The 144,179-nt window shown below is 43.4% G+C and overlaps 1 protein-coding gene across 2 annotated transcripts; it reads right to left on the bottom strand.

Moving 5' to 3' along the window:
* Nucleotides 1-79,253: 79,253 nt before the first annotated feature.
* GIPC2 (GIPC PDZ domain containing family member 2) lies at nt 79,254-138,579 on the bottom strand. Of its 2 annotated transcripts, XM_072127209.1 has the most exons (6): nt 138,062-138,575; nt 119,108-119,293; nt 114,334-114,514; nt 98,907-99,016; nt 91,388-91,469; nt 79,254-79,577 (listed from the first exon to the last, which is right to left on the bottom strand). In XM_072127209.1, the coding sequence occupies exons 1-6, from the start codon at nt 138,350-138,352 to the stop codon at nt 79,426-79,428; spliced, it is 1,002 nt and encodes a 333-aa protein (XP_071983310.1). In that variant the 5' UTR covers nt 138,353-138,575; the 3' UTR covers nt 79,254-79,425. The 2 variants fall into 2 exon arrangements, with proteins under 2 accessions (XP_071983310.1, XP_071983311.1); XM_072127210.1 differs by lacking the exon at nt 119,108-119,293 and having other exon boundaries at nt 138,062-138,579.
* Between the last annotated feature and the right edge of the window lie 5,600 nt (nt 138,580-144,179).

The following is a 144,179-nucleotide window of genomic DNA, read 5'->3' as shown; positions in this document are numbered from 1 at the left end:
AGATTCACCTCCTGAGACGCCTTGATCTTCTTGGCTCTCTTCTTTCTCTTTAGGTCGTCATCTGGCATATCATCGCCGAAGGAGAAGTTCTGGAGGTGAACTGGGGACTCAAGCTGACGGATCTGAGCCATTAGCGCCCCCCCCTGGCCGCTGTCATCACTTTCCTCCTCCAGGTTGGCAGAGCCGCAGCCTGATGGTAATGGCGCTTGCTCTGCAGGCAGCCTGTCGTGCGAGGCCTGCTGGTGTTGGTGCAGGCCACCAGACGGACACGGCAGGTCTTCCTCATCCTCCTCATCATCGCCATCGCCTTCATCCGCCTGGATCTGAAGCCCCTTCAGCTTTCTCAGCTGCTCCTGGCGCATGTCATCAAATCTTGTGTCGTTCTCCAACTTTTCCCTGAACGGACCGCTGTGCTCCCGGATCAACCGTCGTTTTTCCTGCAGAGCGGTGACCTCGGCTTTAAGTCTGTCAATGGTGTTAAGAAGATCAGACTTTTTCTTCTGTGTAGCCACCCCCGCTAGGGCCAAGGTCTCACGTATCTCCTCCTGGAGCCTATTCAGCGCCTTGCCAGCTTCCTCGTACTCACGGAGGTGCGGGAGCCATAGATGGTAGCAGACTCCCGGGCCTTTAGATGTCCCCATGCTTTTTGCACACCTCCGTGAGCACCCAGCTTTCCAGCTGAACCACCCAACTTTCCCGCACAGTCACTCAGCTTTCCAGGAGGAGCACTCAGGCTGATGTTACTTGCCTTGATCTTCTGTGAACCGGAGACCTTGCGGCTTCCCTGGGTCTTGGGGGTGGCAGCCGAGGTCACATCGCTGCGTCCTTGGGTTCGGGCAGATCTTCTCACCCCCTCCATGTTGGCCGGTATCTGGCTTTTCCTGCCCCCCGCCGGCCTAGTCCGAGAGGCAGAAGCCTGGGATTTGCCTGGTTCACTCATCCCAGAAAACCCACTCCCTCCCTGGGGAGGAGAGAGCAGGCCTGGGTGGATTGATCTTCCACCAGGTGGTGCAGGAGCTCAGCAGCACACAACCACACCCTTCAGTAACACACAGCAGAATGAGATTGCACTCACTATTCTGCTGCTGGTGCAGTCACTGTGTACATACATGACATGACTTATCCTTTACTGACCCTGAGTTGCATCCTGTATTATACTCCAGAGCTGCACTCACTATTTTGCAGGTGGTGTCACTGGTGCACATTTACTTACCCGTTCCTTGGAGTTCACCGAAAGTGCATTACTTCATTAATTCACTAAGATCGTGTGCCCGATATCCTGCATGTGTCGCTTCCTCGCTCAGGTCCGCCGGAGTTCACCTTCTTCTTCCAGGTGCATGTAAGTGCATTGTCTTTCGACACAATTTGAAAGTTAAATTCCGTGCTCAGTCTTAATCAGTCGGATGCAGTGCATCACAATCCCAGCGCAAACACCTGTTACATACTTGTACGAGCCTTGCCCGACGAAAGTGAGCAGCGTGACCCATAGTAAATAAGCCCCACTGTGTACATACATGACATTACTTACCCTGTACTGATCCTGAGTAACATCCTGTATTATACCCCAGAGCTGCACTCACTATTCTGCTGCTGGTGCAGTCACTATGTACATACATGACATTACTTATCCTGTGCTGATCCTGAGTTACATCCTGTATTATACCCCAGAGCTGCACTCACTGTGTACATACATGACATTACTTACCCTGTACTGATCCTGAGTAACATCCTGTATTATACTCTTGAGCTGCACTCACTATTCTGCTCCCTTTGCACCTAACAAAGAAATGATCCTTAATTCCCAGTAAAATTGAGTTACATTCATACTGACCTGTCTCTCTATTAAATACATTATGATTAAATTATTTATCATGAGAGACACAAGCACAGCCAGGACAAGATTTGTCAGCTACTCCAGGGGAGATCACAGCATCTTAATTACAGAGGTGAACCAGCTACGGACACTACATCGATCTCCCTAGAAAGAGCAGATTTGACCATCTTCATAAGAATTAGATGGACCACTTACCCTTTAGCGAGCTCATAATGAATGTCAAGGAAGCCAAGCTGAAGAAGAAAGACAATTACTGCTCAATCACAGCCTGACTACAGATAAAGAGTCAAGAAGGAGAAACAGTAATGTCTTCATATAAGCCCGGAAATTATCAAGAAATCTATTATAGCTTAAGGGAATTCAAGGGAATTTAATTTTTACTAAAGAGATAGATAGACAGACAGAAACAGACAGACAGACAGAGACAGACACACAGATAGATAGATAGATAGATAGATAGATAGATAGATAGATAATATATAGATAGATTGATAGATAGATAGATAGATAGATAGATAGATAGATGATAGATAGATAGATAGATAGATACATAGATAGATAGATAAAAAGGAGATAGATAGATAAATAGATAGATAGATAGATAGATAGATAGATAGATAGATAGGTAGATAGATAGATAGGGGATAGATAATAGATAGATAGATAGATAGATAGATAGATAGATAGATAGATAGATAGATAAAATAAAAAATAAACAGCACTCCCAAAAGTCTAAGGCTTGAAAAAGGCTCACATTGGGCCAAAATGTTTCTGTATTTTGAATATATTTCGATTTTATTAGATAGATAGATAGATAGATAGATAGATAGATAGATAGATCTAGCATCCATTTCTAGTCTACAGCCACCATAAAGCTATATTCTATAGAACCTATGTATTAAAGAGATTATCAGTGTGGCTTATATGGTCTATATATTGCTGCAATACCCTACACTGCCCATAATAAAAAGTGGCGCTGTTTCTGTATATTAACTTTTTTTTTCTAACTTTACACAAGCCCTTTTGATTATCAGTAAATGTGAGAGCAGGAGATGGATGTAGAGCGAGGTGACCTGCCATCCTGGAAAACCAGTAACAATTCATACAATTTCTACTGAACCACAAAGCAATGGCAGCATTTTGTTATAAGACATTAGAGCCATGAAGTTGTATTCAAGACTAAATGACTGTATTTTAGGAATGATTAACTCCAAGAGCTGCCATAATGAATAATACCTAACAAAGGCCATATATAATATTCCCCCAAGAAAGCCAAGTCCTGGGATGGTAGATTTATCTGTGTCTTGTGTCTCCCCATCAGGACTGGAACAAGTTAATTACACAGAATTACCTGTCAAGTGTCCTCATAATCCAGAGCACAATGTACTGGGCATCCATCACTACAGCCAAACAACTTACCTCATGTAGCATGTACAGGCAGCCGTTGGTTTACGTACAAGATGGGTTCTGTAGGTTTGTTCTTAAGTTGAATTTGTATGTAAGTCGGAACTGTATACTTTATCATTATAACCCCAGCCAAATATTTTTTGGTTCCTGTGACAATTGGATTTTAAAAATGTTGGATTGTCATAAGAACCAGGATTAACAATAAAGCTTCATTACAGACGCCTGTGATAACTGTTATAGCTGATTATTGTAGCCCAAGGCTAAAGTACAGTAAATTGGCAACATCCAGAGGTATGTTTGTAACTAGGGGTCGTCTGTAAGTCGGGTGTTCTTAAGTAGGGTACTGCCTGTATATGGAAAATTCGTTCAATTAGTCTTAATGTTAAGAATTAAATAATTATGGTTTTTTATGTATTCAGTGTTGTATAATAACAACAATGGGATGTTCCGGATCATTGGCCAATGTACTGTGCAAAAATAACCCCTAATTACAAACAACTGGATCTTTTTAGCTGTGGCACCTAAAACACAGTTCTAGTGTCCTTTTAAGAAGAACTATCCCTATATTGTTCCACCCCATGCCTGTAAAGTTTTACAGTCAGTTCGGAAAGTTGACTCACCATTCCTACTCAGATTAATCACCAGTAGAGATGAGCGAACACTAAAATGCTCGGGTGCTCGTTATTCGAGACGAACTTTTCCCGATGCTCGAGTGCTCGTCTCGAATAACGAACCCCATTGAAGTCAATGGGAGACTCGAGCATTTTTCAAGGGGACCAAGGCTCTGCACAGGGAAGCTTGGCCAAACACCTGGGAACCTCAGAAAAGGATGGAAACACCACGGAAATGGACAGGAAACAGCAGGGGCAGCATGCATGGATGCCTCTGAGGCTGCCTAATCGCACCATTATGCCAAAATTATGGGCAACAGCATGGCCATGACAGAGTGACAGAATGAAGCTAGATAGCATCTAAAACATCCAATAATTGACCCTGACACTATAGGGGACGGCATGCAGAGGCAGCGGCAGCAGGCTAGAGAGTGGCATGGCGACATACCCTAATTGGACTCGGGCTTCAAACCAATGGGTGGCAGAGAGGAACCAAAGGAGGTGAGCAAGAAGCGCTCAAATAATATCGGTACATGATAAAAGTTTGCCAGTATATTTTGTGGATTACACAGCAGGGTGGCGACAAAGTTAACATGGAAGCCATGAAAACAACCCCAAATTCTGCCTGACACAGCTCGTTTGATAAGGGGACCATGTATGGAGGCAGTGAACTAGTAGTAGATTAAAGGTGCTGCAGTTAAAACTATGTTAGTTGGATCTTGGCATGGAGCTGGCGCTCCGCTGCCAGGCGAGCTTTCGCCAATCCAAGCCCCTGTCTATAGGCTACTCCCCAAACAGCACTTCTAAGAACCTTTTGTATAAGATCAAGTGTAGTAGCGTTCCATGAAAACAACCCAAATTTCTGCCTGACACACCTCGTTTGATAAAGGGACGATGTATGGAGGCAGCTATATGGACGACTTTTGGAGGTAGCAATGGAGACAACGTGTGGAGGCTGCTATGGAGACAATTTAATTTGGATAGTGCCTGTATGTGGCAGTCCCAAACATTTTTCAAACCAGAGGAGCAGGTAGGTGGCCCTCCAGTAAAATGGAATAGATTGAGTGCCTGTATGTGGCAGTCCCAAAAATGTTTCAAACCAGAGGAGCAGGTAGGTGGCCCTGCAGTAAAATGGAATAGATTGAGTGCCTGTATGTGGCAGTCCCAAACATTTTTCAAACCAGAGGAGCAGGTAGGTGGCCCTCCAGTAAAATGGAATAGATTGAGTGCCTGTATGTGGCAGTCCCACAAATTGTTCAAACCAGAGGAGCAGGTAGGTGGCCCTCCAGTAAAATGGAATAGATTGAGTGCCTGTATGTGGCAGTCCCAAAAATTGTTCAAACCAGAGGAGCAGGTAGGTGGCCCTCCAGTAAAATGGAATAGATTGAGTGCCTGTATGTGGCAGTCCCAAAAATGTTTCAAACCAGAGGAGCAGGTAGGTGGCCCTCCAGTAAAATGGAATAGATTGAGTGCCTGTATGTGGCAGTCCCAAACATTTTTCAAACCAGAGGAGCAGGTAGGTGGCCCTCCAGTAAAATGGAATAGATTGAGTGCCTGTATGTGGCAGTCCCAAAAATTGTTCAAACCAGAGGAGCAGGTAGGTGGCCCTGCAGTAAAATGGAATAGATTGAGTGCCTGTATGTGGCAGTCCCAAAAATTGTTCAAACCAGAGGAGCAGGTAGGTGGCCCTCCAGTAAAATGGAATAGATTGAGTGCCTGTATGTGGCAGTCCCAAAAATTTTTTAAAACAGAGGACCGGGTAGGTGGCCCTCCAGAAAAATGGAATAGATTGAGTGCCTGTATGTGGCACTCACAAAAATTGTTTCAAACAGAGGACCGGGTAGGTGGCCCTCCAGAAAAATTAAATGCATGAAGTACTATAGCAAGAGCCAGTGGGCCCTGTCAAAAAATAGCCATTTTCCTCTGCTTTACTGTACAAAGAGGAGGAGAAGGAGGAAAATGAGGAGGAGGAGGAGGAGTGGATCAATTATTCAGGTTGAGCTTCCTTCACCTGGTGGAGATTGGAAATTCTGAGAAATCCAGCCTTTATTCATTTTAATAAGCGTCAGCCTGTCAGCGCTGTCAGTCGACAGGCGTGTACGCTTATCGGTGATGATGCCACCAGCTGCACTGAAAACCCGCTCGGACAAGACGCTAGCGGCAGGGCAGGCAAGAACCTCCAAGGCGTACAGCGCCAGTTCGTGCCACATGTCCAGCTTTGAAACCCAGTAGTTGTAGGGAGCTGTGTGATCATTTAGGACGATGGTATGGTCAGCTACGTACTCCCTCACCATCTTTCTGTAAAGATCAGCCCTACTCTGCCGAGACTGGGGACAGGTGACAGTGTCTTGCTGGGGTGACATAAAGCTGGCAAAAGCCTTGTAAAGCGTACCCTTGCCAGTGCTGGACAAGCTGCCTGCTCGCCTACTCTCCCTCGCTACTTGTCCCGCAGAACTACGCACTCTGCCGCTAGCGCTGTCAGAAGGGAAATACTGTTTCAGCTTGTGCACCAGGGCCTGCTGGTATTCATGCATTCTCACACTCCTTTCCTCTGCAGGGATGAGAGTGGGAAGATTTTGCTTGTACCGTGGGTCCAGGAGAGTGAACACCCAGTAATCGGTGCTGGAATAAATTCTTTGAACGCGAGGGTCACGGGATAGGCAGCCTAGCATGAAATCTGCCATATGCGCCAGAGTACCAACGCGTAAGAATTCACTCCCCTCACTGGCCTGACTGTCCATTTCCTCCTCCTCCAACTCCTCCAACTCCTCTTCTTCTGCCCATACACGCTGAACAGTGAAGGACTCAACAATGGTCCCCTCTTGTGTCTCGCCAACATTCTCCTCCTCTTCCTCCTCATCCTCCTCCACCTCCACCTCCTCCGATATGCGCTGAGAAACAGACCTGAGGGTGCTTTGGCTATCAACAAGGGAATATTCTTCCCCTGTCTCTTGTGACGAGCGCAAAGCTTCCGACTTCATGCTGACCAGAGAGTTTTTCAACAGGCCAAGCAGCGGGATGGTGAGGCTGATGATGGCGGCATCGCCACTGACCATCTGTGTTGACTCCTCAAAGTTACTCAGCACCTGACAGATATCAGACATCCACGTCCACTCCTCATTGTAGACTTGAGGAAGCTGACTGACCTGACTACCAGTTCTGGTGGAAGTTGACATCTGGCAGTCTACAATCGCTCTGCGCTGCTGGTAAACTCTGGATAACATGGTCAGTGTTGAATTCCACCTCGTGGGCACGTCGCACAACAGTCGGTGAGCGGGCAGTTGGAGGCGGCGCTGCGCTGCCCTGAGAGTGGCAGCATCTGGGCTGGACTTCCTGAAATGCGCACAGATGCGGCGCACCTTCGTGAGCAAATCAGAAAGATTGGGGTATGTCTTGAGGAAACGCTGAACTATCAGATTTAACACATGGGCCAGGCATGGCACATGTGTCAGTCTGCCGAGTTGCAGAGCCGCCACCAGGTTACGGCCGTTGTCACACACAACCATTCCCGGCTTGAGGTTCAGCGGTGCCAGCCACAGATCAGTCTGCGCCGTGATGCCCTGTAATAGCTCTTGGGCGGTGTGCCTTTTGTCGCCTAGGCTCAGCAGTTTGAGCACCGCCTGCTGTCGCTTAGCGACGGCACTGCTGCTGTGCCTAGAGCTACCGACTGATGGCGCCGTGCCCACGGATGGTAGTTCGGAGGAGGAGGTGGAGGAGGGGTGGGAGGAGGAGGAGGCATAGTAGGCCTGAAACACCTGGACCGAGGTAGGCCCCGCAATCCTCGGCGTCGGCAGTATATGAGCAGCCCCAGGGTCAGACTCGGTCCCAGCCTCCACCAAGTTAACCCAATGTGCCGTCAGCGATATATAGTGGCCCTGCCCGGCAGCACTCGTCCACGTGTCCGTGGTCAGGTGGACCTTGTCAGAAACGGCGTTGGTCAGGGCACGGATGATGTTGTCTGACACGTGCTGGTGCAGGGCTGGGACGGCACATCGGGAAAAGTAGTGGCGGCTGGGGACCGAATACCGAGGGGCGGCCGCCGCCATGAGGTTGCGAAAGGCCTCGGTCTCTACTAGCCTATAGGGCAGCATCTCCAGGCTAAGCAATCTGGAGATGTGCACATTAAGGGCTTGGGCGTGCGGGTGGGTTGCACTATATTTGCGTTTCCGCTCCAGCGTCTGGGGTATGGAGAGCTGAACACTGGTGGATGCTGTGGAGGATCGTGGAGGCGACGATGGGGTTTTTGTGGCAGGGTCCTGGGCAGGGGGCTGACTAGCAGCTGACACAGGGGAAGGAGCAGTGGTGTGCACGGCCGGAGGTGAACGGGCTTGTTGCCACTGAGTGGGGTGCTTAGCATTCATATGCCTGCGCATACTGGTGGTAGTTAAGCTAGTAGTGGTGGAACCCCTGCTGAGCCTGGTTTGGCAAATGTTGCACACCACAGTCCGTCGGTCATCCGGTGTTTCCTTAAAGAACCTCCAGACTTCTGAAGATCTAGCCCTCGCCGCAAGAGCCCTCGCCACGGGAGCTTCACTAGTTGACACATTTGGCGCTGATGCACCAGCTCTGGCCCTGCCTCTCCGTCTGGCCCCACCACTGCCTCTTCCAACCTGTTCTGGTCGAGGACTCTCCTCCGTCTCAGAAGCACTGTGTTCACCCGGCCTCTCAACCCAGCTTGGGTCTGTCACCTCATCATCCTCCGATCCCTCAGTCTGCTCCCCCCTCGGACTTCCTGCCCTGACAACAACTTCCCCACTGTCTGACAACCGTGTCTCCTCATCGTCGGACACCTCTTTACACGCTTCCACTACGTCAAGAAGGTCATCATCACCCACAGACTGTGACTGGTGGAAAACCTGGGCATCGGAAAATTGCTCAGCAGCAACCGGACAAGTGGTTTGTGACTGTGGGAAGGGTCCAGAAAACAGTTCCTCAGAGTATGCCGGTTAAAATGGCAAATTTTCCTGGGAGGGGGCAGACTGGGGGGGAGGAGGCTGAGGTGCAGGAGCTGGAGGAGTGGCGATTTCGGTGACATGGGTGGACTGCGTGGAAGACTGACTGGTGGTGGACAAATTGCTCGAAGCATTGTCAGCAATCCACGACATCACCTGTTCGCACTGTTCTGGCCTCAACAGTGCTCTACCACGAGTCCCAGTAACTTCAGACATGAACCTAGGGAGTGTAGCTCTGCGGCGTTCCCCTGCTCCCTCATCAGCAGGTGGTGTCTCACCCCGCCCAGGACCACGGCCTCTGACCCCTGCAGTAGTTGGACGCCCACGTCCCCGCCCTCGTCCTCTACCCCTAGCCCTCGGGTTAAACATTTTTAAAATGAGAGTTATAACTTTATTTTTTTTTTAACTTTTTTTTGTTTTTTTTTGTGTTTTTTGTTTTTTTTTGTGTTTTTTGTTTTTTTTTGTGTTTTTTTTTTTTTTTGAGTTTTTAAAACCAAACAATGCTATCCTATTGCTATGGCTATTTTCTAGCCAAGTATCAAAGCACACTACTATGCCAGATGAGATGACACTGAGTTAGTGCCTAATTGAAATCCAACCCCTACTAAATTTTCCCACTTCGGTCTTTGCTATGGATATGTGCGTCACTAAGCGCAGAACACAGCGGTCGCAAGTCTCACTACAAATTGCTCAGAATTGCCTAGTACATGCACTGCAGAAAGTACAGCCACCAGCAGATCAACCAGAAATCAAATATATAGAACGCTACTGTACGCGTAAGTAAGCTCTTTGTATTCTCCTATGGCTATTTTCTAGCCAAGTATCAAAGCACACTACTATGCCAGATGAGATGACACTGAGTTAGTGCCTAATTGAAATCCAACCCCTACTAAATTTTCCCACTTCGGTCTTTGCTATGGATATGTGCGTCACTAAGCGCAGAACACAGCGGTCGCAAGTCTCACTACAAATTGCTCAGAATTGGCTAGTACATGCACTGCAGAAAGTACAGCCACCAGCAGATCAACCAGAAATCAAATATATAGAACGCTACTGTACGCGTAAGTAAGCTCTTTATATTCTCCTATGGCTATTTTCTAGCCAAGTATCAAAGCACACTACTATGCCAGATGAGATGACACTGAGTTAGTGCCTAATTGAAATCCAACCCCTACTAAATTTTCCCACTTCGGTCTTTGCTATGGATATGTGCGTCACTAAGCGCAGAACACAGCGGTCGCAAGTCTCACTACAAATTGCTCAGAATTGGCTAGTACATGCACTGCAGAAAGTACAGCCACCAGCAGATCAACCAGAAATCAAATATATAGAACGCTACTGTACGCGTAAGTAAGCTCTTTGTATTCTCCTATGGCTATTTTCTAGCCAAGTATCAAAGCACACTACTATGCCAGATGAGATGACACTGAGTTAGTGCCTAATTGAAATCCAACCCCTACTAAATTTTCCCACTTCGGTCTTTGCTATGGATATGTGCGTCACTAAGCGCAGAACACAGCGGTCGCAAGTCTCACTACAAATTGCTCAGAATTGGCTAGTACATGCACTGCAGAAAGTACAGCCACCAGCAGATCAACCAGAAATCAAATATATAGAACGCTACTGTACGCGTAAGTAAGCTCTTTGTATTCTCCTATGGCTATTTTCTAGCCAAGTATCAAAGCACACTACTATGCCAGATGAGATGACACTGAGTTAGTGCCTAATTGAAATCCAACCCCTACTGAATTTTCCCACTTCGGTCTTTGCTATGGATATGTGTGCCACTAAGAGCTAAACACAACGGTAGCAAGTCCCCCTGCTAATTCCTCACAAAATGGTACTAGATGCAAATTAAAATAAAAAAAGTAGAACGTTATTGTAGCCCTAAGAAGGGCTGTTGGGTTCTTGGAGAATCACTCCTGCCTAACAGTAAGCTAATAGAACACCCTAACGCTTTCCCTGACCAGCAGCAGCTCTCTCCCTAGCGGCATCCAGAGACAGAATGATCCGAGCAGCGCGGGCAGCGGCTAGTCTATCCCAGGGTCACCTGATCTGGCCAGCCAACCACTGCTATCGACGTGTAAGGGTACCACGTCATGCTGGGTGGAGTGCAGAGTCTCCTGGCTTGTGATTGGCTCTGTTTCTGGCCGCCAAAAAGCAAAACGGCGGGAGCTGCCATTTTCTCGAGCGGGCGAAGTATTCGTCCGAGCAACGAGCAGTTTCGAGTACCCTAATGCTCGACCGAGCATCAAGCTCGGACGAGCATGTTCGCTCATCTCTAATCACCAGTCATAAGTGGTGTACCCAAGGGTTCTGTGCTTGGTCCACTACTATTTTATTTATTTATTAATGATATAGAGGTAGGAATTAATAGCACTGTGTCTATTTTTGCAGATGACACCAAACTGTGTAGTGTAATACAGTCTATGGAGAATGTTCATAGGCTGCAGGGTGTCTTGGACAAAATGAGAGTTTGGTCATCCACTTGGCAGATGAGGTTCAATGTGGATAAATATAAAGCTATCCACCTGGGGAAAACATATGTCCTTGGGGCAGTAAATCTGGGAGAGTCCCTTGTTGAGAAGGACCTGGGTGACTAGTAGATCATACATTAAAAAACAGCATGCAATGTCAATCAGCTGCCTCTACGATTACCAAGATCTTGTCATGTATCAAAAGTGGTCTAAGGATGTAATATTCAATCTGTGGAATAGCCTGCCTCAGGCGCTGTTCACAGCAGGGACAGCAGAGAGCTTCAAGAAGGGTCTAGGTGCCTTTTTACATTTAAATAACATTGACAGATATGTTATATAGAATTGTTTCCCCTAAATCCCTTCCTCATCCAATCCCTTCCTTGGTTGAAATTGATGGACATGTGTCTTTTTTACACCATATTAACTATGATCTATGCATATTGATGTTCTTCTAGCTCAGGCGTGCCTCCAGCTACCTGATTGACAAGGGGACTGCTTTCTCTTCAGCCGAGTGAACTCAGCCCTGCTACATCATTCACCCCTCTCACTGAAGAGAAATCAGCTTCTCATTCACTGCTCCCTCCTTAGCACACTCTCTGAACCCCCTCATTTACCCTTTCCTCAGGATGTCTCTTCAGCGAGTCACACAGTCATCTCTGAGCTGGAGAAACAGCAAAGCTGGAAGGACATGAATAAACCGGTCTCAGCTCAGAGGAAAGACAATCATTGGACTCACATGGGGTCATTTGCATTGATGCTGAGTCAACTTTGGGAATGGACTATGAAGCTTTAAAGACATGGATGGGAACAATATAAGGATAGTTGTATTCCTGTATAATAGCAGTTTTCAAGGTTAGTTAGTGTGGGCTAGTTTATCTTCCAGGTCTCCTTTAAAGAGGAGAATCTCCCCTTCACAGAACCAGATATCCACTGTTAAAGTAACAGTCAGGAGTGTAATTTTCATATACAATTTCCACCCCAACTACGGAACTGTAACTTTAACTATGGATAGTTAGATTCTCCTCTATAAAATAACAAAATAGTTCAGAAGATATCACTCTTTGAAGCCTGGTCCTGTCCAGCCTGTTGGCAGCATGGAGAATGAGAAGGAGAGGGAGGAGTGAGCTGCAGAGAATAGGCAGCTGACACAAACGGGGGGGATGTTTTAACAATGTGTCAAAAACACTTGGGGGGACATTGATCATAGTCTGTTAGACTGTTTTTAGCGATTTTTTTTTTTGCACACTTCACGTTAATTTGGCACATTCATGCGCCATTTTCTGGCGCACGGCAAATCTGAGAGGCTGCTATACAGATGTTTTCTCGGCATCTATCACTAATTTGTGCCTAAAAAGGCGCAAAAATGCACCTACTCTGAGCAGGTGCACTTCCAAAAAACTTCACTTTTCATTACTAAAAACAAAGGTTTTCGTTTGCCAAATGACAAATTATCTCTATGCAACATTCAAAATACTTCGGAGCAGTTTTAAAATGTCAAATTTCACCAGTAACGACTTCATCATTGTCTATGGGATCATCTCTGGGAGTGATTATTGTCTTATTGTACAGAGCTGAGAATATTATCAGTCTCCATTTCCTGTAAATTATATTAAAAAAGGCAAAGACTCATTTCAGCAAGAATTTATTTATAATTTTTTTTAAATATCTAACTTTTAGACCCTGCAGTTACATCACAATGAGACTTTTTTGTGTAAAAATGAAGCCCTGAACGTTCTGTCACCTGTCAATCTTGTTCCATTATTAGTCTCAAATGATATTTACTTTGTAGGGTAAAAATTAGAGACAAATTAGGCGCAAAATTAGGCGCTAATGAATCAGACATGCGGCGATTACAAAGAGCATTTACTAAGGCAGAACTAGATCTATCATAGATCAGGAGCCAAAAAGAAGAGCAAACCAGGCGCAAAAATAGGCGAACTTGAGACCCACTATGATTAATGTCCCCCTTGATTTTTGCTGTGATGATGATTTCTGGTGCAGTATAAAATTGTCGGCTCCTACTTTAGACATACTTTTAGTTGCTCTAAACTGTGCACCAGAATTTTGAGAGTGCACGGACGATTTCCCACAAGCCACTCCCCTTTCTCACTAGGCCACGCCCAGCTCCCGAAGGTCACAGCCCCCGTTATTGGACTTGTCGGTAAAGTACCAGAAAAAGGTCTAAAAGCCTTGATAACTGTGGTGCAAAGCAATTTAGACAGTGTTTTAGTGCAAAAACATCAGAATTGTGGTGCAAGTGCGTTTATAAACCCCCCCCCCCCCCCAGATTGTTTACAGGAAATCTACCATCAAAGTCAAGCATGATAAACCAGGGACACTTACCCATAGATCCAGGCCCCAAGACTGTGGTATTCTTCTCCTTATATCTAAAATCAACGGTTAAAATTATGCAAATAAGCCCAAAGGCTATAAGCGTGTTAGAGAAGCTCTCTGTGCTATGGCTTCACAGGCTGTTGTTACAGCACCACATCCTTCAGAATATAACAGCCATTAGCTGAATCTGCAGATTTATGGGGCTCTGATGATGCCCCCCATAAACTTTCTGTCTCATTAGCATTATTTTAAAAGTTGATTTTAAAAAGAAGGAAGCCATGTATAGCAAATATAAGAAGATTACCACAGTCATGGTGCCTAACAGAAGAAGAGAAGCCAGTCATTTCCAACTTCTTCGACAGTCAGAATAAACTATCCTTGAAATTAGGGAGGTTTCATTCACAGCATTTTTGGGGAAAAATGTTACCGCAGTTTTTGATATGATTTTTTTTAGCGATAGCAGAAGGAGATCCCACAGGAAGGAGAAGTATTCGCCCTCCCTTATATTTCACATTCCATTTCATTCCATTCCCCAACAATGGTGATCCAGTTTTGCAAAAAAAGTAAGATTTATAAGTAAATTGCATTACATTCTTACATGTATTGTGCCAAATTTATGAAGACTTTTCAGCACATTTAAGCCAATTATAGATTTGTATGAAAGGAGGATGTGCCCACTTGGCACATGTGTAGAGGAGGCCTAAACCAACACAAGAACGGTGAAAATGTTAAAATTGTGGAGAATTTTCTAAACTAATAATAGTACATGTGATCGAGAGTATAATATGTGCACAATATGGGGCCACATGACTGTACGCAGGGGCCATGTGCATGAGGTATAACGTGCTCTTTGAGGAACAGATGAGAAGATTGTTTCTTCCTTAAGAAACTGAAGGAAATTAATCAAAAATAACACTGGAATGGGGTTTCCTGTGTTTGCTCTACACAACGTTTTCATTGTAGAGATCCTAACAGCGACAGCACCAAATATCCTGGAAAGGAAATGTCAGAAGCTTCCTAATTACAAGTGTCTAAATATCCAACACGTCTTCTTAATTTAATGCTCAATTTAGTTTGACGGCCGTGGAAAAAAAAATGGTGGCACAGGAAATAATTACTAAACAGTAAGAACTTCATCATGGCATTATATCCTGAATGCTAAAAGTTTTGTAATGGGATCACAGGGCTCAGGTGCAATGCACCCTAAACCTCAAAAGCCCTGCCTGCTTGCCTCTGCCTGTACTAGGCGATAACAGACAACCTTGAAGACATTGGGGCACATTTACTTACCTGGTCCAGTCGCGATCCCGCGGCGCGTTCTCCGACGAGGATTCGGGTCTGCCAGGATTCACTAAGATCGTGCACCCGATATCCAGCAAATGTCGCTGCTGCGCCAAGGTCAGCCGGAGTTCACCATCTTCTTCCTGGTGCATGTAAGTGCTGATCTTGCGACACAAATTGTTTTTTAAATTCCGCATTTTTTCCGAATCCGTCGGGTTATCTGACGGCCACGCCCCCCGATTTCTGTCGCGTGAAAGCTGGCGCCGGTGCGCCACAATCCGGTCACGTTTTGTGCCAAAATCACGGGGCAATTCGTCGCAAAACGGAAATATTCTGTAAACCTGACTTTCTGACCCTTAGTAAATGAGCCCCACTCTCTCCCTTCCATCTGCCAAAGTTCAGGAACAAAACAAGACAAACAAAAAGATAAACACAATAAGGGTGATCAACAATCCAGATCACAACTGGGATAGCATATAAGGTACAGAATCACATACACAAAAAGATAGTCACAGAATGAGAAACCAGAAGTAAAGAAGAATAGCAAATGAAGCGCGAACAATAGAGATAGCAAGAATATAGGAGGATAGTTCACATAGGGTATTTATCCAGGTGAAAGGGGCAGAGCTCTGAGAGTCTGAGCATGTTAACTCTTGCTGGGCCAGGGTAAAGTTAAATCAGCAGGCCAGTCACTAGAGCACTGTTCAGACTGCCAACTGAAGGGAACCAGTAAAATTCAGTGTCGTCTTAGCCTAACAGTATGAATGGAGGAAGAAACAGAAGGAGAATTGATTATTGCTCAGGGTTGATGTTCTGTAGACCCAGGTTTGGGAGCCAAAGAGGTCAGACAGATGCCAGGTATGCGCGTTACGTAAGTGGATCACGGATGCTTCTATGACAATGAAGACTTTATGCCCTGTTTCTCCGGGAAAGGTGTGGTATGTATAGCGTGTACTAGTATAATGACAGCTATTATCCACCTTCCATCTATACACCACAGGAAAGTTCTGCTATTGCCTCATGTTGACAGTTAGATCCTTTAGCGAGTCCAAGCTTTGAAGGTCTGACAAAAAAAAACTACTAGCCGGCACTTCTTTTAGGCAATCTCCTTCATCTGGCAGATTTCCGTCCTTGTAGTGTTGTTGAAACATCATCCGGGTCACTAAATGCTGTTTGTATAGCATTAAACTTTCAACGTGATTTGTGGATGAAAGTAAATGATTCTTCTTTGAGGGTCTTTGCCAGTCTAAACAATTACTCTCACGAGTCGCGCTTGTTTCCATTGTAAATCCTCATAAATTGGTTAATCAGATATATGGGTCACAGAATAATTATTTTTCCATGTTTGTAGAGGACCCTTCACCCCATCCACCAATTCCAGCTCTTTAAATCCATAAAAGGGGTTGTCGACCTTTAGCAAATACTGTAATTGATAATTCCTCGTTGTTTTGTAGATCTCTTATTGCTGTTATTTAACAGGAAGCTCCAGTGTTTAATTGCTGTGAATAAAAATCGGTCCCTGGTCATGTGATGTCACACAGGTGCACGGCTCGTTAGATCCATGGTCATGTGATGTAACACAGGTGCACAACTTGTTATATATCCCTGGTCATGTGATGTCACACAGGAGCATGGCTTTTTACATATCCCTGGTCATGTGATGTCACACAGGTGCACAGCTTGTTATATATCCCTGGTCATGTGATGTCACAGAGGTGCACGGCTCGTTATATATCCCTGGTCATGTGATGTCACACAGGAGCATGGCTTTTTACATATCCCTGGTCATGTGATGTCACACAGGTGCACAGCTTGTTATATATCCCTGGTCATGTGATGTCACACAGGTGCACGGCTCGTTATATATCCCTGGTCATGTGATGTCACACCGGTGCATGGCTCATTATATCTCTGGTCATATGATGTCACACAGGTGCACAGCTCGTTATATCCCTGATCATGTGATGTCACACAGGTGCACAGCTCGTTATATCCCTGATCATGTGATGTCACACAGGTGCACGGCTTGTTATATATCCCTGGTCATGTGATGTCACACAGGTGCACGGCTAGTTATATATCCCTGGTCATGTGATGTCACACAGGAGCGTGGCTTGTTACATATCCCTGGTCATGTGATGTCATGGGATAAGGAAAACCACGCCTATTTTAGCTACCTCGTAAGGCAGCTCCCTCAACATCAAGCATGACCTTAATCCTGCATCATACCATGAGGCTTCTTAAAGGTCATGCTTGATGTGAAGGGAGCTGCCTGGAAAACGTATTTGCATATAGCCAATGGCTATAAGTCTCCACAAACCTACAAGACGGCTTTTATTGTCAGTCTTCATCAGGAGAACTCTTACTTTCTGGAACCGTTCCATGAAAGTTCCAGAAAGCTTATCAAGTTTTGGCAGGATCACATGGAAGACCGTGTGGCTGTGTCGCTATATGTTTATGGGAAGCAGGAAGATACATCTGTAGGTTTGGTATATTTGTTATATTAGTTTGCTGTACTCTCAGCGTCCACAGATTTCCCTCCTGATCGGGAATACATTTCGCCTGCCCCAGGTCATTCTGGGATCTGTGATGTGATTCATAGAGAATTGAGTTACTGTAATGGAAAGTGAAATACGCTTCTCTAGACGGGCACTGCCGCTTGTTTGTTCCAGAGTAAAAGCACTTACTCCCTATTAAACAAGTGCAAGAGCTGCCAAATAGTATAATAAATAATGAATAAATTCTAAAAACACACAACCAATTCAAAGTTATTGCAACACCTTCCGACAACAGAGCAGTGTCTTCATCAGGCCATCATACAGTCACAACAGCCGGGCGTTATATACAACATACCAGAAAAGGAGACATTTCATATAGGGTCAAGAGGAATTTATTCACCTTGTGGAGATTTTGCCTTTGCAGTCCGTATTATTAGGATTATGGAGTGTCACGGGTGTACCTGCGATCCATGTCTCCGATCGCGGGTACACCCTCGCTCCGCTGTGTACCTGTTCCCTTCCCCTTGCCCGGACTTACCGTATATACTCGAGTATAAGCCGACCCAAGTATAAGCCGAGGCCCCTAATTTTAACATAAAAACCTGGTAAACCCTATATTTTTTTTACTTGAGTAGAAGCCGAGTTTGGGTTTTCAGCACATTTTTTTTTGTGCTGACAAACTAGGCTTATACTCGAGTATATATGGTACCACTCCTGACTGTCCTAGGCAGCACGCCTCCTGCCTTCCTGGCCGCACGCTCCCGCTGCTGGGGGGCGCGCGCCGACTTCTCAGGACTTAAAGGGCCAACGTCCTCCTGATTGGAGTTTGCTAATCCGGCTCAGCCCTTATAATCTGGCACCTCCCTTTACTCCCCGCCGGAACTTCAGCATTCTAACGGAACTTCCAAAGTTTCCACACCTCGCTTCCCACAGCGGTTCCTGTTGAAGTGATTGCCCATCAGACGCTCCTGTCTTCCAGCGTTTCCAGACGCCTCCGTGCTCCTCCAGCGTTTCCAGACGCCTTCGTGTCTCCTGTCTCCAGCGTTCCCATATGCTTCCTGCTGTGCCTTCCAGTGCTCCAGTCCAGCGGTGTCTCCAGTCCGTGCCAGCGTTACCAGTGTTCCTCTGTGTTCCTGCTGTCATCCCAGACTCGGACTGTTTCCTGCATATCCTGTACCTTGCCTGCCGCCGCGGGCCTCATACCATCTCTCGCAGTGGTCCAGAGGGTTGACTGGTCCGTAGACTCCTTCTTCCGGACTCTTCCCATAGAGACTTTTAGTTCTGTTGTCTGTGTGACCATTAAATGGAGTCTTAAGGTTCAAGAACCCTAGTGACATGATGCCGGATAATAGCTAAACCAAGAAGTCCTTTCCAAAAGAATAGATAATTGTAGATAATTCTGTTTCACTGTTTCTCGTCAGGCAGGCTCAGCTCCAGGTTTCAGTGGCCCCTGGACCCGAGAGTCCAGACAGTGTAGGAATCTGGTTTTGAAAGATGAGAGGCCATGAACATGAGTCAGGAAGGAATTCATTCTCCTTATGGGGACTGCCATTGCAAACCATTTCCCCACATGTCCCTCGGCTTCTTGAAAGTGAGACATTGATATAAAAGGAGATGACTTGTTTCAGTTACCACTTATTTGAGGTTCCTTTTTTCCACCCTGTAAAACTAATTAGCATAATCCTTACCAGAATCCCCAGCAGAGCATGTATGGCTTTTAAGAGTATTCTTCAAAGGTGACCTGCAATTTTTTGTTATGATGCAATTATTAGAATACTGGACAAATCCTATAAATAAGGAACTTTAAACCACGAGTAGCACTTCCTATATTATTCTGTGGTTTGGGATGTAATTCCTCCATGCTGGGTGGTTGGACTCTCCCTGTTTTGAAGATAGCCAATGTTTAGTTCCAACCACCCGCACCACCACCACCTCCACTACCCCCTCCCCTTATCACTGTATCAGGGGTCTCTACTGTAACTCAGATGCAATGATTTTTATAAAGGGAGTGTCAAAAGCCAGAACCATTTGTCCTGGAGAACCATTTCTTACTAAGAGTCATGAGAACAAGGGCCCACAAGACCCATAATTCACAGGTGTCAAACACAAGGCCTTGTGTTATCCGGACAGTCTCCCTGTCCCTATACTGTACTAGTCGGGAGCACAGCTGGAGGCAAGGTACTCGGATACTCACCTTTCCTTGCCCCCCACTGTAGCAGCAGCAGTCTTCTCTTCTCCTGTGTGTGACAGCTGTATGTGCCGGTTCTGTAATGACATCATCATGTGCCCGACAGCCCGCACGCACAGGAATAAAGCAGACTCCTTCTTCTTTGGGGGAGTGACAAAAGGTGAGTAAGGCACTCTGGGGGTATGGGGGCACTGTGGAAGAGCTCTGGCTGGTGTGCGCTCACCTTGGGGGGAACACTGGCGCTGGGGCACTGTGGAGGAACTCTGCCTGGCGTGGGGGCACAGTGGCGGGTATGAGGGCACTGTGGGGCTCTCTGGCGGGAAAGGGGGACACAGGCACTTTGGCTCAGGTCATTTAACAATATGTTCAGCTTCAGTGGTTGCCCTCAAATGGGTGATTATAATTCTGTATTAACAGGTCGAGTAGATACATTTATACAGGAATAAAAGAACATTCAGCCCTTTTAGGGCAACCACAAGGCTTATGCGGCCCCCAGTGCAAATGTGGATGGAGCACCGGCCGAGCTTTTCCAACATACTTCAAGGGATTTTCAGGCCCCTGTTCTCATGAGCATTGGGGGGTCCCACCATCGGACCCCAGTGATCAGGTACTTATCCTGTGTATAGGAATAAGTGTCCCTAGTATTATAAGCCGTGTAATATGCAGCACAACACTTCGCCCTGGAGTTTATTCAGAAAAGATAAGCATCAAATCTTGAGAGTCTCTTTCTGGCGCACATTCCCTTCACAATCTCAAACATCTGGTTAATATTTTCGGCGTTGAGTTGTCAATGTTTTTCGTGTAAAAGTCTTATCATTACCAAACAAAATGATGTGAGATTATTATTTACATGACTCGGTCCGCGAAAGTTTTCAGGGCAAAAGTCATTAGACACATGACTTATATTTTTTATACATATACTCTCTAACCCCTTACCTCAATGACCGGCTTTAAGAAATTTATGTAGGTTTGTTTAACCCTTAGTGGGGTTTTTTTTTAGGTACAAAAATTCATTTTTAAGGCCACACTGAAATCTTCAGTAATTTTGAGATTTTTTTTTAATATATGGAAATTTAACATAAAGGGAAATATTAGAAGATGTTCCCAATTTAGTTTCCAGTGTCTGATAGAGAGTAAGGAATAGATGGAGGGTATTTATCAAGACTGGCGTTTTTCACAAATGGCGCCTGAATTCTACGCTAAACTGGTGTAAATAAATTACCCCCAATGTCTTTACGACAGGAATTGGTCACAACAAAATTTTGACATATTTTTTTGGTGTAAACTAAGACGACACAAGTCTTAAATTACTCCAGATTTATTATTCGGCATTAGACACTGACTTTAGCGCAGTTTAAAAATATAGAGGACGTTTCTCAGGGCTTCTACACTAGAAACTTGGCGTCGAAGTATGATAAACCTCCCCCTATCTATCTTACTTTTTGAAATTTCTTATAAATATCTAGTAAATAGTTTTTGGCCAATGGCCCCACCTTTTCTCCTTCTCCGTTAAGTCTCTTGTATTAATAGTTGTCGGGCCATGGTTCTCATGGTTGTCATGATTCCAAAAAATCTGCTCCAGTCCTCTTCTGTCATAGGTGGAGATGAGGCCAAGGCTTATTTATGATGAGGCCTGAATCGTATCATAAATAAGATGCTTAGTGCGCTAGGGTAAAGGAGTACCAAGGCGGGGGTGAAAAATGCTGATATAGGCTCCCAATATGTTGCCTAGGGGGGATAATCTGGGTACACACATAAGATCCACTGGGGGGGGGGGGAGGGGGGACAAACCTGTGTAATGACCATAGTTACTGGCAGAGCAGATGTGGGTCAGCTTCGCCAAACCAGGTGAGGGCTGGGGCAAACGGTGATCACATGACCACATTACTTACTCTTGTCAATATTGAAAGTACTGCACCTGACCTAAAATAGGAAACAGACGTGTAATATACTCAAGAAGGCCCAAGTATAAGCCGAGGTACCTAATTTTACCACAAAACAATGAGAATACCTTGACTAGAGTATAAGCCCTGGGGGGGAGGGGGGGGTATACGCTACACTCTATAATACTCTCCCCTCATCAAAAAAGTGTCCAGTAGTCTCTTGTTAATGAAATGTCCACAGCAGCCCCTCCAATTAATAAAATGTCCAGCAGAGTGTCCCCAATAACATAATGTTGAGCAGAATGCTCATAATGTTGAGCAGAGTGAAACCATTAATAACAATGTCCAGCAGAGTGCCCCCATTGATAACATGTGTCGCAGAATGCCCCCATTAATAACAATATCCAGCAGAGTGCCCCACTTAATAACAATATCCAGCAGAGTGCCCCCATTAATAACAATTTACCGGCAGAGTGCCCCACTTAATAACAATATCCAGCAGAGTGCCCCCATTAATAACAATATCCAGCAGAGTGCCCCTTTAATAACAATGTCCAGCAGAGTGCCCCCCTTAATAACAATGTCCAGCAGAGTGCCCCTTTAATAACAATGGCCAGCAGAGTGCCCCCCTCAATAAAAATGTCAAGAAGAGTGCCCACTTATAAAAATAAGCTTGGTATCCCGTCATCCGCACATCTTCGGGTCCCCGGGTGGGCCAGTAGATGCACGTCTATACGATATTCCGGCACACAAACTATGGCGTCAGCAAGCAGCGACACTGCCACGCCATTGTTTGTGTGTCAGCAGATCGCATAATTGTGCATCTCCAGGCCAGGAACACGAAGACGCGTTGCGAGGAGAAGAGAACGCCAGGTGTCAGCACAGGTGGGTGAGTACTAACTTTATTTTTATATATACTCGAGTATAAGCCGTGTGGCGCTTTTTCAGCACAAAAACTGTGCTATAAAACGTGGCTTATACTCAAGTATATATGGTAAGTTGAGTGGTATAATTATTGGGTGTAATCTAGTCCTTGCATTTTGGGGTCCAATGAGAAGAATAAACTATCTGGTTCGGGGGTCTGACTGTGCAGCCCGTATTATGTTGCGGTTTCTTTTGTCAGATTCCATCTTTTTTCTCACCAGACACTAAGAGTTTCATCAAAATTCAGAAACTTTTTCGGCTCCATTTGTAAGCAACCGGAAGGACAGTTCCCAGCCAAATAATAGAAGATTGTTGTAGAATTGCTTGTGAATTTTAACGACACAAGAAAATCTGTTGCTGGCAGAGAAAACAGTAATAAACCTTTTGTGTCAGGATGACTAAGGAGAAGTTCATGCCGGCAAAATAAATAAATCTTACAGCAAAACCCAGTGTGGGAGATGTATTATATAGAGGCCGGCTGAGTAATGGGCCTGGGTGCTGCTGCTTCTCTCATCTACAGAGATTCCGGTCTAATGGAGAGAGGTCTAACCCTCATCTCCATCACACACCTACCTATAGGAAGTCAGCCGGGTCCTATGATATTGGTCCTAGCATGTGACCAGAGAGAAGTGCTCTGACTATGATATCAATCACTGAGATTGTAAGACTCTTACATGCTCTTAAAGGGGTCGGCCACGTTACTGCATATATGTTGTAATGTGTGTATAAGTGTGTGGGGGCAGTATATTAGGTAATTTACCAATATACATCTATTACTAGTTCTGTTCCGCTTTCTTGATATGTAAAGTGAAGCCTCCGGTCTTTTACCTCATCAGCCAGACATTTCTGATCATAAAATGTCCTGAAGATATGGCACTTTCTTAGATTAAGCCAATAGTGTATGTGTTAAAAGTGAACATTTTTTCCTCTTCTTTTCATCTGCAATGACCTTAGTATCTAAAAGCAGCTATGAAATCCTTACACAAAAATAGTCAGATCAGTAGAGGAAGCTAAAGAAATCATTACGGACTTCTTAGGTGTTCAGTCTATCAAGTCAAATACTATCCAGGTCTGTAAGGAGTTAAGCCATTAGAAACTTTTTCAATTTCTCCTTATCTTCTACCTTATCACTGTATGTGGGCTGCTGGAGTAAGGTTTAAGATTTATGGGATAAAGATTCCCTCTGCTAGGGGTTAGGTGTGCCTAGTCTAAGTGGGACGTTTAAGTGGGACGTCTAAGTGGGACAGCTACAAGGACGTTTGCAAGAGAGAAGAATAATTCTTCATATATTACTAAACACTTAGATTTTATTAAGAAGCTGGATATGAACAAAGTGTTAAGATAAAAGTAATAATAGCAGGAATTTAGTTTTCTATAGATTATACCTTGATTCTTCCTATAAGTAGCACATCTTAGCATCATTTAATCACAATATCAAATATTCAATTACCGAAGTGATTTTCAGTACATGTTCGTTTGTTTTCTTCACTTATATTAGTTATTCCGGCTTCAGTTCCGTGTAAAATATTATCCTTGATGGCTTGTGATCGCAGTCACGATTTATGATGATTAAATTGCTGTCAGTAGTAATGAGGCTCCTCCAGATTTAATGCTCTCTTCCTCCATGTGTCAGACTAGCGCAGTTGTGTTCCTCTTGTTTACTGCATCCTATACTCTAAGATCACTTAATTAATCACTTTGTGACAGGGATGTAGTCAGCGTCCTCTTCATCCAGCGCATTTCGGGTCACATTCAGCCATGAATAAGTCTGGCAATTACCATAAGGTGCTGAAACTAAATATCACATTCTCTAATTTCTCAAAAAGGGGAATGTGTATTTAAAAAAAGAGTTAATAAAAAAACAATGAACTGAAATAATAATGTCTTTAATTCAAGTGAATATGTGTAATATTTCTTAGAAGAAAAAAGTTCTTCTTTCTCCACTTACTTTGGCTTTTATCCTCTCTCCTTCCTCTCCTGCTTTTCTCTGCTAAATTCAATTTTGCTATCAAGACAAAGAGAAAGTAAGTTAGTAATATGTCATATTTGTCACGGTTACACCCGCGATCCTCGGTCCATACTCATCTCCCCTGGCTCCGGATTCCGCGATGGTCCCATCCTGGTCCCTTCCTGGCTTCCTCCGTAGGCCGTGCTCCTGCTTCTTGCCGCGTCCCGATGCTAGGGCGCACGCCTGACTCTCCAGGGATTTAAAGGGCCAGCGTCCTCCTAATTGGCGCTGGCATTCCCGGCTCTGCTATATAACCTGACGACTCCCATCATCCCCTGCTGGATCTTCAAGTCATTCTAACTGAAGTGAAAGCCTGCTGAGCGTTTCCAGACTCCTCCGTGATTCCGCAATGTTTCTAGATGCCTCCATAATTCCTGTGGTGTTCCCATGTTCCTGTGGCATTCCCGTGTTCCTATGGCGGTCCCGTGTTCATGTGGTGGTCCCGTGTTCCTGTGGCGGTCCCGTAATCCTGTGGCGGTCCTGTTATCCTCTGGTGCTCCCGTAATCCTGTGGCAGTCCGGTTATCCTGTGGCGGTCAAATATCCCAGTGTTCTTCCGAGGCCCTGCCAGCCATCCTTCCAAGGTCCTGCCAGCCGTCCTTCCAAAGTCCTGCCAGCCGTCCTTCCGAGGTTCTGCCAGCCATCTTTCCGAGGTCCTGCCAGCCATCCTCCCGTGGTCCTGCCTTCCCGTGGTCCTGCCTTCCCGTGGTCCCTACCTTGACTGCCACCGCGGACCTAGTCGCACCCATGGAGCGACCTGGTGGCTTCCCTTTGCAGCAAGACCAAACCACTCTGCGGCAGGAGTCCACTTAGATTTCGCTCCCGGGTTGCGGCTAGTATCGTTATCGCCAGCGGTGGTCCAGGGAGTCCACAGACTCTGCCCATAGACTCTCAGACAGTTCGTCCCTACGAACCGTGACAATATTACATAGAAGCTCTAAGGAGAGGGAAGGGGGAGCAAGGAGTCACAGCAGCTAGGTCTCTCCACCCACAAGCACAAAGAGGACTGCAAATCTACACCCAGAGGCCCACATTAACTAAGGTCCTTGCGCCAGTTTTCTGGCAGACTTTGCATGGTCTTTTCAGTGCAAACTACTTGTACATGTATTTAAAGGGGTTATCCGAGACGTTAAAAAGAATTATATGTGGCCGTGAGGTGGCTGCATAAAAAAATATTTACTTACCCCTGCGATCCCTCCTTTTGTCCCACACTGTTGTCTCTCCGGTCCTGTTTGTTTGCAGGGGCACGGAAACATCACTGGGTTTGGCTTTGGTGGGCCAAGCCCCTTTAACACCTTCAGGACTGCCATATGGCTATAAACCTCCAATTGCACATACCCCATGCGGGTCGCATGTGTATAGACATCATGACAATGGCCCTCTTCAACAGGCTATATCTTATGAACAATGGCACCTAGAAACACAGTTCAAGTGTCAAATTAAAAAGGAGAATCCCCCCTTTAATAATGATTGTGTTTTTAGGCTCCACAGAAGCAGAGAAGTCCACTGTTAAAGTTGCAGTCAAAAATGTGATTAATAAAAGGAGGGAAAATAGTAAAAATGACAATAAAGTGTATTTTTTAAACATTTTAGTATTTCTACTAATCCAATAAACAAAATACGTATATTTAATAAAATTATCCTATCGAGTTAAAGTCTCAGATGTGATGAAAAATAAAAAACTAATTGAAAATTGTTATGATATGTAAAGCTATTCCAAAGATATCATTGAGGAAGACCTGGAGATTCAGGTGAATGTCCTTGACCACCTTGAAATGAAAGGGTTAAGCAATTTTCAAAATACAATGATTAAGCAATATTTAGGTGTAAATTGCTTTAATGAAGGGGTAGTGCAAGAGTAGCGAATGTTTATGCGTGACATGTTGGCTATAAGGGGTATGGAGGTCATACCTGGGCAAGGGTCCTTGAGAAGCCGCATAAGAAGTCCTTGAGATGCAAAAAGTGTATAATTTCTTAATGGGCCGGCATAAGCCACATTGACCACTGTCCACTACTTAAAGTGAGGATAAGAGAGTCAGATCTGGTCCACAGATCATGGAAGAAGGTTGATGAATCACATGTGTGATGAAGTATAGTAAGAAAACGCCATTGGAGGCCGTGTATTACTTTGGGTAATATCCTTTAGTTAAGCCTCGGAACTTAGCCGTCATGTGAATGTTACCTTATCATGTCCCAGATACCTAGATAATACACAGACCAAGGACATTCCCCACCCCCTGCCCTAATTGTTGAGGGCATGTTACTACTAGTAATAGTCTCTGACCTCAAAAACGGTTCAGAAATGGTTTGAGGAACATCAGAAGGACTTCCCAGGATTTCAATCTAACTTCAATCTCCAAGTCTATATTCCAAGAGATCACAGAGATTCTGATGACACAACAGATACAATTTGAGATTAGATTGTGCTCATGTTACGGGGTCATTCCTTTAATCATTCACTTCTATCAAGTAGAAATGGATGTGCACTTACCCGTATTTATATGTCACAGTCATAGCTATGAGCTTATGGAGCTTGGTCCGAGGGCACGTTGTCATACCACTCAACTTCAATGGGCCGCATTAGTAACCAGAAGCCTAGAAAAAAAAACCCATAGTAAAACCAAATACACTGCATTTTCACAATAACTAATACAGACCACAGAGAAGACTACAAACACAATGCAAAAACAACAAACCAGACGATACTGGAAACCCCCCCCCCCCTCCTACATCATTCATATATCTCAGGAGACCCCACAGAAAACCTATTATAGACCAGATGTATAATACTGGAAACCCCAGAGCAGGCCTATAATACTGGAGACCCCCATAGCAGATGTATAATACTGGAGACCCCAGAGGCAGGCCTATAATACTGGAGACCCCCATAGCAGATGTATAATACTGGAGACCCCAGAGGCAGGCCTATAATACTGGAGACCCCCATAGCAGGTGTATAATACTAGAGACCCGAGAGCAGGCCTATAATACTGGAGACCCCCAGAGCAGATGTACAATACTGGAGACCCCAGAGCAGGCCTATAATACTGGAGACCCCCATAGCAGATGTACAATACTGGAGACCCCAGAGCAGGCCTATAACACTGGAGACCCCCAGAGCAGATGTATAATACTGGAGACCCCAGAGCAGGCCTATAATATTGTAGACCCCAGAGAAAACCTATAATAGAGTATATGTATAATACTGGAGACCCCAGAGCAGGCCTATAAGACTGGAGACCCCCATAGCAGATGTATAATACTGGAGACCCCAGTGCAGGCCTATAATATTGGAGACCCCCCCCCCCCCCCCCGGGCAGATGTATAATACCGAAGACCCCAGAGCAGGCCTATAATACAGTAGACCCCAGAGAAAACCTATAATAGAGCATATGTATAATACTGGAGACCCCAGTGCAGGCCTATAGTACTGGAGACCCCCAGAGCAGATGTATAATACTGGAGAACCTCAGAGCAGGCCTATAGTACTGGAGACTCCAGAGCAAACAATAATACTGGATACACCCAGAGCAGACCAATAATAATGCAATAATGCAGACTCCCCAGAGCAGATGTATTATACTGGAGACCCCCAGAGCAGATGTATAATACTGGTGACACCCAAAGAAGACATATAATAGTGGAGACCCCGGAGCAGACCTATAATACTGAAGATTGCCAGAGCAGATGTATAATACTGGAGACCCCTGGAGCAGATGTATAATAGTGGAGACCCCTGGAGCAGATGTATAATACTGGAGACCCCTGGAGCAGATGTATAATACTGGAGACCCCTGGAGCAGATGTATAATAGTGGAGACCCCCAGAGCAGATGTATAATACTGGAGACCCCTGGAGCAGATGTATAATAGTGGAGACCCCCAGAGCAGATGTATAATACTGGAGACCCCCAGAGCAGATGTATAATACTGGAGACCCCTGGAGCAGATGTATAATAGTGGAGACCCCCAGAGCAGATGTATAATACTGGAGACCCCTGGAAAGATGTATAATAGTGGAGACCCCCAGAGCAGATGTATAATACTGGAGACCCCTGGAGCAGATGTATAATAGTGGAGACCCCCAGAGCAGATGTATAATACTGGAGACCCCCAGAGCAGATGTATAATACTGGAGACCCCTGGAGCAGATGTATAATAGTGGAGACCCCCAGAGCAGATGTATAATACTGGAGACCCCTGGAAAGATGTATAATAGTGGAGACCCCCAGAGCAGATGTATAATACTGGAGACCCCCAGAGCAGATGTATAATACTGGAGACCCCTGGAGCAGATGTATAATAGTGGAGACCCCTGGAGCAGATGTATAATACTGGAGACCCCTGGAAAGATGTATAATAGTGGAGACCCCCAGAGCAGATGTATAATACTGGAGACCCCTGGAGCAGATGTATAATAGTGGAGACCCCCAGAGCAGATGTATAATACTGTGGGATGTGGGTTGTGCTACCTGCTCTAAAACAAGGTCTGTGGGTCTAAACATTATTAACATTGCTGGTGGTCTGTCTATGGACCCTACAACCTTGTGATGGCTGCCATTGATGGTGATCATCACAGCCCCTATTACACCAGTAAGGTGAGAGAGTCGATGCCTATTAGTCTATGATGCATATTACGTCTTCTCTGCTGTAGTATGGATCACCAATACTTCCACGGTGGAGATAACAGCCTCATCTCCTCGCTCCCGCTGGGCCGTGTAGAAGAGAAGCCTCACACCCAGATTAGGGGCATTTTGTAGTTAGCAACCCCTCGGCATGGGGTAAAGGACTATGTGACTGCAATGTATTTATTACCACTTAGTAGTCACATGGACCAGTCATTACCCATCTATCCATAGAATATCGCTCATTCTTTATTTTTTTTTATTATTATTTATTAATTTATTTATATATTTACTATTTATATATATTTATATATTTAGATTTTATATATTTATTTATATATAAATGTATTTTATTATTTTTATATATTTTTAATGTATCTTTATCTTTATTCATTTATGAAATATCCTTCCATTCATGAAGCTACGCCTATATTTAACATTAGCCGTATAGGCAAATTCTATCTATCTACTGCTGTTACTATATTCTATACTGCAGGCAGTTCCCGGGGCTACGTACAAGATAGGTTCTGTAGGTTTGTTCTTAAGTTGAATTTGTATGTAAGTTGGAACTTTATATTTATAATGATAACTAGACAACTAGATTTTAAAAATGTTGGATTGTCATAAGAACCAGGATTAACGCCTTTGATAACTGTTATAGGTGATTATTGTAACCCAAGGCTAAAGTACAGTAAATTACTAATTACCAAAGGTCGTCTGTAAGTCGGGTGTTCTTAAGTAGAGGACCACCTGAGGGGGGGTAAGAAGGTAATGAATGATTTTACTATACTGATAAGTTTAGGATTATTTTGGTCTCAGCTATGTGCCATGTCTTTTCCCTAATAGGACATGGGACCTCAGGACTAAGCAGTAGGCACTTGTCCCATCAGCATGAGCAGACCATGCAGGCAATAAGGCAATGGCTCTAATTTCATATCCATCTGCCTGTACTAATGGCAGAGATCAAAGGCACGTGCAAAGTTCCTGTTTAACTGATTGAAGGCCCCAATCAATGTAGATTGTTCCAGTCCGGGAGAGACCCTTCTGTGATCATGTCGGGAATACCTCATAAGGACATCCAGCCCAGGGTTCACTGATGACCACCAGCGCTGTCAGATCATACATCCTCGAAACTCTAAGAATGGCCTGTGAACTGTTACTGAATGTATGGAATATATATTATAGTAGAAGAAAGAGGATTTAAAGGGAACCTGTCAGTAGATTTTACCCTATTAAACTACCAGCCCCCCTTAGGTAGGGGATGTAATGTCCTTTCTAGAATTCCCTCTTTTATGTGAAATCTCAACCATTTACATATAGAAAATCTTCTCCAAAAGTCACAGGAAAATGAGAAGAGTCATATTTTGGCTGAGATGAGTCAATTTTAGGCATCTCTTCAGACGCCCCTATCTTCATTTGTATAGAGCTTTCAAATATGGTTACTTTTTTATGGTTACTTCTATAGATCTGGATCTTTCTCTGCAGCTCACATTCCCAAATATCTCTGAAACTGCCTGTCTCTCTAGTCCTAGAGCTTACAGAACCACAAGTCTGGTGCAATCTGAAGGATGAAATTCTTTAAAATGACACCAAAAATTAAACATAGTTCTAGGTTCTACATAACTGAAGATATCCATCATGATAAACCAGGGTCACTTACTCATAGATCTACTAATAATCTTCTTATATATGTTATCCATGGACTCCTTCCATCTAAAATCAACTTTTTAAATTATGCTAATGAACCCCCAGAGCAGACGTATAATAGTGAAGATACCCAGAGCAGACATATAATACTGGAGACCCCCAGAGCTCTGGGGGGTTTTACCAGTGCTCTTCCATGCTGCAGCTTCACAGACTGTTACACTGTCTCCCCTCCCCTTGCTCCACCAGAACTTTCTGCTGTAATCTCACACAGTGGGAGGGGGAAGGGCTCCTGCACAATGTAACAGCCTGTGAAGATACACAATGTATGGGCTCTAGTTATGCCCCCAGCCCTACTGGTTCATTAGCATAATTTTAAAAGTTGATTTTAGAAGGAAAGAGGCCATGGATAACAAATATAAGAAGATTCCCACAGTCACAGTGTCTGGATCTATGAGTAAGTGTCCCTGGTGTATCATGGTAGATTTCCTTTAATATGGTGATTGGGAAAGGGTTAATCATTTCCAAATTACTCTGATGTGTCTATCAGGGGGGGAAAAAGGAGGCTGTGAAGTACCAAAACCAGACTTCTTCTCTCCTGCCTCCTCGAAGTGTATCTTGGCAGGATGAAATAAATGATATCCCGGTGCCAGGGCCTCCTTGTTCTCTACTGTTCCTCACCCACGAGAGGCATAGCCCGGCCTCCGTGTCAGATCTCAAGGACCTTCCAGTTTTCTATTTGGTCGACCCGGCATAAACTTTGCGTTCAGATAAACTTTTCACAATCAGTTTGACTTTGGAGACGTCCATGATCTTTATCCCCCTCGCTCTTCCTCCCGCTCCGCAGTCAGACGCCAGAACTTTCCGTATAAGGGTTAATGGTTTCTTAATTGGATATTCTTGTCCCTCCATAATTTCTTCCTGGATGTAGGTCTATGGGCAGATAATGTGCACCTGAGCGGGGAGGCGGATAAATGGAGCCTTTAAGTGCGGTCAGGCTGAGTTATTGGAGGTCAGGAAGCCATTACCTACTTGGGAAGTTCATTACGGATGTCATGTAGGAATCGCCGCGGTCTTATTCTACGGCTTCCGAGTCCATTTTTCAGGTTTTCGGGACTATTTTGCAATAATTTAATAAGTTAATGGGTTTATTCATTTTGGGAGAAGCCGGCAGCAAGGTGTCAGGGAGGGGGCGGGTGGGACGATTTATCACCTCCTCTCGGACATCTGCTTATAATAAGGACAATTTGTGCTGCGCTCCGATATCGTAAATACACAGAATATGGTTAGTATGAAAGATTCTTGAAGCTGATCCCATCAAGGCTAAGAAAATAATTCTAACGCTTTTAGCAACAAAGGTCAAAGCGTGAATATAAAGCCAGCGCCTAAACTGTGATTCACAAATGCAACATGAGGTTACACTTATCCAGGGCAAAGCAAATCTGTGCCCCCGGGACTAAACTGGGACAGGGAGGTCCTATCACTGGGACAGGGAGGAACAGAATAGCTAAGTCTAGTTTAACATAGGATACTGAAAATTCATATATATTCTAGATAAATATGGAGGACGGATTTAGGCTACATTCACACAGCCACATGGGGGGGGGGCGTATTTACGGCCGATATACGTCCCCCATAGACGGCAATGGGCGCACGGTGCCCTACGGGAGCGGTACGGTGTCGCACACATGCGGCACCGTACTGCTCCATATCCGGGAAAAAGATAGGACATGTCAGATCTTTCCCGTATTACGGCGCCGTGCGCCATACATCCCTATGGATGGGAACATGTGCTGCCATGTGCCCACCGTGCTACAGTACGGCGGGCAACGGCAGTGTGAATCTTGCCTTAGGGTACATTTACATGGCGGTATGCCCGACCATACCACTGTGCGCTGGTGAAGACGAGGAGGTGACCCCTCCCCCCTCCATAGAAAACAGCGGTGCGCGGCCATAGACACTGGGAAAGATGGAGCATGCTCTATCTTTTCCCGGTGTATAGTGCAGATCGGTGCCACAAATGTGTGGCACTGTACCGCCGCTGGGCCGCCATTGCCGTCTATGGGGACGTGTATGCGGCCACAAATTTGTGTGTGAATGAGGCCTTAGGATATAATATCCATGTAGTGGAGTTCAGTGAGGAAATACATTTCGGATTCCTCCCTCTGTATTGTGCCCGGTTGGGTGTCGTCGTGTACATTGTGTTCCTGTATATTGAAGTCAGATGTGAAAACCATCTGTGGGCTGAGTGGTCAAAGGAAGATAATGAGAAAGATACGGCAAGTCATCAAAACCTGTAAATTTACAAGAGATAAAATGTACTGTCTAAGGAATATAGAAATGTAATCTATCACCTTCTATTTCCTCTTGGATCTTGCAAAATTTTTTCATGCAATAAAAATGTGAACAAGTGAAAATGTGAAAGCAAAATTTATCCCATTCACACATTCAAGCTGCAGGTGACTGGGGTCTTCTTTTGGCCAATGTGGACCCTTATTTTTTGACTCAGTGTGGGTCATTTATCATAGTTAGTTCTTGTTTCTTCTTTTTTACCTGATTGTTTTTTTTGGTCAAATGTGCCATAAGATTTTTTTTACCGTGTTAAATCTATCAATTCACTTTTCTGTTTCTGCCCTTTAATTTGTGCAGTTTTTGTGTCTTTTTTTGCCCTTTGTCTCTACCTTTCCATTAAAGAAACTTGTTAACACCAGCTGTTGCCTAAGGGGTTAAGGTCCAAATACATTTAACACATTAGTATTTTTATTTTTATATTGTAAGAATTTTAAAAAAGGAAATATGTTTCTGTTTAAACTGCTGTACAGAGGCTTGTTTTTTGTGGAATGGGTTGTACTTTTCCTCGAACCCTGGGACAGACTTATCCCAGTCAGGTGAATGAGTTTGGGTTGTATTTTAGTGACTCTTTGGGCTCATTGGGTATTTGCATGATTTTTTGCAACTTTTTCAAGTCACACAGGAGTTTGCAGTGTTGCAGTAAAGTAATTATGGTTTGTGCCTAATTTCTCTTTGTATTTTTCCAGCCTCCAGATGTCTGCAGCTGATTTTTCATTGTTTTGCACCTAAAAAGGTGCAAATAATTGCAGAAAAACACACCAGTCCAGACCATGCAGAGGAAAGTCTAAAAAAAAACTTCATGTGACAAAGAGCTGAAACTAAAAATACAAATAAGGTGCAAAAAACAAAATACTCACTAGAGGCACAAAAAGAGGACAGGGAAAGGGAAGAAATATAAATGCCCCCCAGGTGTGGATACATATAATATATGCATTTGAATTAATTGATTGAATTAATTGAATTTGAAATCATTTTGAGCAATAAATGCAAAACAATGTCCACTCTAGATCATCATTCATAGGCACCATGTAGCCACCCCTGGCTTGCACTCTGTGCCATATGACGGATCATACCACTGGATATGCTGGAAATTTCATACAAGGTTTCTGGACATTGTCCGATCACATTGCAGTGTCATCATCTTCAGCTAGAGGGATAACCCAGCGGAAAGTGTACAAGTCCCTACAGCACCCCCACAGGGGAAATTAAGTATTACACAGTTTGTATTTAACAAAAAAGCTGTCCATGTAATGCATTAGTTGCATATTTTGTAGTTTTTTTTTTCCTCCTGCTTAAGTTCTGAAGGCTTTCAAGGTTAAACATGATGGATTTATACATATTAAGGTTAGAAGGGTCTGGAGAAGAAAATATACTTTGCAGTAAACACGCTGAACCAGGGGAATGTTTATTATGTAAAATCCGTTTCAATTAAAAATCTGTAAATATTAAATCACATTCTAAATCCTGCATTGAATTTATTCATCCATTGTCTGAGCCATTGTGAGATGTTTTCTTAACAAAAGCTTAAAGGTTCTATTTTTGTTTGAAACTTTTCCTTCGTTCTTGTATTTCATGTTGATGCAACTGGATCCCATCCAATGAATGCAAAAGTTAAACAAAAAGCTTTAAAAAGAACCTGTCATACAACATAAAGACATGCAGTAAAGTGGCTAACCCCTTTAAAGTCATGTTACCAGGATGATATCATCAAAGGTCTTGTTACATCTGCAACATCCAACCCATGTATGGGTCTTATCACATGTGATTTCATGTGATCAAATATATGCATGGTGTACAATTTGCTATTGTAAGGAGGCTAAAGGACCTGTGATGATGTCACTCTGGTTACATGACAAGCTTAGAAGAGGCATGGGGAGGAGTAAAGGGAAGGGGCTGGCCATGCAGAACAAACCTTCTATGATGCCAGGGAATATAATATAAAGTTGATTTATGTGGTATATTAAGAGAAACAATCTTTAGCTAAAAGACGGGTGTCATCAGGTTAATAGGACTGTATAGGAACCTGTCACTAGCTGTGTATGTTAAAATGTGGTGACAGGTTTCCTTTAACTCACAAAACTTATTGCCAGGAGACAAACTTTGATAAACTCACCATAGACATACAGACATTGCCATAACTGCACTAGTATTTGGATTATTTTCATCAAATTAAGTTTCACAGAATTTGGAGTTTGCATGTGGGTCTTCGAGCTTTGACTGCCAGTTCTTTAAAAGGGAAATATAAAATGAACCTGTCACCAGAAATGTCATTTTTAGCTGTTGTTTTAAAAATACATCAACATTTTGAATCATTTCAGTACTTTATAAATCTTTATTTCACTTTACCTGGCAGCATATGGTGAGTTCCCAGGGTAGAGGTAGCAGCAGCCTGTGTGGGCTGTGTCTCCTCCTGCAATATTCCTCTCCTCCACACCATCCCCTACCTCCCATGCCAGCTCAATGCACATGAAAGGAAGTAGGGAGGGGTGAAGGGAGTTGTATGAGTGTAAAGGAGAGGAGGCTGACACAGGCACATACAAGCTGCAGCTGCCCCTCCCCAGGACTTGCCACATGCTGCTGGCAGGGAGCCAGGTAATGTGTATTAAATTTATATAAAGTACTGAAATGATTCAAAATCAGCATAGCATATGGTATTTGAACAGAACAGACACTTATCCCACGGATAGGGTATAAGTATCATTTAACTTGTTCAGGTTGTTCAGATTAGATAATCAATTTTGTTAAAGGTTTTTCAGGAATTAATATTTATGAGAAATCCTCACGATAGGCCATCGATATTCATTGGTGAGTGGGAAAGGTTAACATACAGCCCTACACTGATCTGCTGTATGTTTTTGTTTGCACTCTTTTTGATAAATGTGCGCCATAGTGTCTCGCAATGGAGAACCTGTCCTTCCCCACACCTCACTGGGACACCAATGGGAAGTCTGTAATGCTTCATTTCTCCTTCAGGGGCGCTGTAGGGAAATTAAATTCACAGATTATAATATGGATGATCGATGGGGATCCCAGCAGAAGGAAGCTGCTAGATTCGCCAAGGGGCCCTTCTGAAAAGTAGGGATTGTTCAAAATGGACACCTTTAAATCTTCCGCAATCCCTTTATTCTGCCCAATAATAATACAAGTACATGATACATTTTCGTCAAGCTTCCCTCCCATGGAGCTTGTGTCTCGCAGCGGGATTTACTCGCATGTATTTGTCAGAGGGATAAGGTGACAAGACTTGTTACACCACAGTCAATACTGTACAGGCTGAATTGTTCCGTAGAGTCACAGGAAGTTTCTATCCCGCGTCTTCAGAGCCGGATTAGTTAAAGGTCTGTTTTCTAGATTTATGGCTCCTTCGGTTACATTATATTGATACAGGCTGTCATGTACTGCACGGAGTCTGGGATCCATTGCAGAGTACGGTTTGTTCTTCATGGTCATATTAACTCTTTATTTCTCAAGTGTCACCTCTCCTGGCAATCATCGTGTTGTTTCTTGATGACTGCCATCCATTATCCACTTCAATGCATTACGCCAGTCCTAGGATCACTGACAGATGTGCTGAATTCTTCATTATCCTCTTAAATCGTAGGAACTCTGCCGCCTGAGCGGTGTATCTTTCAGAACGCCTTCCCTTACAAGATGGACAATTTGGGGGGGAGAAGCAATTACTACAGAAACAAAGGAACTTTGCAAATTGTCTTAAAGGAAACCTACCACCACGGATCTACCTACCTATTACCTATAAAGTATAGCCTTTTTTACGGCTAATCCTTTAGTCCCCCTTCACTTTTATCATTTTTAATTGCCCTAATATGAAAATTTACTAGAGAGGCTACTGGGGCGTGGAGTGTCCGTAGCTGTCTCTACTCCAGGTCCCAGTAGCCTATTCTGATCAACCTACCAATCCATCTTCAGCATGCAGCTCCTCATAGCTGCACTACACACACTCGTGCTGCGCACACTCGTCCGCGAAGCCGGGTTATGCGCAGAGCACAGGCTGGCGGCTTCGCTGTCTTGGCTCCGATGCCGGAGCCACTGCGCATGTGCAGAACTCGGCGAGTGTGTGCAGCTCCTCGTAGTTGGGCTGAAGACGGATTGGTAGGCAGACCGCAAGAGGCTACTGGGACGTGGAGTAGCCGCGCCGTGTAGCCTCAGCTGCAGCTACTCCACACTCTCTCTTTAGTAAATTTGCATATTAGAGCAATTCAAAATTATAAAAGATACCCCCTTATCTTTTATAATTTTGAATTGCTCTAATATGCAAATTTACTAAAGAGAGAGTGTGGAGTAGCTGCAGCTGAGGCTACACGGCTGAGGATAAGCCCTAAAAAGGGCAATCCTACCATAGATTAGATGAACCTGCCCCCCGGATATACCTTAATAGATACATCCTCGGTGGTAGACTTCCTTTAATGAAAACTGTCCTATTGTGTCTGCAGCTCTTGTACAGATCTTTGTGTCTCTATGGTAACAGGCAACAACAAACTCTCCCACATACGTTTGGTAGGTAAGAAATAGGGACAGATGGAAGGACAGAGTCTATTTGCAAGATCAGACTACAAAAGTTTGTAGTCTGTAACCTTGGAGACACATAAGTCTGTATAGAACTATCTGGAGATTGGACGGTGGCTGCATTTTGCTTTTTACATGCAAAAGGTTTAAGAAACTTGGTTGCCACAGTGTACATATTCTTAGTTATTGGTTCTATTTCCATGTATGTTATATAACGCCCGAGAGATGAAAGTCTTGGAATCGGACCCTTTGAAAGCATGTAAGAGTTTGCGGCAGTCTCTGTTCGCACTAATTGAATGACATTGTACAGGAGGCTTATAGGAAATAGGAAAAAAAAACATTACTGTGCAGAAAATTGATGAATGTAATGAAATCTTACAGCCCCCGCCCAGAGTCACAATGAACAAGTCCTGTATTGTGGCGCGTTGTGAAATTTCTGCTACTTATTTCCAGATGTGCTATTAGAGTCACTCTCAGGACCCCTTGACTAATGCTGAAGTTTAGTGATGCAATTCGCACAAGAGAAGAGCTGTGTTTGCCGCCCAGAGCCGGCAGGGAGCACAGACCTTTATAAATGACAAATACTAATTGAGATTCTTCGTGTTGTCAGGAGGTTATAAGATTGACCACAAAATCCACAACCCTGACCAGTAGTTTTTTTCCAGCGCAAAGACAATTTATGACATAAAGTGTCGACTCAAAAATCACCTCAATAATAAAAAAGCAAAATCTGTAAACAAATCAAATCAAAACCGTAATGAATTAATCCTCACTGCATGAAGTTTATCCTGGGAATCACTATACAGTTTATTCACACCTTGATATTGTTCCAAATATCCAAAGTTCCAAAGTTATTCTGTGGAAAGGGGATTACAAACTGATCGGTGGGGCTCCAAATGCTGAGTAATCAGGAGAGAGGGGGTCCTGTTGTAACTAATGTATGGAGAGCCAGGTCTTGTATACTTACTGAAACTCCATTCAATTTTATGGTCAGAATGATCAGAAATTGCAATGCACGAGCAACATCCCCCACCGGGGCCTAGCCTTTTCTTGGGGCCTGGAGGCAGCTGGGGCCCAGAATTCGGGAGTGGCTGGCGGTTGCGGCCTCGGCACGCTGATGTCACGGTGCTGGTATGGGGACCAGAGGGCTGTCCTACAGCCTAGCAGGTCTCCAGCAGGTGGTGTATGCAAGAAATATGGAGGGAGAGGCTGATGTATTGGTTTCTCCCTGGGGCAACCCCTGGGGTGTCTGAAGGATGAGTCCCTGGGTGATGGATGGGGACAGCTCTTGGTGGTAAGCAGCAGTATCCAGGGATCAGACAGAGGCAAAGTTGTGCAGTTCTTACAGTTCTTTATTCAACAGCGCGCAACAGCCAAACGATTAACAGTAGATTCTCAAGCTGGAAGAGTCATGGAGAGCTGGTCCACAGGAAGGTTACATAAAGTGTCGACTGCCTGGTAATAGGTTCAGGCTGGGCTGGTATAGCTGAAACTGAGTCCGGGTGGTGGATCTCAGTTCTGGGTTGAGTTTCCGGATTTGCCCTGGGTGCTAGGCGATGGCCTGAGACACCTGTAGCTCCTGGGATTAGGACATTGGCTGTGGCAGACAGACCAAGAAGTCTGGTTCTCTTAGAAGACCATGACTAAAAAGACCTCGTGCTTCCACCCAGCAGGAGTTTATATATTCCCTGGTCAGGTGGTAGCACTCCTCCAATCAACTTCCAGCTTGTATTACAAGAACATAATTGGACAGTCACATATCACAGTGTTAACTATTGCCTTACCAGGCTACAGGTCCAGCTGCAAACACTAAGTTCTCCTAGAGGTAGCACCTGGATGATTTGCTCAGGCTCACCAGATAGCCTGAGCAGAAGAGGGTGCCCTTTGCAACAACGACCTTGCCTATGCGTTAGCAGGGGTGTTGCACATGATTCAGGTATCTGCGGCACTTACATTTGCTGTCAATGTGGGTGCCGGTGATGGCATGTGCTGTGCTCAGAAATTTCTGACACTCCCATATTATTGAATGGAGCTGCAGTAGGACCACCCATTATTGAGGACAGGACTCCTGTTGTCTGGATTGCTGGGTTTTCCATTCTAGTGATCGGTGGGGTCCCAACAATTGGGCCCTCACCAGTCAACTTGTCATCCCCTACCTTGTGAATAGGAGATGACTTAAATAGTTGATAAAATCTTTTTAAAGGGGTTTCCCAGGGTAAAATATTGCTAACATATCCAAAAAATAGCTCCTCAGATTAGTGGGGACCACCCAGCATTTCCACAGTTCAGCGGATAAATAGAAAATGGGGTCAAACCAGGGTACTGCGGATCAAACCACATTAATTAAAATTTGAGCTAAGGTGCAATGACTTGTTTCAGCCACTATGCAGAGAATGGAGCTTTCTGTCCCAACCTCTGTTTATCAGCTGCTGAAAACAGTGAATCTGTGGGGATGGAGAGTATTGTACCCTCACCAATCTGATCCTGCTGATTTAGGAAAGTCAATGTTCTCTGCCCAGAAAACCTCTTTTTTTACGACCAATCTATATCTGTACTAATATGATCAGTGATCACTGCCTCACAGTTCTGTCCTAACTTTTGGAATGAGATGAATTAGTTGGTCATTGCCTTCCCCAAAATCAGCACCCTCCTCTCCAGCTGCTAATTATACTCATGACCCTCATGGGCCACACCGTGTCTTATTCCTGTCCTCTTCATGGCATCTGCTCTGGAAAACACAGTCATGCCTTAATTAACATAATCCCATAATTGGGCCGGTCACTTTCTGCCACAAGATCAGCCCAGTCCTCTCCCGCTGCTGTTTTTCTATTTATGATCTGATTGACTACTGTAAATGTCTTCTGTCTACACACGTTGCTGTGCAATTTTTGCCGCTACCCTATTGCCTAACCTTGTAGCTTATATCTAAACTCCTACACACCAGATATCTTTGGTATTTCAAGAAGCTGAACTATAATTGTGAAAGATCACAGAAATCCACTCATCATTCCTAAAACAGATTCCATTTGTTACTTATGTCAGTTCATGTGGCTCACTAGAAGCATTTATAGTTTGGTTGTGAAACGCGTCAGGACCTTTCTATGTCTGCCATTACATGGAGCCAGGCCCCGGCGCCCAGGGATTTGCATGTAAGATGATCAGTTCCTCCTTGCATGGGTTGTATACAACAGAGTCGTGACTGGTTAAGCTTGGAGAAATGCGGCAGAAAAGATCAGTATCTGGATTCTGACACGTGGTCTTTGTTGACTGCCATCCAGATGTAATGAAAAGACTCTTATAAACGAGCTTCAGGGCCTTCTGACTCTTCTTTTCTCCAATTTGTGTGAACAATGACACAGTTATAAACTGAAGCAGAAGAACTGGCCCTAAACCCAACCAAAATAAACCCTTACTATAGACTTAAAGGGAAACGGTCACCAGGGTTGTAATTTTTGGATGGGGACAAGTTACAATAGCCTAAGCAATGCTGATTCTGGATATTCAGAATAATTTCATTAGTTTATGTAAGTTTAGTTCACATTACCTGTCTCCCTACTCATAGTATTTGCTGAGTCCCATGGGAGGGGGAACCATCAGCTGCAGCCTGTGTTTCCTTATTTCATTCTTCCTCTCCTTCACACCATCCCCCTTCCTCCCCCGTCTGCAGGAAGTGAGGAGGGAGATGGATGAGTGTGGAGGAGAGGAGACACCCTCAGGACTCACCACACACTGCTGACAGGGAGCCAGATAATCTGAATTAAACTTATATAAAGCACTGAAATGATTCAGAACACTGACATAGGAAATTTTAAAATCTGCATAGCATAGGCTACTGGAACCTGTCACCAGCTAAAAATGACATTCCTGGTGACAGGTTCACTTTAACTACTGCAAAAAAGTATAAAAACTGGAAAAAAATCTAAATTTTGTAGCATATTTAGCTTTACAATTAGTCTTCATGGCCTCGGTTAGCTACAGCGATACCCTGTCAGTAAATGTCCAGAGTAGTCAATGATTAGTCATATAATTTTAAGGATACCATGACATCATGTCCAGTAAAACGTGTTTGAGATGGATTAAGATGACCATTGGGTTTTTTAAAACTACATGTAATGTTATAGTGTTTTGCGCTGAGGTAGTTCCATATGGAGGGCAAAAAGACATATGTGCAGACCCATGTGTAGCTAGAGAACTAGAAAAGTTAATTTAAAATGAGGCAATGAACTTGGTGGTTGCATTGTTCTGAAATAATTGAGAAGGGTTTCATAAATGTTTCACAGTAGACAACAGAACACTGCTCGTGAAAGCTCGTGACACTTGGCTGAAGTCTGTAGCAATCTACTGACACTTGCCCCAGAGTGCTGGTATTTGCTCTTCGGCACCATTATCAACAGCTCCGTCTCTATCATTGGTGGTCTAAGACCCAGTTAACCTTCTTTAGTCCACTCCTTAGGCATAGTCAACAGTCTTCCAATTATCATTGGCATACTGAAGCTTCAGCTTCAAAGGGGCATGTGGAGACTGACCTACCCCAACCTGCAACCATCACCCTTTTATTAGTAGTACCTCTGACTTCCAAATGGTGTCCCAGTAACACCATTCATGAGTAACTTCTTCACTTGTTCATGAGTCATTTGCAGGGTTGTGATTAAAATTTTTAACAACAGTCTCCCTACTTTCGGAGCAAGAAGTCAGCTGTGAACTGTGGTGCATCGTAAAAACTATACCGAGCAAAGAACAAAGAATTGCAATATGTAAAATGATCTACCGGTATTTATTAATAAAGATGTAACTTTACTTTTCTTTATCTAAGGCTGCTTTCACCAGACCGTATATGGCCATCACACGTGTGCTCATCGTACCATGCCAATAGCCAGTAGTAATAATGCCACAGTAGATATAATACTCCAGGTAGCCAGGAGTTATAATGCCCCAGTAGATATAATACTCCAGGTAGCCAGGAGTTATAATGCCCCAGTAGCAACAATACCTCCAGTAGTCACTAGTAATAATGCCCCCAGTAGTAAGTAGTTAAATCCCACCCTCCTCATTTACTCATACACTCCTCTTCACCTTCCTTGGAAATATATAGAAACTTATAGGTACTGTATAGGGTAAGCCCTCCTATTACGGAAAGTAATCAGATCCCTTTGCATTTTCCACTCTTTGTGTCATTGCAGCTCATTACTTAGATCCAGGTTCATTAATGTGCACTCTGCCCCCATCTTCACAAAAAAAAAAATGAAAAGTAGATATTTTTGCAAATGTATTAAACAAGAAAAACGGAACTATAACATGATTATAAGTATTCAGACCCTTTGCTGTGACAATCATATTTAACTCACACGCTGTCCATTTCCTTCTGATCAATCTTGAGATGGTTCTTACTGCCATAATTGGAGTCCATCGGTGTTTAATTAATTGGATTGCACTTGATTAAGAAAGGCATACACCTGTCTATATAAGACCTCACTGCTCACAATGCATGGCAGAGCACATGAGAATCATGAGCTCTAAGAACTGCCCAAGGAGCTTAGAGACATAATTGTGGCAAGGCACAGATCTGGCCAATGTTACAAAAGAATTTCTGTACTCAAGGTTCAAAAGAGCTCAGGAGTCTCCATAATTTTAAATGGAAGAAGTTTGGGAAGACCACAACTCGACTCGAACTGGTCGTCCAGCCAAACTAAGCAATTGTGGGAGAAGAGCCTTGGTGAGAGAGGTAAAGAAGAACCTCAAGATCACTGTGACTGAGCTCCAGAGATGCAGTAGGGAGATCGGAGAAAGTTACACAAAGTCACCTATCACTGCAGCCTCCACCAATCGGGGCTTTATGGCAAAAAATTGAAGCTTCACCTCAGTGCAAGACATTTAAAAGCCCCAGACATTTTCCAAAAAAAACACATGAAGGTCTCCAGACTATGAGAAATAAGATTCTGTGGTCTGATGAGACAAAGATTGAACTTTTTGGTGTTAATTCTTAGCGATGGAGAAAAACAAGCACTGCTCATTACCTGCCAAATACAATCCCAGCAGTGACAAAAGGTGGTGGCAGCATTATGCTATGGGGACAGGGGCAGGATGACCAGTTGCCATTGAAGGGAAGATGAATGTGGCCAAGTACAGAGATATCCTGGATAAAAAGCTCTTTCAGATGCTCTGGACCTCAGACTGGGCCGAACCTTGCAACAAGGCATCAACCCTAAGCACACAGCTAAAATAACAAAGCAGAGGCTTCAGAACATCTCTGTAACAATTCCTGACTGGCCCAGCCAGAGCCCTGACCTAAACCCAATTGAGCATCTCTGTAGAGGCTTGAAAATTACTTCCACCAACGTTCACCATCCAACCTGAGGGAACTGGAGAGGATCTGCAAGGAAGAGGCAGAGGAACCCCAAATCCAGGGGTGAGAAACTTGTTGCATCTTCCCAAGAAGACTCCTGGCTGTACCAGCTCCAAAGCTGCTTCTACTCAATACTGAGCAAAGGGGCCAAATACTTATCACCACCGGGGGCTGAATACTTATGACCATGTGATATTTCAGTTTTTCTTGTTTAATAAATTAGCAAAAATATCAAAATTTCTGTTGTTTTATTATCAAGATGGGGGGCAGAGTGCACATTAATGAGCGAAAAAAAAGAATGGGCAACATTTTTCAGTCACCAGAATTTTACCACGCTGACTAACAATGCCTGTCCACCACATATCACCTGAAATTAGCTGCCAGTGGGGCACTGTACCTTAATTACTGCCGTTTTTCTGATATGCAGTTGCCAAACTGCCCAATATTCAATTACATACCTATAAAGCTGTGTTTACTTATAGCAAATATAGCAAAAAAACTTATAGCTTTTCTTTACTAGGTGCTTTGTGACCAGAGTGACATCATCTCAGTTCTTTCAGCCTTCTAAGAATAGCAAACGGTACATGATGTATGTGATCAGATGAAATCACAGCAGCAGAGAATGGAGAGGAGTGGAATACATGCATAGGGTACAGTTTTCTAATGTTTGGAGGCTAAAGGACCTGAGAGAATGTCACCCTGGTCACATGACATGAACAGCTTAATATTAAGGAGGCATGGGGAGAAGTAGATGGGAGGGGCCGGCGAGCCGGACACACACCCTCTAATTCCAGGTAACATAAGATAAAGTTGATTTATGTGGATGTAAGGGAAACAATATTTAGCTAAAAGATGGGTGTCATTTAGTTAATGGGGCTTATTTACTAAGGGTCCGCGGACCACACTTTCATCGGGTATTCCGACTATTTGGTGCATCGGCGCCGGCTTTCATGCGACACAAATCGGGGGCGGGCCATCAGTCGATCAGACTAATTCAGACTGAGCGCGGGATTTAAATTTTAAATTGTGTCGCAAGACAATGCACTTACATGCACCAGGAAGAAGAAGGTGAACTACGGCGGACCTGAGCAGTGAGCAACACATGCAGGGTATCGGGCGCCTGATCTACTTGGATCCCGGAACAGTCCATCATCGTTGGACTGTCCGGATTGGGGATCGCGACTCGGACAGGTGAGTAAATGTGCCCCAATATGTCTCTATAGGAAGCTGTCACTGGCTGTATATGTGCAAATGTGGGGACAGGTCCCCTTTAAGCTTCCACAATCAATTTGTAACCAAGACACCTAAGCTGTTACACCACAGTCGGCTTCATCTACAATTACTTCCCTCCAGGCTTATGTGGCAAGTTGTGTTTGAACAACAGCTAGGGTGTAAAGTTCATCCAAAAACCCGGACCCGTCATATTATCTTGTATCTGCCATCTGCTCTCAGCTGTCTTTAGGCAACACTTAATAGAAAGTTAATATATATTCTCAGATTTCAATCCTGAATTGATTAAAATATTCCTTTCTAATGTAGGTCCCCGAGGCATCTCCAGAGCAGAAAGATTTCCACTTTGAGATGTGATGTTGTTCTTGTTCTTGGTTGTTTTTTTTTTGGATGGAGATGGCTTTTTAATTTGCTTTATTTCTTCTCAGCGAGCTTAATTTTACAACATCCCGAGGGCGAATGGTCAAACAAAATAACCTCAATGGCTGAAAGAAAACAGAACATAATTAGCAATTGGACGTTACGAATGGCAGCCATGCAAATCATTACCGCCATGGATCCGACGCAGATCAGAATCTCCATGGTGGGATAATGGGCATCCATTTACTTCCCCGCCTGCCTCTATAAAGTTATTTCTCTTTGGGTTTCTTTACTTGGATGTTAATCAATCCTGGCACCTCACTTTACTGTGAGATAATATTGTGTGCTACTCCTGTCAGGAAATCTCTGAGGTTTGGTATATTCTTTGTTCATTTTAAGATTTTTTTATTGAAATAGATTGGAAAGCTGACGCAATGTCGAATTTAGTTGGCCCAGTCTGTATACAGAATTTCAATAAAGCAGCTCTTTCTCCACCTTTCAGAGCAGGAAATCACAGCATTGTCTCTGACACAGGTGAAATACTGCTAGTTATGCATGTCACAAACACTATTGACTATGCTTCATACAATTTCCATGGCATTTTTCCTTCTTTCTATTAAAATATCTTTATCTCTGGTACAGATGTGTCTTCTCAATAATGGTTGGTTTTTACGAGAAATCCATCAGAAAGGCAGTCTGGTGTCTCATAATCTCTCATAAGTGGTTAGAAACACTCATAAATTCTCATTATTTTATATGATCTTAAATGAGTATTTCTAACCACTGAGGAGAGGATAGATAAGAGATATTCACTGTGATGTCTTCTGTGTCAGATTTGTCGGCATAATTGGCCTACAGTGATTGTGAAAAGAAGCATCTACCAAGCAAGTTGAAATAAAAACCTATAGAGGTAATAATTTTTACCCCATAGTAGATGCAATTCCATGATAAGAACTAATGAACCAAAGGTGTACACAGCCTTTTATCATTGATTAAATTCTGGTCTTGTCATCTCGGGCACTGGCATGATAGCAGAACCTCAAGATACACATGCCAAAAATATCAGGAAAATTGCCTTTTTTGACCATTCTACTATCATGTGACCGTTATCTGTCCGCAAACTGTGAGGCCGCTCATTAGTCGCCCACACTTTTCGTGTACATGGGGTCTAATGTTGCCCCTCCAACTTTCCCTCCTGTACAATTGATATTTTAAAAAATTACAATAATGATGCAACACTTTCAGGTCAGTTTGGATCCTTCCATAATTACTCACATAAGAACTTCATAATTAGCTTCCATATTTAGAAAATTTAAACCGACTATCACCAACTCTGTAAACTTCTCATAAGCAATCTGCTTCCACTGACCCATGTCGTTTCTACTTTTCATACCGATCCGGTTTATCGAGTTGGAAGACCCCCAGCTGTAACTACGTCCCAGTGGCATCTCTGCGTCTTCCGCTCTATTTAAAACAGATGGTTTATTTGGGCCCGTTGCTTTTTTTATCCTGGGAAATCATTTATAAAAATTTCTATTTGAAAAATTCGTAGAAATGTGAATGTGATAATAATATGTTCAGTTAAGAATATATTTTCACAGCGAATTCCAGTTAGTCATTTCACTGAATGGTGATATTGTGCCAAAAATGTAATGGAAGGGCAAATCAGTCTATGACCCACCAGAGACAAGGCTTGGAGGAACCTTCTCAGAAAGGCAACATAGAATGAGGTTTATTTACCAAGGGTCGCGCATCACACTTTCGTCTGACTGTTCATGGCTTTCGGGATTTGCGCAGTTTTGACAGGTACTTAGCAGGGGATTGTGTCACACACGATCGGATTGTGGCGCAACTGCGCTGGCTGTCATGCGACAGAAATCGGGGGCGTGCCGCTGGACGATCCAACGTATGGGGCATGTTAGTACATTGTCGCAAGACAATGCACTTACATGCACCAGGAAGAAGAAGGTGAACTCCGCCGGACCTGAGCGGGGAAGCGACACATTCAGGATATCGGGAGCATGATCTTAGTGAATCGCGGCACAGTGCATGATCATCGGACAATGCACTTTGGATGAACTCCAGCGGCCAGGAAAGTAAAAGTGCCCCAATGTATTCAACATTCGGAGCGGTGCACCAGAGGATTTACTGTTAGACCTCAAATACAACCACATCCCAAAATTCCAGAAGACAACAACCTAAATTTTTGACAACTTTGCTAGCTTTAACGTTCCAATAGAAGACATTTCCATCTTGACTTGACTTTGGTCTCTCAAAGGTCCTTCAGCATAAAACTTCTTCTTCTTATAGGTAATACTTTTAAGGCTGATTTGTGGTCAGATTTAATTGAATATATATAATATGTGTCCTCATGGACTGAAAAAGGTTAGGTTTAGGGTGGGTACTTAGAAGCATCTATTGCGTATTCAAGGAACTTTATTAGTCCAACAAAGGCTTCGGCACAGTTTTCGACCAGGTTTTACAAAAAAACAAGTACGTTTGGCCTTACAAGGAATTTGGCCGGTTGTGACTGAAAATCTCCGACCCCTTGATGGCATTTTACTGATAAGCCGCACATTATGCTGCAACGTATTGTTTAGCAATGCATTCCACAGTCTTGCCAGACGGAAATATTTAAAGAACCATCACAACACATAAACAGCTGCCTTTCATATGTTCTGACGTTTCTTTTGTTATTAATTTACTCCGAGGCTTTGATCTGAACACCAAGGTCACTATAGTCTATATGAACATCCAGAAAAGGATTTCCAATCATTTCCATTGTTTCTCTGGCCAAAATGCTTGGCCTGAGCTTTTACATTTTCTAACATGTATGGAACGCTTGGATGAAACTATTGATAGTATCTAAATTTAGGAATAATTTCGAGGCAGCCCAAAAACAAACGCAAGAACCCAAGATAGCCGAGCATCTAAGGACAGACTCCAAATAAGGAAAAACACAAATTCTCAACCTAAATAGAACAATTTCACCCCCAAGCAAACCAAATATTTCATAAGGTGATGTACATAGAAGGGAGGTGACTTGGAGAGTCTGGTTTCCTTCTCCAAACACTTCAGACCTTGGAGTAATTTTTACCTAATAACTTGCACAGATTCTCAATAGTCAAATGGAACATCACATAAGGATATAACTGGCATTTAGACAAACTATTGATGAGCTATGATCTAAGAAGTGTTTGGTCTTCAGCACCATCCTCTAACTTAAAAGTGTCATATTGTATGTAGTTTGCATTCTGTCTTGCACTTGTCTGAACACTGCTCTTTTCACTCCTGGCTGTCTTAATTGATTCCACCAAACCCGCCTATCTACTGTTGACTTTATCGTGGGCTGCTGATGGTTAAACTATCGGTGATGGACAGATGCCTCCTCCACTAACATTTTTCCCCCGCTAGTCTGTTTTGTCTGGAAGTCAGAGGACTGGTCCAATCACTCTCTGGACCGGGACTCTAATATCTAACATGAGGATTGTCTGCCCATTTCCCAGTGCTTGCTATAAGTCTTCTTTGGAGTTAGTGTTTTCTGGACTTCTGTGTTTTTTAGCTTTTTACCCTAGCTTTCTGACCATCCTTTTGTTTTTTGGTTTTGACCTGTATTTGTATGACCATTCTTCTGTGTTTGTTTTGTCCCGTGTTTGTTTTGTCCCGTTCACTTTGGCACAGGAAAGGGATGTGGACCAGTTGTCACCTACCACTTAGGGTAAGACAGGCTAGTAGGTAGGGACATCGGGGCACTCTACTTTTAGGGCTTGCTGTCTGTGTCTGTCCATCCTTTTCCATCTTATTGTCTGTTTCTAAGCAGAGTATTTTATATGAAGCTCTTTAACCCAACACATATTTTACTGGGTGGCCAGAAGCCGGAAGAACTATATAGTTCATTTACAAGGAATAGGACTGGCCCTGGAGATAAAACCTGATAAATCCGGCAACATAATGGGGTCCATTTTGATCTCTCACATGTAGCCACCCATCTATTATGTATGCAACTTTCTGGACCTCTTTTCAAAAGCAGGGATTGAAGTTTTAGGTTAGTTGATGGTTAACGATGACTAAGTTCCTCATCTTCTAAAGAGATTCTGCAGCAGCTCCACTGTGCAATATACAAATATTTACGGGGGCCAGGAGGGAAAATTGGAAGCAAAAAAGGAATCCATTATATGGAAAACTGTTGGCTGATGACTGGAATCCATACAAGAAAATTATTATTTTTTAAAATCAAGCTAATAATAATAATAAAAAATAATCTTTATTTATATAGCGCCATCAAATTCCATAGCGCTTTACAAAACTAACATTTTCTTTTACGTAATCAGCTAGTTTCATGACTCCCACATCAGCACATTTAAACCAGACAGTAAAATTATTTTTAATAGTCGGATTTCCCAGATCTTGTAGGACTTTTATAGAATTGGAATTCTGTGGGTTTATGAGAATCATTTTGATAATTCTTTACTATAATGAGCTTTTGGTGTCATTGGTTTTGATCATTTTGATATTACAGAATAAACAATCAATAAGATGATTTGTGAATAATCCCATTAGAAATAAACCAGAATGTTAAACGACCGGCTCTAAAAGTAGTTTGGCTTCTACTTTAAACATGCTACAAGGTTTGTTGACAGGACGAAAAAGATTGTCCAAATTAACATCCCACTGCCACATTTGGACGATCTATTTCATCCTTTGGATGGTGCTGGCACTGTCTGTGTGCCTGCACAATCCACAGCAGTAGACCAGCTGTTACATACAGCTGCCGGCACTTAACCCCGCAAGGATGACCGCAGCACCTAAAAAGAGAGACAGAAGGAACAGTGTTCCCTCTCCCCCCCCCCCCCCGCACACGGTTGCCATGGCAGCCAGAGGTCTGATGAAGACCTCTGTTTCTGCCATGTATGGTGATGGTATTAGGCCCAGTCCAAGACTGGATCTAATAGGCAAATTGTCAATGAAACTGATGGATACAATACATTGCAATGAAAAAGTACTGCAATGTGTTGTGTGAGGGAATCAAGGTATCCCCATTGTAAGACCCCTTGCGAGACAATAAGAAAAATAAAGTTTAAAAAAATAAATAACATTAATTATATTGTGTTTAAAAGATAAAATAACGCCCCACACACACAAAAATCGTATTGTCATGTACATTTCGGCCTCGTCCAAACTGATAGCACATTATTATACCTGTATTGTGAAAAGTATAAAAAGAGAAAAACAAAAAACTAATTAAAATAGCAATTTTAGTGCTTCCTACTTCCCAAAAAGATATAATAGAAAGCAATCAAAAAGTCTCATGTACCCTATAATAGTACCAATCCAACCCTTACCTTCCCCAGCAATAAACAAGCCCTAATAATCCTCTTTTGATTGAGCAATAAAAACATTATAGCTCTCAGAAACATAAGCAAATACGGTTTCCTTAAAAAAAGTGTAAAACATAAGAAAACCTGTACATGTTTAAATGTTATCCTGTTTATTATACTGTATGGTGATTAGAAGATGTTTAAGTTAAAAAACAAGTGGCAAAGCAGCTGTTTGATTCTGTTCATCTGCAGGAAAGAATTAATACATTTGAACTATCAAGCTATTTTTACTACAAAAAATTAACCTATTGGAAAATACAAATCTTACCGCAAAAACCAAGCCCTCATATGCTCGTCTCGGATAAAAAATGTAAAAAGCACCGGGAAGAAGAAGGTGAACTCCGAAGGACCTCGGCGGGAAGCGACGGATGCAGGAATTCGGGTGCACGAGCTACGTGAATCACGCCGGACTTCATCTTCATCGGACCGTCCGGATTGGGGATCGCGACAGGACCGAGTAAGTAAATTTGCCCCAGACTGTTCTCAAATGGCACTAATGAGTAGTGTTGTGCAGACCCAGTTGGGTTTGGTGAGTTTAACCAAACCTTGAACAAAAATACAGTTTGGTTTAGAGTGGACCCTTCGAAACAGAACCCGGACTTCTGGCTGACGTCCAGGTTTTGGAACATTTATCAATACTAAAGAGGTAACCTTCCTCTTTCTGAAAGAGAGATAAAGGGGAAAATAGGTTGGCACGGTGGCTCAGTGGTTAGCACTACAGCCTGGTGTCCTGGGTTCAAATCCCATCCAGGTCAACATCTGCAAAGAGTTTACATAGGTTTCCTCCAGGTCTGCCTGTTTCCTCCCACACTCCAAAACATACTGGTAGGTTGATTAGACTGTGAGCCCCATTAGGGACAGGGACCGATTTGGCAAGTTCTGTGCAGCGCTGCGTAATCTGTGTGCGCTATATAAATAAAGAATTATTATTATTATTATTATAAATCTACAAGATAATAAATAGGTTGCAAATGTTGCTACTTGTTTCCATGTAGTTTTTATTTTAACAAGTGAAGGGCTTTAACCCCTTCACGCTCCGTGGCGGATATATCCGCCACGGAGCGCAGTGACTTAGCGCTCAGTGGCGGATATATCCGCCACGACGCTTATGCCGGCTCGGCTCTGGATCAGAGCCGAACTGGCATCGGGAAACACGGGGTGCCGGCTGTAACTAATAGCCGGCACCCCAGTGTAACACCCGCGATCGGAGTTGTCTCCGATCGCGGGTGCTTAACCCATTAAATGCCGCGGTCAGCGCGACCGCGGCATCTAACATGCATCTGGGGGGTTTTTCCCCCACGATCGCCCCCCCCGAACCGTTTTCGGGGGGCGCCGATCGTTGCTGTAGCAACTCTGGGGTCCGATCTGGACCCCAGAGTTACTTGCAAGAATTGCCGGTAAGATGGCGTCTGTGACGTCATCTTACTGGCACAGTTCCAGCCTATGCAAGTGTATAGGCTGACACTGATAATACTCTGCAATACATCAGTATTGCAGAATATTATCATGAAGAAGCAATCAGATGATTGCTTGTTCATGTCCCATGGTATAAAAGTGAAAAAGTTAAAAAAAAAAAAAAGTTATTCAATAAAAAAATAAAGTCATAAATCACTAAAAATGCCCCAAACCCCCAAAACATATAAAGAGACATATAACTCAAAAAAAAGTCTAAATCATAAGACAAACCCCACATATATAGTATCACCGCGTCCGTAACAACCCGTAGAATAAAAGTAAATTATTATTGAACCCCCACGATAAACGCCGTAAAAAAAACTGTTATAAACCCTCCAAAAATTATGATTTTTACCTTTTCAATCCCACAAAAAATGCTATAAAATGCGATAAAAAAACCATATGTACTCAGAAATGATACTGGTGCAAAGTACAACATGTCCTGCAAAAAACAAGCCATCAACCAGCTCCGTAGCCAAAAAAGTAACAATGTTATGCCACTTGGAAGACGGCAATACAAAAATGATAGATTTTTCCCCACATTAGGGTTTTGTTTGACAAATTTAGTAAAACGTAAGAAAATATATTCATGTCTGGTATCCCCGTAATCGTATCGACCCATAGAATAAAGATAACATGATTATTAGTCTATACGGTGAACACCAAAAAAAAAAAAGTAAAAAATCCAGTACAGAATTGATGCTTTTCTACTCCTGCCCTCAAAAAAAGTTCCTACATTTTCAACAATAGGTGATACTAACCCCAAAATGGTAACAATGGTTTTGATGCTAAATATGTAAAATTTCATTCAAAACTGTATTTATCCCCAAAATAGTCAATTCTGAAAATTCGGAAAAGCGATATTCTATTTGTAAGCCGTGTGACATCAAAATAAATTATCCAGACATTTCAGAAATAATTAAAATGTAAAGTAAACAAATGGGAAATGTTATTCAGCAACTTATTTAGGTGGTAAATCTATCTGCCTGAAAACGCGGTGATTTAGAATTTCGAAAATGGCAAATTTTTCTAAAAATGTATCATATTTTCTTTTTTTTTGTAAATAAACGCAAAACTTATCAGCCAAAGTTTACCACTAAAATGAAGTACAACATGTGGGGAAAAAACAATCTCAGAATCGTTTTGATAAGTAACAGTGTTCAAAAGTTATAACCATATAAAGCGAAGCAAGTCAGAATCCAAAAAATGGGACTGAGCCTTAAGCTACAAAATGGCTGCGTCCTTAAGGGGTTAAGCACCAAATCCACTTGTATTGTAATGTCAACTGATTTATAGTGTGAACATGGCCTTATTGTGGAATTCTGCCTCCACTATACAAAGCATAAGCCCCTCTCAGAGTTTGTTGGTGGTCATAGGTCCCCAGCCAGTTCTGTCATCAATAATATACAACCAGGTCACGCAACTCAAATAAATCCAGGACCCCGACCCATTCTCTGTCCTCCTCCCGACTAAGTGCGTCTCAATCCCTCTAAATATTTATTTACATTGAAATATGATTCAACCTTGTGCAGAAATTGAAGAATAAATATAAAAATATATCAATAACTAATGATGTGAAAGGTCATTTTCTCTCTAAACATTGGATTTTGTTTAATAAACTTATGTTCCGTTTTTTTCTTCTAGAGTAATTACCAGAGAACGCATCGCGGGGCTGACAGCTGCGGTCCCAAGTGGACAACTAAAAAATGTTCATGAGATTATTGTTCTAGTTCCATGTTTACTAGGTTATTACAGAAATAATTCTACTTATGTCATAGAAGATGGATGTGTGTATCTGCGTAGAAGATATGACTAACGCCGGATCTTACAATACACAGTGGACATAAAGTGGATATCCACCCTGTGAACTCTGTAATCAAGATACCTCCAAAATGCTACAATGATTGATCTCTTCATATATCTTTATATCTGTAGAAGCTATTTTTTATACATAGTTCCATATAACCTGCCTATACTTAAAGGAAATTTACCACCAGGATGAATGATAATAAACCAAGCACACGGACATACTGGAGTGTGCCCCCTCTTGCAGGATCTGCTCTTTTTTTAGCTTCCTATTCCATGGTTTTTACAAAAAAAGGCTATTAAAATTATTCAAATGAGTTTGAGGGTCTCCAGGTTCTATCGGTGTTAATGGAGCGCAGAGCCCCTCAGGTTGATTTACATAAATTTTGAAAACTTTTTTCTTAAAAACAAGGTAATAAGAAGCTAAAAGAAGATCGGATCCTTTCCAGAGGTGGCACACACCTGTATTTCAGTGTGCTTGGTTTACAATACTTCATCCTGGTGGTAGATGTCCTTTAATTCAAGGGGATATCTGTTCACAACAAGTCATCTATCTACAGGATTGTGGATAACTTGCTGATTGGTTGGGGTACCAGTGATGGGTACACAAGAATGGGGGGTCTGTTGGACCCCTAAAGGCACAGAGCATCTGGTCATACATGTGCCCTGTTTCTCTATTCATCTCTCTGGGACTGATGGAAATAGCCAAGCACAGATTACATGCTGAACCTGCTGCTACATTTATTTGAGCTACAAAAGAGCCCCCTTCTCTTGATCTAAGGGGTCCAACTGCTGTGACCTCCACCTATCAGTAAATTACCCTCAATCCTGTGGATGGTGATAACTTGCTATGACTCATCAACCAATACAATTCAGATAACCCACAGTTGGCATATGGAGGTTTACCCACCACAGAGGGTTTCCCAACACTGACACCTAACCCCTACCCACAGGATCACTAGGGTCTGATTGTTGGGATCATTAGGGATAAGCTAAACGGTGAACCCTACAGTAGTCCAACTATATTTCCAGTATATCATTCACTCTAAGGAGCTGTCGGAGATTGTTTAATGCACAAGTTGGTTTACAATGAACTTTAGTTTTCCCGTTCTGTTGATACCTAGAAAGCAGACACCTCAGGGATCCGCTGGATTGGGTAGAAGTATCTGTTGTGGGACAACCCTTTGATGTAAAATATACTGGGGCAGATTTACTTACCCAGTCCATTCGCGATCCAGTGGCGCGTTCACTGCGCTGGATTCAGGTCTTCCGGCGCAAATCGGAAATTTTCAGATAACCCGTCGGAAAAACGCGATTCGGGCCCTTAGTAAATGACCCCTACTATATGTATACTATGGGGGTCATTTACTAAGGGCCCGAATCGCATTTTTCCGATGGGTTATCCGAAAATTTCCGATTTGCGCCGATTTTTCCTGAATTGCCCCGGGTTTTTGGCACACGCGATCGGATTGTGGCACATCGGCGTCGGCATGCACGCGATGGGAATCGGGGGCGTGGCCCCAAGAAAACCCGACGGATTCGGAAAAACCGACGCATTTTTTTTAAAAAAATTGTCGCTTGACACGCGCTTACCTTCACCCAGCGTAGGACGGTGAACTTCAGTGCACTCCGACGAACTTTAGCGCAGCAGTGATACCTGGTGGACATCGGGGGAACTACCTTAGTGAATCGCCGGAAGACCCGAATCCTCCACAGAGAACGCGCTGCTGGATCGTGAATGGACCGGGTAAGTAAATCTGCCCCTATGTGTTGATCTCAAGTAACATGCAGAAGACTCCAATGATCTCCTAGTAGAAGCTTCAGTTCAAGATCCTAAGTCTATACCATTGGGTTTCCAAAATTTTCTTGACAATTTCAGGTCTGCTAGGTTGGAGACCAACTCCTCTGGATCCGGCTAACCAGGGCTAGACAGAACTTCAAGTAATTCCTCGAGATAATATAGATGATGGGGTCGATGGAGGCATCTCAAGCTACATCGATAATGGATTTTATTGTAGTCTCTGGATCTTCCAAAGAGGTTCCTCAAATTTTCAGTTGTAGAAGCAACAACTTTCTTTTTCAGGGCTTTCCTCCATCTATGTATATCTATGTACATCTATTTGATTTCAATCCAATACACAAGTCCTGACACATACCATAGACATCGGGGCTCCTGACTTCAATCCACCTGTGTGCATCCATACCACACTATACTACTCAACAGAAATCTTGGAAATGCTCCAACATCTTCCACTCAAGCCACTTGATTCTTCCCCTGGGCAGGAAGCTTTTTCATGAGAAGGCAATAAAATATTGTGGATGTCATTTTGGCAGAACAGGTGTGGGAAGATACATCTACATATAGTCTAGGCAAGGCAAAGGGACCTTAAAAAATACAGACTGTACGACCACTGTTGTCATGGGAAAATATTTTGGTACCAAACGTTGAAGTAAAGCAAATTTAAGAGTTACAGAATTTAAAGTGATGAACATGTCCAGCAGGATGCACCACATTTATCATGAGGCATGGCCCTATACATGGGCGTAACTTGAGGGGGTGCAGAGGGTGCGGTGGCACCTGGGCCCAAGAGGTTTAGGGGGCCCATAAGGTGGCACTTTCCCATATGAGAAGACTAGTACTATAAACCATACATTATAGTCGGGGGCCTGGCACAGACTTTGCACTGGGGCCCATCAGCTTCTAGTTACGCCACGGGCCATATATTTGACCCAGTTACTTCCTATCTTATGTAGAATTGTTCTGTTCAGATCTAGCACAGTGTTAGAATAAGGCCAGACAGCCAATGGATTGAACAATGGAATATAAGCACCATCTGATCGTTATAGACGACATGCTTTCTTAATCTTTATAAATCTGCTTCATAATGTCCTAATTAGAGATGAGCGAGCACTAAAATGCTCGGGTACTCGTTATTCGAGACGAACTTTTCCCGATGCTCGAGTGCTCGTCTCGAATAACGAGCCCCATTGAAGTCAATGGAAGACTCGAGCATTTTTCAAGGGGACCAAGGCTCTGCACAGGGAAGCTTGGCCAAACACCTGGGAACCTCAGAAAAGGATGGAAACACCACGGAAATGGACAGGAAACAGCAGGGGCAGCATGCATGGATGCCTCTGAGGCTGCTTAATCGCACCATTATGCCAAAATTATGGGCAACAGCATGGCCATGACAGAGTGACAGAATGAAGCTAGATAGCATCTAAAACATCCAATAATTGACCCTGACACTATAGGGGACGGCATGCAGAGGCAGCGGCAGCAGGCTAGAGAGTGTCATGGCGACATACCCTAAATGGACTCAGGCTTCAAACCAATGGGTGGCAGAGAGGAACCAAAGGAGGTGAGCAAGAAGCGCTCAAATAATATCGGTACATGATAAAAGTTTGCCAGTATATTTTGTGGATTACACAGCAAGGTGGCGACAAAGTTAACAAGTTTGATGTGGAAGCCATGAAAACAACCCAAAATTCTGCCTGACACAGCTCGTTTGATAAGGGGACCATGTATGGAGGCAGTGAACTAGTAGTAGATTAAAGGTGCTGCAGTTAAAACTATGTTAGTTGGATCTTGGCATGGAGCTGGCGCTCCGCTGCCAGGCGAGCTTTCGCCAATCCAAGCCCCTGTCTCTAGGCTACTCCCCAAACAGCACTTCTAAGAACCTTTTGTATAAGATCAAGTGTAGTAGCGTTCTTATAAGTTTGGGATATGGCGGGTGAGGGGAATGTAAACAGATGCGCAAGAAGCGCTGAAATAATATCGGTAAATGATAAAAGTTTGCCAGTATATTTTGGGGATTACACAGCAGGGTGGCGACAAAGTTAACAAGTTTGATGTGGAATGCCCTGTAATAGCTCTTGGGCGGTGTGCCTTTTATCGCCTAGGCTCAGCAGTTTGAGCACCGCCTGCTGTCGCTTAGCGACGGCACTGCTGCTGTGCCTAGAGCTACCGACTGATGGCGCCATGGCCACGGATGGTAATTCGGAGGAGGAGGAGGTGGAGGAGGGGTGGGAGGAGGAGGAGGTATAGTAGGCCTTTGAGACCTGGACCGAGGTAGGCCCCGCAATCCTCGGCGTCGGCAGTATATGACCAGCCCCAGGGTCAGACTCGGTCCCAGCCTGCACCAAGTTAAGTGTAGTAGCGTTCTTATAAGTTTGGGATATGGCGGATGAGGGGAATGTAAACAGATGCGCAAGAAGCGCTGAAATAATATCCCTAAATGGTAAAAGTTTGCCAGTATATTTTGTGGATAACACAGCAGGGTGGCGACAAAGTTAACAACTTTGATGTGGAATCCATGAAAACAACCCAAATTTGTGCCTGACACACCTCGTTTGATAAGGGGACGATGTATGGAGGCAGCTATATGGACGACTTTTGGAGGTAGCAATGGAGACAACGTGTGGAGGCTGCTATGGAGACAATTTAATTTGGATAGTGCCTGTATGTGGCAGTCCAAAAAAGTTTTCAAACCAGAGGAGCAGGTAGGTGGCCCTCCAGAAAAATTGAATAGATTGAGTGCCTGTATGTGGCACTCCCAAAAATTGTTTAAAACAGAGGACCGGGTAGGTGGCCCTCCAGAAAAATTAAATGCATAAAGTACTATAGCTAGAGCCAGTGGGCCCTGTCAAAAAATAGCCAGTTTCCTCTGCTTTAGTGTACAAAGAGGAGGAGAAGGAGGAAAATGAGGAGGAGGAGGAGTGCATAAATTATTCAGGTTGAGCTTCCTTCACCTGGTGGAGATTGAAAATTATGAGAAATCCAGGCTTTATTCATCTTAATAAGCGTCAGCCTGTCAGCGCTGTCAGTCGACAGGCGTGTACGCTTATCGGTGATGATGCCACCAGCTGCACTGAAAACCCGCTCGGACAAGACGCTAGCGGCAGGGCAGGCAAGAACCTCCAAGGCGTACAGCGCCAGTTCGTGCCACATGTCCAGCTTTGAAACCTAGTAGTTGTAGGGAGCTGTGTGATCATTTAGGACGATGGTATGGTCAGCTACGTACTCCCTCACCATCTTTCTGTAAAGATCAGCCCTACTCTGCCGAGACTGGGGACAGGTGACAGTGTCTTGCTGGGGTGACATAAAGCTGGCAAAAGCCTTGTAAAGCGTACCCTTGCCAGTGCTGGACAAGCTGCCTGCTCGCCTACTCTCCCTCGATACTTGTCCCGCAGAACTACGCACTCTGCCGCTAGCGCTGTCAGAAGGGAAATACTGTTTCAGCTTGTGCACCAGGGCCTACTGGTATTCATGCATTCTCACACTCCTTTCCTCTCCAGGGATGAGAGTGGAAAGATTTTGCTTGTACCGTGGGTCCAGGAGAGTGAATACCCAGTAATCGGTGCTGGAATAAATTCTTTGAACACGAGGGTCACGGGATAGGCAGCCTAGCATGAAATCTGCCATATGCGCCAGAGTACCAACGCGTAAGAATTCACTCCCCTCACTGGCCTGACTGTCCATTTCCTCCTCCTCCAACTCCTCCAACTCCTCTTCTTCTGCCCATACACGCTGAACAGTGAAGGACTCAACAATGGTCCCCTCTTGTGTCTCGCCAACATTCTCCTCCTCTTCCTCCTCATCCTCCTCCACCTCCTCCGATATGCGCTGAGAAACAGACCTGAGGGTGCTTTGGCTATCAACAAGGGAATCTTCTTCCCCCGTCTCCTGTGACGAGCGCAAAGCTTCCGACTTCATGCTGATCAGAGAGTTTTTCAACAGGCCAAGCAGCGGGATGGTGAGGCTGATGATGTCGGCATCGCCACTGACCATCTGTGTTGACTCCTCAAAGTTACTCAGCACCTGACAGATATCAGACATCCACGTCCACTCCTCATTGTAGACTTGAGGAAGCTGACTGACCTGACTACCAGTTCTGGTGGAAGTTGACATCTGGCAGTCTACAATCGCACTGCGCTGCTGGTAAACTCTGGATAACATGGTTAATGTTGAATTCCACCTCGTGGGCACGTCGCACAACAGTCGGTGAGCGGGCAGTTGGAGGCGGCGCTGCGCTGCCCTGAGAGTGGCAGCATCTGTGCTGGACTTCCTGAAATGCGCACAGATGCGGCGCACCTTCGTGAGCAAATCTGACAGATTGGGGTATGTCTTGAGGAAACGCTGAACTATCAGATTTAACACATGGGCCAGGCATGGCACATGTGTCAGTCTGCCGAGTTGCAGAGCCGCCACCAGGTTACGGCCGTTGTCACACACAACCATGCCTGGCTTCAGGTTCAGCGGTGCCAGCCACAGATCAGTCTGCGCCGTGATGCCCTGTAATAGTTCTTGGGAGGTGTGCCTTTTATCGCCTAGGCTCAGCAGTTTGAGCACCACCTGCTGTCGCTTAGCGACGGCACTGCTGCTGTGCCTAGAGCTAGCGACTGATGGCGCCATGCCCACGGATGGTAGTTCGGAGGAGGAGGTGGAGGAGGGGTGGGAGGAGGAGGAGGCATAGTAGGCCTTTGAGACCTGGACCGAGGTAGGCCCCGCAATCCTCCGCGTCGGCAGTATATGACCAGCCCCAGGGTCAGACTCGTTCCCAGCCTCCACCAAGTTAACCCAATGTGCCGTCAGCGATATATAGTGGCCCTGCCCGGCAGCACTCGTCCACGTGTCCGTGGTCAGGTGGACCTTGTCAGAAACGGCGTTGGTCAGGGCACGGATGATGTTGTCTGACACGTGCTGGTGCAGGGCTGGGACGGCACATCGGGAAAAGTAGTGGCGGCTGGGGACTGAATACCGAGGGGCGGCCGCCGCCATGAGGTTGCGAAAGGCCTCGGTCTCTACTAGCCTATAGGGCAGCATCTCCAGGCTAAGCAAACTGGAGATGTGGACATTAAGGGCTTGGGCGTGCGGGTGGGTTGCACTATATTTTCTTTTCCGCTCCAGCGTCTGGGGTATGGAGAGCTGAACGCTGGTGGATGCTGTGGAGGATCGTGGAGGCAACGATGGGGTTTTTGTGGCAGGGTCCTGGGCAGGGGGCTGACTATCAGCTGACACAGGGGAAGGAGCAGTGGTGTGCACGGCCGGAGGTGAACGGGCTTGGTGCCACTGAGTGGGGTGTTTAGCATTCATATGCCTGCGCATACTGGTGGTAGTTAAGCTAGTAGTGGTGGAACCCCTGCTGATCCTGGTTTGGCAAAGGTTGCACACCACAGTCCGTCGGTCATCCGGTGTTTCCTTAAAGAACCTCCAGACTTCTGAAAATCTAGCCCTCGCCGCGGGAGCCCTCGCCACGGGAGCTTCACTACGTGACACATTTGGCGCTGATGCACCTGCTCTGGCCCTGCCTCTCCGTCTGGCCCCACCACTGCCTCTTCCAACCTGTTCTGCTATAGGACTCTCCTCCGTCTCAGAAGCACTGTGTTCACCCGGCCTCTCAACCCAGCTTGGGTCTGTCACCTCATCATCCTCCGATCCCTCAGTCTGCTCCCCCCTCGGACTTCCTGCCCTGACAACCGTGTCTCCTCATCGTCGGACACCTCTTTACACACTTCTGCCACTACGTCAAGAAGGTCATCATCACCCACAGACTGCGACTGGTGGAAAACCTGGGCATCGGAAAATTGCTCAGCAGCAACCGGACAAGTGGTTTGTGACTGTGGGAAGCAGGCCCGGCGCCAGCACCCGGCCAACCCGGGCAAGTGCCGGGGCCCCGGGGTACTGGAGGGGCCCACTCGGGCCCCCGGATCAATTGTACCAGTGTCTCTATGAGACACTGGTACAATTGATCACCATCCGGATCGATCATTTTTCTGCCTCTATGCTGCGCTGGTCGGGAGCGCAGCATAGAGGCAGAATCTAAAACTCACCTGTCCCGGTTCCCACGATGCGGTGCTCCGCAGGGTATGCGACGGCTTTGAAGCCGGCGCACATGATGACGTCATCGGGTCACGTGTGCCGGCTTCAGAGCCGGCGCGTATGGGAGGCCCAGGCCGAAGACAGCTGCAGGCGCTGCGCCGGGGGAACCAGGACAGGTAAAATACTTCTTTCCCGGAGGGGGGGTTTCAGTGTGTCCGCAGGGGGAGAGGGGGGGGGGTCAGTGTGTTCGCGGGGGGGGGGGGGGTCAGTGTGTATAGAGGGGGAGGGGGGGTCAGTGTGTCCGCGGGGGTTGAGATGGGGTCAGTGTGTATACAGGGGGCGAGGGGGGGTCAGTGTCTCCGCGGGGGGAGGGATGGGGTCACTGTGTATACAGGGGGAGAAGGGGGTCAGTGTGTCAGCGGGGGGTTCAGTGTGTCTGCAGGGGGGAGGGGGGGTTCAGTGTGTCCGCAGGGGGGGGAGGGTGAGGGGGTCAGTTTGTCCGCAGGGGGAGGTTGGGGGGGTCAGTGTGTCCGCAGGGGAGGGGGGGTGGTCAGTGTGTCCGCAGGGGAGGGGGGGTGGTCAGTGTGTGGGGATGGGGGGGAAGTGTGGCCACTGGAGGGCGGCCCACGGAGGGGCCCACTAAGGCTCTGTCGCCCAGGGGCCCACTAAAACCTGGAGCCGGCCCTGGTGGGAAGGGTCCAGAAAACAGTTCCTCAGAGTATGCCGGTTCAAATGCCAAATTTTCCTGGGAGGGGGCAGACTGGGGGGGAGGAGGCTGAGGTGCAGGAGCTGGAGGAGTGCCGATTTCGGTGACATGGGTGGACTGCGTGGAAGACTGACTGGTGGACAAATTGCTCGAAGCATTGTCGGCAATCCACGACATCACCTGTTCGCACTGTTCTGGCCTCAACAGTGCTCTACCACGAGTCCCAGTAACTTCAGACATGAACCTAGGGAGTGTAGCTCTGCGGCGTTCCCCTGCTCCCTCATCAGCAGGTGGTGTCTCACCCCGCCCAGGACCACGGCCTCTGACCCCTGCAGTAGTTGGACGCCCACGTCCCCGCCCTCATCCTCTACCCCTAGCCCTCGGGTTAAACATTTTGAAAATGAAAGTTATAACTTTCATTTTTTTTTTACTTTTTTTTTGTGGTTTTTTTTTTTTTTTTGTGTTTTTTAGTTTTTAAAACCAAACGATGCTATCCTATTGCTATGGCTATTTTCTAGCCAACTATGAAAGCACACTGCTATGCCAGATGAGATGACGCTGAGTTATGAAAAAATAAACGTAAAATAAAAAGTAAATGGCAGACTGTGCCTAATTGAAATCCAACCCCTAATAAATTATCCCACTTCGGTCTTTGCGATGGATATGTGTGTCACTAAGCGCTAAACACAGCGGTCGCAAGTCTCACTCCAAATTCCTCACAATTGGCTAGTATATGCACTGCAGCAAGGACAGCCACCAGCAGATCAACCACAAATAAAATATATATAACGCTATTGTAGGCGTAAGTAAGCCGTTTGGATTCTCCTTTGGCTATTTTCTAGCCAAGTATGAAAGCACACTGATGAGATGACGCTGAGTTATGAAAAAATAAACGTAAAATAAAAAGGAAATGGCAGACTGTGCCTAATTGAAATCCAACCCCTAATACATTTTCCCACTTCGGTCTTTGCGATGGATATGTGCGTCACTAAGCGCTAAACACAGCGGTCGCAAGTCTCACTCCAAATTCCTCACAATTGGCTAGTATATGCACTGCAGCAAGGACAGCCACCAGCAGATCAACCAGAAATAAAATATATATAACGCTATTGTAGGCGTAAGTAAGCCGTTTGGATTCTCCTTTGGCTATTTTCTAGCCAAGTATGAAAGCACACTGATGAGATGACGCTGAGTTATGAAAAAATAAACGTAAAATAAAAAGGAAATGGCAGACTGTGCCTAATTGAAATCCAACCCCTAATACATTTTCCCACTTCGGTCTTTGCGATGGATATGTGCGTCACTAAGCGCTAAACACAGCGGTCGCAAGTCTCACTCCAAATTCCTCACAATTGGCTAGTATATGCACTGCAGCAAGGACAGCCACCAGCAGATCAACCAGAAATAAAATATATATAACGCTATTGTAGGCGTAAGTAAGCCGTTTGGATTCTCCTTTGGCTATTTTCTAGCCAAGTATGAAAGCACACTGATGAGATGACGCTGAGTTATGAAAAAATAAACGTAAAATAAAAAGGAAATGGCAGACTGTGCCTAATTGAAATCCAACCCCTAATACATTTTCCCACTTCGGTCTTTGCGATGGATATGTGCGTCACTAAGCGCTAAACACAGCGGTCGCAAGTCTCACTCCAAATTCCTCACAATTGGCTAGTATATGCACTGCAGCAAGGACAGCCACCAGCAGATCAACCAGAAATAAAATATATATAACGCTATTGTAGGCGTAAGTAAGCCGTTTGGATTCTCCTTTGGCTATTTTCTAGCCAAGTATGAAAGCACACTGATGAGATGACGCTGAGTTATGAAAAAATAAACGTAAAATAAAAAGGAAATGGCAGACTGTGCCTAATTGAAATCCAACCCCTAATAAATTATCCCACTTTGGTGTTTGAGGTGGATATGTGTGTCACTAAGAGCTAAACACAACGGTAGCAAGTCCCCCTGCAAATTCCTCACAATATGGTACTAGCTGCACTACTAGTGCCAGCAAGCCCAGCCACAAGCAAACAAAAAAAAAAAAAGTATAACGTTATTGTAGCCCTAAGAAGGGCTGTTGGGTTCTTGGAGAATCATTCCTGCCTAACAGTAATCTACCTGCACACTAACGCTAACCCTGACCAGCAGCAGCTCTCTCCCTAGCGGCATCCAGACACAGAATGATCCGAGCAGCGCGGGCAGCGGCTAGTTTATCCCAGGGTCACCTGATCTGGCCAGCCAACCACTGCTATCGACGTGTAAGGGTACCACGTCATGCTGGGTGGAGTGCAGAGTCTCCTGGCTTTTGATTGGCTCTGTTTCTGGCCGCCAAAAAGCGAAACGGCGGGAGCTGCCATTTTCTCGAGCGGGCGAAGTATTCGTCCGAGCAACGAGCAGTTTCGAGTACCCTAATGCTCGAACGAGCATCAAGCTCGGACGAGTATGTTCGCTCATCTCTAGTCCTAATTTAATAATTTAAAGAAAGTAAAAAATGATCTTTTCATTAATTAAGCATATTTTATGTTGTGACAGATTTCTGTCACATGAAAGCCGGCGGCGATGCACCACAGTCCGCTAGGGTTCGCCAAAAACCCCTTCTAAATGCAGCACAACACGGAAATCGTCGGGAAACCCGACGAAAATGCGCCGTGCTGACCCTTAGTAAATGAGCCCCTATTTGTCACTTTCTCCAAACAGGAAATTACTGCCAAATCCAAAGCCACGGAGACAGTTGGTACATTCCATGATGACATCTTCCCTATCTTTTCTACTGATGGAAGAGGAAAGTGAACTCAAGTCATGATCATAGTTTGGGTTCACCAGCTCCTGAAAACAATTGCTATGTTCCAACCGTAGATGAACTACTCCCTGAAAACAGTATATTCTTGTGTATCTTTACTAAAAATAAGATTATTTTAAAAAATAAAAAATTTCCCTATATTATTTACTCATAACATTTCACAGCAGTTATTTCACTTTTGACGAGACTGTGGAACTCTCTGCCGCAGGAGGTTGTTATGGCGGACTCTATGGACATGTTCAACGGAGACCTGGATGTCTTTTCGGAGAGCAAAAATTTCATGGGTTATGGGAAAAAACATTTGTTCCATTCTTAAAGGTTGGACTAGATGGACTTGCGTCTTTTTCCAACCTTATATATTCTGATACTATGACTTTGCCAAGTACGGAGACTTGTTTGCTCCGGGCATCTAAAAGAAAAAAACCTCAAGAATCTCTACTGAGGACGAGGTCTGGAGTGAGTTAAGGCTTAACTACATCCGTGGCCAAGGAAGGGGTTAAAAGCCACCAAAAAACGCTGTGTAATTTAAGAGCTGGTAGAGCAGAGCAGAAATAATTCTTGGATACAATCTCCTATTTGTCTTTGGAAAAATGTGATTTCTGGGTCTGGACCGCATAAGAATAATATTCCATAAACTTTGTCAGTAAGAAACAGATGGACGACTATGATATGAGAAAAAACACGCTTGGTGGCTGACATAATTTTTCAGCATTTTTCACAGAAATATTCAACTTTAACCTTTTTATTGTGTTATTTGTTTTTTCATTGATGACTAAAGAAAAGCTAAAAAAAATGCCATTGTTTTGATGTTTGAAGATTTTATATTATATCAAGACAAATAGATAAATTATTGCCTGACTTTCAGGAAGCCTTGTGACATGGGAAAATAGCCAAACCGGTAAGACTCTGCCAGAATGAGAAGACACCCATCTGCTGACACAGACAGTGTCTAGGAAGACAGTGACTAGGAACACATATTACCCTTCCTGACCCATGTCTATGGCTTCACACTTAGCCACAATAGGTCTGATGAGACTTTGGAAAAGCACCATCTACAGTCGGGTTTCTATTCCTTCTGGCAGATACTCACTGGTTTGGCTATTACTATTTTTGAAAGCCAGTCATTGATCTCTTTGTAAAGGTTCCAAAACGTCTACAACATGGTCCATCAGCTCAACAAAAGCTATTCTTTTGACATCATTGCAGGTCCTTTAGCCCTTTAACATTAGCCAGCTGTACACCAAGCATATATCTCATCACAGCATATCATATCACATGAAATCACAGCAGCCAGCATGGAGAGGAGTAGAAGTCCCCGCAGGCATGCTGTGATTTTTTTATGTGGTCAGATATGTGCATGGGGTACAGTTTGCTAATGTTAAGGGGCTAAAGGACCTGTGATGATGTCACATGACATTAGGCCACACCCCTCGACTCACTCTAACTCTGATATTATGGGTATGTGAGGGAAACAATTTTTAGCTAAAAGAAAGCGATCACGGGGCTCTATAGGAACCAGCTGTATTTATGAAAAAAGTGGTAACAGGTTCCCATTAAATATGCACCATGTAATACCACATTTCTGCTGTAGTGGCCACTTCCAACTACATAACAAATAGTAACAATAAAAGTAAGAATAATACATCAGTCAACACCAGTATTCTAATGGCATCCTGAAAACTACAGCAACTATATATACATTTCTTGGAAAGATTCTGGATTTTACATTTACTGGCCATAAAGCCACGTCATTGGTGGAGCTTCACAAAAAGTGGGATGACAGGAATAAGGCCTCGTCACCGCAGATATCTCTGACAGTAACTACAGAAAAATGCACTTGAGTTTACTTTATCAGAGGTTGTGACGGAAAATACAATGTGGCGGAGAAGTGAGAGGATGAAAGATTTGCTGTTATTCCAATGTTCCCGTGTGCCAAATATGTAAAGGCTCCACTGAAAAGATGACTACGGCCCGGGGAAAAGTTGGGTGACAATTTAAAAGGGTTTGTTGGTCTTCTAAATCTTTGTTTGGAGGCACTGTAGATAGAGCAAAAGTCGAGGAAGTATTTTTTTACTTGAGTTCTTCCCCTTTTGACTCGAGCAATCCTATACGACCGGGTAGTTTAACTGTCTCAAGAAGTTAGGATAGACATATTAAAAAGTTCTAGTAAAGTGAAGAAACCACTAGATTCACACAAGATCTTCTGCTGATTCCAAGCTAATTATCCATACCATGGCAGGAAATTGAGCAGAAATGATAAAATTCTGTCTTCCCATAGTCACCACTAGGGGGAGCGTAGGAGCCCATAGTATATGTTATATATGTTGATGAGATTTTACAATGTGGAGGGAAATATTCAATTCATCACTGTAGTAGGAAACCTATTGGAAATTTGTAGGGGATTTAAACCTGTCCTATCTCATGACTCATACAAGGCACATGGTCTGGTACAGCGTGTAAGACCTTGTAATGAGCAGTGCTGCTTTGTGTATCACTTGTTCTGGTTCGTAGATTACCATATTTTTCGAACTATAAGGCACACCGGATTATAAGGTGCTCCATCAATAAATGCCTGCTAACACATCTAGGTTCATATATAAGGAGCACCGGAGTATAAGGTGCACCTGATTGTAAGGATGAATGACCCGCAGGTGGCAGATCTGTGCACAGCTGAAGGCAGCTGTTGTCTGTAAGTACGGTTCATATATAAGGCGCACTGGACTATAAGGCGCACCTTTGATTTCTGAGAAAATCAAAGGATTTTTTGTGCGCCTTATAGTCCGAAAAATACGGTACATACAATGCAGCAGGAATTGATGCGGAAAGTATTTTGGTAAGCTCTATACCTCTGCTGTAACTGAAATATCCCTTTAAGCTCCTTGTCGGCATAAATCGCTCATTTGTCCCAGGACGTTCTGTTTTTCACTTTCCTCACACTCCGGACAAATGACAAATTCCCCAGTTCTGCTCCAGATATTGTTTAAACGCAGGAGAAGATCCAGACCCGTCCGGAGTGTAATCAGGGGGATTAGTCAGAGAAGGCGAGAATGGCTACATGTGTGTCACCCACCTGTCGCTTCCTGCAGATATGTAGCGGAAAAACTAACAATTCTCCTTAAATGGGAGTTTAAAAGCAGCTTAAAAAAATTTTAAAAAACATTTAAAGGAAACCTACCACTTAAAAATGTTAGTTATAAGTCTAAAATATCTTGCACCAGCTCCGGGTGAGCTGGTGCCGGAGCATATCTTCCTAATTGTCACAAACCGCTGTATCGCTTGAAAAACAACCGCTGTTTCGCTTGAAAAACTTCTTTATTCATTTGATTTCAACCCCCCTTTGGCGCACCACAACACGTTCACGGCGTACCATTCGAGCAACCGTGCGTGTGCCTGAACAGGAAGTGCTGGAGAGCCGGTGACGTCACCAAGCTCTCGGGCACACTCGTGCCAGCGCTTTGAGTTGACTTGAGTTGACTTTGAGTTGCGCAGGCGCGAGTGTGCCTGAGAGCTCGGTGACGTCACTGGCTCTCCGGCACTTCCTATTCACGGTCACGTGAATGGTGCGCTGTGAACGTGTTATGGTGCGCCGAAGGGGGGTTGAAAACAAATTAATAAGGAAGTTTTTTAAAGCGATACAGCGGTTTGTGAAAATTAGGAAGATATGCTCCGGCACCAGCTTACCCTGAGCTGGTGCAAGGTATTCCAGGCTTATAACTAACATTTTTAAGTGGTAGGTTTCCTTTAAAAAACGTGGGGGGGGGGGGTCATTTGAGTTTTTAGGTTTATTTTTTTTTTCATAATTTTATTTATTTTTTTTATTTTTTACTATTTTTTAGCCCATCTAGGGTACTTTAACCCTAGATAGTCTGATCGTTCCTACTTCTGTATTGCAGTAAATGGCGTATTTACCGTATATACTCGTGCATAAGCCGAGTCTTTCAGCACAAAAAATGTGCTGAAAAACCTCAACTCGGCTTATACACGAGTCAATACTTAAAAAAAAAAAAAAGCTTACATACTCACCCTCCGGTGGCCCCGATGCACAGCGCTGCTCCCCCGATGTCCGTCTGGATTCCCCAATGTCATCGCGGCTCCTCTTCTGGCTTCCCAGCTCCTCTTCTTTCTTCTGTAACAGTGTTACAGATAACATGGCTGCATGACTGCACCCTTAGGGTGATGCCACACATCGCGTTTTTGGTCCTTTTTTAAGCATGCGTTTTCACGCTCACACGTTGCGTTTAGGTCGCGTTTTCATTGCGTTTGAAACACATTACAACAGCTGATGAGAGGTGATTTGCCTAATGACATTACCGTTTATGTTTTTGAATGCAATGTTAATGCATGTATTAACAAAACTCATGCGTCAACGTGTTGTTAACACACGTTTAAAGTTCGTTTTGTAGACACAAGTGTTAACGATAATGTAATTAGGCAAATCACCTCTTCTCAGCTGTTGTAATGCGTTTCAAACGCAATTAAAACGCACGTCAAAACGCAACGTGTAAACGCGCCCTTAGCCTTGAACATTAATTGAAATCCAGCATATACAACCATTATTTCCCCCTAGACAAGCACCACACTCATTTGTATCTTTGAATAACATCATAACAGGCATCGAATCAGATTGTGATAAGAGGAATGATGTTGTCCAAGAGGAATAACTGAGGAATGGCAGGATTTAGAATGGCGCGGCTATTTTTTTTTTTCTTAATCCTGTACCACCCCTTTAAGAGGCATGTGAGCCATGGCATAACTGTGCGGTTTACATAAAGGGTCACATGACAGCAATAAATTCATCTGAAATACCTAAAAGCGCGGAGGTCCGCAGAGTATTTACCCCTTGTGACAGCCGCTTCAGCCCCATCACATAATCAACAAGGCGGCACATAGATGAGAGTATATTTAGATCCCAGTTATTAGGAAAACCGTCTTATAATCACCGGCATTTCTGAGATTCCGGTAAACGTTGGGAATTACTGGGAGATGGGATCAAACAGCGGTCTCACCTCCTACCCTCCAGGATGAGCCGAGTGTTGTGACTGTGAGGCTACAAATTAGCTGCTGTCTGTCCACGGATCTCAGCTCCCAAGGGAACGGGATGAGCTGAAATTCCGGACAAAACCTGAGGAAAAGTGTTAATGAACATCTCCCTGTGCACGGACTTTCCTTGCAGTGTGAAGCATGAGGGACAGAAAACCAGCGCCAATCACTATCAAACAAGTAGATATTAGACCCCCACATCAGGGCATTTATTATTGACTTTCCAACAGTTTTTTGTATTTTTTTTTTTTACTATGTGTCAGCACCACAATATTGATCCACTTACAACACTCACGCCATATTTTTTTGGGTGTAGCTTTGAAATCCTGACACTTTTCCACTGCTTCTAGTTTCCCAACACATTTTTGGCGCACATCTGGGGGGGGGGGGGGGGTCGTTGATCAATTTGGGCGCAGGGATTAATGTTTTTAGCTGCTCTATTTTTGTGCCACAAAACTGGTCAGAAAAATAGAAGCGACAGAAAGGCACAAGTGGCGCCACAATTTTGTGCCAAAATACAGAAGTCGTGAGTGAGAAAAGCACCAATATTGTGGTGCCGACACTTCATAAATAAGCCGCAAGAGGCAACGGGAAAAAAGAATTCCGCCAGTTTTCCGATTAAAGGTTGATAATAAATGTCCCCCAGTGATAGCTGCAAAAAGCTGATACAGAGAAATTAACAAACCACGACCAGTATGTTGTCAAGCAGCCACACACCTTCCAGATCATGTTACTTTTATGACTCAGTGGAATCATCGAGAAAATCTACTTTGAAATGAGATGTAACTTGGTTGTAGAAAGTCAAGGAGGCGGAGATATTAACACTGAAGTCAAGCTCTCTCATCATCAGAAAGCCCCTTCACTGTAATTGATGGTCCTGCATCCAGAGACATCATTAACCAGATCTGAAGTCTGATGCATGATGTCAGTCACAGAGGAGGAGGCGTTTAGTACTCCCCACCTTGACTTCAGTGTTAAACTCTCCGCCTCCTTGACTTGACAAAACCAATCTACAGCTCACTTCAAAGTTGATTTTTTGGATAATGCCACAATACAAGACCATGAAAGAAGCAATAACTAGAAGATGTTACACTGCTGTGCAATATTCTGGTAGTGGTTTATTAGGCCAATTGCTGATGACAGGTTCCCTTTAATCTTCTGAAATCACAAATAGACCTTTGTCTTTTCAGAGCATATTTTTCTGTGTTGCATTCCAGGAGTTGTAGTGTAATAGGTAAACAATTCAATTATTACTGTGACTAATATTTCAAAGTTTTTTTCAGCAGTTCCATTTATGGCAGGAATGTTTTGGAAGCTTTGTGTCGTTTATCTGTGTTACATGAGACATGAAGTAGTTCCATGGAGTTTGCCAGAAAGGATTTACTGTAAAATAATGGCGCTATCTCCCCCGCCTATCAGTAACATTGGCCGGCGGGATGAGCCTTCACTCCGTGTACTACTAACTCCACGGCCATAATTATTATTTATACTCCATGACTTATGTAGTAATATTTGCTCATAAAAGGGAATTAGACGTTTTAATGGCAGATGTTTTATCTCGCGCTTTGGATCGGAGTTCAGACGAAAACAACAAGACCTAAAGCACCAAATAACAGCGATAATCAGGGGTCTGTATCTATGTCGGGAATCATCAAACTGTTTAAATGTTACACATAGCGTTGAGTTCTAAAAGCTGGAACTTTTTATATTATTTCATGGTTGGGGGCTTGTTTTTTGCAAGACAGGTTGCACTTTTTTGGTTGTGTTAGTCTGGGTTGCCCATCACTTATTGACTGAATTTCATTACCTCATTCTGGAGAAGTAATCGTTTGGGGCAAATTTGGGGAATATATAATGACTTTTTATTAGAATCTTTTGTTAAAATGCAGCAATTAGTAATTTTTTTTATAAATATAGAATCATAATCTACGGTAACCCATTTATAAACTGCAGTTGTCCACCATTAATGTACATGGGTATATGGGTACGGTTTTATACCATCACATCATATCTAGTGGAGAAAACTGAAAGTTTTTGACTTTAAAGGAATCAGAAATACCCTTTAGAGAGCCAGGACAGGTAAACCACCAAAAAGTGTACTTAAAGGGGTTGAAAAATGGATGATCTCCAGCGTGACTAGTAAAAAAAACTTTATTCCATACTATATAAAGGAAATCTACCAATTGCTTTTATGCATTGTGAACCAAACATACCTTGAGAATGCAGTAGCAACACTGATGCAGAAACATATCTTGTTTCATCCCTGAGTGGTTTTGCTGAAAAAAAATTATAAAATTATCATAATGAGGCTCTGGTGCTCCTGTGACCATCACACAGGGCCATGGGCGCTCTCCTCGCCCTATTTATGCACTGCTCCGGCCTTGTCCCGCCAAGCATAAGCCTAGAACATTGTAAAAACTGTGTTGTCCTTGACAGGCAGTAGTAATCAATCGCTGTGTTTTTCCTCCTTTCCGTCCATTGACTTCAAATTGCTACAGTCCATATTTTTTAATCTATCTATCATATTGGTGAGATGTGTCCTTTTTTTCATAGCTACTTAAGTGGGTTGTTTCAAGTTTAGAAGTTGACAAAGTGATTGGTGAGAGACTGACCGATCCCTACAATTTTAAGAATCGCCAGGACATGCTCTGTTCAATGACAAATTAGGGCCTGAGATAGTTGACCATAAAGCTCAGCCATCTCTGAAGCTCTCATAGAGTAGAATCATGTGGCAGGGATCGTGCTCGACCTGCTGCTCCATTCACTAGTGGAAATGAGATCCCTGTTCTCCAGATTGGGGGGTGGGGGGAGTCCCGTTATTATGAGCAGTAGGGATCCCAGCAGTTGGACCCAGACCCCCCTATCCTGTGGATTGGGGAATAACTTCTAAACAGGGACAACACCTTTAACTTTGGTCCCAATGTTGCGTTGATCTCCCATTTTTCTGTACCGCTAAAAGTGTGGGGGGGCGGTCACAGGACCTGACCAATCACCAGCACTTTGAGATGTAAATTGTTTAGTAGTAGAAGACTGGGCGTCACAGCTGCCATTTGAGCTGGTAATTACTTTTTCCTGGTTAGAAGGAAGATATGAGATTAGTCAAACACGACGATGTAACGGCTCATTATACAAAGAGAGCGGAAATATTTCCAAATGGGATGGCCCCTTTTCTATATTATTATCCCAATGTACAAGTAATTATACCCTGAGCAGATAAACCCAACTCTTCTACCTCCCTAGTGTCCTGTCGAGATGTTTATTTCCTTCCCGTCTCCATAAACACCATCTCTAATGTCTATTAACCACGTTGCTGGATAACTCTTGAGCGTCTTGGAGTTTCAGCAATTCCATTCACTTTCTGCTCCTATTAAGGATATATAATACAGGAATAGTCAGGGGGGATATAAGAAGCCTGCAATCCCTCAGAAGACTGGAGAAATGCGGGTCATCCATCTAGTGTCTTCTAATGAAGTCTTGTGGCCGGGATGGGAGCACTTGTGCAGTAGATCAGCTGGTAATGGAGACAGATGGAGGACGTAGTGACCGGTTACTGACAGCTCCGGTTAATATTCATTGCTGAACACTACAAGGGAATAGAGAATACATTGAAGCTACATTGGGCAACACCAATTATCTGCAATACTAAACCCATAATGTTTCTGGCCGTGACGTGTGGTTTCTAGGAAGCTTGGCCTGTGACTTCCCTACGGAGGACAATAATGATAGTATAGCAGCTGAGAGAGGCCCGTTAGAGGTGATCAGTAAGATCCCTTTTCAGATGGAGTCTTTAAAATATTGACAGAAGGAAATTTTAGGACCCCTGTAGAATCAGAGCAGGGAGGGGGCCATTCTGAGATAGGGAGAGCTTGACTTTATTGTTCCTCCTTTTTAAGTTCTGCTGACAGGTTCCCTTCATTGTTTTATATGTTTGACCTGTATGCTCTATGAGAAATAAGATTCTTGGTCTGATGACACGAAGATTGAACTTTTTTGTGTTAATTCTAAGCGGTATGAGTGTGGAAATCGGGCGCTGCTCATCACCTGCCAAATACAATTGTAGAAGTGACACATGGTGGTGGCTTCAGGCTATGGGGGCAGGGACAGGATGATTGGTTGTAATTGAAGGAAAGATAAATGTGGCCAAGTACAGAGATATCCTGGATGAAAACCTCTTCCAGATGCTCTGGACCTCAGACAGGGCTGAAGGTTCACCTTCCAAAAAGACAATGGGGCTAATTTACTTAGGGTCCTGCGGCCGTGATTCCGTGGGGTTTTCCCTAATATTTCCGATTTGCGCCGTCTTGTGCCGAATGGCCCCGGGTTTTTGGCGCATGCGATCGGATTGTGGCGCATCGGCGGCGGCTTTCACGCAACAGAAATCGGGGGCGTGGCCATCAGACAACCCGACAGATTCGGAAAAAACGCGGAATTTAAAAAAACCATTTGTGTCGCAAGACACGCAATCGCATACACCGGGAAGCAAGAAACCCGGACGTAAGATTTGTGATCGAGATAAAAGAGAAACAAAGATTAGATTTTATATTTAATTGCCTTAAGGGCACACTAGACAATACAGTACACACAATAGATATATACAGTAAACAGAGCACAAATTACATGGGTAGCACTACAGGTATAAGCAGTTCGGTGAGTTAGTTACCTGTGTGTGTGTGGCCTATTGGGGATGGATAGTCCACACTTTTAGATCCTCCCTGCGCTTGGTTGCTGTTAAAGTTTCCCCCAGGTGAAAGACAAAGACCCCTTCAGTGGTGCCTGATTATATCAGGTGTGGACACATCTCTGTCCACCCTAAGGAGGGGTCAATGGTCACTCCTACCTGGTATTATATCCAGAGCCCTGGAGAAGCCACAGCTACCCCATGGGAAGTCCTTGGGTCATGGTTCTGGTATCATTGGATCCGGGTGGATCCCAGGATCGCATTGATACCAAACCTGACCCAGTTGCTATGGTCCTATCCAGAGATATTGATATCTCTGGAACTGAGTATCCTAGAGCTACGAACCATGAATTGTTATGAATTCCTGAGTTTAACCAATCCAAAAATGTATTTGGTGTTCTGGTGAGACGGACCATAACTTCATAACTGTCTCTATTCAACCTGGTGATTTGAGAATTTTAATGGCTCTTTGTTTGAGACTTGGGAGGCGAGGGGGGGTGATGCCTGGAGACGGTTTGTCTGTGTAGGTCAAACATGCTGAGTTTGTCAACAAGGGTGCTCAAATTGGCTAATTTAAGGTGATGAAAAACTAGCAGGCCTCCCCTCCCCTGGGACACATTTATCACAACTTCCACCAATGTTCACCATCCAACCTGAGGGACATGGGGAGGATCTGCAAGGAAGAGGCACAGGATCCCCAAATCCAGGGGGGGGGGGCTTGTAGCATCTTGTAGCATCTAAATTGTATTAAAATTATATTACTCATGTATAATATAAAGAGAGGATGAAGATCAGGAGGAAATTCACTCCCAAAGCTCTCATAAAACATTTCCAGTCATGTAGACAGACGCGGTTGTGTCTCCATACTGTACATTATGAGACTATGAAGCCCTAATGTATATCTTACAAGCCTCGCTCCTGCGGCAGCTTTGTCTGCACTTTGTACCCTGGGAGTCATTTGGGCTTCATTAGATTGATACATATAGAGCATAGACTATTCATAATTGTTATAGTACAGAAAACATTGCAATAATAATAGTGAAAATGAGGCTTTATTATGAGCGTCGCTTTCCTCAGATGGACTTCATGTTATATATTCGGCATATTTTTCTATGCTCATTGTTGTCCGCCGCTCAGTGTATTTGATACACAATGGCTGATAGAATTTATGGCTTAGAACTCGGCTTGTCATATTTTAATTTTATTCTTACTAACTCAGAATATTTTCAACAAAATTAACCATTGTAACCATTGTATTCCCTTTATAAGAGAATATAATTCTTACACTATGCTCCAGGTACAGGCTACTATGGGGGACATTTATCCGCAAATCTTCTTCTATGCATAGCCTCTACACATACTGGTCACCATACAGATCACCCTATAGGTCAGAAGTTACGGGTGACCAATATCCTGTTGCCACCTATTTCTAGTGCAGTGTACCATATGCACACTATTCAGAAAGTAATATTTGGAGTGTACCTCTGGCCCCTTTAAAGGGGTTTTCCCATGAATTTCAGTTAGGCCCTATCCACAGGATAGGACCTAACTTGCTAATCGGTGGGGGTCTCGGTGATGAGACAAAACAAGGGGTCCGATGGGGTCCCAGGTACCTTAGTTGGACCCCTCGTCGCTCCATGAGAGTAATGGAGCAGACGGCCGTGCATGACCGTTCTGTTACGTACATCTCAATGAAGCCTACAGAAATTGCTGAGTGCAATTTTCCTGAAAAACAATTATAAAATTATGATAATGAGGCTCTGTTGCTCCAGTGGCTGACCCAGTAGGATATAACTACTATAATACTGCCCCCTATGTACAAGGATATAACTGCTATAATACTGCCCCCTATGTACAAGGATATAACTGCTATAATACTGCCCCCTATGTACAAGAATATAACTACTATAATACTGCCCCCTATGTACAAGGATATAACTGCTATAATACTGCCCCCTATGTACAAGGATATAACTGCTATAATACTGCCCCCTATGTACAGGAATATAACTACTATAATACTGCCCCCTATGTACAAGAATATAACTACTATAATACTGCCCCCTATGTACAAGGATATAACTGCTATAATACTGCCTTCTGCATCATAGAAACATCTCCAGCAGTTACTGATCTCTTGCCAAGACAGACACTACTCAATAGTAGCCGGTGACTCTTTCGTGACAGAACCCAGAGTCAGACCATATCTGCCTGGGATATAACTACATGCAGCAAATCCAACAATTTTGGTGAATTTTCGTCAATGTTTACTATAGTCAACCACTTATTTCAACATCAATAGTACAACCTATCTATGCGGCATTGAAGATAACAATCCAATTATCATTTATTTTATTACTTTTTATTTATTTCCGTCATATTCCAACAAAAATATATAACTTCATATTTCAAGCAATGGTTTATACAAAAGAAAACAATCACGTACAAGAGAACATCTGTGGGATGAGCATCGGATTCACAGTAAGAATTACTGTATCAGGAATATAAATTGAGTGCCGATCCTCATCATCCGCTGACCGGTGCTGTTAATCCGGTGCTTGGCCCCCAGAATTCCCACTGATGGGGCACTTGCCGATTTGCAGCAGATTCAATGAAGATGTATAAAAAATTTGTGCAACTGATCCCTAGTAATAGTGCAGGTTTTTGTAATGCACGTTACAGAGGAACTTTTTTGGTCATGTTCACACAGTGCAGTGTTGAGTGGTGTGTTTTTTTGGGGGCGGGGGTTTAGCCAAAACTCAGGAAAAAAAAACAAGAATAAAGAGTAGTCATAGAAAACATTTCTGCATACTTCTCCTCTCTTTATGACTTCTGGTTTTGGCTCTAAAATATACAAGAAAAAAATGTACCAGGGAAAACTAATAAAATCAACTGAATGACCACCTAAAGGGGGACATAAACGTTAAAATATCCGATCTCCAATTCTTTAATTCCTTTTATTTATATAGCGCACACAGATTACGCAGCGCTGCATGGAACTTGACGAATTGGTCCGTGTCCCCAATGGGGCTCACAATCTAATCAACCTACCAGTATGTTTTGGAGTGTGGGAGGAAACCGGAGGACCCGGAGGAAACCCCCGCAAACACGGAGAGAACATACAAACTCTTTCCAGATGTTGACCCTGGTTCTTTAACCCAGATCCCCAGCGCTGCAAGGCTATATTGCTAATCACTAAGTTCTAGTTCTCAGCTAATAAGCCTCCACTGAGTGCACCATCCATGAAGCGAGTTGAGCCTCTTGCCTCAGGCAGCACCATTTGCAGCATGAGGGGCGCAGTCACCTGATGGGGGGCAGCAGTCACCTGCTATAAAATAGGACCTGAAACATAAAAATGGTGTCTCTTCACACCCAATGTGACAACATTTTTGCAATACAGAATAGAGAACCTACTTACTAAAAAAAAACAACCTGATACTGTATATTAATATTGGAGGGTATGGAGGTGGCGGCAGAGAGCTTAGATTCAACCCTGTACCCACCTGTATTTTGCCACCTTGGCTCCCATTACATCAATTCACAAAATTCTTATCAGTTTGAACACAGGCCATGATTATGCACCCTCCTGCAACCTTAACACACTGATTTACAAACTGATTTTTATTAAACCCTACAATGACCCCAACTTTCATAAACTGACAGCTGAACTGCCCATTAATCACCATAAAGTAATAAACACGTCTAGCTCAGAATACTAATATTAACAGATCAGATATAGAAGGCAAATGATGAGTCTACACTCCAGATCCCATGAACACAGGAGGTCCATGAATGAGGTTCCTCTCTCCATTTATCTCAATTTTAGGAATAGAAGGTAGGAAGAGTAGGACAAGTAAATAAGGAGGAGCCTAAAGTCATAAATGTGTACTGGTCTCTGGATTGGCTGGTATGAGCTAATTTGCATACACTTTCCCATGTGACATCTGAGATGTATCTTCCTCTCATCTGCTAATCCCTCCCCCATACTCACCCTGAAACAACCCCTGATGTGTGTGTCAATGTGGACATGCCCTTTAAGAACTATGTACATTATTGGTAGCTATAACGCCCCGCGCCTAGAGTATACGTTGACAATTCAGAAGTGCAAAGTTTATTCATCTCGACATACAGTATATACAAATATAAACTTTGGTTCACGGAATTAGTGGATCCCTCCGTCTATCCCAACGGGACACGATTATAAAATTAACATCAGTCATGTGTTTAGCAGTAATTAAACTTGATTGGAAATGTTGGTTGTTTCAGGTTAAAGACGTCCTTGTTTAGCATCTCCGATCGCTCCCCAGACATCGAAGACAAACTCATCGGGAAAGGCGAAGTCTCCGAGAGCCTCATCTAAGGCCACCGCAAACTCATCTGGATTTTTCTTGTCCCGTCCAGCTTCCACCATGGTCGCAGCTGAGAACACAAACAGAGAGAGGAGATGTATACTTGAAAAAATATTATAAAAGGAAATATAATATATAAAAAATATAATATATATTTACATATACAGACAGTCCCCGAGTTACGTACAAGATAGGTTCCATAGGTTTGTTCTTAAGTTGAATTTGTATGTAAGTTGGAACTGTATATTTTATCATTATAGATCCAGACAAACAATTTTTTTGCCCCAGTGACAATTGAAATTTCAAAATTTTGTGCTGTAATGGGACCAAGGATTATCACTAAAGCTTCATTACAGACACCTTACAGCTGATCATTGCAGTCTGGGACTATAGTAACATCCAGAGACTTCACCGGAGGTCACAGTGGGCAGAGGGGTCCGTCTGTAAGTCAGGTGTCCTTAAGTAGGGGACCGCTTGCATATTACATAAAATATCAAAAGCTATCCAACACACATCACCCCTTTAATTAAAAGAATTATCCACTTTTAAGGGGAATAAACCTTAAAAATGGATCTGCATAAAATAAAGAAAAAGGATTTACGTGACTTGTGTCACCCTATTTCCACCAGACCAGAAGTAATAACATCCTATTCCTGGTCACATGATCACAGTAGCCAATGATTGGCCTCGGCGCTCCCGTTTATGCAAATGTGAATGTTGAGGCCAATGTGGCTTCATGTATGATGTCCTGAGGATCAAGATATCATCACTTCCAGAAGACACGAGAAATCATGGAGACGGGAGTGACATCAGTGTCCCTTTCCAAAAGGGAGTCAATTTTTTGATATTTAAAAATTTATACACTGAGATTCTTGTCGTAGCCAAAGCAGATTATTTTAATTTTATTTAATTTTATTAAAAAATTTTATGTTGGAATATTATATGTATGTTTATGGAAAAACTTTAAAAAAAAAATGATATTTTATCCAAATTTTTGAATTGTGTTCATTTTTAAGAGAACCCAAACAATCCCTTTAATTTAGTAGTTCCACTTAAAAAAAAAATTATATTATAATTTATGTAAAATAAAGTTTTTGTACTTTTTTTCATAACAATTTGACCACTAGGTGGCAGTGCAATGTTCCTGGAATACATATAAGTACAGAAATCATGTTTTCCACAGATGAACCAGTATTACAAGAAACATATATATATAGCACTTTTCCCAGTAACGTACAGAGTTTTTAGTACAGTGAGGACAGACACAGTTACCGTGAACAAATAGAAGGAGGAAATCTGTCATCCTGAGCTAAACATAGCCCTGACCTTGTATATATTAATATCCCTTATCATACAGAAAATAGAGATTTCATATGGATAGTACCCGCTGTCCTGTAATGGAGAAGGACACAGTCACACAAGGGATAAAGTGTCTTTGTGTTTCTAGATATAGAGAAGAGATCAACGAAATATACACATCTGGCACAAAAACTAAGAATCTCAAGCCCCGTGAGGCTACACCCAAGTCTATCTATTATTTATATCCCTATAAAAAGACATAATAACTACCATTAACATATCATGTCATTTTATTATCAACAGCCAATGTAATACTGCCAAACACAGCCCACTAAATAGTGCCGTACAGAAACAACATAATGTAACCATACACCAACACATAGGGGCTCATTTACTAAGGGTCCGAATTGCGCATTTTCGTCGGGTTTCACGAATATTTACGATATGCGCTGAATTGCCCCGGGATTTTGGCACACGCGATCAGATTGTGCCGCATCGGCGCCGGCTTTCACACAACAGAAATCAGGGGGCGTGGCTGTCGGAAAACCCGACGGATTCGGAAAAAACGCAGAATTTAAAAAAAAAAATTGTGTCGCAAGAATAGCACTTACATACACTGGTACGGAGAAGATGAACTCCGGCAGACTTCAGCGCAGCAGCGACACCTAGTGGATATCAGGCACACGACCTTAGTGGATCCCGGCAGAACCCGAATCAGCGTCGGAGAATACGGTGCTGGATCGCGACTGGAACGGGTAAGTAAATCTGCCCCATGTTGTCTACTTAAATGAAAACAAACCGATCCCAGCAGTGTTCTTCTTTAAGCTTGACATTCCGGGATCTCCTCCCAGCATGGGAGAGGGAGGTGCCGGGTTGTGCATAATTAGCAGCCCAGAGCACCGGACATCTTGTCCCCGCACTCCGTGCTGCTAATTAGAAGTCTATTTTCTAGCCAATCCCAGCGTGTCCAGCTTAAAGAAGCTCACTGCCGAGATCGGAATGAAGAGGACCGGGGGTGAGTATGTCTGGTTTGTTTTCTTGTAAAGTAACTGGTAGTTTTCTTTTAATACTGTCATACACAGACCACATAATACCATCATACACAGCCAACGGATGCTAAAATACCACCCTACACAGCTTATACAACATCATATATTGTCCATGTAACACCTCCACAGTCCATCAATTACATATAATATGAGAAATAATTTACCGTAAATACTTGAGTATAAGCCGACCCAAGTATAAGCCGAGGCCCCTAATTTTACCACAAAAACCTGGGAAAACCTATTGACTCGAGTATAAGCCGAGGGTGGAAAATGCATTGGTCACAGCCTCCCCATTATATAGCCTGCCGGACCCTGCCCCATAGTATATAGCCAGCACCTGCCCCCCAGTATATAGCCTGCCAGCCCATATCCCCCAGTATATAGCCAGCCCCCTGCCCCAGTATATAGCCAGCAGCGGGGGAAGCCGGAAAGGTGAGGGTTTTTAATATATTTTATTTACTCGAGTATAAGCCGAGTTTTGGTTTTTGGCATATTTTTTTGTGCTGAAAAACTAGGCTTATACTCGAGTATATATGGTATATAGTTATATATATATAATTATAGTCCACGTAAGGCCACTTAAATATTACCATCAATCATGGTCTACAAGTTACAGAAATCTTCATACATTACCTATGTAATATCCTCATTCCTAGCCAATGCAATACCATCCTACAAAGTCCACTTAATGCCTTATACAGACCTCAAAATACCACAACATACCCATGTGATACTGCCAAACACAACACCATCATAAAAAGTCTTTGGGACAGTTCTACCAGGTCTATTCAATATTTAAATAGAATTTTATGGACCAAGTTTCAATGCTAGTTTGTATAAATCTACTTTACAAACCAGTCTACAGAGAGCTCCCCCTACTGGCAGCTACCAAGGGCAAAAATGTTATAATTTAACCTTATACGCGCTCTGTAAAATAAAAACAGACACATGACAAAGGCTGAAAGGGGTTTCTGTGGATTTGTAAACAGGGCAGTCACTGGTGGGGTTGCATAAAGGGAAGCAATGTTCCTTTAAGAGCTACTTCAGTTGCTCAGAGTAAACAAATTACGGCTATTAAAACCCCATCTCCTGCCATTACAGATCAGAATGTTCACAAAAATCACATTAAATGAAGGCGTTTTACAAAATACCAAATTAAAAAGAGATTATTTACCGAAATTTCATTAAAGGCGTTAGATGAAGACGACAAACTCATCGTTAGCTGCTTAACAACCTTTTCTTCTATATCAAATGATCTTGGCAATAAGACGAGCTCGATACGAGATGGCTGCGTGCCGTAATGTCATTACACCCGGATGACGGCGCAGTGGTGGTTGTTGACCTGGGCAGCGGTGATGCCTGGCGGGCACATACAGATGCCAGAGCCCTGTCTGCATAGAATTACAGGTTGTACTAAAAATATTATGGAGGGATGGAGGGACTATTGAAGAATTCGAAATTAGGCAGATATTTGTTCTGCTGAAATTGTTGCCACTTGTACATAAAGCGGTTGTCTCCCCGAGGTACTTCTCGTATATAGTGCTATACTGTGTATATGGAAACCAGAATCATATTGGGAGGTGAAAGTTTTGGCTAAACTTTTGTAAACCAGGACCTATAATGGCAGCCTTGGCCCTTGGCTCCACATCAAGCTTCCCAGGGGTCACCATCTTCCATTTTCATCTATTCATGTCAACCGAAACTCATTGGGAGACATTCATTGGCGCACATTAACTTACCCGGTCCCTGCGTGATCCCAGATCCGGAATGTCCGACGAGGATGAACTCTGCCGCGATTCACGTAGATCGTGCGCCCGATATCCTGCATGTGTCGCTTCCTTGATCAAGTCCGCCGGAGTTCACCTTCTTCTTCCCGGTGCATGTAAGGGCTTGATCTTGCGACACAAATTTGAATCTGAAATCCTGCGCTTAGTCTGAATCCATCGGATCGTCAGACGGTCCACCCCCCATTTCTGTCGCATGAAAGGCGGCACCCATGCGCCAAAATCCGATCGCATGCGACACAATCCCCGGCGCAGTCCCCGAAAATGTGGTCGCGGGACCCTTAGTAAATAAGCCCCATTATGGCCACATGAATCTCCCCCCTCCGTGCCAGTTTCTGTCCTTTTTTTGTTTTGTGCTAAAATGTAACCACTTCTCCCCTGGTCCAAAGTCTATAATGAAAATAGTCCCAGTGTCTCCAGTTAGGGAACAGAGATTGGAGGAGAAGACCTCCAGTCTACCTGAGCAACCAGAAACAGAGAGGGGGATATTCTGGCATAGACCCTGCGCTCCTAGGCCGTGATCAGGGTACCAGCCTGCTGAAAAAGAAAGGGACCACTAGACCACTTCAGCATTAACACTTCTACTTCCAGGGAGAAGTCAGCCCTTTGATTTTCTTGTATAATTTTTTACTTGAATTCCTTCAATAAAGAAGGAAACTGTTCACTGTAGAACCTGACTCTATGGAATTATTTCCCATTGAGGTGCACCACTCCGTACCATCTCTCCCGGAGAGCAGGGACATGTGATGGCACATCGATGGTACCTGGTGGACCCAGCTTAGTGTTGAGGCTTTCTCTAACCCATATCCATAGGCAAAGGGATGGCACAGCAGTAAATAATTAGAAATTTGAGCCAAAATGCATCAAAATAGCAATGAGATAACAACAAGAGAAAGTGATGCAAATATAAGGCAACAAATACGTTTTATTAGACCAGATATATAGATACAAAATCAGATAAAAACACTTAAAATAGTGCTGACAAAAGCACAACTGTCCCCCAGAAGGGTCAGGGAACAGAAGTCCCAGACCGAGGGGTGAACCACAGCGGACCAACACTCTCCCTAAGTAGACCCCCAATCCTACATAGATGAAACAACAATGACCTAGGCAATGCTAGCATTAAAGATCTATAACCTCAATCAATAAAGTGCATAGGAAGTTAACTCATCTCTTTCTCTAACCCAGGCACCACATGAACATCCAACCCGTGACATTTACTATAGTTAGAATATCCCACATCACGTCACAAGCATCTTGAAAATCAGGCAACTGTTTTCTTTGAAGCGAAGTTTAGCTTTTCCCGTCTTGGAAGCTTATTTGCATATTCCCTTCCCAGAATTCTTAGTGGAGAATGCATGGCCTTTAATACTCCGTACACCTGTAAAGCCAGTCTCCTTCAGGAAATATATTCCGCCTTCCCGACCTGTCTTGTAATAAATCCTGAAGCCTTTTCCAGCCTTGAGAGCTGACTTTCTCTTCCTGACCCATGTCTATAGCCTCCCATGTAGACAAACCAGATACCTTGCATATTCCTTTCCCAGAATTATGAGTCGTGCAATCATGACCATGAAAACTCCAAACACTTGCAAATTCAGATGTATTCCCCATATTGACCACTGCCTTGGAGCAAATGCTGTTGCCTTTGCTCAGAAGGTAAGAGTTCTTCTTACAGAGACTTTGCCAATGAAGGTCACCTTGTAGTTGTGTGGAGACTTATAGCCATTGATGCCCTACCAAAGGTTCTGGGAAATATGCAAATACGTTTTCCAGAAAGACTATGCCTCTTTTTGCTACTTTGAAAAGCAGCTCCATTATCATCAAGCATGACTTTCAAGAAGCCTAATGACATGATGTGGGATGAAAGCCAAAGCAGTATACAGAATTTATTAAAGAAGGAACAGATTCCCGAGGTAGGTTCCCTTTCAAGGTAGCAAAAAGAGGCATTGTTTTCCTTGTCCCATCCTGGAAAAACATATTTGCATATTTCCCAGATGCCTTTATCAGCCTGTTATCTCCTATATACCATCAAAGTCTGATTTACAGCGACAGCCTCCATTTTCCTTGACAACTTCTCCATTCCCCAAGATTTCTATGCCATGTCCAGCATGTGGGGCGGACTCTGCACTTGCTGCATCCAGTTCCTATGTCTATTGAGAAAACCTTATGCCATCTCCTATATTTCAGTGAGGTTTCTTGTGCAGTCAGGGTCTCCATTTCCCCTGCCAAGCCCTAAGATCTCTGTGATATATCACCTGTAAAAATTGTTAGCAATAATCCTAGCCGACTATTCCAAAAGCTGTAAAATGGGACCTTTTTATAGCAAGCGGAAGTGTATAATAAAACAGGAGTTCTGCGCTCTGTTCATCTAGCAGGTGACTAAATCTTCTCACTAATCTTTTAATGGAGGGAACGGGGCCGCCATCAGGGGGGTTTAGTGGGACTGTGTTCTGGGGACCCGAGGAGGAAAAGGGGCCCCAAGTCACATAAAACCCTTCCCAGGTGCAGGGAACTCAATGTGCACACAGGGCTGGATTATGATTCTGTTGGGGGGGGGGGGGGGGGGTGGAAGGGGGACACAATATTTGCCACTCATGGGCCCCAAACTTCCTAGTGGTGAACAAGACAGGCCCTTTGTACAGTCTGGCATATGATAATTCTATATATGGATTGTAATTATGGGGGCATGTGACTATGTCTGGAAGACCTATATCATATATGTCACTACTGTATATATGGGGCCCCTGTACTGTGTACCCCGCAGCTCACAGCTGGCACGGCCCGGACAGTATATACCACATCTCGTATATACTGGTAATACAAACATTGTGATAATGACCACTAGATGATGCAGCTGATAATTCACCAAGGACAAGCAATAAAAGAAATGTCACATGCATGAATCAGGAGTCAGGACCTTGCAGGGGGCGTTGAAGGGTGAAGTCCGAGTTTACATCAGGATCTACCGCAATAACTATATTCATGACTCTTGGGTCAAATTATTTTCATTGTAACCACAAAAATCTCAAAATGACATGTTGTGCACTGAGATGCTTGCATAACATTGCATCCACCCTGTCATCCTAGGAGACTGCTAAACATGGCACATGCAAGAGAAACCTCTGGCCACTAGGTGGCAGAACAGAACTCATATAGTGATCATTGAAGCTTAGAATGTGAAAATATGATTATACTGATAACTCTGAAGATGATCCATTACTTTATACAATTCAAAATATTTGAATAATGAAGATTGTAAATGTATTTTATCGCAGACTTATAGAATCACTAGAAGTGAGGCCACAACCACATCTTCCACGCAGCGAGATGAAAATCTTGCTTCAGGCGGCAGATGACGGAACCCTGAGAGGGGGCAGCACAATGCTAGACTACAATGTGAGTGATTCGGGTGGCCATGGTTGGCTGAATTGCCATCAGTAAAATCAATTCCCTTTGTGTCTTTAAAGGGAACCTGTCATCTGGGAGGTTATATAATTATACCTGAGGGAGAGGGATTTGGATATGGGAGCAGGGTGTTAACTAAACTGGGAGGGGGGGGGGCTGTAGATATCTGTAAATGGGGGTATGATAGTAATTTAACTACAGTGGTATATATAATTAAAGGGGTTGTCCACTTTAAGCAAATATTATAAATGGTTTGTAAGGGGAGTAATCAGAGCCGTGTGATATTACCAGCTTGTGCACCCACATATCCATCACATGACAATGGACAGATTTTTTTCCACTGGAAGTAAACATTGAAGCTTCCCATACAATGACAGCAAGCAGAGATCTAGAAAACCGTGAGGAATTGATACAAAAAGTGTATTGGCAAATTGGATAACTTTTCATTACAAAAACAATCCCAATTATTTGCTGAAAGTCGACAGCCCCTTTAAAAGGTCTGTATATGGGATACGGTTTATAAATATATATCACATTAGGAGGGCCAAACAGTGGATGTTTTTATATTGGGGACATTGTGTTGTGGGGGTCTATATATTTTAGGAGCACAGTGTTACATTGTAAGTGGCTGTGGTATTTTTACAGGCGCAGTGTGGAGATGTGGTACTCGGAACAGGAGACATCTGGGAGCTAATTCAGTAAAGATCAAGAGAAGTTGTGATAGAGCAGGATCCTGTAAGGTTTTAGACGCCACTAATATCTCGGTCACTGACTGACTACAAGTGTGTAAGACCAGATTAAGGTTGTTGGGGTCCCCTGGGTGCAAAATCTGGTGGGTACCACCATTGAATGTAGTACAGACAGGGAACAGCAATTGCTATATACTGCTCCCCAGCAATAACTATATACAGCCCCCCCCAGTAATCACTATATACAGCTCCCCAGTAATCACTATATACAGCCCCCAGAAATCTCTACATACAGCCCCCAGCAATCACTATATACAGCCCTCCAGTAATCACTATATACAGCCCCCCAGTAATCACTATATACAGTCCTCCAGCAATAACTGTATACAGCCCCCTAGCAATAACTATATACAGCTCCCCAGAATTATCCATATATAGCCCCCCCAGCATTATCTATATACAGCTCCCCAGAATTAACTATATACAGTTATATACTATATACAGTTATATATATATAGTATATACAGTAATATACTATATACAGTCATGTGACCGCCCAAATCGCCCCTTTGGTGGGGGCCCCTTTAAGGCCAAAGTGGTGGGGCCCCGGGGTCCGCGCCCCAGGCGCCCCCTATTATCCGGCCCTGTGTAAGACATAACATAGCACTTACATGCCCCGGGAAGAAGAAGGTCTATCAGACCTGAGCGGGGAAGCGACACATGCAGGATATCGGGCGCACCATCTTAGTGAATCGCGGCACAGGGCATTTTTGTCAGAACAATGCACTTTGGGTGAACTCCTCGGACAGGTAAGTAAATGAGTACATGAGTATGTGTCTTTTTATGTGTACATGTGCGTGTATGCACACATACACAAATCCTTATTTGAGGCTTAAATGCATCTGTATTGTTTGTCGTTTTTATATTCAGGAAGTGTCACTTTTAGACAATTACTACGTGAACTTCCAGAACCTGTTTCCAGGAAGCCCCATGGGAACTCATTTAGATAAAAGCCGCTTATTACACAAACTGCGTAAGGGGTCAGTGATGAAAAATAAAATGTACCAACAATCTGATGGACTTATCCCCAGATCTGCAGCAGTAATAGGGTTGGAAATTGCCACTTCCTATTCTGAAGCGGGTGAGTGTTCACGTAGCACAGGCTATGCCCCATACTCTAAGAAAGGACCTGATGACAGCTAGTAGGACAGGTCCTGATGACCTAGCAGGGCGATGTAGTCGTACTCACGTAACCTGCCGGATCATAATAATAATAATCTATATTTATATAGCACCATATAACGTCATATTCCGCAGCTTTACAAATCATAGGGGACATATACAAATATAATATTACATTACAGAGTACAAACAGTCATAAGGAACAATAGGAGTGAGGGCCCTGATCACAAGAGCTTACAGACTATAAGGATGAGAGGGTGACACAAGGGCTTACAGTCTATGAGGATGAGGGGGTGACACAAGAGCTTACAGTCTATGAGGATGAGGGGGTGACACAAGAGCTTACAGTCTATGAGGATGAGAGGGGTGACACAAGAGCTTACAGTCTATGAGGATGAGGGGGTGACACAAGAGCTTACAGTCTATGAGGAGGAGGGGTGACACAAGAGCTTACAGTCTATGAGGATGAGGGGGTTACACAAGAGCTTACAGTCTATGAGGATGAGAGGGGTGACACAAGAGCTTACAGTCTATGAGGAGGAGGGGTGACACAAGAGCTTACAGTCTATGAGGATGAGGGGGGGACACAAGAGCTTACAGTCTATGAAGATGAAGGGGGGGCACAAGAGCTTACAGTCTATGAGGATGAGGGGGTGACACAAGATCTTACAGTCTATGAGGATGAGGGGGGGACACAAGAGCTTACAGTCTATGAGGATGAGGGGGGGACACAAGAGCTTACAGTCTATGAAGATGAAGGGGGGGCACAAGAGCTTACAGTCTATGAGGATGAGGGGGTGACACAAGATCTTACAGTCTATGAGGATGAGGGGGGACACAAGAGCTTACAGTCTATGAAGATGAAGGTGGGGCACAAGAGCTTACAGTCTATGAGGATGAGGGGGTGACACAGCTTACAGTCTATGAGGATGAGGGGGTGACACAAGAGCTTACAGTCTATGAGGATGAGGGGGTGACACAAGAGCTTACAGTATATGAGGATGAGGGGGTGATACAAGAGCTTACAGTCTATGAGGATGAGGAGGTGACACAAGAGCTTACAGTCTATGAGGATGAGGGGGTGACACAAGAGCTTACAGTCTATGAGGATGAGGGGGGACACAAGAGCTTACAGTCTATGAGGATGAGGGGGTGACACAAGAGCTTACAGTCTATGAGGATGAGGGGGTGACACAAGAGCTTACAGTCTATGAGGATGAGGGGGGACACAAGAGCTTACAGTCTATGAAGATGAAGGGGGGGCACAAGAGGTTACAGTCTATGAGGATGAGGGGGTGACACAGGAGCTTACAGTCTATGAGGATGAGGGGGGGCACAAGAGGTTACAGTCTATGAGGATGAGGGGGTGACACAAGAGCTTACAGTCTATGAGGATGAGAGGGTGACACAAGAGCTTACAGTATATGAGGATGTGGCGGGGACACAAGAGCTTACATTCTATGAGATCATCAGGTTTTGACCTCCTTGGCTCAGTCTCCAGGGGCTTATCCATTTCTTTCCCGGCATAGTGTAAGGTTTGGACAACTTTGTAAATAATAGTCATGCTGTGCTCTACTGAACCTGGTGGGGGTGGACCTCTAAAGGGGACGCCCCCCCCCCCCCACTCTGACTTTATATCCCTTTAATAGGACATTTGGAGCCAAACACATTTGTTGCCCTTTAAACCTTACATTTTCTCTGCCGCAGCAAAAGTAGAAGAACTTTCCAAAAAAATAAAAAAAACTTCTCCTTCCAGCAAAAATACTTTCCATGTGTGAGATGTGATGACTTGTAACAAATATTTGTAAACCGTCTTCTCTCAGATCGTCTCCACAGCTTACACAACACTCACCCTTCACAATTACCCCAAAAAAAAGCCAACATAAGGAACGTATCTAACAATCGCTCCGGTTGGCCTGACCACAATTTTGGAGGCAACGTTGATGGTTTCAGGTAGAAACCAAGTTCCCAAAGCCAAGTTCTTGTGGTTCGGGGGGGGGGGGGGGATGTGGTTAATCTTGGGTGGAGGTACCCAGTATGTTTATGTCTTCAAATCAAATCAGGAGGAAAATTTTCCGTGAACTTCAATCAAACATTTGGGATCAGGATCACTTGTCAAGTGCAAAGGTCGGATTTGATTTGTGATACAATCCATGTGATGTTTCTTTTGGCCCAAATGTACAGCAATGTACCGTACTAGTAAAACCATCCTGCTACAGGCTGTGAAATCAAGGTATTCGCAAGGAAAATAAATAGAATTTTTCAAGTCTTCTCCTCAAATTTACCATTCGGTATTTCAGCTTCAAAACCTCAAGATTGCCTAAAACCACATATTAATAATATATGTACAAGAAAAGCAATTCCCCGAGCCCCCAGGCTGAAGAATTACCCGGGAGAAGGGCCGACAGCAATAACACAGGATTATGGAGACCTTTGAATCTTATTGCTCCAAGATGAAAGCACAAGACTCACCCAGCTCGATGTCTCGGATGCCCATGTAGCTCTCCAGAAGGTCGTCCACTTTTTTGATTGCCTTTTCTTCAAATGCAGTCGGCTAAAAGGAAACAAGCAAAAGATAGAGGTCGGTAAACATCTGATTATATGTAACATTAGGAAAAAGCGGAAAAATGGAGATGAACGGAAGCGAGACGAGACGCTCCGAAGCCAAGAAATACACAGTAAAATCCTTACCACAAAATATTACCGGAATAAAATATGATATAAAATAATTAAATTGCATAAAAGGAAAGGTAAAAAGGACCAGCAGAATGGAGGACCTGTGTTCCATGGTCCGTCGCCTTTGGCACTGGATGACCATAAACTCGGCAAGACAAGAGGTTGTGAGGTTGTCTTAGCAAAAGGTGCAGGAAGGTACGACAAGTTCTAAGATGTTTTGTTCTGCTTGACATAAACTGGCACTATAATGGGGGCCATAGTGATCCCTTCTCTCCATGATCCCTTCTCAATGGGCAACAGTGATGCTGTTTATGGAAGAAAGCAGCCGTGATTCACTGATACAATCATTCCGGGGAAAACGTGGGTCGGAATTAAACGGAAAAGGCTTGTTTCTGTCATAGCTTTAAAGGGAATCGGTCACCATATTTTACCCCATTAAACTATCATGTCCCTCATTTGCTTATCTATAAAAAAACATCTCCAAAGTCATGTGAAAATGAGCAGAGAAGAGTCATTTTTTTACCGGAGATTAGAGGTTGCAGGGAATGTTTCACTTCTGATGCCCATATATTTGGTTCTATAGTAACAGAAACATGCTATTGGTGTCTTCCTAAAGATAAGAAACTCCTTTTTCAGATCAAATAAGGCTTGTGGTTTTGTGATCTCCAGAGTCAGAGATACAGGGAGTTGAAGGAAATCTACCAACAAATTCCAGCATGGATAAACCAGGGACACTTACTCCTAGATGCAGGCACCGTGACTGTGGTAATCTCCTTATATTTGTTATCCATGGCCTCCTTCCTTTTCAAATGAGTCTGGGCGGATCCCAGAGCCCCTCTGTGTTGCAGATTCACAGGCTTCCACACTGTGCAAAGAGCATTTCCCCCTCCCATTGTGTGGTGAAACTTTCAGTGAAATTATATTAGGCAAAAGGGAGGGGGACAGTGTAACAGCCTGTGAATCTGCCGCACAGAGGAGCACACAGGATCATCTTTAGGCTCATTGGTATAATTATAAAAGTTGGAGGCCATAGATAACAAATCTAAGAAGATTAGCACAGTCACGGTTCCTGGATCTATGAGTAAGTGTCCCTGTTATCGCCATGCTTGATTATGATGTTAGATTTCCATTAAATGAATAGGATGGAACCGGATCTTTTTCTGCAGCTTGTATTTTCAACTACGTCTTTAACTACCTGTATCTCTGGTTCTGTAGCTCACAGAACCACAATCCTGTGCAATCTGAAATATGAGATTCGTATCTTTAATATTGTACCATGTCTAGGTACTTTAGAAGCAAAGCAAGGGGCATCTGAAATAATACTCCCAATGCAGCTCCTAAAATATGACTCGTCTCTGTTCATTGCCACATGACTTTGAAGGGGTTTTTTTTTTATAGGTGAACGATGAGATTTCACTTAAAAGAGGGAATTCTAGAAAGGACATTTTATACACCCTACCTGTGGGGGCTGCCAGTTTAATGAGGCAAAGCAGCAATTTTGCTACAGCGAAGGAATGAAGCTTGACCTTTGCAATGCGGCCTGAATCTGCATCAATAATAAACATCCTGCAGATTCCCAACACGCAGTGGAAATCTAGGTTTTTTCCAGCCTATGTATGAGATTATTGCGGTTAACCAATAGTAATTGTGCTTGGGTGTCCCTGGCCTGTGACCTGTAAGAACCTGTAATATCTTCTGAAATATCTGATTTAGAACTTTTGATCCTCTATGAAATATCCCCTTAGTTATTTCTCTGACTAGTGATAGATGGGTGGTCCGGGGCTGGAGAAGACATCTTGGCTCGGCTCATCTGACACTAGAGATTAGAAAATAACGGCAATGATTACTCAGGAAAAGTGGGAGCTAGAATAATAACCGCTCTGCCAGAATCAGTGCAACTAGGTCTATGAAAGGAGTTTGGATTAGTGAAGGTGGTGAAAGACAGGATGCTGTGAGAGGGGAGGAGGAGCTGCAGAGGAGAAAACATTTAGTATCATCCACAGATCCTACATTAAACCAATAAGACTTCTTACCAAAGGAGCAAATAAGTGACAAGCGCTAAAGGGACACGAAGATTTGGTGAAAGATGCCGGATACTTTTTGTTACTTTTTCTGACTATATGTGGATGTAAAGAAGTTTACGTGGGCGGCTCATGTGCGTAACCCACAGCAAACGTCCTAAGAGGCAGAATTCACTGTACAGACTGTACTGTCTATTATCTCTTGTATCTGAATTAGCAGAGGACATTGCTTCTCTTACAGGTACTGAACACACTGACCTAGAAAGACAACACCGGCTCACAAACACAAAGCTTACAACCTGTTTATATAAGTATGTGTGTCGTCATGTATATCTATATATAGTATCTATACAGTATTTGTGTGTATTTATGTGTATGTATGTGTGTATATGTGTGTTTAATTATGTATGTACTGTATGTGTGTATATGTTTGTCTATGTATGCATGTGCCACTGTGTGTAGAAATATCTATGTGTCTATATGTATGTATGTGTCTTCATATATATATCATTTGGGTGTATTTATGTGAGTGTGTGTATACAGGTGGTCCCCTACTTAAGAACACCCGACTTACAGACGACCCCTAGTTACAAACGGACCTCTGGATGTTGGTAATTTACTGTACTTTATCCTTAGGCTACAATGATCAGCTATAACACTTATCACAGGCGTCTTTTATGAAGCTTTATTATTAATCCTGCTTCTTATGACAACCCAACATTTTTAAAATACAATTGTCACAGAGACCAACAAAATAATTGTTTACAATTATAAAGTATAAAGTTCCGACTTACATACAAATTCAACTTAAGAACAAACCTACAGAACCTATCCTGTGCATAACCCGGGGACTGCCCGTATTTGTGTTTAATTATATATGTATGTGTGAGTGTATATATATATATATATGCATATGTTTGTCTATGTATGTGTGCATATATATGTGTGTGCATATAGAAATATACATTTGTGTCTATGTATGTATGTGCCACCGTGTGTGTATATATAGAAATATATACATATGCATGTGTGTATATGTACTTTCTGTGTATATGTGTGTTTGTGTGCATTTATGTATGTATGTTTGTTTTTGTGTCTATATGTTTGTGTATGTATGTGTGTTTATGTAGTTATGTCTATTCATACATGTATGTATGTGTTTGTAAAAGTGTGCATATATACACTCACTGGCCACTTTATTAGGTACACCATGCTAGTAACGGGTTGGACCCCCTTTTGCCTTCAGAACTGCCTCAATTCTTTGTGGCATAGATTCAACAAGGTGCTGGAAGCATTCCTCAGAGATTTTGGTCCATATTGACATGATGGCATCACACAGTTGCCGCAGATTTGTCGGCTGCACATCCATGATGCGAATCTCCCGTTCCACCACATCCCAAAGATGCTCTATTGGATTGAGATCTGGTGACTGTGGAGGCCATTTGAGTCCAGTGACCTCATTGTCATGTTCAAGAAACCAGACCGAGATGATTCCAGCTTTATGACATGGCGCATTATCCTGCTGAAAGTAGCCATCAGATGTTGGGTACATTGTGGTCATAAAGGGATGGACATGGTCAGCAACAATACTCAGGTAGGCTGTGGCGTTGCAACGATGCTCAATTGGTACCAAGGGGCCCAAAGAGTGCCAAGAAAATATTCCCCACACCATGACACCACCACCACCAGCCTGAACCGTTGATACAAGGCAGGATGGATCCATGCTTTCATGTTGTTGACGCCAAATTCTGACCCTACCATCCGAATGTCGCAGCAGAAATCGAGACTCATCAGACCAGGCAATGTTTTTCCAATCTTCTACTGTCCAATTTCGATGAGCTTGTGCAAATTGTAGCCTCAGTTTCCTGTTCTTAGCTGAAAGGAGTGGCACACGGTGTGGTCTTCAGCTGCTGTAGCCCATCTGCCTCAAAGTTTGACGTACTGTGCGTTCAGAGATGCTCTTCTGCCTACCTTGGTTGTAACGGGTGGCGATTTGAGTCAATGTTGCCTTTCTATCAGCTCGAACCAGTCTGCCCATTCTCCTCTGACCTCTGGCATCAACAAGGCATTTCCGCCCACAGAACTGCCGCTCACTGGATGTTTTTTCTTTTTCGGACCATTCTCTGTAAACCCTAGAGATGGTTGTGCGTGAAAATCCCAGTAGATCAGCAGTTTCTGAAATACTCAGACTAGCCCTTCTGGCACCAACAACCATGCCACATTCAAAGGCATCAAATCACCTTTCTTCCCCATACTGATGCTCGGTTTGAATTGCAGGAGATTGTCTTGACCATGTCTACATGCCTAAATGCACTGAGTTGCAGCCATGTGATTGGCTGATTAGAAATTAAGTGTTAACGAGCAGTTGGACAGGTGTACCTAATAAAGTGGCCGGTGAGTGTATGAGCAGTGACGGATGAAGACTGCCATTGGCCCTGGGCTGTATGAATAATATGGCCCCTACAAGTCTGAAATTCACAAACACGTATGGTACTAGAATTGTACAATAATTTCATGTCCTTGCACATCCAATACTTTCCCTGGTGGAGCCATCACTGCTCTTTGGACTGATCCCATACATCCTCAAAGGCTTCGAGTGACAATGGGACACAACAGCTAGAATTGTTCCATTTTGCAGTACAGATATAGTGGGGTGTACCATTTGCACTTGAAGCTTTTTGTCTTTACATATGGTACTAGAACCAAACTTCGTGTGGAATGGAGGATCCGTCCTTTGTGTCTGCTTTCAATCTGCAGTTTCAAGACCTTTGGTAGACCTTCAAAGGTCCCGAAAAGGCTCTTGTGTACATCTGTACTGAGATTATGAATAGATGTATGAGGATTTCATAGGTATAGGTCCTTCTCAGTATTAGGCTACATGCACACTAACATGCACTGCTCACCTCTCCCCTCTCCATTAAACAAGTGCTGCGCTGTAGTGTGGCAAAATATGGGACATGTCCTATATTTTTCAGTGCACGGTCACAGTGCAGACAACGTCAGAAACACTGCACCATGACCGGGCACCATTGGCGTCAATGGGGACCAATATCGCTCCCTATTGCGATAGTGTGTAAGTGGTCTAATTGGGCATGTGTCCCTAGAATATAGGCACCCAAACTGCCAATATTATAATCCACTACTGTGTATGTGTGTATTGTGTATATGGATGTGTGTATTGTGTATATGTATGTGTGTATTGTGGATATGTATGTGTGTATTGTGGATATGTATGTGTGTATTGTGGATATGTAGGTGTGTATTGTGGATATGTAGGTGTGCATTGTGTATATGTATGTGTGTATTGTGGATATGTAAGTGTGTATTGTGGATATGTAGGTATATTGTGGATATGTATGTGTGTATTGTGGATATGTATGTGTGTATTGTGGATATGTATGTGTGTATTGTGGATATGTATGTGTGTATTGTGGATATGTATGTGTGTATTGTGGATATGTAGGTGTGTATTGTGGATGTGTAGGTGTGTATTGTGGATATGTAGGTGTGTATTGTGGATATGTAGGTGTGTATTGTGTACATGTATGTGTGTATTGTGGATATGTAAGTGTGTATTGTGGATATGTAGGTGTGTATTGTGGATATGTATGTGTGTATTGTGGATATGTAGGTGTGTATTGTGTATATGTATATGTGTATTGTGGATATGTAGGTATATTGTGGATATGTATGTGTGTATTGTGGATATGTATGTGTGTATTGTGGATATGTATGTGTGTATTGTGGATATGTATGTGTGTATTGTGGATATGTAGGTGTGTGTATTGTGGAAAATGTATGTGTGTATGTTTGTGTACTGTGTATATATGTGGTTATGTGTGTGTGATAATGGCTGTGGTTTGAGCTGCCTCTATATTCTAGGTGTAGAAGAGAAATAGAAGAGAGGGAGAAAAATAGAAACAAAGGTTTAATGATGGATGAGGATTTTCCAAAGTCTGTGGATGTCTCCCAAGCATTTCACTGCGACTAAAAGGTTTACAAATCTTTGAAGGTTGGAGGAGAGGGAGACATATTAGATTGTATAAATGTACTTTATACGAGAACACACCGTGTATTCCTAAAAAAACCTAATAAAACTATTAACATAAACTAATGCACAATGAGAAACAGTCTTACTTTTAGCAAATTGTAGTAACTTAAAGGGACAGTTCATGCAATGCACTGCTTTCTATCAGCCAGTAGAGTTTTTCAATGAAGTGGTTTGATGATTTGATTTTTGTCGGGGAAAGCACCAGGTAGGTATAAGGAGTCTAGGAACCCATGTAACAAATCCCCTGGGAAATTACTGTGCACATTAGGTGTCTTTTCTCTATTTCCACTTGTCAAAAGGTACTTACCCTTTATGTCAATATCTGACCCTTTAAGACCAAGTTTACATCTCCATTGGAGACCCCATTTGGGAGCCTTCATCCCAGATCTTCTAAAAATACTGTATATACAGGCAGTCCCCAGGTTACATACAAGATGGGGTCTGTAGGTTTGTTCTTAAGTTGAATTTGTATGTAAGTCGGAACTGTATATTTTATCATTGTAACCCCAGACAGAACTTTTTGGTCTCTGTGACAATTGGATTTTAAAAATGTTGGGTTGTCATAAGAATCAGGATTATCACTAAAGCTTCATTACAGACACCATTTATAACTGTTACAGCTGTTTATTGTTGCCTAGGACTAAAGTACAATACATTACCAATATCCAGAGGTCCGTTTGTAACTAGGGGTCGTATGTAAGTCGAGTGTTCTTAAGTAGGGGAACGCCTGTACTCAAGTATAAGTCAACCCAAGTATAGGCCGAGGCCCCTAATTTTATCACAAAAACCTGGTAAAGCCTATATTTTTTTACTCGAGTATAAGCGAGTTTGGGTTTTCAGCACATTTTTTTGTGCTGAAAAACTAGGCTTATACTTGAGTATATATGGTAATCCCGATTTTTTTATCCTATTAATTGATTGACATGATTTAAAAGTTCTATTGGACACAAATAGTCAAATTGGTTATTTTGGGCCCTGTAGATGAGTCTTGCTCGGCTTACTCCATAGTCTGATATTGCCAGGCCTATTATAGGGTCGGACATTGATATATATATATAAGCTTCTGCCTTTATGTCCCGTTCAAAAGACGCTGTGTATAATAAATGTCCTATAAGACAAGAAGAGTCTGAGATGAATGAAGAGACTACTCCTCGAGTTCTCCTAGAAGGCACTTTGTTTCCTTTCCGCTCACATTGTATATAGATTTACATCCTGGGGATGTGTGAATAGAGACAAGACTCACCACTTCTTCCACTGTGGCCGGACCCTTAGATCTCAGCCGGAGGGTCTCTCGTCCGCTGGCAATTTTACCTTCCGTTGTTTTTCCTCCTTTCGATCTTGGCTCAATCATATCTGGGAAATTAGAAGATTTAACAATTATGATATGAAAAGGTGAAAGTCAGAATTGTCACAAGGTTGTATTTTGTAGGGGTGGATGAAGATCTGTTGGGTACCAGGTGAAGTGCATCTGCCCTAGACAGGGTATTATGATAAAGGACAGACAGTATAGTGATAACTTACTGAAGACAGATCCGCACCTTGTTTTTTACAAAGCAGAGCTCCAAATTCCTTGCATTGCCACAGCTAAATGTGTATTGTTTTATGAGTTACTTTAATGTTGATTCGGTATACAGTAAGGTCCTGAGCTCCCCCTAGTGGTGGCTGTATATACAGTAAACTCCTGAGCTCCCACTTGTGGGAACTTTATAGACTTTGGTCGGCAGAGCACAAAGATTTAGACTAGAAGTGAACAAAGGAATTCAAATTACTTTATCAATCATCTTACACTTGCAAAAAGTAAAGTCACATCATTCACTTCTGTCCTCCCAGGACTAACCTAATCTAAATCTGATGGACTTGCATTTGCACTTAATAGAATGTACTGTCAAGAATGGCGCCGCTGTAGATGGCTGCCTACATACATCCACTTCAGAAACTAAGTTGTTGTTTGCAACATGTAAGAAGGCGCCTCTCATAGTGTATGTCTGTAACTGTAGCGTTAAGCCTGTGTAACAACAGCTGCAACTCTATATACAAAACCATTTTCCCCCAGAGAATCAATAAAGTACTAATGTATCATATATACTGTATCCAATAAGCTCCTGAGTTCCCCCTAGTGGGGGCTGTATAAACTGTATGTAGCGCCCTCTTGAGTTCCCCCTAGTATTTCATTATCAAACTGTTACAATGCAGGTGATTTGGAGCTCTGTATCACAGCGACATGCAGATATGTATGTTGTTGGTTTATAGCAAATTTTAAAAGTTTCTTGAATTAAAAACACTTAACATAAAATGAGAAGGTAATTTAGAGATTACTATATTGTTAGCCACAATTGCAACTAATTTATCAGTTGACTTTCTGGTCTGTAATATCAAGATCCAGGGTAGGGGTACACAACATATGACCAATCAGGTGTGATCTTATCTGTATCACCACTTTAGTTGTACAAGTCACCACTAGATGGCAGCAATTTACACTACAGGCAGTCCCCGGGTTACATACAAGATAGGGTCGGGAGGTTTGTTCTTAAGTTGAATTTGTATGTAAGTCGTAACTGTATATTTTATAATGGAAGTTTTAGACAATTTTTTTTCTTTTGCCCCAGTGACAATTGGAGTTTCAAAATTTTTGGTGTAATTGGACCAAGAATTATCAATAAAGCTTCATTACAGACACCTTACAGCTGATCATTGCAGTCTGGGACTATAGTAAAGCATCCAGAGAGCTTCACCAGAGGTCACATGGGGCAGAGGGGTCCATCTGTAACTATGGGTTGTCTGTAAGTCGGGTGTCCTTAAGTAGGGGACCGCCTGTATAAATTTACCATATTATATATTGCACAGGGGTAGAGTTCATATATACAGGTTAAGGGGCTAAATTATAAAGTCAATTTCCAGATTATTACTACAGGAAGCAGATTACACAGAGGATGAAGTCACCAAAATGACAGGTTTCTGGAGGAGTGACATATACCAGGTCAGTGAATGTTTTTGGCGTTACCCATGTTGTACTAGAGCCAAATAAAGTTGAATCCGTGTAGAGACACGACACTTTATCTATTCCCGTAAAAGGTGGAAGGTTACAGGAAGACGATCCGATTGATCTGATTGTATTTGCAGGGGCTATATTAGGAAACACAGGACATCTTGTAAGGATTAAATATTGGGAAATATCCAACCCCTGGAAACATCTTGCCGAAATATGAATAGTGATGTGGCAAAGTGATCATTACATAGGAAGACATCCAGATATAGAAATATTGGAAGAGTCATAAAAGGATATGTGAGGACATGTGAGGATATATTCACATGCTGCAGATTTGTTGCAGAAATTTCTGCATCTGTATATGGGTTTGATGCACATATGGATGGGGTTGCTTCTGAAGCAGGTGCAAACGTTGTTGTAAACATTTCTGCAACACATTTGCATCCTAAATTCCATTGCAGAAAAATGTATAGAAGGGGTTTTCCTGTATATCAAAATCCATCATCATATACATAGACACTTACTCAGATCCAGGCACCGGGACTGTAGCAATTTTCTTATATTTGTTATCTATGGTCTCCTTCTTTCTAAAATCAACTTTTACAATTATGCTAATGAGCCGTAAGGGCTCTTTCGGAGCTCCTCTGTACTCTCTCTTCACTGGCTTTTACACTGTCTCCCCTTGCCCCCTGCTTGCACAGTACTTTCCCTCTCCCACTGTGTGCTGCTGCAATCAAACTGTGGAGGGAAAGAGGGAGTGCTGAGTGAACAGGGGGGAGGGTGAGACAGTGTAACAGCCTGTGAAGAGAAAGCATGGGGGGCTCTGGTAGACAATTAGCATCCATAACATTACATCAGCTATGAACATAATAGGGCAGTGGTGGCGAACCTATGGCACGGGTGCCAGAGGTGGCACTCGGAGACATTTCTGTGGGCACTCAGACCATTAACCCCAAGACAGAGCTCACCAAATAGGACCAAATACACCAAATCTTCCTGCAGTCCCAGGCAACTAAAGAGATGCTGTTCTATTTTAAAGCAACACTTCATTGGCTATTTGGAACTGTGGGAAAAGTGAGAAGGTGTGGACTGGGTTGCATTATCTTTGGAGGTTATCTTGCTGGACCCACAATACTTCCGCTCCAGAATGAGACCCTGGAGAGAAGCTACAATGAGAGTCTGAATTTGCCCCTTTCAACTGTATTGGTGTCCTGAGGGGGGCGATACGATTGAAAGATGTGGAAGAACAGGGAGAAATAAGTTACTGCTTAAAATGTCGTGTTGGCACTTCACAGTAAATAAGTGGATTTTGGTTGTAGTTTGGGCACTCAGTCTCCAAAGGGTTCGCCATCACTGTAATAGGGGATACATATCTGACTACAGCTGGGTAGATCAGGTAACCGCAACAACCCTTAGCTACCCCATATATAGTATAAGACAGCTATATATGACCTGACAGATGTCCTGTAAGAGGTCCCAAAGGAGTCAATCCATTTAAAGGGGTTGTCCAGGAATGGAAAACCATGACTGCTATTGTCCAGAAATAGATAAGTATTACAGTTCAGCTCTATTGCTTTTAATAAGGCTAAACTGCAATGCCACATGCGACCTGTGGACAGGTGTGGTGCTGTTCAAAAACAAACCAGAGAAGCTTTTCTAGTGCTATTAAAAAACCAGTGTAGTATATGCCAATGACCTCATGAGGGCGCTATGTGGCTACCTCAGATCCTGCAAAAATGAATCAATAGATGAAACTTGAGATGTAGTTGGAAGAAAACCTCCATATGTAATATTTAATATTGTTAGTACGGCCCGGGGGTGCAGAAGCATAACATGGCCAAATCTTTCCAACCCGTCCACAAAACAGGGCCCCAAAAGCTCTAAAGGAAGCGGGCAGCGCGCCCCGGGCCAACAGATTTTTGTCATTATGAAACCACCCATGATGCATAATGTAACGGTCTCCACATAACATTTCATAGGAGGAAATGATTGGAGATATTTCAGCTTTTGTTTTTTTTTGTTTTTTTCATTTAAATCTGACCTTTGCATAAAATAAAAAAGTACAGTTATTGTATTTTTTTTACAAATTCCCTATTTTTTTTTTTTTTTTTGTTTTCAGCTTTTTCATACAAATATGAAAAAATGTATTTAAGACAAATAAGTCAACAGTATGTAAAGAAAAACAGGGGGTCTGGATAACCCTTTAATTATCAACCATAAATATTAATGCATATTAATATACATATTTTAGTATTATATAACTTGAGGCTCAAGTCTTGAGCCTAAAGTTACAGTCATGAACTTTAAAGGGGTCGGCCACTTTTCCATAAATCTGTTCCTAAGACATGTCTCTGCATGTATATGTACATGTGTCTTTGAGAGTGTCAACCGTTCCCTGTTCTCACCATGCTGCCCTCTGCATATTTACACAACATCCTGCATCTCACTGTTCCAACCCGTCCTCTAGTCACCCACTGTGTCTCTCTTTTCAGAGTCATAATCTCCAGCTACAGCTCCTCCAAATGAGCAGAGCTCAGAGATGTAAACAAAGAATCACAGAGAGCCTGCACACAGAACTAAGGTAAGTAGCAGGAACGCTGAATCACTTGATGAAAATTCAGGCATTATTACTAAGGAAGTAAAGGAACATAGGCAATATATGTAAAAGAGTGGCCAACCCATTTAAGGGGTTTCCCCATGTAGAATATTTATGTAGACATATCCACAGGACATCATAAATCTGGGACATGCATGCGTAGCAACTGTCCAATAGACTTTGCACACCAATAGGGCTGAATGGAGTGTTACATATGTGCACAATCTCCATTCACCCCGGCTGGTTTGTACCAAGTATGATTTTTATTGCCAATCCACAGGACAGTATAAAAATCTGATTCATGTGCAGGAGAACTGAGGTCCCAGACCGACCATGAGAACAGGGGTTGTCCACTTTCAGCAAATAATTGATTGATAAAAAAATTCATTGATTGTATTGTCACCCAGGTGCACGGCTCAATATATCCCTGGTCATGTGATGTCACACAGGTGCACGGCTCGTTATATCCCCGGTCATGTGATGTCACACAGGTGCACGGCTCATTATATTTCTGGTCATGTGATGTCACACACGTGCACAGCTTATTATATCCCTGGTCATGTCATGTCACACAGGTGCACGGCTCATCATATCCCTGGTCATGTGATGTCACACAGGTGCACGGCTCGTTATATCCCCGGTCATGTGATGTCACACAGGTGCACGGCTCATTATATTTCTGGTCATGTGATGTCACACACGTGCACAGCTCATTATATCCCTGGTCATGTCATGTCACACAGGTGCACGGCTCATCATATCCCTGGTTATGTCATGTCACACAGGTGCACAGCTCATTATATCCCTGGTCATGTGATGTCACAGAGGTGCACGGCTCGTTATATCCCCGGTCATGTGATGTCACACAGGTGCACGGCTCATTATATCCCTAGTCATGTGATGTCACACAGGTTCAATATATCCCTGGTCATGTGATGTCACAGAGGTGCACGGCTCGTTATATCCCCGGTCATGTGATGTCACACAGGTGCACGGCTCATTATATCCCTAGTCATGTGATGTCACACAGGAGCACAGCTCATTATATCCCTGCTAGTTATATACAGGGTCGGACTGGCCCACCGGAGGGCCGGTGGATCCTCCGGTGGGCCCTCGTTACTGCCACTACGGCAGGGGCCCCCATACCCATCCGAGGCACCTGCCTGCTGCGTCGGATTGGCTCATAGTGGGCCCCCGGTACGTCCGCTAAGGCAGGGGCCTCCATCCCCACCTGAGGCCCCTGCCAGTGAGTGACAGTACCGGTACTCGATGCGGCCGTAAGTGGCCACTCGAGTACCGTCTTTAATGTAATGCGCGGCGCTTTGACGCGCATTGTGCGTGCGATGCGCCCGGTTTTCTTTGCCGGCACGCGCCGCACTGTGACTCCTGATGCGCGGCAGCGTCATGATATACTCACGCTGCCGCGCATCTTGTTCCTGTCGGTCGCGCTGTAGCGGGGAGAAGAGAAGAAGAGGATGCGGGAGCGCTGCTAAAGGTAATGGGCACTAGAAGGCTATATGTAATAAGGGGGGAGGGGGTATGCAGGATAGGAGTAGTAGTGCTGTGCCCAGACATACAGAATAAGTGTAGTAATAGTGTGCTGTGTCCATATATACAGGGTAGGAGTAGTAGTGCTGTGTCCATATATACAGGGTAGGAGTAGTAGTGCTGTGTCCATATATACAGGGTAGGAGTAGTAGTGCTGTGTCCATATATACAGGGTAGGAGTAGTAGTGCTGTGTCCATATATACAGGATAGGAGTAGTAGTGTTGTGCCCATATATACAGGGTAGGAGTAGTAGTGCTGTGTCCATATATACAGGGTAGGAGTAGTAGTGCTGTGTCCATATATACAGGGTAGGAGTAGTAGTGCTGTGCCCATATATACAGGATAGGAGTAGTAGTGTTGTGCCCATATATACAGGGTAGGAGTAGTAGTGCTGTGTCCATATATACAGGGTAGGAGTAGTAGTGCTGTGTCCATATATACAGGGTAGGAGTAGTAGTGCTGTGTCCATATATACAGGATAGGAGTAGTAGTGCTGTGCCCATTTATACAGGGTAGGAGTAGTAGTGCTGTGCCCATATATACAGGGTAGGAGTAGTAGTGCTGTGCTGTGCCCATATATACAGGGAAAGAGTAGTAGTACTGTGTCCATATATACAGGATAGGAGTAGTAGTACTGTGTCTATATATACAGGATAGGAGTAGTAGTACTGTGTCTATATATACAGGATAGGAGTAGTAGTGCTGTGTCCATATATACAGGGTAGGAGTAGTAGTACTGTGTCTATATATACAGGATAGGAGTAGTAGTACTGTGCTGTGCTCATATATACAGGATAGGAGTAGTAGTACGGTGTCCTTATATACAGGATAGGAGTAGTAGTACTGTGCTGTGCCTTATATACAGGATAGGAGTAGTAGTACTGTGCTGTGCCCATATATACAGGATAGGAGTAGTAGTACTGTGCTGTGCCCATATATACAGGATAGGAGTAGTAGTACTGTACTGTGCCCATATATACAGGATAGGAGTAGTAGTACTGTGCCTATATATACAGCATAGGAATAGTAGTAGTGTGCTGTGTCCATATATACAGGGTGGGAGTAGTAGCAGTGTGCTGTGCCCATATATACAGGATAGGAGTAGTAGTACTGTGTTCTGCTCATATATATCTATATATGATAGGAGTAGTAGTACTGTGCTGTCCCCATATATACAGGATAGGAGTAGTAGTACTGTACTGTGCCCATATATACAGGATAGGAGTAGTAGTGCTGTGCTGTGCCCATATATACTGTACAGGATAGGAGTAGTAGTACTGTGCTGTGCTCATATATACTGGAAAGGAGTAGTAGTACTGTGCTGTGTCCATAAATACTGGAAAGGAGTAGTAGTACTGTGCTGTGCCCATATATACAGGATAGGAGTAGTAGTACTGTGCTCTGCCCATATACACAGGATAGGAGTAGTAGTGTGCTATATCTGTATATACAGGGTAGGAGTAGTAGGACTGTGCTGTGCCACATATACAGGATAGTAGTGGTACTTAGCTATGCCCATATATAGAGGATAGGAGTAGTAGTACTGTGCTTTGTCTATATATACAGGATAGGAGTAGTAGTACTGTGCTATATCCCTATATACATGATAGGAGGAGTAGTACTGTGCTGTGCCCATATATACAGGATAGGAGTAGTAGTACTGTGCTGTGTCTATATATACAGGATAGGAATAGTAGTACTGTGCTGTCCCCATATATACAGGGTAGGAGTAGTAGTACTGTGCTGTGCCACATATACAGGATAGTAGTGGTACTTAGCTATGCCCATATATAGAGGATAGGAGTAGTAGTACTGTGCTTTGTCTATATATACAGGATAGGAGTAGTAGTACTGTGCTATATCCCTATATACAGGATAGGAGGAGTAGTACTGTGCTGTGCCCATATATACAGGATAGGAGTAGTAGTACTGTGCTGTGTCTATATATACAGGATAGGAATAGTAGTACTGTGCTGTCCCCATATATACAGGATAGGAGGAGTACTAGCACAGTGTGGGGCATTGTTATCCAGGTGACATTATGCTGTAGTGACGGTGATATTTTTAGTTGCACAGTGTGGAGATGTGCCTCACAGAGATGAAGATATCTGATGGAAAATTCTCCAGTGATAAGAAAATAAAGGGAGAAGTCGTCCTGCAGTTCAGTACCCAAAGGAGAAGACGTGTGACATGTGAGGTACTGAATCCCACTTCTGAGTCTTATAACTGTAATAACTGACTATCTAGACTATTTCTATAATGTCAGTGCCTAGTCTTATGTGCTGAAGAGAATAGGATGTTAAGGGTTATAGTTAGTTATTCTTATTGTTAAGTTAGTGCTAAGCACAATCCAGCCACTGTGAACTCCTGTGAAATGGGGAATATTTCTAGGTAGCGGTATGGTGGGCCCCCAAAATCAATTCCTCTGGTGGGCCCCAGGCACCCCAGTCCGACCCTGGTTATATATCACAAAGCTCTTATCAAACATGCTCTCTGTGTAAGGGTACATTCAGATGGCCATCAGGGAGGATGTATATGCAGCCAGCATAGACGACAATGGCGGTCCGGCGTCTGTACGGTGCCACAATCCCCAGTTAAATACCTGTAACAGCGGAGGTATACGTCAGAAAATCCAACAAAAGTGCGATCCCCGGACCCTTAGTAAATAAGCTCCTCTGTGTTATAACAAGCCGCGCACCTTTGTGAAATCACATGACCAAGGATGGTTTTTTATCCACCGGTATTAAACAATGAAGCTTAAAAATACGATGACAGCAAGCAGAGATCTAGAAAACTGTGAGAAATTGATACAGAAAGTATAATACAAAATTGTATAACTTTTCATTACACAAACAATATCAATTGTTTGCTGAAAGTAGACGGCCCCTTTAGAGGTGTGTTAGGACGTATGCAGGAACGCTCGCTAATCTTGTGCTCCCTCATCAGATGAGATTGTTTAAGAGGATTGGAGATACAATCAAACTTAGGATAACCCCTTTAAGGCTCGTGACCCATGGGCTATTATCAGTACTGGATGACCACAGAGAATGGTCACAGCACTAAGGGTCCGAGCGCCGCACCTTCGTTGGGTTTCCCGAACATTTCCGATTTGTGCCGAATTGCCCCCCAGGATTTTGGCCGGCTTTCACGTGACAGAAATCGGGGGGCATGGCCGTCGGACAACCCGACGGATTCGGAAAAACCGCAGAATTTAAAAAAGAATTTGTGTCGCAAGATCAGCACTTACATGCACCAGGAAGAAGAAGGTGAACACCGGCGGACCTCGGCGCAGCAGCGACACCTGCTGGATATCGGGCGCATGACCTTAGTGAATCCCGGCAGACCCGAATCAGTGCCGGACAACGCGCGGGATCGCGACTGGACCGGGTAAGTAAATGTGATCCACAGAGTCACAGCATGGTGGATGGGATTTATACGGATCAGCACTGACTGATGGGGGACATTTATCATACACCATTGACAATAATCAGGGATACACATCACCGATATACAGAAGCGTCCCCGGTGACTTTGCTGTCATTGTGTGAACAGGTACTAATTGAATATATATTACTTGAGGAAAGGAAGGCGCTGCCACCACGTACCCGGCAAATGCCACCACCGATCTAATTAAACAGGAATCTGATGCAGCAAATAAGAAAAGCAGAACATTAGAGTATTAGCCGAATGTTACATTGTTCCCCTGTTACTGGATTCTATTTATCAAAACATGCCCTTTATGTTACTTGTTTAGTTTCTAAATCAGACAAATCCCTTCTATTAAACACTGGAGCCTCCGCTAATTGGCAGCTAAATGTTGTGCCGAGCAACGAAAACCCTACCAGGAAAAGCCAAGCCCCAAGAGCAAGGCTGCAGCGCCACCTAGTGGCCAATATGGGGAAAGGCAGACCAAAAAGTTTTGAGTTTTCTGTTGTTCTTTACTATAACTTCTGTGATTATGTTTTGTAGATATCAAGGACAGATTGAAGTGGAAGGTAAAAGATTGCAAAGTGAGACTAAAGCCTTATTCACACAAGTGATGGAGAGCACACTGAGCCGCTGCTTTATAGAATAGTAAGGATTTTTGTTTCTTCGTTTACATTGACATTTTATGTTTAGTTTTATTTCATTTTTATTTAAGTATATTCTGTCATTAAAAAGTAATATAGAGGCTCTTGGGTATGTCTATGGTATAACTGTTAAACTACATTCCCCATTATGCTGCTATGCTCTGCGTGTTAGATGATATAATGCAGTCTGAGTCTGCATTCACCCATTGGGGCACATTTACTAATAACAGTGCAGTGTGTACCATGTGCAATGTCCTGTGTAGTGTGCAGGGGGCGCCAGATTCAGGATTTCTGGTGTACATTTTTTATAAATCTGGCGCCCCCTGCACTGTGCCGACAGAGTGCACCACTTATTATTTGTGCATCTTTACATGGGACGTGTGACACATTTCTGTCGGACTTTTCTTGTTAAATCTGGCGCACGGGCAATTTGTGTCAACTTGTGTTGATGGCATTCAGACGGAGCTGCGGAGCCGGGCTGAAGAGAGCCCGGCTGTGGACATAACAGTAATGATGGAGGGAGCATATGGAATGGACATTTCATTAAAGGGGGGCTCTGCCGGTCGACATTTCAGATAAGGGGGATCCTGCCGGTGGACATTTCAGTAAAGGGGAACTTTACTGTGGACTTTTCAGTAAAGGGGAGCTCTGCCGGTGGACATTTCATTAAAGGGGGGCTCTGTTGTGGACATTTCAGTAAAGGGGGGCTCTGTTAAAGGACATTTCATTAATGAGTAGCGGCTGCATTTCCTACCCTAGGGGTTGTCCTCCAGTCAATAACTTTTCCCTTTTTTGGGGGGGGGAAGGGTGTAAATTTAGGAGCCTCGGGTTATACGTGAGCAATTAGAATATGAGGGGAAGTTCAGCTGCAGGATGCACACAGGCCGGACCAGGGGCAGTATCTACATCCCTGACACTGTCTGGGAGATCTGGTCTGGACGACAGTCGGGGTGAAGGGTTTCATGCAGTCCAGGAATGTTCCGCTTTTCTGAATAGATGGGTTATAAGAGCAGATTGTAGTTTATCATTGAATTACTTTTATAAACAGTACAAGATTAAGAATATAGAGTAGTACTGAAGCCCTAACATCCGGACACATGTTGGTTTGGATGCTGGCGGGGGGCCCTAGTCGCGTGAAAAGCCTGGGGCACGTGGGACACTTAATCCGCCACTGGTTATGGGATTCTCTCTGACAGCTCTTATAAGTGGGAGGAAGGTAAAAGAACCAGACACGGTGAATCAGTTTTGCACTTCCTAGTAAGCTACATGGCAAAAGCTCTGGAGTAGCCCACTGTGGGTCTCCTCTTCACACGCCCCATGTTAAAGGTGCACCAAAAAAAAGTGGTGCCCTCTGTCAGGGCAGTGCAGGGGGCGCATTAGGGTCTGCTACGACCATAAAGAGGATCTTCTTACCTTATACATGTAATATACCCCTATATAGTATATAGTATACAGCATTAATATCTGATGGATTCCATGTAATCTCTTACACAGTCAGGTGTGTCAGTAGTGTGCCCGCTGTGCCATATACCCCATACATCTCCTCAAACCCAGGACACGCTTCATGTGTGATGATCGTCCCCTTCCTACCTTATATATGTAACATACCCCTATATAATATATAGTATATACCATTAATATCTGATGGATTCCATGTAATCTCTTACACAGTCAGGTGTGGCAGTAGTGTGCCCGCTGTGCCATATCTCCTCAAACCCAGGACACGCTTCACGTGTGATGATCGTCCCCTTCCTACCGTTGTTTTTCTGCACTTTGATCTTGCGTGTCCATCCCCCCTTCTCCTGAGAACCTGACTCCCTCCACACTTATCAGGCACATACACTTTTCAGTATCTTTTCTATCCATTTCCCTTCTCGTCTTTCTTCGGAGATCATCTTACTGGTTACTCTGCTCACCAAATGCAGCGGAGAACCAAAGAGCCGTCCCTCTGGGTGAGGATATAGGCCTATGAGGTGTGTAACCTGCCGGCTGCTGCAGAACTACAAGTACCAGCATGGTATATTTACAAGGCAATGGATGCAGAAGTTTGCATAGTGGTAGCGGTCAAACTCCAATGTGGCCCTTCACTTTATCTCAGGGCCACACTAACATCTCAGCGGGAATGAGAGATCATGTAATTCTATAGGGGGATACAGAAAGCTGAGTAAGCATGCTCGGATGTTTCCCTACCTCCCATTTACATGCGTGACCTCATCCTTACTACATGAAGGGAGCCTGTAATTTGTTTGTTGAGCGTGTACGGCGCGTGAACTCGGCTTCACACACTTGAAGTGGCTGATAACAGGGAACAATAGAAGGCATACCACAGTAAAGCGATGAAAAGTGAGAAAATGTAGCAGATAATTGTTACGAAGATTCCGCAATGGAGCCCAGGATACAGTACAATTCACACATGACATGTTTTCAATTACTTTTCATCATTTCAAATAGTTTCCTGGATTCTTGGCAAAAATCTGTGCAGAAAAATTTACATTGTGTCTGAACAAAGCTTAATCTGTCATAACATTTCAAGTAAAGCTGCAGAACGTTCCATCCAAAACTGGCGAGACATGCCAACATTCATCTGACGTGTTTGGACCGCAAAGGATTGGAGAGACACACTCAGCTCTGCTACATCTCTGTATATTTCTGTCCTGTTCTCTCTATGGCCCTCATTTACTAAGAACAGTGCAGTCTGTACTATGTGCAGTGCTCTGTGTAGTGTGCAGGGGGCGCCAAATTCAGAATTTCTAGCGCACGCTCTTCATGAATTTGGCGCCCCCTGCACTGCCCCGACAGAGTGCACCAACTTTTTTTTGGTGCACCCTTAACATGGGGCGTGCAACACCTTTCTTTGCATGTTAAATGTGTCGCACGGTCCGACTGAGCACCGGAACGCCCCCTTCACTGCAGAAATCAGCCACGCCACAAAACGATCAGGTGCGACACAAACGTGGTGCGGACACTTCCGATATACATGTTCAAGCAGTTTGAACTGAAAATAACGAGCAAGGTCCGACAGAAAACTGGTGCAAGGACCTTAGTAAATGAGGGTCTATGTCTTCTTCCTAGCTTAGTCCCTGCTACTGGAATTAAGTCAGTGACAACCCAAACAGGATGAGGCACATTAAATCCCCATCATCACAGCCGGCGCACACATTGTCAGCATCTGGATCTGAAGTCTTTCTCTTAATTGTCAGCAGGGACAGATTAAGACTGCCATGGACCCTGGGCTGTATAAATATTATAACCCCTACAAGTCTGGAATCACTTCCTACATCTGGTACCAGAATCAGCCTCTTGGGGAATGGAGGATGCATCCCTTCTGCTGCTTTCAAACTGCAGTTTCAGGACCTTTGAAGGACCTTCAAAAGTCCTGAAAAGGCTCTTCTGCACATGTGTATTGAGAGCAGGAACAGATGGATGAGGATTGATGGGTGAAGACCCTTCTCAGCATAAAATTTGGTTGGTGTTTTGGTGGCCATGGGCCCCCTAGAAGGCTTGGGCCTTGGAATTCCACCCAAACAACCATTATTATAATCCACTACTGGATATCAGTGACCTCCATTAACATGTTACCCCCCATGTGTCCATATGTCAGCGACCTTATTCTGTAGAGAAGAGCGGAAAGTGTGTAGCGAACAGCGGAGGGAGACTATTTTGTATACATCTCCATCAGCAAAGAATTATGTATACTAGCTAATGGTAACCCTGGCACTTTTCTATATCGTATTTATGCCGAGTTTACTTTTATATAAGCCAAGTTTTTCAGCACAATTTTTGTGCTGAAAATTCCCCACTCGGCTTATACTCGGGTATATCAAAAAAGGGGCTGGCTATATACTACAGGGGCTGGCAAGCTATATACTATAGGGGGGCTGGCTATATACTACAGTGGGCTGGCAGGCTATATACTACAGGGGGCTGGCAGGCTATATACTACAGGGGGCTGACGTTATACTACAGGGGCTGGCAGGATAGATACTACAGGGACTGGCTGGGGGGGTTTGCTGGCTATATACTTGGAGGCTGTGACCAATGCATTTCCCACCCTCGGCTTATACTCGAGTCAATAGGCTTTGGTGGTAAAATTAGGTACCTCGGCTTATACCCGGGTCGGCTTATACTCGGTATATACTGTACATTATTTCTGACATGTATATTGGGCAAATCACACACCTTCAAGTTTTTTGTTTTTATGTATTGTACAGATCATTTTTGACTCTTTGTGAAAAACCTTTTCTTTTCTAACTGGGAAATCGTCAGAAAGCAAAAAAAAAAAAAAATCGACAAATAACACAACTACATATCTACAGCTGCCTACTGATGCTTTCCAGGTAAAAATAAGGTAAAACAAAAACAAAGCAAAAACAAACAGGGTTTTATAATAATTGACTCTATGGCAACTATGGAGTATACTGTATACTATATGGTTGGTCCAAAAGAATTCTGTACATTAAAATATTGGTGAAAGATTTACTGTTTGTCCAGAAAAAAAATTATATGGAACTCACTAAAATATTTTATGCAGCAAAGAATGAACCATGATTATATAATAAAAATGAAAACTATCCCAACAGCAGCTTGCTGACAGTTTCCATCTGTGTTAAAACCTGAAAATATCAGAATATTGTTTTATTGTTTCTCCGATATTTTGCACTGTTCAATAATCAAACACAAAGTAAAATCCACCCTCGCCACCCCCAGACGAAGGCTCATTTGGAGCCGAAACGTATGTCGGGGACGCGGACCCTCCCGGACAGCAGCAAAATTCTACAATTCCATCCTTGGGTAAGAGACTACACCTTCTTCCCTAATAGCCACAGGTCAATATACTTGGGCCTAGGGCTGATTATTTACCACAGCTTACATGCATCACAGAGGACAATATTATCACCACTCTGTAGATATTAACATCAATCACTGCAGACCAACAGTAAAGGTGATTAACCTTCATTGGTCTAGCCTCTTACCACATCATTAGATACTTTTTCATAACTTTGCTCTGTCCGGGTTGGGCCTGTCTTCTTTCCATTTTGTGTCTCATCACTTGTAATTTTATGCATTTTTAACTCTGAGCACTATATGTTATCAATAAAGATTTATTGTTTATATGCATCTTGTTAGTCGATCCTTTTCTCCTCTCATTTGAGAGGTAACCTTTGTATATAGGCAACTATGGAGTACACTGTATACTATATGGTTGGTCCAAAAGAATTCTGTACATTAAAATATTGGTGAAAGATTTACTGTTTGTCCAGAAAAAAAATTATATGGAACTCACTAAAATATTTTATGCAGCAAAGAATGAACCATGATTATATAATAAAAATGAAAACTATCCCAACAGCAGCTTGCTGACAGTTTCCATCTGTGTTAAAACCTGAAAATATCAGAATATTGTTTTATTGTTTCTCCGATATTTCGCACTGTTCAATAATCAAACACAAAGTAAAATCCAGAACCTACCGAAGGATTTTAAGGGCTCTATTAATTTCAGGGTGAACGTCTTTCCCTTCTCCAGCTCCTTCAACATCTTGGCAACTTCATAATGGCGCGAACCTACAATGTTCTTCCCGTTTATGCTTTCGATGTGGTCACCGACGTTTATTACTTTCACTTTGTCGATGACGCTGTCTTCTTTAATACGCTGTAAAAGAAAAACAGGAAATATAATATTTTTCGCAAATAATTTCCAAACTTTTACACTATGCAGACATAGGTGATGACATTGTACTGTGGGCAGCCACCAGTAGAGGGAGCTAATAAGAATGCAATTATGAAAACTGTATACAGAATACACCCCCTAGTGGTGGCTGCAGACAGTCATAACTGTATTATTTATTTTGTTGGCTAAGCAGGGGATGTGGAGCTCTGTATAAATAAATAGACGTGCAAAAATAAGAGAAGTGTCTAATACCAGTAAATTTATATTCACTTTATTTTTCATCACCATGCGCAGTTGCCCGAGATCTCAGGATAGCCGGAAAATGATGTTGCAATTAGGAGGCAGGACTAGAACTCCAGATGCATGGAGTATGCAGAGCACACTGACTGTAGGAGGTGGGGTTACCTGACTGCTGGAGGTGGGGTTACCTGACTGCTGGAGGTGGGGTTGCCTGAATGCAGCAGGCGGGGTTACCTGACTGTAGCAGGCGGGGTTACCTGACTGTAGCAGGCGGGGTTACCTGACTGCAGGAGGTGGGGCTGCCTGAATGCAGTAGGCAGAGTTACCTGACTGCAGGAGGTGGGGTTACCTGACTGCAGGAGGTGTGGTTGCCTGAATGCAGCGGGCGGGATTACCTGACTGTAGCAGGCGGGGTTACATGACTGCAGAAGGTGGGGTTGTCTGACGGCAGGAGGTGGGGTTGCCTGACTACAGTAGGGGGAGGGGGGCTGACTGATTTGTACAAAAGAATAAAACATTCATGCTACAACCTAGAAATATGCTAAAAAGATCAGGAGAATGGAAGTTCAAATATTATCAACTATCCTATAATAAAATATAACTGTAAACTAAAATCAGGAAATCTACCATCAAAATCTATCATGATAAACCAGTGACACTTACTCATAGATCCAGGCACCGTGACAGTTGTCATCTTTGTATATTTCCTTTATCTGTGGCCTCCTTCCTTATAAAATCAACTTTTAAAATGATGCTAATTAGCCAGAAGCGCTCTTGGGAGCATTGTCAGAGTCCCTCTGTGACATAACTTCACAGGTTGTTATACTGTACAGGAGCACTTCCCACCTCTCACTGTGTGAGATTACTACAGGCAGAAGGAAGGGGAAATGCTGAGGGCCGCAGGAGGAGACAGTATAACAGGCTGTGAAACTGCAACAGGAAGGGGTCTGGTAACACCTCCAGAATTTCTTTGGCTTATTAAAAGGAAGGAGGCCATGGATAACAAATATAAGAAGATGACCACAGTCCTGGTGCCTGGATCTATGAGTAATGTCCCTGGTTTATCATGATGGATTTTGATGGCAGATTTTCTTGACATTACCTAGTTAAGTAACTCAGAGGTGATAGAAGTACTTTACATGGGAACTGTTTTTTTTCAGGAATACAACTTAGTCCTATTATAGGGTTCCCAGCACTCAGACCCCTAACAATCATTCAAAAAGGGGTCATTTATACCCTCCTTAGAAGAAAAAGCTGGGTGAACAGATGTGCTGCTTCCTCCATTATGTTCTATGTGACTGTCAGGACTTTTGTATAAACAGTGGGGATTCTTTTTGCTACACTGTACGGATTTATATACAATGTATCAGTCCTCACCAGATAATACATTGTTTATATGTCATCGGGAGATGGTGTTACATCACTTCTGTAAATAGGAGTTTCAATGTTTAGTTACATAAGGAGAATAATCCACCTCATCTGTTTGAGGAAGAGGCGGATGGCACCCAAAATTACCATTACAGCTGTAGTGTGAATTACCGGGGAACTTTACAAGATCCGCCCATCTTCCAGCCTTGTGTGCGGCACTGACACATGTTTACAGCTGTGAGAAATTGTTGTATTACAACCTCATTAATAAACCAAAGAAACATTAAGAGTCTTATGAAACCATGACACCACCATGACAAAGGCTTCCAGGACCCGTCCGTCCTCACCAAATCTCTTCCCCGTTCTTCTGTTCTTCTCTGGTGACAGATGAGTCAGTATGTGGCGGTGTGTGTTACCAGACCTGTCTGCACGCCTGTGTACATGACCCCAACACTCGCCGCTTTCACCACAAACAGTGCGATGCCTTCTCCGGATATATTATACCACATGTATCAGAGAGGAAATCATCATGTGTTTGCAGTAAATAAGCGCTTACACGAGGCGGCCACAACAATGGTTGTAGTTAAGTACAACCTGTTACTCGATTATACTCCTCTACTATAGTGAACGGCACTCACTATTCTGCTTCTGGCGGAGTCACTTTGGGGCATTTATCAATTGTGGCCCAGGGTCTGTGTTTTTGGTGCACGAATCGTATTACAATTTTCTCTGGGATCTTAGATTGTGGCACAAGGGGTTAATGAACTGGCAAAGGACCGGAAAAGGTTGGAACTTCACATTCATGAAGGAAAAATGGAACTCCAAAGACCAACATTTTGCAGCTCTAAAGGACGAATATACACGAATGTAGGGCATACGTCTGGCACGCTGGAGAGGAGGAGGGGTGACCCCTTCCATCTCCATAGAGATTCACGGCATTCGGCGAGCACACGAAGAAAGGTAAGTGTGTATGGATCGGTACGGTGCCACACGTGTGCAGAACTGCATCGCTCTATGCGTCCATTTCAAACTATGGAGGACATGTGTACGGCTACAAGCTTGCGGCCGTACATGTGTCACCCATATGTTAGTGTAAATTCAGCCTAAGTGTGCGCCAAAAATGGTGCCAAAAACTAGTGCAGGAAAAATGATCAAATTTGCGCCCAAATTCTATGGACAAATAAAGAAAAGGCCTGAGTGTTGGAAAGGGACAAATATTGAGGTGGCAACACAACGAGACTGCAGTGCGGATGAGGGGGTAATTAACACCTCACCTGCGCTGCAGTCTCTTTCCACTTTAGGAGTCATATTGGACTCTGAAACGCGTTGTATTCCAGAGATACCAAATAAAACATTCGTTTACAACACATCTCCCGTTTACATGAATACCTGAGTGCGCCGACCGTGACAAATACCCCCCTCTATCCACTGAACTCGTTTCCAGACCAGTGTGGCAACCGTGTTTTGACAATTTCTGTCTGAAGGCAGCACCTGCAGGCATCGACACTAGTTCCAACACGCCCTTAATAGACTTGTGCCTAACCTATCACAACCGGATCTGGTGAGCCTCATCCTCCCCCTAAACACTACCACTGGTTTTAGCAATAATACTACTCTATGAGCGCTATCTGATCTTCATGATATGGCTGTCTACCAACAAGGGCTTGCCCATCCATTACCCAGGGACCTATCTTACACACACTCAGGGGTTGCCCCAGGGAGAACCAGTACATTAGCCTCTCCCTCCATATTTCTTGCACACGCCACCTGCTGGAGACCTTCCAGGCTGTAGGACAGTCCTCCGGTCCCCATACCAAGCACCGTGACCACAGCGTGCCCAAGGCTGCAACCGCCAGCCACTCCAGTATTCTGGGCCCCTCCTGTCTCCAGGCCCCAAGAAAAGGCTGGGCCCTGGATGGGGATGTTTCACATCCTTTATTATACTCCAGAGCTGCACAAATCCCACTTCTGACCAGTGATCACTAAGGGCTCGGCAGGACCAGATCATATGTGCATTAAGTCACCCCTCCTGCTGGGAATTGTATCTACTCAGAGCCTTAGCATCTGTCAATGTCTCATGTATAACCGCTTAACCTCATGTATTATATGTCACTAATCAGATGACTATACACAATAACTATGTGATTATGGTCATGCAGATAATGACGTATATCATATTGCATAATATAAGGTTAATGGCACATTGTTATCTAATGAACTCAATGCTGGGAACATATATCTCTCCCACTAGATGTCATACACAGTGACAGCGCTAATAGCTACTACATCCAGGGTAAAGTGCGCTACACAGAGATCCCATATCTGAGATGTAACACTGTATTATCTGGTCATAAACCAACATATAGATTATCAGACGAGTCAAGACGAGTCAATTACCTTTACTCTTCAAAGCATCGCTCTTGTTGGAGCACCAGTTTGTGCTCCAGAGCTGCTCTTCCCATAGACAATGGGGACAGTGGGGCAGATTTACTTACCCGGTCCATTCGCGATCCAGCGGCGCGTTCTCTGTGGAGGATTCGAGTCTTCCGGCAATTCACTAAGGTAGTTCCTCCGACGTCCACCAGGTGTCGCTGCTGCGCTGAAGTTCGTCGGAGTGCACTGAATTCACCAAGCCACGTTGGGTGCAGGTAAGTGCGTGTCAAGCGGCACATTTTTTTTTTAAAATACGGCGGTTTATCCGAATCCGCCGGCCACGCCCCCGATTTCTGTCGCGTGCATGCCGGTGCATTCAGGGAAAATCGCAGCAAAACGGTAAAATTCGGGTAAAACGACGTGAAAACGCGATTCGGGCCCTTTGTAAATGACCCCCATTATGTTGTAACCAGTTAGACATCTTGAGGTTAGAGACCTAATCATTTCTAATTACACCTGATTATTCATTTAGTCCTTATCTTCCCATCTGACTTACTATCATAAAAATGTATAAAATCATAGTAAGACGTTTACCTTTATAAAAGCGACTCCCGCTCCGTTGTCTGTAATGGTCAGCCCCAACGCATCCTCCGACTTCATTACTTCCACTTCTTTCTTTGAACCTTTTATGTGGGCGAAAATGAAGTCTTCGAGGCCGATCTGCCCTCCTAAAAGCTTATCCATGTCGATTTTATGGGTATTCAAGGTGCAAAATAAGATCTGGAAGGAGAAAATAAATTATATTGGTATAAAAGTTTCATATAGTTGGGAATGCACATAAAAATCTTTTATTTAAAGGAAATCTACCATCAAAATCAAGCATGTATTAATCGTAGATCCTGGGACCGGGACCGTGTAGTAATCTGCTTATATTTGTTATCCATGGTCTCTGTCCTTTTAAAAATCAACTTTTATGATTATGCTAATGAGTCAGAGCTGCTCTGGGGGTATTACCAGAGCCCTTCTGTGCTGCAGCTTCACAGGCTGTTACACTGTGCATGAGCACTTGTCCTCTTCCACTGTGTGCTGAAACTTCCGCTGCTATATCAGGTAGAGGGAGGGGGAAGTGCTGAGTGAGCGGGAGGAGGGAAACCTGTGTAACAGCCTGTGAATCTATAGAACGAAAGGGTTGTGACCTCTATATAGATAACACTGACCCATCATTACATCACTACTGACAATAGATGATGTCACAGCTTATCTCCTCCTCCTCCCTGTACAATGACCTCTATATAGATAACATTGACCCGTCATTACATCACTACTGACAATAGATGATGTCACAGCTTATCTCCTCCCCCTCCCTGTACAATGACCTCTATATAGATAACACTGACCCATCATTACATCACTACTGACAATAGATGATGTCACAGCTTATCTCCTTCCCCTCCCTGTACAATGACCTCTATATAGATAACACTGACCCATCATTACATCACTACTGACAATAGAAGATGTCACAGCTTATCTCCTCCCCTCCCTGTACAATGACCTCTATATACATAACACTGACCCATCATTACATCACTACTGACAATAGATGATGTCACAGCTTATCTCCTCCCCCTCCCTGTACAATGACCTCTATATAGATAACACTGACCCATCATTACATCACTACTGACAATAGATGATGTCACAGCTTATCCCCTTCCCCTCCCTGTACAATGTCCTCTATATAGATACCACTGACCCATCATTACATCATTACTGACAATAGATGATGTCACAGCTTATCTCCTCCTCCTCCCTGTACAATGACCTCTATATAGATAACACTGACCCATCATTACATCACTACTGACAATAGATGATGTCACAGCTTATCTCCTCCCCCGCCTGTACAATGACCTCTATATAGATAACACTGACCCATCATTACATCACTACTGACAATAGATGATGTCACAGCTTATCTCCTCCCCCTCCCTGTACAATGACCTCTATATAGATAACACTGACCCTTCATTACATCACTACTGACAATAGATGATGTCACGGCTTATCTCCTCCCCCTCCCTGTACAATGACCTCTATATAGATAACACTGACCCTTCATTACATCACTACTGACAATAGATGATGTCACAGCTTATCTCCTCCCCCTCCCTGTACAATGACCTCTATATAGATAACACTGACCCTTCATTACATCACTACTGACAATAGATGATGTCACAGCTTATCTGCTCCCCTCCCTGTACAATGACCACTATATAGATAACACTGACCCATCATTACATCACTACTGACAATAGATGATGTCACAGCTTATCTCCTCCTCCTCCCTGTACAATGACCTCTATACAGATAACACTGACCCATCATTACATCACTACTGACAATAGATGATGTCACAGCTTATCTCCTTCCCCCTCCCTGTACAATGACCTCTATATAGATACCACTGACCCATCATTACATCATTACTGACAATAGATGATGTCACAGCTTGTCTCCTCCCCCTCCCTGTACAATGACCTCTATATAGATAACACTGACCCATCATTACATCACTACTGACAATAGATGATGTCACAGCTAATCTCCTCCCCCCTCCCTGTACAATAACCTTTATATAGATACCACTGACCCATCATTACATCACTACTGACAATAGATGATGTCACAGCTTATCTCCTCCCCCTCCCTGTACAATGACCTCTATATATATAACACTGACCCATCTTTACATCACTACTGACAATAGCTTATTCCCCATTTTTTTGCTAACATGTTCCCTTTAATAAAGAAATGTGTTCCTGTGTCCTTCTTTCTCCCCTGCCTTCCTTACTTATTTAAGCAGTTTGGGAAAATCAGTTTTCTGTCCTGTATCCACTGACGACTGAGAGATAAAGTCTCTGGGATAGTTTCATTTTCTTGTAGAACAGAATCATTGAGGGAAATATTCTCTTATCTCTATTTTGTGTAAGGAACTTCATAACACTGCTCAGTACAGGAGAAAGAAGGAGCAAAAAAGGCATCTTACGATGACAGCAAAAAAATTTGTGCTTCAAAGTTTACATGTTTTCCAATGTAAAGCATTCATCATCAATGTATTGGACTGATTGCTGAGGAATCACTTTACATTTCTTCATATAGTATATGGTGCTGTCAGAAACAGTCTAGCCACTTTAAATAAAGAGTGGGGTTATTTGACTTCTGCCCATTGAATATCTCCTATCGCCACGACCAAGGAGACACAAGGCAGAGGACCAGAGATTTGTTCTATACAATTGGTGGGGATCCCAGCAGGTGAACATCCACTTTACATAATCCCATTCTCCACTGCAAAAAGTTTCAGAAAGTGTCTGGTGCTACTAAAAACCACGTACCAAAAGAGTCAAAGTGGGACTACAAAGTCAAGTGTCCAAACTCCTGCCTATAGGTACTTGCTACAGTGCAAAATAAACCTGTAAAGAAGGGTTAACGCCAGTGGCATAACTAGAAGCTGATGGGCCCCAGTGCAAAGTCTGTGCCAGGCCCCTGACTATAATGTATGGTTTATAGTACTAGTCTTCTCATATGGGAAAGTGACAAATGATGGGCCCCCTAAGCCTCCTGGCCCAGGTGCGACCGCACCCTCTGCACCCCCTCAAGTTACACCCCTGCTTAACGCTGTCGCTAGGCAGAGGTTTTATTGTTTTTGCTGTGCAGAACTTGTCTGATACATTAGTTTTTATAGCAGAGCTTCTGTTGTCTGCCACCTTTTGACTCCTTAGAGATTTGAACAAACTAAGTCTTATCATCGCCAAGGAACAAAGAGAACAAAAACGTATGACTCACAACACAAGCAGGTGAAATCTCAAGTCTTAAGAGTCTGTGTAACCAGCTCAGGAACAGAGATATGGAGGACTTCCTTCTCTGGACACTTTGCTACAGGCAGAGATAGATATAAGACTAATGTCGGGCAAAACAACGGCCAACCATATGACGTGTATGGTGGTGTCCTGACTTGTCCTTGATGACAAATATTGGGAAAATGAAACATGATAGGCTTCGACATTACGTCTGGCAGCATGCCGAATGTGCATCTGCATGGGAGGAGGCTTGGTAAGGGTACAAGCTGTCCACCTACAGCTATCTATGGTGCCCCAAAGTAAATAAGACCCTATAAACCTCTCCCAAACCCTCTCTTTCAATGACTTCCTTGGTGACCACATTGTCCATTCATATAAAAGATTTTAAAAAAACAGCTCTGGGCATTGGAATGGGTAACCCTGTCCTAGTCATTGGATGACCTGGGAGGACTCATAGGGAAGTTTAGTCCCTGAAAGGAGAGCACCCTTAGGGTTGTATAATAAGTAGATCTGTCACCAGCAGCTTGTTCAAGGTTTCCATCTGAGACAGAATTCCTTTTCTAAATCAAAAAAGTAAAATGAGCCTTAAAAAACCAAAAGGTGCCATAAACGGCAATTGTAAAATTCCACAGCAATTACTGGGATTGGGGCCAGCCACCACAATGTCCACTATCTGCCACCAGGAGTGAATATAATGGGGCACATTTACTTACCTGGTCCGAGGAGTTCGCCCAACGTGCATTGTTCCGACAAAAATGTACTGTGCCGCGATTCACTAAGATTGTGCGCCCGAAATCCTGCATGTGTCGCTTCCCCGCTCAGGTCCACCGGAGTTCACCATCTTCTTCCTGGTGCATGTAAGTGCATTGTCTTGCGACGCAATTTTAATGTTAAATACCGCGCTCATTCCGAATCCGTCGGATCATCCAGGGGCCAAGCCCCCGGATTTTTGTCACATGAAAGCCAGCGCAGCTGCACCAAAATCTGATCACGTGCGACACAATCCCCTTCTAAATACCCCCAGCCATGCAATCCCCGAAAACTTCGGGAAGTCTGACGGAAATGCGATCCGCGGACCCTTAGTAAATAAGCCCCATTGTGTTACTACTGTACTTCTACCTTGTCTATATTTCCCCTTTGTTTTTACATCCCTTGTACTCTTTTTAAAAAATTGTATTTTTATTGAATGCATTTTTATAATAGGAGACATAAAGTCCACAGAGAACATATAGGCATACAGGCGGTCCCCTACTTAGGAACACCCGACTTACAGACGACCCCTAGTTACAAATAGACCTCTGGTAATTGGTAATTTATTGTACTTTAGTCCTAGGCTTAAAGGTTATTAAAGGTGTCTGCAATGAAGCTTTACTGTAAATCTTGGTTCTTATGACAATCCAACATTTTTAAAATCCAATTGTCACAGAGACCAAAAAACAATCATAAAATATACAGTTCCGACTTAAATACAAAATTAACTTAAGAACAAACCTACAGAACCTATCCTGTACGTAACCCGGGGACTGCCTGTATTATTATTTGCGTATGATTGTAGATTTACTATGCCTTCTCTGCTGGTTTTCTGGCTTTTCTGTTGGGCACGAGAAGTGAATGCTCCAGCCCACCATACTTACTATTGTCTCCGCCAGAAAAACACCGGAGACTATAGCCCAAATCTCCACCAGGTTATAACTGGGGAAAAATAAGAGGTGTAAGATATCACTATCCTTTCTTCTCCTCATTCAGAATATAATAATTTTTATATACTCGAGTATAAGCCAGTGCACCTAATTTTACCACAGAAAATGGGGGAAAATTATTGATTTTTTTAATATTATCAAGTATTAGCCTAGGGTGGGCAATTCATTGCTCACAGCCCCTCCCCCCACAAATTAAATTCCCTGCATGGCTTATACTTGAGTATATATATATATATATATATATATATATATATATATATGGTGCATGTCTATTAAACGGACTTATGTAACAACTGTGAAGAATTAAAACCAGGACTTTATAGACAAGATCGGGAAGAATTAGAAAGAAAGATAAACTCTTTTTGCTTCTGCATAAGAGACTTTATTAAAATCAGTATACCACCTGCATAAAACTTCATGTAACATTACAGTATGCAGAAGAAAACTAACAGAATTCATACAATATTTTTCTCTTAACAACCTACAGTATCTACCGGGTGTTTTTAATATAAATTTGTATTTATATTGCATTACATTATATTATCCTTCTGTTTTTGTACTTTGTAAGTTTAATTAATTTTTTTTTTTTAAAAAGAGCATACTACACGCATGCTTGGCCAAGCCGAGCATGCAAGTCTAAGTAAATACAGTAGGGGGGAGAGACAACTGTTGGCCAGCAGGTATCTTATCTTATACTCTAGTGTTACATCTGGTGACCATAGGGCCGTAGCAGCGTATGTTGGAGATGTATAAGCTGAGGCTGAGCTTCCTCCTTAAAAAGAGAAGTGTGTCCCCAATAGAAGGAAGTTCACCACAGGTAAAACAACAAGGACCTGGCAACCACTAATTCACACCCAGGATCTTGTCGTAGTGCCAACCATCTGATGTTTACAATGGGAACATTGAAACAGTTTTATGGGGGGATTTACTATTGAGTCTCTAAATAAAAACTATTCCATGTTATACTAACGGGGAGGCAAATGTCACTGCAATGTTGTATTTAATCGAAATATAGGTGGTGGTTCAACCTCAACACTATCTACTACAACACTGCCCCCTATGGACAAAAATACGAGTCTGAACAGCTAGGAAAAGATTCATTACTGGGTGGATTCGCACTGGATACTCATGACATGCAGGAGATCCATCACCATTGTTTCACCAATGTAAATTATCCCTTATGCACAGGATAGGAGGTAAGTTACTGATCACTAGTGGTCCAAGCATTGGGACCTCCAATGATCGGGAGAATGAGTCTCTCTCCGGCAAAAAGGACCGGTGAAAGTGCATGAGCTCTATTCCACTGACATGTTCTTGTGTGCTGCCCAAAGCGAATGGACCAAAAGTCTCCATTTACAGAGGGACTTTCGGACCTGTTTTTCCTGCTTCATAACAGTAGAATGACCCCTTTAAACCTCTACGACCCCAATACAGACATTGTATTATCACCACCACCTACAATGTCCATTTATACTGGTGTGGTCCTACTGGGCAGCAAGGTTTTGGTGCCTCCTCAGGTACCAGGGTCTGGGTATACCTACACCCTCTGACCCAATAAAGCTGCATCCCTGGTTCCATGTAGAAATGGAGATAAACTGGATGAGAGTTCCTTTTGTTCAGCTCATTGTGTACATGTGTACATAGTTACATACTGAAAGACAGAGGCCACCGCATGCTCAGTACAAGTTGAAAAAAAAATGCTCTATATCATCCTGCTTCCTGCTGGAGAGTACAGTATATACACACAGTGGAGGCCATAGGAGCCTATGGAGGACAGATTCAACTGTATTGCATCCATCGCTGACCTCTGCTGATCTTACGCTGTTTGTGTTTTCCTGGTCATTTTGCAGCAAACACCCACTGGCAACACCTGTGATGTCATCGGTGAGCGACGATCAGTTGCCATGGCAGACTAGAGTCTTTATAAGACTCCAGGACCTGTTATTGCTGAAGATCTGTAACAGTGTGCCTGTGCCACACTTTTACAGATATATATAAAATTTTCCATATACTGCAATACAATAATATTTCAGTATGCGGTAGGAGTATCAGATCAGGGTTGAAGTAAAATTAACAAAAAAAAAAGTTAAAGCACAAAAGGGGTTAATTGAAAGAGTGCTAGTGTGGCACTTTAATAAGGAGCCCTTTAGTCTGTTCATATGATGTTTTAGTATGATATTATTTTAATGCTTTATATTTTATCACAGCTGGCGGAAGGAGAATGTTGGAGATGGCGCTGCTCGGCTTGCCAACTTGCCAGCTGGGAGTCCAGCTGGCATACAGTGACCGAGCTGGTTATTTCTGATAAACGTATTCAAGTGCCTTAGACTTTCACATTTACGGGTTTACTGTGTAAAAAGTAAAAGCTGTGACCAATTTTCCACCAAGCAAAGAGTGTGTGGTTATTTATTATATTATAATGTTTTCATTCTGTATTTGTTATTAAAGGGCCCCCGTATTGGATAGTTAGTTTGTTAAGAAGTTCAGCGTGCCATCCAGTCCAATTTGTTACGCAGAAACCAAGCCCTCGTATAGCTCTGTACACAGAAAAATAAAAACAATTATAGATTTTTTTTATGAAGGTACATAGCAAAAAATGGAAAAACAAAAAAGGGCCACGTCATCTGGGGGTTAATATGTTAAATTTATGAGAGCTTAAAAACAAAGGAATTTTTCTGCTCCTCCTCTAAAGTAATGTGTGATACCAGAGAACAATAGAGTCCACTGACCGTAGCTGCAAATAAAATAAACATTAGGTCTAGTCTTAGATTCAATGTAAGGAACATTTAAGGTTTTGCTTTGCTTTGTCTGTGTCCATAATCATCCCTATGGCCAAGGAAGCACCGAAAATTCCTTCTTCTTGAAACCCACTCTACAATTTACAGGGGAGTGTCACTAGAGATGTAATTTTCTGTAATTTTCTGTAAATGCTTGTTATGTAACCCAAAGAAAACATAAGTAGCAGCTCCACAAGTCAATGTCCCCATAGCTATTACATGTACAGGACATGGGTTATGGCTGCACCCTCGGGCTTCTCCGTGTACAATGATCAGACCCTTAGAGATACTTTGGGAATTTACAAAAACTGGTATTTTACTTTTGGGTATTTTGTGTGACCTTGGGGGTGTGTGCCATAAGGGGTACATGTAATAATAATAATTCTTTATATACCGTCCTCATGGGGCTCACAATCTTAACAACCTAACAGTATGTATTTGGAGTGTGGGAGGGAACAGGAGGACCCAGAGGAAGCCCACCCAAACACAGAGAGAGCATACAAACTCTTTGCAGATTTTGACCTGGGTGGGGCTTGAACCCAGGACCCCAGCGCTGCAAGGCAGAAGTGCTAACCACTGAGCCACTGTGCCGCCCTAATTGGGTATTGCTAATGTGCAGTAGATCATGGCCATATATTTTGACACTAAGAATAATCGTAAAGATAGTGGGGTCAACAATCACCTCCCTAATAAAAATTCCCATATTTATCGCCCCCGTCAGAACCAAGAGTATATTATGTCTGGTCTACTACAAAGTGAATGTTGCCTTCTCCCCGCTCTACATTCGCCTCCCTCCTGTATACAGAGGAGATCAGATTTCCACGGAAGAAGAAATGACTTTGTCTCACGGGAACAATTTCAAGTTGAACATGTTTTCTTGCTTTTAAGGTATTAATTTACACGAAGCGTCACACAAGAGGCATCTTAGGAAGACATGGAGGTGATCTACAGAGAACAGCCTGGAAATACTGCAACAAAGACATCACCTGACTCATTTTTCACTGACGTTTATAAACCTTCCATATCATACTTCAGTGCTGCATATTACATTATCTATCTTGTACGATGGGTTACAACATAAATTATACTCCAGAGCTGCACTCACTTTTCTGCTGCTGGTGCAGTCACTTAGTACATACATGACATTACTTATCCTGTACTGATCCTGAGTTACATCCTGTATTATACCCCAGAGCTGCACTCACTTTTCTGCTGCTGGTGCAGTCACTGTGTACATACATGACATTACTGATCCTGTACTGATCCTGAGTTACATCCTGTATTATACCCCAGAGCTGCACTCACTATTCTGCTGCTGGTGCAGTCACTGTGTACATACATGACATTACTTATCCCTGTACTGATGCTGAGTTACATCCTGTATTATACTCCAGAGCTGCACTCACTATTCTACTGCTGGTGCAGTCACTGTGTACATACATGACATTACTTATCCCTGTACTGATCCTGAGTTACATCCTGTATTATACTCCAGAGCTGCACTCACTATTCTGCTACTGGTGCAGTCACTGTGTACATACATGGCATTACTTATCCCTGTACTGATGCTGAGTTACATCCTGTATTATACCCCAGAGCTGCACTCACTTTTCTGCTGCTGGTGCAGTCACTGTGTACATACATGACATTACTTATCCTGTACTTGTCCTGAGTTACATCTTGTATTATACTCCAGAGCTGCACTCGCTATTCTGCTGCTGGTGCAGTCACTGTGTACATACATGACATTACTTATCCTGTACTGATCCTGAGTTACATCCTGTATTATACCCCAGAGCTGCACTCACTATTCTGCTGCTGGTGGAGTCACTGTGTACATACATGACATTACTGATCCTGAGTTACATCCTGTATTATACTCCAGAGATGCACTCACTATTCTGCTGCTGGTACAGTCACTGTGTACATACATGACATTATTATCCTGTACTGATCCTGAGTTACATCCTGTATTATACCCCAGAGCTGCACTCACTTTTCTGCTGCTGGTGCAGTCACTGTGTACATACATGACATTACTGATCCTGTACTGATCCTGAGTTACATCCTGCATTATACCCCAGAGCTGCACTCACTATTCTGCTGCTGGTGCAGTCACTGTTTACATACATGACATTACTTATCCTGTACTTGTCCTGAGTTACATCTTGTATTATACTCCAGAGCTGCACTCACTATTCTGCTGCTGGTGCAGTCACTGTGTACATACATGACATTACTTATCCTGTACTGATCCTGAGTTACATCCTGTATTATACCCCAGAGCTGCACTCACTTTTCTGCTGCTGGTGCAGTCACTGTGTACATACATGACATTACTAATCCTGTACTGATCCTGAGTTACATCCTGCATTATACCCCAGAGCTGCACTCACTATTCTGCTGCTGGTGCAGTCACTGTGTACATACATGACATTACTTATCCTGTACTGATCCTGAGTTACATCCTGTATTATACCCCAGAGCTGCACTCACTATTCTGCTGCTGGTGCAGTCACTGTTTACATATATTACCTTACTTATCCTGTACGTATCCTGAGTTACATCCTGTATTATACCCCAGAGCTGCACTCACTTTTCTGCTGCTGGTGCAGTCACTGTGTACGTACATGACATTACTTATCCTGTACTGATCCTGAGTTACATCCTGTATTATACTCCAGAGCTGCACTCACTATTCTGATGCTGGTGCAGTCACTGTGTACATACATGACATTACTTATCCTGTACTGATCCTGAGTTACATCCTGTATTATACCCCAGAGCTGCACTCACTATTCTGCTGCTGGTGCAGTCACTGTTTACATATATTACCTTACTTATCCTGTACGTATCCTGAGTTACATCCTGTATTATACCCCAGAGCTGCACTCACTTTTCTGCTGCTGGTGCAGTCACTGTGTACGTACATGACATTACTTATCCTGTACTGATCCTGAGTTACATCCTGTATTATACTCCAGAGCTGCACTCACTATTCTGATGCTGGTGCAGTCACTGTGTACATACATGACATTACTTATCCTGTACTGATCCTGAGTTACATCTTGTATTATACTCCAGAGCTGCACTCACTATTCTGCCGGTACAGTTGCTGTGTACATACACGTCATTACATATCCTGTACTGATTCTAAGTTACATCCTGAATTATACTCCAGAGCTGCACTCACTATTCTGCTGCTGGTGCAGTCACTGTGTACATACATAATATACTTGTTAGGCTTCTTATGTAGAACAATACAATGAATATGTCCTATAAGTGGAAACTTTAATGTACAGATCAATAATAAAACAAAATTCCAGAGATATTTCTGAATTTTCCATTTGCTTGTATAATGCCTGGTAAACAAAAACCAATAACTTCTCATCTAGAATTTCATTTACGATACATCACATGGTTTCTTCCTAAATCTGAGTCCCCAGAATTCTACTCTTTAATATACCCCAACACAGTTTTCCAGCTTCCCATAGGAGATGACGCGTCTCTTCCCAGTCGCTGACCTGTGATCTACAACAACCCAGAGGAATCCAGTTCCCAGTAAGAAAACGTGCACCACACACAGTACTATGGAGCAACATCATATACTATAAAGAAAAAGCAGATATAACCCTGTGGGACCAGTATGTGGCAATACCAGAACCAAAATGTCATATAACCTACAAGTATGGAGAATGCGATTTGGGAATTGTTTTTACAAGAAATATCTCATTCCTTAGTATATGTTTGACATTATCAATCACTATGTAAATTATGGGGGGTTATGTGGGTTTCCTAGAGTTACACTTTGATTTTTAGGATGGGGGTAGAGATAGTTTGTATCTAAAGGAAATGTTTGTTACTTATGTTCTCAATATATTGCATTTTGTCTGAGCTTACAGCTCCCACAGAGCAAAGGGTAAAGGTCAGAGATTTACAGTGATCTCCGAATGTTCTCATCCTTATTCCTGCAGTAGTTATTATTCATTGCTTTCCAACAAATTCCCACCCGGGAACTTTCACTATTTTATAGGGATTTAAAGTAAATTGCTAACAGTGAGTCATAAAAGAGGAAAAAGCCACAGAACACACAGAAAGCATTAAAGAAAGGTGTCAGGTTATCCTATTATCCCAAATTATAGTATTAAGGAGCAGAGGTCAGTCCTCCATACAAGACTTAATATAAGGGTTGAGAAATGTGTCAAGTGACTTAAAGGGAGTCTCACATCTCTCACATCACGCCACAAGTAAAAAGTATAAGCTTTCCACTCTTTCCAATGACCTGTCCTTTCAGAGAAATGAGATATTTCTATTTGGACAGAGGAGCTTCTTGCAGGGTCGGGCCAGCACTGGGCATACCCAGGGCTGCTGGGGGGGGGGGGGGGCGTATAGGGCTGTACATAATGGGGCACATTTACTAAGGGTCCGAATCGCATTTTTCCGCCGGGTTTTCCGAATTTTACAGTTTTCCGACGAATTGCCCCGGGTTTTTGGCGCACGCGATCGGATTGTGTCGCAACAGGAATCGGGGGCATGTCCGTTGGAAAACCCGGTGGATTCGGAAAAATTGCGCTATTTATTTTTTAAAAAACCGTCGCTTGCATGCACCAGGAATAGGATGGTGAACTCCGGCGGACCTCGGTGCAGCAGCGACACCTGGTGGATATTGGGCACAGGACCTTAGTGAGTCGCCGGAAGACCCAAACCCTCGTCGGAGAATGCGCCGCTGGATCGCGACAGGACCGGGTAAGTAAATGACCCCCAATAAATCCATAGGGAATGAGAGAGAGTTATATAAATAGCCATGAGAGAGATATCTGGGATGATAAACTTGGGAATATTTTAGGGAACAGGAGCAGTTTTAGTTTCTGAATTTTTAACGCCGCCACTTGAGTTCACTGCAAAGGGGCCCACTGAGGCTCTGTCACCCAGGGGCCTACTGAAACCTGGAGCCAACCCTGGCTTCTAGGCTCACCACAAGTGAAGCCTCATGCACTGTTTTCTTCCTCTTTATACCTTCTTTCTATGAGGAGTTTTGATCATTATAAATTGACGAGTGAACAGGTAACAATTTTTGAACTTTTGACTTTCACGTTCCATTCCACAACAGGATTGAGCGTGAGGCTTCCATAATCTTATAGAAAGTCATCTTGGATATCTCATACATAAATTTGACTCTAAACTATTAAAGGGGTTGTCCGAGTTTTTGAAAAAAGCTAAAAGTGGCCGGGACAGGGCTGCTTAAAAAAAATAAAGATGTACTTACCTCCCGGTGCCCTCCCGTATCCAGCGCTGCTGTCACCCGACAACCTTCCGGCCCCCATACACAATGCTGTGTATAGGGACGGATAGGCGTGCCCGGCCACGGCCGGCCGGAAGCTGAATCCAGCGCTGCTCCGGCGGCCATGTTTGTTTACATGGCGCCCGGACCGGAGCGACAGCAGCGCTGGATACGGGAGGGCACCGGGAGGTAAGTACATCTTTATTTTTTTTAAGCAGCCCGCTCCCGGCCACTTTTATCTTTTTTTCAAAAACTCGGACAACCCCTTTAAGCATGTTCCTAGATATGCAGATTATTCTCAGGTAACTGCAATGTTTCAGTTTTCTCCTAAATGTCAAGATGTAAATTTTAATTATTTTCTTGGCATTTTGTACCTTTGGCTTTCAACGATGCCTGAATATTTTTGGGCAGGCTCTCAGATACAAGCAGGACTCTACCATAATCTGATCCCAGATCTCTTCAACACTTGCAAAATAAGAATAACAAAAAAATAGCTCACCCGCTCCTGCTAGCCAAATGTGCACGAATCCAATGAGGTACAACATAGAAAGAAAAAAATCCAGCTTCACGTCCTCCTAATACAGTAATGGCAAACATTTTAGAGGCCGAGTGCCCAAACTACAACCAAGTCCCACTTATTTATCGCAAAGTGCCAACACAAAAATTTAATTTGTGATTTATACTCCCTTCTCTGTCACAGTTTTCATTGATACCTGCACCCTGAGGACACCAATAAAGCAGAACATAGTCCCAGGTAGAGCTGTCACTTTAAAATAGCTCTGTGCACAGCAAGTCCTGGGCTGTCTGGGACTGCAGAAAGATACGTGGAGTCATCTCTGGTGATGGCCTGGGTGCCCACAGAAAGGGCTCTGAGTGCCACCTCTGGCACCAGTGCCATAGGTTAGCCATCACTGTCCTAATATATTGACAAAGCTTATCTCAGCAGACAACTCGTATTAAAGGAAACCTACCACCACGGATCTACCTATTAGGTGCCTCTATTGGACATGAGGATAGCCCATTTAAGGGCATCTTTAGTGCATGTCCTGCCCTATATTTACTGGTGATGAGCTTGTTCTAGTATAAGGACATCAGCATTATTCCTGTGACTAATCTACAGTTATAATCAGCACGGAACAGGTTTATTGTATTTATAGCGATGATAAATCTACTGCTCTGATTTTTTAACCGGCCTGAAACCTCTGTTGACGTAATTCATTTGCAGGTTACTCAGGAAGATCGGCACAGATTATTGGTTACATCAGAGTAGTGAATGTGTACAATCTGAATCATAAACTATGGCCGCCGACTGGGATATCTGCCAGGAAGTAATTCCTGCAATTCACTGTGTTAATAGGACAATGTATTTATTTTACGGCCACGTACACAGTTTGTAGAAAAACATTTTACTGTACGTTTTTCCGTATTTCTCCTAAACTTCATAATGTACAGAAGTAATAAGGGCATTTTTAAAATCAACACATCATCAGAGCATCAGGATGCTTGGGGACATGGTAGACTCCCTTTAACAGTTTACTAACTCCCCTAACCTAATTTGCATAGATCTCAGGGAACTTTCTCAGAAGATAATTCGAGGTGCTTAGGAGGTCTTCAAAGTTCTCCTCAATGCCCATTTTAAAAACTAAAAAATCAAATCCCCATGAAATAATATTTTATATACTGTAAGGACCCTAAAAGGATACCAATCGGAAATTTTGGAATAAATTGACAACTGGGGGCATATCCATACTCAATCTATTTCTTTCCAGCCGGTGTATGGACACACCTCTTTACAAGGCCACTCTAAGATGTTAATTTATGAATGTCTTAGGGCAGTGGTGGCGAACCTATGACACGGGTGCCAGAGGTGGCACTCAGAGCCCTTTCTACGAGCACCCGCGCCATCATCCCACCGCAGAGTTCGCCAGACAGGACTCAAGGCCTCTTGCAGTCCCAGGGAGCCCAGGACCCTAGAAGGAAGCTACAATGATAACCAAAGCTTTTTCTCCTTCTTTCTTCTGTATTGGTGTCTTCAGGTGCCTATACAATTTAAACATGTGACAGAGCTGGGAGAAATAAGTTACTGTTTAAAGTGCCGCATCGGCACTTTGCGAAAAATATGTGGGTTTTTGATGTAGTTTGAGCACTCTGGGGCTCATTTACTAAGGGTACGAATCGTGCACTTTCATCGGGTTTCCCGACAATTTCCGATTTGCGATGAATAGCCCCGGGATTTTGGCGCACACGATCGGATTGTGAAGGTAAACTCCGGCGGACCTCGGCGCAGCAGCGACACCTGCTGGATATCGGGCACACAACCTTAGTGAATGCCGGCAGAACCCGAATCAGCGTGGACAACGTGCCGCGGGATCGCGACTGGACCCAGTAAGTAAATGAGCCCCTCTGTGTCTAAAAGGTTCACCATCACTGTTTTAGGGGAACATCGGAGGAACAGCACAACACTAAGATTCTCCAGTCAACACAATGGTCATACCTGAGGCGGTGATCCCTCCTCTTTAAAGGACCTGCACTATTTTTTCTCAACTTTTTTTATGTTACTTTTTTTTTTAGAGAAAGGTATGGTTAAACATTGAATACAAGAAGACCCACACAGGGATCCATTCTACAAATCCACCTATAGAAATTCCAGTACAAGGAACAACTGCACTATTTGTGTTTCATAGGGTGGGAAATAGTGACAGGTCCCCTTTAATAACCGATTATGAGTGGAATTGCTCTTTAATCCGCTCCCCGTATTAGCTTTCACGCAGTGTGTTCAGGGCTCGGTGTGAACCTGCAGAGAACAATGGTCCCAGAGCAGACTATAATGTCCTGTCACCTGGCAGATGTCCTCCAACAGGTGACATCACTCCTGGAACGTCTCTCGCTACAAGTAAAGCTTCTCACCTGCAGACTTTGTTAAAGGGACACTATTGCTATGCGTTTTAAAGGGTTATTCCAGTGCAAGCAAATAAAAGTTATTTGTTCTGTACTAAAAAGCTACAAAGCTTTGTGATATGCTTTCGGTATCTACAGTTTGCAGTTTCAAAATCTCTGCTTGCTGTCATTCAACAGAATTCCAGGACATCACACAATGACGACAGATTGCACAGTTTTTTTTATCTACACTTGGTGTTTGCTAAAATAACTGCATTAAAAAAAATCTGAAAGTGTAAACCCAGCCTAAACCTCCCCCACAGCTCCACCTTACCACTTCTTATCCCTCCAGGGGCTAATACCGAGCTGCACCCTATGATTGGAATTTACCTGCAAATGTTATATACACTCCCATAAAATGCAAATACAAATGCCATAAAACGAAAGTACTTTCCACGTAGGAAATTAGCCAATATTATATTCGGGGCTGTTGTTGGATTGATGTCAGAAGTGACAACTTCTTCACAATCCATATTCCTGTCTGACTTCAATTGCCGGATCTAAGCATCTTGTATGTACAATGGTCATCCTATGACCTTAAAGGGGATTTAGGTGGGTTATAGGTATTGACAACCGATCCTTATGAGATCACTTTGGGCCTGACAACCAGTGCTGACACAGCCAGGTGTAGATTTGGCATGTTGATGGCCTAAGAGGGAACCTGTCACCATATTTTCACATATACAGCTAGTGACAGGTTCCTATAGAGTCCTATTAACTAACCCACACCCTTTTTTTTAGCTAAAATGGTTTCCCTTACATCCACATTAATCAACTTTATCTTATATTACCAGGCATCAGAGAAGGCTTGTCCTTCTTGTCCGGCCCGTCCCTTCTACTTCTCACTATGTTCCATGCCTCTACATAGCATGTGACCAGTGTGACATTATCACCGGTCCTTTAGTCTTCTAACATTAGCAAACTGCCTATATCTGATCACATGAAATCACACTCGTCTCCATGGACTTATACTCCTTCCCATCCTTCATGGAGGCTGCTGTGATTTCATGTGATCAGATACATACATGAGGTAGATGTTGCAGATTTAACAGGACCTTAGATATTGTCATCCTGATCACACGACATTAAGTGCCCAATGATGTACAGAGCTCTCTCTCAATGTTCTATACAGCAGCATATCATAACACTTAGGCCTGTCAATCTGCAACAAGGAGGCAGGGTTGTACAATGAACACCACATATGCTGTACCCCATTACTATCATTGAACTCACATCAGGTGAGTGGCAAGTTCAAAGCATTGAAGCATTGAGTGTTAAGGGCAATGCTTTTTAAACATAGTTTTTAATAAAGTCTTTATTTTTGTGGGTTAATTTGCATGACATGTTCTTTTTAAGCATAGTTAAAGGGGTTGTCCTATCTACGGCACTCCTATAGGCATTAGGGGCGATTTATCATGATACCCCCCCCTGCCGGGGCACACTCCATCCAATAAAGCAAGAGGCTCCGGCCTCGTCCTTTTGAATCCTACTCCAGGTCCAGCTTGGCATAAAATCCTTCTATAGCCTGCGCCAAGCTATAGAGAAAGCGCTGGGCCCAGCCCGTTCCCCCACCCTGTCCACAAGCTATGATAAATCCATTGAATGGAAATGTCTATAATATTGTTCAATCTATGTGCAGAATGTGCAGAATTCGGGATAGCCTCCCACAACAGGATGTTGTACAGAGAGGACCTGACACCCCTTTTAACATTATAGTTATTTATCCCAATGATTGTCATCAAGTTGTGATAAAATCAAACTAGAATATTTTGAACATGGAAAAACAGGTTAAAACAGCTATAACAAATATTTCCCACCCAGCTTTCCCCTCCAAAAAGAAACCAGACACAACTGCAATGCGGGTAAACTTTTCTTCAAAGGATTTCATGTAAAAAAACTATATAAAATAGTCTCACACCAGATTCTGTGTTTCAATTTTTTAACATCTTCCTAGAGGTGCCAAGATCTCCACTTGCATTGAGTGAATGGAAATGTTCATTGTTTACATCTCAAAGCGAGCTCATACATGCTTCATGAGCAGCAAAGCTCATGGAGATGGCAAGGCTGAGTGCTTCTCTACTATCTCTAAGCACACATAGGGGCTCATTTACTAAGGGTCCGTCGGACACATTTTTCGTCTGGTTTCCCGAGGATTTCCGTTTTGCGCCAAATTGCCCCAGGATTTTGGCGCACGCGATCTGATTTTGGCGCATCGGCGACGGCTTGCACACGACACAAATGGGGAGGCAGGCCATCGGACAACCCGACAGATTCGGACAACCCGTGGAATTTAACATTTAGGATTGTGTCGCACTTACAAGCACCGGAAAGAAGAAGGTGAACTCCGGCAGAGTTGGATGCAGGAACTCGGGCGCACAAGCTTAGTGAATCGCGGCAGACCCGAATTCTCACCGTGGGATCGAGAAAGGATCGGGTAAGTAAATCTGCCCCATAGTGTGGCATCATATGGCATCCAAGGGAATATGGCGAAACCGGTTTATATGAGAGTCTATATGAAATCCAGAAGTTTATGATTAAAGCCATGTGATCATTTCTTAAATCGACCCAACTTCATTAACGAAAACCAAGACGTTACTTAAACCGGGTCTAATATTTAGTTCTCTTCCCGTAGCCCCGGTGGTTGATGCCCTCCTGGCACCCAGGTCACTTTCAAGAATGTAACCCCTAGTAAATATTTCAAGAGTCATTGATCTAAAGCAGCGATTAGATCCCACAATTCATACTTAGGGCTCAAAATTCTGACAATTCCCACCTGGGCCACTAGTACCGGTAAACGGGCCACTAATGATTAGTTTATAGAAACTGATAAAGAGCGAGTAATTTGCCGTAGGGTGACTGAGGATGGGTGAGGCTTCTGAGTAATGTGACTCGCTAGTGACCTTTACACTACGTCCTGTCGGAGTGACTCTATTAAGTAGTATCAATTGGGTTAACCTGTAACAGTACTAGAACACGATGGTCGCTCTTACCTCTTCTGGGGTGATCAGGAAGGCTTCGGCAATCTTGGCGTACAATTCCTTGACATTGGTGAAGCCCTCGATCCTGCCGGTGGGGCTGCCATGTGCCAGTTGTGTGTGGAATACCAGCTTGGGGCGCAGGCTCACAGGAGGTGGGGGTAGACCTGGCGAAACATTCTCGTACATTGGCTCTTTCACTGCGCTGCTCCCAGCTGTCCGGTTTTCCACTTCCTCGCTTTCCACCAACTTGGAGGAGACCTCCTTTGCCTTGTTTTTCTTCTTCCCTCGCAGTCCCAGAGGCATGTTGGTAGCGCAGGGATGGAGAGATGTGCTGGAATTAATTAAACCCCCTGGCTCCTGTTCCTTGTCCTCCCCCCTCAGCCGCCTCCTCTCTGTCACTCTTTCCACCTGGTTACGGAGTCAGTCTCTGTACATGTCCACAGGTAAGACACTTCCTGTTTCACTGGGAATAAGAGAACTCCCTGGGAGCTCTGCGCCTCCTCCTCTGTCGCCCTCCCCTCCCTAGTCCATACTGTGCTCTGTGCATCCCCCTCCCCACTGCGCTGCTCTCCCTACTATCACCCACTCCCCTCCCAGCTGCTGCTTCGCCCCTTGTCACTGTCACCTCCTTCCCATCTTCTCTTATTTTCACTTCTACCCCTGGCTGCCCTCCATCCGCCAACTGGAGTCTTACTGCAGACAAAAAGTCAGCTCCACATTCCCTTGTTCAGATCAGTAGTTGCTACTAAAGGTCCAACTGAAGCTGTAGCCATGTGTATAAGTAATGGGCTTTCTGGTCTGATTAGATAGATAGATAGATAGATAGATAGATAGATAGATAGGAGATAGATAGATAGATAGATAGATAGATAGATAGATAGATAGATAGATATATGACAGATCTATAGATGATAGATAGAAGATAATAGTTATATAGATTATAGATAGAGATAGATATGAGATAATAGATAGATAGATAGATAGATAGATAGATAGATAGATAGATAGATAGATAGATAGATGATAGATAGATAGATAGATGATAGAAAGATAGATAGATAGATAGATAGATAGATAGATAGATGATAGATAGATAGATAGATAGATAGATAGATAGATAGATAATAGATAGATGATAGATAGATGATAGATAGATGATAGATAGATGATAGATAGATGATAGATAGATAGATAGATAGATAGATAGATATAGATACTGTACATATGAAATAGATAGATAGATAGATAGATAGATAGATAGATAGATAGATAGATAGATAGATATGAGATAGATGATAGATAGATAGATAGATAGATAGATAGATAGATAGATAGATAGATATGAGATAGATAGATAGATAGATATGAGATAGATGATAGATAGATAGATAGATAGATAGATAGATAGATAGATAGATAGATAGATAGATAGATAGATATGAGATAGATAGATAATAGATAGATAGATAGATAGATAGATAGATAGATAGGTCCACTTGTAATAAAACAAATAATAGGCAGCACTCCAACTTTGTGAAAACATGAAGGTTTATTCATCCATATAGCAACGTTTCGGTTGAGCAATACAACCTCTTGATTGCGTAACCTAAACATTGCTATATGGATGAATAAACCTTCATGTTTTCACTTTTCTAAGGTTAGAGGGCTGCCTGTTTTTTTCTTTTATTACTAGTGGAGCTTATGGATCATGTCCTGTGATAGCACTAACCATTCCTACAGCTCTGCTGCTCTTTTCCAATGTTAGATAGACATGGATGGATAGTTACAATACGGGTCATTTATCTTATTTCCCTCTTCCCTGAGCTCTTTTTGCCCCTTTTGTGAGTCTATTTTTTGCACCTGATTTGTCAATGTCTTTGCCAAAGTTTTTTTTTTTTTTCGCAAATTTTTTAAAAGGCGCAATTTTGTTGTGCAAATCATACCATTGCTTTTTCTAAGCATGGTCAAGGCTTGCGTGTTATTGCCCAATTATTTGTGTCCATATAGGCGCAAATCAATGTTAAATAGAGCACAAACATCTGGAAGCCGGAGAATTTTTTTTGCTACACGCCGACTTTGGCGAACTGCTGGAAAAAGGCTCAAAATATTGCGCAAATATCCTAATGCGCTCAAAAAGTCACTAAAATACAACAATAAAATGTGCTTAAATGGGAGATTTAAAAAAGTTAAAAAGTCAGTGTTTGCTGTGTCCTTATAAAGAAGTCTCCGAGGACTGAGTATGACATAGCGAGGGAATGCGGCAGAGAAGGGGGAGGCTGCAGGAGCGGCTCTGCTGTCATGGCCCAGATAACACACAAAACTCCCATCTGGAGAGCATGAGAAACTGCAGGGTGGGGGCTGGGGTCTGATGACATAGGACACTACTAGAAAGTGACTTCAGGCCTCATTCAGCCGTCCAGAGGAAGCCCAGTCATAAGTATAAGAAAATTTTAAGTACGAGAGAAGAAATTGTGATGAAAAAGTCAGACAAATTCATGAGCCTTAGTTTAAGGCCCCATTCACACTACCTTGCTGGATGTAAACCCCCCTGGCTGTAGCTGGGCAGGCAGATACATTCATGTGAATGCACCCGTTACATGTGTCAGGTACACAAAATCAGTATTATAGCAAACAGTGTCCTATCTGCAGGCAGCATGTTATAGAGCAGGAGGAGCTGAGCAGATTGTACATAGTGTCCTATCTGTAGGCAGCATGTTATAGAGCAGGAGGCACTGAGCAGATTGTGCATAGTGTCCTATCTGCAGGCAGCATGCTATAGAGCAGGAGGAGCTGAACAGATTATACATAGTGTCCTATCTGCAGGCAGCATGTTATAGAGCAGGAGGAGCTGAGCAGATTGTGCATAGTGTCCTATCTGCAGGCAGCATGTTATAGAGCAGGAGGAGCTGAACAGATTATACATAGTGTCCTATCTGCAGGCAGCTTGTTATAGAGCCGGAGGCGCTGAGCAGATTGTGCATAGTGTCATATCTGTGTCCTATCTGCAGGTAGCATGTTATTCAGAGTAATCAGAGCTGTGTGATATATAATGTGCCTGCACTTGTGTGCATGATCATAGACGCTGTTTATTGACAGGCTATAAACAATGAAGCTTCCTATATAACGACAGCAATCAGAGATCTAGAAAACCCGGATGAATTGATACAGAAAGTATATTGGAAAATTGTTTCACTTTTCTTACGCAATTATATGCTGAAAATGGAGAAGCCCTTTAAGGGAGCCACATTCACGTATTGGGTTCCCTAAAACTTGTCTACATGCTTGAGCAAATTTACTTAGTAGATTCCTTGTTCGGTCCTAAAAAATCCATAAGAATAAATAGTGTGCAGAAATCCAGCAATGGTCAGTGTCAGCAATTTACAGTCAGTAGTGGATCTTCTTGTAAACATGTGTCAGATTTGAGGTATGTAAATGCCACTAGGGGGCGCTTGGGGACTTATTAAAAGCACATTGATTATTAAAGTGCCAATCCTTGGGGGGGGGGGGCAACAATATTATATTATGGGGGTCTGACTGCAGCTTCACAGTTTTGTCTCCTTAGTATTAACCTTGAGACTTGAGACACTGGACCACGATAGACATGGTAGGTACATTCTTTATGGTTAGCGACTGATGCAAATTTACTTAAGGCCGATCACGTGTGTCCAGGCACAAAGATTTGCCTGTCAAACAACCAACTTCTTCATTATAACACAATGGAGGAAACCTGTGACCGTGGCAGCAAGTTATAGAGCAGGAGGAGCTGAGCAGATTGTGCATAGTGTCCTATCTGTAGGCAGGATGTTATAGAGCAGGAGAAGCTGAGCAGATTGTGCATAGTGTCCTATCTGTAGGCAGGATGTTATAGAGCAGGAGAAGCTGAGCTGATTGTACATAGTGTCCTATCTGCAGACAGCATGTTATAGAGCAGGAGGAGCTGAGCAGATTGTGCATAGTGGCCTATCTGAAGGTAGCATGTTATACAGCAGGAGGAGCTGAGCAGATTGTACATAGTGTCCTAACTGCAGGCAGCATGTTGTAGAGCAGGAGGAGATTTGCAGGTTGTACAGAGTGTCCTATCTGTAGCCAGCATGTTATAGAGCAGGAGGAGCTGAGCAGGTTGTACATAGTGTCCTAACTGCAGGCAGCATGTTATAGAGCAGGAGGAGCTGAGCAGATTGTACAGTGTCCTAACTGCAGGCAGCATGTTATAGAGCAGGAGGAGCTGAGCAGATTGTACATAGTGTCCTATCTGTAGGCAGCATGTTATAGAGCAGGAGGAGCTGAGCAGGTTGTACATAGTGTCCTATCTGTAGGCAGCCTGTTATAGAGCATGAGGAGCTGAGCATATTGTGCATTGCAGGGACCTGGCCACACAGGAGCATAGCCGTCTAGGATGCTGTGAGTCACTGCCTCCTTGTGGGACTACGGTCCTGTACTGTAATTATGCTTTTTGTATCTGTGGAACTTTAGTCCCGCAGGGAGACCATGGCTCGCAGCAGTATAAATGGCTATGATGTCGTAAGTCTGTGTCCCTGGACAGTATTCAGTCTAGGAAATTCAGTACAAGATGTGATCTTTCCATGATGCAAAGGTGACCAGATGCCAACATGAAGCTCAGCCTCAGTTTAGATGCCTCAATGAGAACAATTTAGCAGCATGTCCTCACTGCTGCGCTCTGTGTTCTTCACATTAAACCGCTTCAAAGCCCCTTATGCATTGAGAGACTGCTGTAGCAGGTTTTTATGATGTAAGACTACAGAAGTCACTCAGAGCAGAGGGGAGGGGCTGTGGTTAAATTTAATGCAAAGAGCAAAGCAGGGGTCATGCTGGTGTGTGCCCCCCCCCCCCTGTCAGGATTTGTTCTTCATTTAGCTTCTTATGCCCCAATTTTTTTTACAAAGAAAAGGATGTATAAATGATGAAAATGAGCCTCTGGACTACATAGGTGTTACTTGGGCCCGGAGCCCCTGAGGCTCATTTACATATTTTAAAAGCCTTTTTTTAAAAAACAAGGTTATAAGACGCAAAAAAAAAAAGCAGATCCGGCTAGAGAAGCCACACATCTACATATTAGTGTGCTTGGTTTACAATCACTCATCCTGGTGGTAGATTTCCTTTAAGATAATCATGGGCCATGGGCTGTATGAAAATTGTGGGCCATTACAAGTCTAATTTTTTTATGGCATTTACTTCCTTCATATGGTGCTAGAATCAAACTACTTGGAAAAGGAGAAGTCTGTCCACTTTTAGTTTAGTTCTGCAGTTTGACCTGTGGAGGACCTTCCAAGGTCCTGGAAGGACCCTTATATAAGTATGTGTTGAGAACATGAGGATTATATAGCTGGATGTCTTTCTTTTTATTATCTCTACAGGATCAAATTTGTTGATTGGTTCGGGTGGTGATTGGCCCCCTAGAAGCCTTGGGCCCTGGGGGGGGGGGGGGCCGCCCAAAACGTCCATATTAACATCTACATCTATTAACATCTCTTAAACATGGCCAATGCAATAATTCCCAATCCTGCTACTACAGACACCAAAAATGTATTGTACTTAACACTGGATGCGTGGTCACAACTACTGACAGATTCCTTTTAAAGGGGTGTCCAGAGGTTGAAAAACATGGCAGCTTTTTTTCCAAAAACATTGCCACACCTGACCACGTATTCATCACTATGCGGCTCATTTGCAATACTGGCACAAACTATGATCAGGTGCGGTGAGGCTCCTTTTGGAAGAAAGGGGCCATGTTTTTTAACCTCCGGACAACCCCTTTAAGTAAAAGTAGTCATGCTGCTCTTTGCATTATTAACATTCAGTTTACTGCACGCACCATGGTCTCCTTTCAGCAATCCACCCTATTGATTCCGACATAGATACAATGTATAAAGCATTAATGCAATTTTAGTTGTTTTTGGTGTTTATATATATATTTAAAATAATGATAGCATAGAATTAGAAGTGTAAACTCTCCGCAGATTGTATAGGTTCTCCACCGAGATGCAAGATGTGTTGGACAATAGCTGGAAAACATGACTGCAGCCATTGAGCTCTTCATAAAACATGAAGAAGCTGATAAGCATCTCTTAGTAATGTGAGTCTTTTTAGCTTCTGTAACACCCCCATCCTC

Source organism: Engystomops pustulosus, chromosome 10 (genome assembly GCF_040894005.1).
Source record: "Engystomops pustulosus chromosome 10, aEngPut4.maternal, whole genome shotgun sequence".
NCBI lineage: Eukaryota > Metazoa > Chordata > Amphibia > Anura > Leptodactylidae > Engystomops > Engystomops pustulosus.
The sequence above is the reverse complement of the archived record's forward strand: the minus strand, read 5'-3'. Positions and strand labels throughout refer to the sequence as shown.

Excerpts from the sequence above, each read along its gene's own strand:
- GIPC2 (XM_072127209.1), bottom strand. The coding sequence starts at position 138,352 with ATGCCTCTGGGACTGCGAGGGAAGAAGAAAAACAAGGCAAAGGAGGTC. Across the intron at positions 99,017-114,333 it reads AGAGCCCTTAAAATCCTTCG|ATATGATTGAGCCAAGATCG; the intron begins GTAGGTTCTGGA and ends CTAATTTCCCAG. Across the intron at positions 91,470-98,906 it reads CGGCCACAGTGGAAGAAGTG|CCGACTGCATTTGAAGAAAA; the intron begins GTGAGTCTTGTC and ends GTTTCCTTTTAG.